Here is a 144,179-nt window from a genome sequence, read left to right on the forward strand (position 1 = left end):
GATGTATCTTTCGGGCTTTAGTTTCTATTTTTCGTCAGTGAAGCATGAGTGACAATAAAATGCCTGGAATGTATTTAAACGAGAAATATACCTACATGCTGTTTCTGTACGGTTTTTGCAATTGGAGTGAGAGCTCTGCTCTCTACGAATATCGAGACAGGACCCAACGTTAGTTTTTCACTCTGATGACTCAGGATCGAATCAAGGGTAAACCAAACCTAACCTGTCACAGATTCGTCTATGCAAGGTGTATAACATACGCAGAGAACGAAAGGAACTATCTCACCGCCAGTTTAGCCGAAATTGTAGTTCTTGAAATATTTAAAATTAAATTTCAAGCAAATACATAAGACATTATTATAATATAATATCAGTATTACGTTCTGCGTTTCTGTAGGTAGTTGTCTGAGCATTAAATAACCTAGTTATAGATTCCCTTGCTCTTGTATTTTGATTAGAAATTATGGCATATATATTTTTTTTTGCTCGTTTCTTTATAATAAGCTCCATAGACAAAATAGTAATATTATGTTCAGAAATATGTTAACAATCACTGGTGTTGTGAATGTACTTTATAAACAAAAGAAATATTGCCAACTTCTGTTCCAATTCTGCTAACTATGGAATAGATAACCTTGGAATAAGCGAACGTCATACAACGCGGAGCTCCATTTATTATGTAGTTAGGCTATTCCACGAATTGCTATTCCAAGGTTTATTAAGCGATCTTACAACTGTGCCTTAGTCTGTTAGGGTGCTATGCATAGACATTTCGCTAGTCCGCGCTACGAGCGTGCTAAACTAGCCCCGGCTATCGAGTGATTACTTGTACAGGATTCATATCATATCATATTGCTAACACTGGTTTCTGAATACGAAAAACGTTAATTCGCTGGTCATCCACGGGAAGCCCGCGCTAAGAATGTCTATGAATATGGCCCTTAGTTTCTACTAATGTATGTAGTGTAATGTACAATATGTGTATGTATGTTTATAACAATAAGAAAGAAAGGTAACGACATATTCTAATGTCGCACTTTGGGTTTTGTGTCTTGCTGTTTGCTTTACACAGTAATTCTTCACAGTATTAAATAAGCAATTCAGAAAACCTTGATAAAATATACTGTTTAAACCGGACCTCTTTTTGCGACGTGAGTATAGAAATTTAAGACGAAATGTGTAGAGTTGAAGACTTCAAGAAGAGTTCTCGCCCAAGATTAAATAAAGAAATAACTTATATCACGCTTGTAAACACCGCCGTCAGCGAGGTAACTCAACCGTTAACGATTTATGATACCACTGAGCAAACTTATTTCTATCCGTCCTCTTCAGTCTTTCATGTTCGCGCCTTGAATGACGCAGCAAAAACTCTCCAAAGATGTTCTCATTACTAAATGGAACAGATATTAACCCTGTGATCTGGTATTGGAAAAGTTGGTCGGCATAGAAAATTTGAATTTCAAATTTCGTGTGTTCGCATTAGCGGTAACGTACTCTCTCGCAGAGAGCGAGATATAAGTGAAGAGTTTGGGAGGTACCGGTAACTACCACCCGCAGCGCTGCAATCAGCGAGTGGGTGTTAAACCGTGACTACATATCACGCTCAGCGATATTCTTTTATTTTTCATGTCCGCTCAACATGCATGGAACATCTTCCCACTCAATACACTCCTCTCTCCGTCTCTCGCCTTCCTTCTCACTCTTCTCCCGATAAAAATCGAATGCCTTGATATTGTAATCATTGTGGTTGCCTGCTAATTGGTTGAGATTCCTGTTATTCGGAATATTTGCTGTGATGTGTCCGGGAACCGCCTGGCACTTGTTTCATCGTGATAAGACCGAGCATTAGAGCACATTACGTGGCTCAGGCTCGTCCCAGGTTACTGACTCGCTCCCAGCTATAGGAAGACTAAAATTATAGTCCACATCAATCTTATACTGTTCTAAGACAATCCTTTTCTGCTTATCGCAGAGATTTCTATATTTGCCTACTTAATTATTACAAATATATACGTAGGCCTATATATTATTTATGAACAATAATATCACTAGAGGTTTTGATTTATCTAGAGAAAATCAAAATTCGAGTGGTATTTAATTGACTATTACACGATTAGAAGAAGATATATAAAGATTAGAAGAAATAAAAAGTATAAATATTAATTGACTTACTGAAATTCTATTTCACTAATGTTAGCTTCACCAAAATGTTTGAACGGAGCCGCCATTTTCAGTTAACTATCTATGCGGGAAACAACTGACGATCGCAGAGCATGTTTTATAGTACAAACAAATGCTAGGGAAGTGATAAAACAAACAAATGCTAAGAAAGTGATAGAAACAAACGTATGCTAGGGAAGTGATGAAATTGTGCGATAAGCAGCCATGATTGGTTGAAAGAGTCCTTTCGTACCGTTTTATTTGTCCAAATTAGTATGATGTAGTAAAAGTGTAATAATCAGTATAAAGAGCATGAAATAATTTGATCGATTTGAAGAATTTATATAAGTTTCAACTCTAGCCTCGATAGGCCTAATTTATCTGAATTTATTATTTAGATTTTCTTAAGAATAATGATATTAATTTAATTTTATAAACTTCCTTTATTTAAAGGCTGCCAAGAATGACAAAGTGTACTATATATTTATGAACGTGCTTATATATAAATAAGAAACGTGTAATTTGAAAAATAATAATAGAGAAAAGAAGAGACCTATATGATAAAACATAGTAAACAAGTACAATAGAGTAAAAATACATAAAATGAAAATATAAATCAATTTCAAACATAGTTACTATACTGGGGATTTCGTAAGATCCGAATGGATCCCTTTAAGGCACTGAAGACTATTTTCTCATAAGTTAATGGTGTTATTGAGGCTTAACTTTTTGTATGTTTTGGCAAAGACGCAGGTATGGTTCCTCTTACTCCCATACCGACAACCTCGATTTATGGAAGGTGGTATTTTTCTTTACAATATGGAATTAATTGTCAGTTAATATAAGTTTCGTTTTTCAACGCTGACCTCTGCAGATATTTCGGCATCCGTTTCGAATGTGCTAGTGGGGTCAAGAATAAAAGCCAAATTGTTTTTGATGATGATAATGTCGATACGTCTAACACTGCCTTGTGTACCTAATAAAGAAACAAACCTAAATATATTCACGTTGAAACTAAAAATGTTAAATTAAGTTTAGAACACACACAATAATATATTACATTTTATTATAACATAACCTTACAAATTTATAATTTCAAACGTTTAATAATAAAGCCGTAAATCCCCAGTGGGGCAAGGCCTCCTGCTTGGGCAGGGGTGGCTCAAGTCTTGACCATCAGAAGAGCCGACCTGATGGTCTATTTACATTCCTAGTTCTTTGTCCACAACAGCTTCAATAATATGTTAACATTTACGACAACAGCTATATTCCAAGGCAATATCATGTCGTTCAGATTTTGCGTCAATATAATCTTATAGTTAAGATGTTTGCTGCCTTAAAATTGGTATATACATAGGTCTGCACACAGTTTGTTTTTTACACTAATGCATTTGTATATACAGTGTGACTGTATCCCTGGTGATAATTCTCCTTTATCAGTTTTGATAAGAAAAACACGTACGTTTTGCAGTAATATACGGAATTAGAATATGACTTCAGCCTCAAGAGAATTGTGACTTTAATTATTTTTTCCTCTGTACTCTTCAAATGCATTTGTGCGCCGTAGCTCATAGTAAGAATCTTAAGTGGGCGTAAGCGAGCTAGCGAGCTTGCAAGTCGAAGCGTAGCGAGGGAGTGAAGCTTCTCAGTACACTTTTTCCTTCCTCTCACGCGCAGGTAGATTTCACGAGATACCGAATGGTCTATAACCCCGGCAGAATATTTGTACTGGTACATATCACTCCAAGTATTTACTGTTGATGAAATACTGCACCATTTAACAATATCAAAGAATTCGCCAAAGGAAAGATAAGCGGGGATTATCTAAGATGTCACGATACGTTGTGTAGGGTTGTTGTTATAAAGTGTTGAAATTGTACCAAGGAAAATATTTTCTCTTTAATAATACTAAAAATATCAAAATACAAAATTAATGTTTCCAAATACGTCTAATTAAAAATAGGTAAAATGACAACGTAAAATTTGCTAAGTTTTCCGTCAAATGATTAATACAAATTCCAGAAAAGTCGTTGGTCGCTATTTCATAATTTTTGTCATTATACACCCCACAAAACCGTTAGATCTAGCGACTTGTCTCTAAAGTTGGGAACATTGATTACTGCTTTTCGAAGGAGGGAAGCATACTTGTAGTTACGATATTTCCCGCACAGATGGCTGGCCTGCCGCGGTTGGTGACATAAATGCAGTTGCAGTAAAAAGATTTAAGGAATTGTAAAATGGTTAATATTCTGGCATTTGCCTGGAGAGACTTGGGAATTCACGAAAAACCCAACTTAGGGCAGATGGATAGCGGGATCAAACCCTAAAATTTCCTCCAAGACATGAGATAACTGCTTCCTGTTTAATATTAGCCCATCAATCCGAACAAAATTCCATAACATGTACCATGAAATGCCATCTCTCATGATTTAGTGGCCAAAAGCGAAACGGATTTACTTGAAAAATGTGAAACCTCTGTACATTGACTTCAAGACATTCGCTTCGGACACGTAATTACGGAATCAAGAAGGCTAGAATTCATCTAATAGAGGTTCACGCCTAGTAACCACTTAGTTGTTTCCAGGAAATTCTAAACCTGCATTGCAATTCAGTACTTCGCACTACATTGCTGATTCACGTTCTACATGACGAAGGAAGATGATTTCGGCCGTCAGTCAGCTTGTGTCCGGCGGCATTGCTTCATGGAACTTCAAGTTCATCATAATCATCATGTACAACATCCTAACAGTTGAAAGTAACATGGAACTATTTCTATACTACGAGCAGAGTTGACTGACAGTGTTGAATATCAGATTGATTTCCAGTGCCGAGCATTTTATAACGTAGTCATTGATTCTAATCGGCTCTTCTCTCCTTGACTGACATCCATTTTCATTTTATGACCTTCAAAGAAATTTCCTACTAAAGGATGTACTGGAAGGAATGTGAACGGAAGAAAATTTCGGGGCAGAAGAAGATATCAAATGATAGACAACATTAAGATACATGGATCGTATTTGGAGACTAAGAGAAAGACGGAAAATAGGAAAGACTGGAGAATGCTGGGTTTGCAGTGAAAGACCTGCCCTTGGGCAGAACACTATGACTGAATGGGTAGGCCTACATATAAAATAATGGCTAACGTTGCATATAGAAGGATGTGGACCAGTGAGATTTTAAATCGAAATGTTACCATTCTTTCCCACCAGAGGCCTTCAAAATCGATGTTCTGATGAAGTCGGCTAACAGAAAGTTAGGACGAAGTAATGGTTGGTCTGCACATACAATTTCGCTTTGATTTGTTATGCAATAATTTTACTCTCAGTAGGTCAGCTATTGTATTTCCTCAGTGGATAAAAACCAGAAATGATTTTATACAACAAATTATATTTCTGTATTTTGTTTGAGGTAGAATACATTAACGTCAGCACTATAACCACTAGATCATCAAAGCCAACTGTACAAGAAGTCATTAAAAGTAAAAAAAATAATAATAATAATAATAATAAATGAGATTATAGACTCTAAGCGGAGGAAGTGAAAATTCTTAAGCTGTGAAAGTGCAGTAATATTTTTAATAATTGTTCATGCAACGAGAGGCCGTAAATTAGTGTTAAATTTAACACTTTTATACTCAGTACTGTTCAGAATTTAAAAATGAAACAATTCGTTTATGATAGCTAAAATGGGATATGAAAATAAAATTATACTCTGAAATCGTACCAAATGACGTGAAAAATCTACGTCAATAGTAAAGTTGCCTCAGATCTTGTTGTTTGTTTACTGGGTGAATTATTCATCTCTCACGTTCGCTAAGCCTCTGGTTTTGGGATATTAATTTTTTGTACCAAAATCTTCTCAACAGTGCAATTTCACTCACTGGTTTCCACTGTATAACTTCACAACATTACACAGAAGACGAACTGGCAGGCGGCAGCTCAATTCCCGCTAATGTATGCATTAATCTGTATAACTTTATAGAAAACAGCGAACATCAACAAATTTATTTACGTGATAGCATAGCAACGTACACAACGCTGTACCAACGACACTCAAATCCCTTTTAAAACATTCGTTAGAGAATTTCGCTTCAAGTTTTGGCTCACAGAGACATTTTCGATGGCTGAGAACCAGACTGATCTAAGTCCAACTTTTTAGAAAAAGGACATCGGTATTTCATTGTTCCGTGTCCTTGTCTGCATATATGAATAGGACAAAATTATAAGTATTCCTCCCCATAAACTTGCTCTGAGACTATTCCATACTGTTCTATGCCAAGTTTTAAAAGTCAGAAAGTTAATGTAATTCTCCTGAAAAAAAAAAATAGTAAAATGGACTTCTAACAGCCTCATTCCCAGCCATGAGCTAAATTATGCCCACAACGCTAAGAAGTTGACGAGTCAAGATATATCTGACTAGGACTACTATTTTCTGAATTCAGTCCCAGAAATGTAATACAGTTCAAAGACGAATAGAATTTTACTTTAGTGAAAGTATTCATTTGTGTAAATAAATAACTAATAGTTATTTATGTATCAAGTACTCAAAATAAGGCTTTAGCGGACGAATTCAGTTTTAGGACCAGGCTTAAACCGAGTCCAAAACACAGAACGAGTCCGCTAAAGGTTTTGCGTAAGTGGTGCATACAATGTTTTTAGTAAAAGCTCTCTACATTATATGAATAAAATAAAGTAAAGGTAAATATAATATAAAAGGCTTAGTCAGTCAATTGTTATATTCTTACCGCCGTCTGGTAAAAATGAAACAATGTTGACATATGAAAACCCTGTTATATGTAGTTGGTATGCCGATTGTCAGTGCAATCTGGATCCGAATCTCGTATGGACTACGTACGAATACGGACAAAGACGGCGATGCTTGTTTGTAAACAACAATATATACGAATTATTATCTGTGCATTTCGAATTGGCGCTGGTGGATCGAGGTTACGTAAAAAAGTACAAACCACGCACGAGTCACTGAACTGAAAACTGTGAATTGAAGCACTGGTAATTCCGGCTGTCCCAGCTGACTTTAGTTGAGGAGAATGGTCCAGGATTGGTGTAAGCACACGTGGCAAATGCAGTCCACTGCTTGACCTTGAGCCCCCAGTTCGGAATGCACAGATAATAGTTTATTTATGAAAGGCTTTGTTTAGTTTTGTAAAAATATGAATGATAATCCCGAGAAAATTTCAATCCGACCTAGAAACATTTGAACGTTTAGTTATATTTGTTGTTATATGATAAACTGTTTTGTTTAAAACACTGGTAAAGTTTCTGATAAACATAATAAAACAATGTTGGCTTTTTATTTGTTGTTATATGATAGGCCTGAAGTATTTTGTTTAAAACCCTGTTAAAGTTTGTAATACGATTGTCATTGCCGTCTGGATCCGAATCTTGTATACTCGTAGGCTATGTACGAATACGGACTTAGACGGTGCTGCGTTGATTTTGTTTTAGCCTAAACGCCGCTAAAGGTTACATGACGACTTCAGCGGCCGAGGCTGCTGAAGTTCAAGTTTTCGTACTGATAAAAATCCGAAAAGCAACAATTTTAAAGAGCATGTACTAAAAATAACACATTTAAATATTCAGGACTGAAAAATGTATATCATCATTTTGTAATTTCAATCAAAATTCGTAGGGCAATATTTCTACCTACCTCCGGTTTATCACTCTCTGCCATTTTTCTTTCCGTTGTTATTGCGTGCTCTATAATTTAATAAAATTATATTCTGAAAGTTTTATTTTATGACATATAAACTATATTTCAGCGGTTTCAAATATTTCCAATTCAATCGAAAGTGTCTTGGAGAAAATCATTATTTTCAAGTTTATGGGTCAAATTTCTTCCTAACAAATAAAAATAAACATTAAAACTGAAAATCTGTGACCACTTGTTTCTCGAATTTACTTACCTTCAGAGGAAGCTCTGTTGAGAATTTTTAGTGTCATAAGATGAAAAAATGAAAAGCAGGACATGGTAATGCCACCCGTAACGTAATGCTAATTTTCAATATTTTACATAAGGTAAATTATTATTCATGCAAGAAAATAGCAACAAAACTGTTAATAATCATCAATTAAATTAACTATTTAACTGTAGAGATTATAAATAAGTTTAACTTTGTTTTATTTCTGTTCCTTGGTGCTTCCCTTATGACCCAATTTGTTTGAGCAAGGAATGTTGTTTGTCATCTAGTCCAACAAGACAGATGTTTTCAATTAAATTTTACAAACATAATTCGTCTACCGGACTGCAGATGTAAGGCGGATTCTGTCTTCGGTCCACTGAGAATTGACGAGAGAGAAAAGCAGGACAGTCTTCGATTTTCTACAGTGCCTGGCCGAAAGCAGGACACACCGAAAAAACAGGACACGATCGGCAAAATTCGAATATCTGGTAACCCTTACAATGTTTATATATATTATTTTAATGTACCGAAGTACATATGATATTTCCATGCAGATATTCTGCGTCATCATACGATGAAAGAGTAATGGAACGGAGAAAAATTCTCTCCGGCACCGGGATTTGAACCCGGGTTTTCAGCTCTACGTGCTTATGCTTTATCCACTAAGCCACACCGGATACCCATCCCGGTGTCGGACAAAATCGTCTCAGTTTAAGTTCCAACTCTTGGGTTCTCTCTAGTGGCCGCCCTCTGCACTACGTCATAGGTGTCTACGAACGTAGGACTGAAGTCCACACACGTGCTGAGGTGCACTCGTTATGAGTGACTAGTTGGCCGGGATCCGACGGAATAAGCGCCGTCTTAAATCACGAAGTGATTTACGTATATCATATATATTATTTTAATGTACCATGTGGATAAAGCATCAGCACGTAGAGCTGAAAACCCGGGTTCAAATCCCGGTGCCGGAGAGAATTTTTCTCCGTTCCATTACTGTTTCATCTTACAATTTTTGTCGCGCGCGAAATTCCATCGCCTTTCACCAGATTTTAACTCGCGAATCCCGTATCCAGTCAAAGAGTTGTAATCGCTGGAACTCCGAATGCTTACGGCGAGACTTTTCAGGTTTATGCACTTCATTTTGTTTGCTATCTTCTATGAGGCTTTGGTCATTGTCATAAAGCGTTAGAAACTAACCTGTTTGTTTTCAAGACTGCACTTGTGATTTCGCTCGTCATTCTGGAGAATAAAATTAGTGGTGTAGGGGCAATCACTGGACTTCGAGGTGGTCGTCATATTAAAACGTGTTTTACTACTGAAGTTTTACAACATAGCACTCTACGTGATTAGCGTACACGAAACTTGTCGGCAAAGCGAGAATTTCAGGGAAGGTCGTATACGCCTACTTGCATATGAGTTTATATCAGTGCTATCAACAGCATCCGACGGACGGTTTTTATTCCAACGCATTAGCTTTCTCATTTATGTAATCTATAATTATTACTTTCACATAAAGGCAATGCATATTACTGTCAAAACTAAGATAATGAGTTACATATTCTTCAAAATGAATATATATTTTTAGATCCTTTCGCATACTTAAGATATATGCCAAAACCACATTATATTGCATCATGTCTGTTCGCCCGTACGTCCGTCTGCTTGCGCGAAAATCGACTCCTTCTAATGGGCGGACTTCTAACAAACTTGGCAAGACTTCGCTTTCTTAGAAATATATACTTTTTGTACCTTTTTATTAAAATTCCTCGTTTAGGTAACTTTCAACTCAAATTTCTCTTGTTTGCTCCAGAGCCCCTGTCTACATTTTGTCTACTATACTCCCTCATGTCTTAGGCCTATATCGTACCCCCATCCCACATATATTCTACTTGATGAAACTTTTTAAGTACAACATCTATATTAGGTCAACTAACAAAAAAAATATGTTATATTTGTCTTATACTGTAAGTTTAATTTATATTCACATTTAAATATCGTTACATTATTTTGTAGTCGGATGAAGCCGATCTAGCGAAAACGTTTAGGCCTACTATCAAATAATGCAATGTAAATAGCATGATGTAAAATGTTAATTACAACTGTATGATAAGTTTATATGAACTTAAATAAAAAAAGTGTAACATTTTTGTGCGAGATGAAGTTCCTAAAGTCGATTGTAAGGCAGTACCATCGCTTTCTTTATTGAATCAGCCGATAGATGGCAGTTTCCAAATGAAATGTGTGTAAAAGGAAGTGATAGTGTTATATCCTGATAAGAGAACAGTCGGCTGTGCAAGTGCAAGCTAGGCTAGTTCACTTATGAAAGGGAGGTTGGGTATTCAGAATTTAAAAAAAAATATATATACGCCTAGGTGGAGGTCGAAATTGATCATCTTTACAAGAGTGAGTATTGCGTTTTTATGAATGCAAACAAGGTCGCAAGTAAAGTACATTGCAAGCGAAAACAATAATGAAAGCAAAAATGGTGAACCGATAAAACTAAAACGTGCCAAAAAGAGTGGAAAAAAAGATGTAAAGAATTGTAGCTAAGTAAGAGAAAGACTAACAATAATTGTACTGATCCAGAAACAAAATTTGGGCCACCTGAATTTTCAGTAAGCATTGAGTATGCGCCATATGTTATAACTGGAACTTGGAAAATTCTTTCTGGGTCTGTACAAGATGCAGTAGCTATAAATGCATCTTCACATCAACTGTAAATGAAAACTATAGATTTGATCAATGTAATAAAAACCTTTCAGTTATTTTAATAACGATTTCAGTACCGACATTTAAGCAGATTAATTCAGACTTTTATGTTTTTTTTAATATTGGTGTCAGAAGAGTTTGTTGGAAACCGTTTTGTGCCCGTAATAGAAATTTGGTGAATATTATATAATGGGTTAATTTGGGAAACACACAAATCCTTTTTAGCCGAAACAAGTTTGTGTTTCTGACGATTCCCGGACATTTTCCCGAATATCTATTCTTCTGAAAGACTCCCACCCGAATCCAATTTCCCGAATTACTCTGCCCAAAAACAAATTTCCCAAAATAAAAATAATCCCGAAAAATGCAAATTCTTGAGTACCTATATTGGGTCTCATCTTGAATGTTCCATCGAGAAACCAGATGTGACTTTTGAATAATATTTATTAATTTTGACGTGTTCCGAAAACGATTACCCGATTTTTAGTCTCTTCACCTCCATCATAACTATCAAGTAGAAGGTAGTTAACGTGTTGAAATTTTTTATTATATCTCTGGGATCCCCTGAAATTGTGTTCAGGATATTGGATTAACTGGTATCTTTTCGTCTTTACCTCCGTACAGCTTTCTTCAAATGTTCACATTCAGGTAGCAGTGTTAAAACATGTGATGGAACTTCTTGTTATTTATTTCTCAAAATTTTCCAGGATTTAGTTCAAGAGGTTCGTCTGCCACACGTTTCAAGTTTGCTTTTACAATTTCAGCATCAGTCTCTTCCTTTTGTGTGTGTGTGAGAATGTGGACATGCATATCACCTTTAATAACTCTTACTTTTATACCCTGACTTATCATAATAACTCTTGCATTATGTTTCCATTTTTCAGTTTTTTTGCAATCCCAGTAAGTTTTTTTTCTTCTGTCCAATTTATATTTTTATAATAAATGTAACCATTTAATAATAACTTAGGGCCCTATTCATAGACATTCTTAGCGAGGGCTTTCGGTGGATGATCAGCGAACTAACGTTTTTTGTTAGCGATATGATATGATATGAATCCTGTTTAGCACGCTCGTAGCGCGGGCTAGCGAAATGTCTATGAATAGCACCCTTAGTGCTTATTTTTCCACAGGTTGTAATTCCAGATCAGTTGTCCATTTCAACTTTTAGTACTGTGTCACGTTTACTTGAAGATTTCGAAAGGATTTTGTGAAATACGTAGTAACATTAAGACACTGTTCGTATATTATGCTGCTAATAGAAACTTATATACCGGTACCTACTTTTATAAATTTTAACAAATGATGTAAAGTAGATTTTGGATAATCGATTCGGGAAAATGGATTCGGGAATTTAGTCTAGAACAGTTTCTGACTTTAATATACGTTTTTTCACGTCTGTAGGAGAAAGTAGAAATGTCCGCCTTATTTTAAGTGATGTTGCGAAGACAGTATTTTCCTTATTCACCTGAGGAGCTGTAGTGTGGGACTTCAACAAGATATCAGTGTTTACGTTTTCAAACGTTTTTGTATTTTTCTGTACATTTTGTAATGTGAAGGACATAATACATTATGTAGCACTAAATTTATATTTAATACTCGTAGCTTTTGTTCACATTAGCTTACATACGGAATAAAATATACAAACTGTTACAGTTTTTAATAGCAAATATGTAATATATTTGAGAAACAATACATGTCCTCACACTTTAGGGCATCCTGACGCTCTTAAATATAAATATTAAAGTTTGCTTTAAAATATTTAAAAATATCTTAGTTTGTTTTAAAATATTTAGAAACATTGCAATTTAAGTTAAAAATCCACTCTACAAAGATGAGAGAACGTGCATCCAATATTTATAAATTGCAGAGTTTTTTCTTTCCCCCCCCCCCTCTAAACTTACAGCTAACAAGGGAAGCGCTCGAGTTGTCAGAAAGAAATATTGGATATTTCTACATCATTAGCAAGAACTACTGTCGTAGTTATCGAATCTAAAAAGGAACATCTGATTTTCCAGTACGTTTAAGCAGAGGCGACTTTCACATTTGTCACATTACATACGAAATAATTCGCAATAAACAAGGTGATTAACGAAGTTTTACCGCCACTTACGGAGCTTACTTCCGAAGACATTCTGAGCGAGAAATGTCTATATACATGTGTTCTAGTCTCAATATTTTCAGAGTTACACTAATTTGAAATTGTTAGAATATACCTTTTTTCTTTAGCTTTAAGGATAAAAGAATATTACAGATAGAGAATGAACTATTCAGAAGTATCATTTCTTTAATTTGCTAATGCTCTGAAGCTAAAAATGTGTTGTTAATTGGTTTGTATAGATTTTCTTTTTCAATTTTTAAATAAAAGTTACATTATTCTTACGTACTTATCACAACAATTGTTACAAACCATACGACTTAGGAACTTTATTCTTTACAGATTAATTATGCATCCTAATGTACTGTCTTAAAGAATTTACAAGAGTAGCATGATTTGTAACAATTGTTGTGATAAATGCGTAAGAAAATGTAATTTTGTAGTTAAAAATCGAAAAAAAAAAAAAATCTGTACGAAGCAGCTATGGAATTCACAACACATTATTAGCTTCAGAATACTAGCTAATTAAAGAAATTATATTTCTGAATTGTTCAGTCTTTATCTGTAACATTCTTTTACTCTTAAAACTACAGAAGAATGGTATTTTACAAACAAATTCAAATGAGTGTAATCTGGAAATATTGTCATTAGGACACAGCTTTATATGACATTTTTTTGCTCAAAATTTGTTCGGAAATAAGCTCCTTAAGTGGCGGTAAATCCCCGTGAATCATAATGTATATACAGTATAAAAAAACTTCCATTATTTTACGCTCATTAGTTCGATATACTGTAGGACTTCAAACATTGCAAACCCCATCACTTGTAACAGTTGCCATAAAGTACACCTACATAAAAAATCATTCATGGCGGGTCATTCACAAATATGAACCCAGCAGTCGAATACTCCAATTTACCGACAGAGTCGTTGCTCAGGGTGCGTCATAGGAGACTGGTCTACGCTACACTTGCTCTCTGGTCCAAAATTTGAATGTCAGACTCATGGATCGGATGACCCAGGTTTACTGCATTTTCGAAGTCCAAGAATATCAAATACAACAAATCTCCTCTATTGCCACCTCGAACGAATTGCTTTTCTCAGCGATGGATTTGTTGCAAGCTACTTACGTATTTGAATCGACTTGGAATACGTAAAAAGATGACAACAATCCATATCCTTTCCTGAAAAAAGCAACAACCTTTCCTTTAATCTCATCATAATGGCGACAGTTGATCGAGCTTTCTTTACCGACGAGGGCACATATTCTAATTGGGACGATTCGTCTTCGTCTTCAACGAACTTGGCTTATTGTGGAGATTTGTTTTTGTTCTGCTGATTGTGAAGAGGGTCTTGTATCTGTTGCTTTCTCGTTGTCTTCATCAAATAGCTTTCCAATCGGTAGCATTCGTACTTTAAACTAGGCATGAGGTCAGAGGGCTGTACCTACATATTGCGTTCGAATCCCAAACAAGTTAGGCTTTAGATTTCGTTTGCGAAAATGTGTTCATTGCGAGTCACCGGCACGAATTCGATGTTCCTGGTTGTTTGTAGCATTTACTGGACGATGATACTTCGACTGGTATAACGTCTCACTATTGTAGTAGTAATAATAATAATAATAATAATAATAATAATAATAATAATAATAATAATAATAATAATTATAATAATAATAATAATAATAATAATAATAATAATAATAATAATAATAATCCGTGGCGCCACAGCCTTTGAAGAGCCTACACCGACTAGTCGGCTGCTGGCTCACGTTCACATGCCGAAGCAGAGGTGGACGATCATACAACCAGGATGGAGGTATCGTGTGGTTAGCACGATGATCCCCCCAGCCGTTATAGCTGGCTTTCGCAACCGGATTTCGCTACCTATCGTAGCTTCCCAAGTGCATCATGATGCTGAGTGGGCACCGGTCCCATACACTGGCCGAAATTTCTTGAGAAAATTTCATCCCCCATGAGGACTCGAACCAGCGCGCATTCCGTAACGCGAGTACTGGGCAGGATGCCTTAGACCACGATGCCACGGCGCGGTACACTGTTGTAACAATGACAGCGTAATTGTCTACAAAACATGATGAAGATTAAGTATGATTTCGGCATAAAGGCAATAAAAAATTAGATGTTTATTTTTAGGTTCGATAACTACGTCATTAGCGTCGTTAGCTTTGGTAATGATGTAGAAATATTCAATATTTTTTTCTGACAATTCGAGTACTTCCCTTTTAACGTCACGTGGTTTCTCAAGTACCAGATTCAATTATTTTGTAGCTGGAGTACTAATTCAAAATGAATATTTCTTCATTTACTTACTTACTTACAAATGGCTTTTAAGGAATCCGGAGGTTCATCGCCGCCCTCACATAAGCCAGCCATCGGTCCCTATCCTGTGCAAGATTAACCCACTCTCTATCATCATATCCCACTTCCCTCAAATCCATTTTAATATTATCCTCCCATCTACGTCTCGACATTCCCAAAGGTCATTTTCCCTCCGGTCTCCCAACTAACACTCTATGTGCATTTCTGGATTCGCCCATACGTGCTACATGCCCTGTCCATCTCAAACGTCTGGATTTAATGTCCCTAATTAAGTCACATGAAGAATGCAATGCGTTCAGTTCTGCGTTGTGTAACTTTCTCCATTCTCCTGTAACTTCATCTCTCTTAGCCCCAAATATTCTCAAACACCCTTAATCTATATTCCTCTCTCAAAGTGAGAGTCCAAGTTTCACAACCATACAGAACAATCGGTAATATATTTCTTTACATTATAATTAATATTGGTGCATCATAGTGCCTAAATATTTCACCTGTTCACATGTAAGAATTTTAGGACTTAAGCAATTACTATTATTGGAACAAGTTCCAATATGTAAAGTTATTTTGAAATTATTTTCATTTGTGGGAAGTACAGTGTTTTGTTTAAATAAAAATGTGTAACGGGTTGCTTTTTGATACTGAGAAGTAGAAAATTTGCACCTAAGCAAGTTTTCACAGTTCCTTGGAGGAAATCTACTAGTCTACGATTATTATGATACTTGGCTACAAACAAAAGTTTTGGCATAAGAGGAAAATTCCGATTGCCTGAAAGAATAATAGTAATAATTTTTCCAAACTTTGTATAACAAAGAAAAAGCATATTGATGGTCGTTGCCTTGATTTTTGACACGCATCCACCACTCTGGATGTGGTGAGTCGTGGCACCGCGGTGGGTTGAATTAGTATTCCTCACACACGAGCACGACCTGGAGTTCAATTTTCAATTGAATAGACTTCAAACTCCTGATTGACCTACTTCACTGTTCGCTATTTTAGTGAGTAATTGCGGCTGTAGCCTTAAAAACAATTAGGATTAGCAGCACGGGCGAGCAAGATGAAGCGTGTTAAAACAAGACAAGTGGATGAGCCTTGTTTGGAGGTGGGTCGTGCCTGCCTCTTCCATTAGCACAAAGTGCAAAGTGATTGTGAAATAAGCGAACAGATCCAATACTTAACTTAATCGCAAGCCAATCCTCTGGGGTCACCCACCCTCTCAACGGTCCCGGATTCTTAACACCTTTCAGCCTACTTTCTATTTATTATACATTTGAAACTGTGACTATGATTGTGGAACTTAGAGTCTTCGGTTAATAATACAGTTATTAATAAAAAAATTGTTTTAAATATATCGGTGTTTCAGTGTCTTTGACATCTTCCGATTGTCCTTAAAAATTCCTCTCTATCGCGCCATAGATCATCTTCTAAATTTCTTGATGTCATCACTGCTGTTATCCAATCTCGCCACGTAGTTGTTGGACTTCTCTTCTTCCTTCTGGTATTCACTTGAATACACTTTTTGGAAGTCAGTCTCCATTTGAAGGGTTCAGAGCCATAGTGGGCCAAGCGCCATTTATTAAAAACGGAGAAAGCAAGGGTTGAAGTGAATACCATAGTTTAATGAAGATTGATATACCATTTAGTTTTAATGTGCATACTTTATATTACTTGCTATAATTATGTTTCCATTGAATTATGGTAATAACTTCATTTTAACCCTTGTTTTCTACGATTTTAGTAAATGGCGCTTGGCCCACTATGGTTCTGAACCCCTCATTTAACCTTTGCACGTGCCCATATCATCTCAACTGATTTGTTGAGATGTCATCCAAAATTGTATCTTTGACTCCTATTTTTTGCCTAACTTAATTTTTTATTTTGTCTCTTCTTGAGGTTCTAGAAGCTCGACGCCAAAAATCCATTTCTGTATTGCCATTAAATTTGTTTTATTTTGATGGTAATAATAAAGTAGTCTATACCCTATGAGTTTAGTCATTGTTTAAGGGAGTTTGGGAAACTTTTCACAAATAATTATTATAAAACTTTCTTAAATTAAAACGTTAAACGTGTTACGAAATGGTAAAAAAAAGTAATATACTTTAATGACAGAGGTTTTTACGATATGAACTCGTCCTATACTATTGTTTGTTCAATACATGATGTCAGTATTTCCTGTTACATATAAAATGTGATAATTTTTCCTTATATGCACTTCCAATAAATATGTAGCCGCATAAAAAACTTAAAAAATGTTCAATTACATTTAACTCAGTAAAATTGTCATATTACATGCATTGACTAGATCAGTTATCGGCAAAGGTCACGTCACATAAAATACAGCCCACAAAACACAGCAAAGAGGAAGGTAGGAGGGGCAGGTCTAAGACGAGAAGGCGGAGAACGCGTTCACTACTGCAAGTTTCAGTGCGCAGAGACGGACAGTGAACATAACCAAACTAAGAAAAAGTTCAATTAAGTTTCTGTAAATATACGTTATTTTGTTCATTTCTTTTTCAATTTAGTTTGATTTGATGTACTTTTTCTGTTATTTTATACGCAATTAAACATTATGATGGATATGTAATTAACTTACTAAAATTAGGAGTCAAGCTGAATGTAGCGAATTTTAACTGAGCAACGAGATGTTTTTCTGTGATATGCGAAATTCTCTTTGATTTTACATCTTTCATTTCGAAAAAATTGTTCACATTATTTTATGTAGGTTATAACAAACATAGCCGTGATATTGGGAAAAATGATTTTCTAAGTACTTTTAAAACATCTGCTCCTCCCAAGTCTTCACATTTACTTTTCACACAGGTGTAATTTAATAGACCTGCAGCTTCTACTTGTAGATATGGTCTCACTCCTCACCTTCATTATATTCACTCTAAACAAATTTGCGTACAACTGATAATTAATCTCCCTGTTTTTAAAGTCATTAAATCGTTTGTTATTAAATTCTATTTTCAGTCTATTCAAGAGTCATAAGAGTGTTTGCACACAAGGGTATTATAGAAACTGTTTATCTTATAAATTAGCTTTCCATAAATCTATCAGACGTACGAAAGAATTCATATGTACGGTATTAACGTTTTCGTTATTCCCATGCAAACGGCGATTTAAATTGTCAAGGTGTTCCGACATATCGGCAAGAAACGCGGAATCTGTTACCCAATTTTGATCCATTAATTCAGAAATGTTTGTACCCTGAAACAAAAGAGTTGCATAAATATGATATAAGTTTTCCAAATAAATGCAGTAGTGAAATCTGTCGTCTGTGATAATCATACATATTTCATGAATAATGAGCTATCGAATTATTTAAAAAAACAAGCCAGCCCACAAGCGTTCCTATCATGTTTACTTGAACGACCAAATGATGGCTAAGGAGAGGGAGATTATACCTTACCCCTCCACCCTGCTTGTGTGTTTAAGGATTGACTCGCGAGTCAAGAAATTCCGACGACTGGTCTAAATTATATAGAATATGAACAAAATTCGATTCCCTATATCACTCGTCGGCAAAGATTACGTCATATAAAATGCAGTCAGCAATACAAAGTAATGGGGAAGGTAGGGAGAGAGAGAGAGGGGGGGGGGCTACAGCTACACAGACTGCTTAACCTTGAATGAACAAGTGATAGCTAAGGAGAGGGAGGTCATGCCTTACCTCTGCGCCCTCCTTGATATATTAAGGGGTTGACTCGCAAGTCACGAAATGCCGGTCACTGCTCTATATTTTAGAGGAAATAGCTGTACAGCTGTCAAAAGAAAAAGTGGCCGCTCTCCTGTATCAAAGTTCCCTTCGGGTATCTTCGCTACAATTCGGAGACAGGCGATGTTACATGTTGTTGGACCACGTTGCCTGATATCTACAGTTATAATTGAAGTATTCTTTCTGTGATTCGATAGCGTAATGGTAGCGTTCAGGCCTCTTATTCATGAGGTCCTGCGTTTGAATACAACCTCGTGCTTTTTATGTTCTTTTTTTCTGTTTTTGAGAGAGACAAACTATACATAATGCCTCCTTTCTCTTTTATGATTATTTTAGTAATTAACATCAGGTTCATTAATATATTATGCCATGACTTTATCATTATGATATTGTGGCTGCAAATGGAAAGATAAAAGATTTTATTCTCAATAAAAATATCTTTCGTGGCATAAACAAAACACATTTACTGGCGTCGGCCTTAAAACATTCAAACAATTAAGCGTTCAAAAAACAAAACAAAAAGCCACAATTCAATATTTAGTCTATCTTCCTCTTATCTCGATCATCTTGCAGTCGAGTGGGCATGGAATTGACTAGTCTTTGCAAATAGCGACTGTTTTTAAACACGATATTCCAGGCATTCTGAACATACATACATAAGTGTTCTGTCCATGGCCAGGTCTTTCATTGCAAACCCAGTAATCTCCAGTCTTTCCTATTTTCTGCCTTCCTCTTAGTCTCCGCATATGATCCACATATCCTAATGTCGTCTATTATTCTTTTCAACCAGAGACCCAACCAATTACTTTTTATCTTTCTAATCAGTTTCAGCATCATTCTTTCTTCACTCACTTTTTCAAACACAATTTTATTTCTTATTCTATCTGTCCACTTCACACGCACCGTTCTTCTCCACATCCACATTTCAAATGCTTCAATTAGTTTCTCTTCATTTCGTCGTAATGTCCATGTTCCTTCCCCATGCAATGCCACACTCCACACAAAGCACTTCACTAGTCTCTTCCTTAGTTCTTTTTCCAGAGGTTCGCAGAAGATCCTTCTTCTTCTATTAAAAGCTTCCTTTGTTCATGTTTGCAGTTTTTCTTGGGAAGGATAGGTCTAAATGCGGTAACATCCCGTTGCTTTCCGCACACCACTATCTCTTTCGCATCTTATTAAATTCCAGGGGGCCCAAGCGTGGAGATGAGGAGAGTGGATTTGACTAATTGGGCCCTCCGGACTTCACCGAAAGTCACGGCAAGGGTTAAATATTAATTCTATCAGGATGTTTGACCCTATCAGAGATCGGGAAATCTCAATTAGCCTTTGCCCCCCGCATCCTGTACTAGCTTCTACGAATCATCAGAAAATCTTGGAGTGTGATTGGGCCAATTTTTCCGAAAATGTTTCCACACTTTTGCCCTCGTAGCTTACTAGCTTCTACGAATCATCAGAAAATCTTGGAGTGTGATTGGGCCAATTTTTCCGAAAATGTTTCCACACTTTTGCCCTCGTAGCTCAGCGGACGAACGTCGGAATTTAGATGTCAACGTCTCAGGTTCAATTCCTAGTTACTCCTTTTCATTTTATTGTGGTTCAAGATAGTATAATGTAATAATACAAAAAGAAAAACCAATAGCAGTATTATGCAACTGGATTTTTCCAAACCTAATATTAAATTTATGTTATTTATATCGCTAAAGAACGATTACAATATAAATAACTTGAATATTATTTATACAGTATCACTAAAGAACGATAACAGAATATAAATGATAAATATGGTTTGTTTAATTAATATAAGATATTATATAATATGTATTTAATTATCTAAATAAAATAACCTATTTTACAAAGAAAGATGTTTATTTGTGTTATAATAATTACTTACATAAAATACAGATTATTTATATTGCGAAAGAACAATAACAATATAAATAACTTGAATATTATTTTATAATGCTAATGAGGGAAAACAATATAAATGATAATTTGAATATTATTTATATCGCGAAAGAACGATAACAATATAAAAAATGTGAATATTATTCATATCGGAATTTCACAGATTTATTACGGATGTATTTAAGAAATTGTAGAAGAATAGTAATTAGTAACAGTGTCCTATTTATTCTTCTTGGAGCCAAATTTGTAACTTTTAAAAGTGTGGTTACTGTGTTGAAGTGTATGCTTGATTTGTTATGTATGTGAGTCAGTTATTGGATGCTTGATGTCGTCGCAATGTCGTAATTATAGTTTGATTGTGTTTGTGTGACTATTGTGTATTAATTTATTATGTATGGTACGGAAAGCTGCATATTTGTGTTATAGAAGTGTTACGTATGTGTGTTGTTAATGTTTTTGTATGTTTCAAATTGATAACTGATATTTGTTTTGCAATCGCAATGCCTAATTTACGGATTGTTTGTTTTGTATACATTGAGTAAGCTATTTTAATTTTCTTTTCCATTTCTCTTTATGCTTATCTTTTTTGTGTATAAAACTATAGCCCTAACACACATATGTAAAATAGGGCTAACCCCCTTTGGAGATACTGTAGCTACAATAGTAATAATTATTATTCATATCGTTATAAAACGATAACAGAATACAAATGATGACTTGAATTTTATTCATATCTCTAAAGAACGATAACAAAATATAAATAACGTGATATTCATCAAGAACGATAACTGGATAAAAATGATAATTTGAATATCATTTACATCTCTAAAGAACGTTAAAAAATAAAATGAAAACTTGAAGGCCCGAACCCACAACCTTTGAATCATTAAACAAGCACTCTACCGCTGGTCTGCGAGGAGCAGATATGGAACACTTTCATAGTTCCGGAACTACTTGTACAAGCACATGCATCGTGTAACATCGCCGCGACCCGAAGTGGACTTCGAAAATATTCGCTGTTCACGAGTGCGGCCACTTTTTTTTTTGACAGCTGTACATAGACGAAGAGTGTTCATGCGAAAAACTACTTTCTCGGTATCGAGGATGCTTTAAACATAGATTTCCATATAAATCTTGATATTGATTTTGTGTGCACTATGATAAAATGTTCTCTGCATCTTTGCCACAGAGAAAAATTAAAATCTGAAGAATAAAATCTTTAGGACGGTTTGATTAAATTTTTTTTTGCCTTATTTTGACATAAAATCTGCAAATAATACCATATTTTAGAGTAAATTTACATCTCATATAAGTAATTCTCAGATGAAATGTCTTTTAGACATCGAGTATAGGAAAATGATACAAAATTTGAGAAGAGAAGCCTTACAAATATGGATTGACAACATATGGAAAATCCTTACTTTCGCAGACAGTTTAGTCGTTTTTCAGAGTCTTTTTCTATATACTTGTAATAAGAAATTAAAAATAAAGACATAAAGAACAAAAGCAAATGAAGACATGTCAGAAAAGATACAGAAGAAGTGATGGACACGCAAGTTTGAAGAGAAAGAAAGTTAGTTACTACGAATTGATACTAGAGGAAATGATGGCGACGGAGAATGTTACAGAAGACCTCTGTGTAATTGGTGCTTGAAATTAATATGGAATTTCAATTAACTAAAGGCGAGTTTCTTCTTCACACTTAAAATGGCAATAACTATGCTGAAGCCTTCATGAAGTTAGCTGCCGTCGTAAATCGAACTCAAGACCTCCTCCGACTAATTAAACGTGTCATCTTACGGCTAGCGCTTTCGGTTCGCTCTAAATTTCCTTGCAGTGACTGTAGATACATAATGCAAACTTCACTTCTAAACTAACATACAATTGGACAAGTTATATTGATGTGAAATGCGACATTGTTTTATTGTAACAATAGGCCTACTATTTAATTAATATAAAACGCGCCTTGTTTATTAAAATATGTTCAAAATAAGGTTTATTAAACAATAATAAAGATTTGAAAGTTGATTTCGTTTAAACTGACTTTTTGTTTTATTTCTTATATCACTTCTGAGTAGTCTATATGTAAGAGTTCTTACATTTAAGGGGTTAGTTACAGCTTACACCAGCAAAATTTTTGGAAATATTCAACTCTTTTTTCCTCTATTACCGGTACTGTATTCTGTACAATAATGAAAATTGATATGTGTAAAAAACTGTCCTGCTGTATGAAAAAATATTTTTACGATTTATTTATATAGGCCTATTTATATATATTTTTTCCAAATTCAAAATGGTTGCAGTTTACTGTGCAATGATGAAGCGTTTCCCTCAGAACTCATAAACTTCTTAACTTTTTCATGTTCCTTCTCTCTTATCTTATTGCTGAAACTCATGTTTACAATATCATGCTCTTTCAACTACATTCCTTAATAAATAATATATTTTTATTTTGTGTTAGAAGAAAATACTGATATTTGGTCATTTTTAAAGAATTTATTTTTATCAGACAATCTGTCAAAGGTAGAGAAGTGATCTTGCATCATATTGTAGATATGATATGCAAAAATACACAAAACAAATTTTATCACAGAATACTGGATAGTTTTTTAGTTATGTGGGAAACGCTTCATCACTGAACAGTGAACTGAATTTTGAAAAAAAAAATGTAAATAATTTTTTTAAATCGTAAAAAGCTGTGTTTTACATATACTAATTTTAATATTGTACAGGATACAGTAAAGGAGGAAAAAAAATGTTGAATATTTACAAAATTTTTACTAATGTAAGCTGTACCTAACCCCTTAATGCGAGTATAAATTGTGGACTTATTCTTGTATTTTACGTAAACTAATTCTGCTCGTTAATAAAATATTATTCTGAATTCCATATAAGAACGATGGTAAGGTAAACCACCTTCCGCACTTTCGTATGAAGTCTCGCGTATCCTCCTCTTGACTAGTGATGACATACCGGTATGCACTAGACATTAGTTCTCAATTTCTTACGAGATATTGATCGCTACTGATAATAATTTACACACAGGTGAGGTATGTTAAAATAATGAACCGAGATTAGTACTACGTTCATAATGCAGACATGGGTTGCCACAAATTCCCCATAAAATTAACACTTCTATTTAAAGTAGGCAGGCTTCCGCTATCTTACATAGCAAACATAAACAGTGAACAGACATTTGCTACTGTGGAGATAAACTCTGTGATGTAGTCTAGATTAAGGCTGGTTTTATGCATATCATATGACTACTGTATTGAGATTATTGCATTTTAAGCATTCTAGTTGCTATTTCAATGTATTTACCTTATTATAAAACATTAGATATAATAACCCATAATTTAAAATCTTCAAAAGTTAGACAGATAACACAGCCTGCGAAATTAAATTTTTCTTTTGCGACACAATCTTGAACAGGTCTCTGTACCTAATTGAAGGGTTCAGAGCCATAGTGGGCCAAGCGCCATATATTAAAAACGGAGAAACCGAGGGTTAAAATGAAGTGAGTACCATAATTCAATGAAACATGAAAGAAGTAATATAAAATATGCACATTAAAACTAAATGATATGTAAATCTTTATTAAAGTATGGTATTCACTTAACTTTAACTCTTGCTTTCTCCGTTTTTAATAAATGACGCTTGGCCCACTATGTCTCTGAACCCTTCAATTTTGGTGTGCAGAATTGAAATCCACTTACCATTTTTTCGTATCACGTACGGTTTATTTGCCGTGCGGAAAATAAATAATTAATTTTTAAGCAATTTATAATTTTGAGTACACTTTAAAATTCATGAAACACTGCAAAACGTAATAAAATCTCAATTATACAGTTACAATGGAAGCCCTTAAGTTCGACAGAAATATAAGAAATGGGTTTGTCATTTGAATGGAAATTGGTCCTGTGTCTTGTAGTGATACATTTGTTAAATGAAAACAGAATATTTTATTGATTAGGATATGCATATTGATCACTGATTTTAAATTAATGAACTCTTCTTTTCACGTTTGAGAATTGTGCCGTTTGTGAGACGGAACTGTCGAAACCCGCTGTGGTACTAGAAGCGCATACACAAGTCTCGGGGCGGGCAGGAAATGCAAGTTCAGTACTATATTCGTTGATGGATAACCAATACGAATTTGTATTCATTTCACCTGCCACACCCAACTACCCTTATTGGTCAGAACCTTCAATTCTGTTCTGTCAAACTTAGGAGAGTCCACTGTATAACAGTTTAAAATGAATCACGAAATTTCAAATATATCTAAAGAAAACTGTTTTCTACCACGCTTTATGGAGAAAGAACGCTGAGTTTGCAAGCGTTTGTCGTCCTAATGTCCTTATTGAACACCTAACATTAAGTAGTCGGCCGTTATGGCGACGTCTCTTCGACCCTGATACCTCGTTTCTATACGTTTATGTCCGTTGTCAACTGTCTTCTATTTTCTGCACAAGTTTTACACACGGTATGTGAAACAAAATTATTGTCCTGATCTCCTAATTTCATTTCAAAATAGACCACATACAAATTCTTGGGGTAATGTTTCTTTTCTGCTGCTTTATCATAATATTATAACACCCACATATGTAACAAAAATTGTTCGGATTTTCACAAAGACTCTTCCAGATGTATCACACGAACTTGCCATTTTTCCCACATACAAAATTCACAACATTCATTTAAAACAGAGCCACTGACATGAGATTTAAGCTGTAATGGGGATGGGAGAAGTAGGTTCCTGCTGTTGTATTAGAGAAAAGAATGTTTATTGCCTCTGCAGAAGGCCCTATCTTTATTGCTTAAGATATGGGTACCCAAGGATCAGAAATGGCTGTGAGATAGGATCACGGGAAGAACCTACCCGCAATTAAAAAACACGACAATCTGAAAGCAGAGAGAGAGAGAGATAGTGGTGAATCATGGTATCAAATGATTTCATACGTTTATACAATGTAACGTACCATGCTACAAATCTAATATTGCAACTATTGCATGATAATTTGTATATACCTGTTAGGTTATATTTGTTTATGTGTCTTGTCTATGTTTTAAGATGTTTTGTAGTGTGTTCTGCATGCAGTGTTTTATTTTAGTTTCTTGAAAGATGATGCAATCTTGGGTATGTGTTCTTGTTTGCGTATGTTAGTGTGATGTATTTGTTTCGTTCTTGTATTTGTGTTGCGTTTTCTTGTTTGCGTTTAATCTTTATTATGATGTTGTCTATTATATTGGGGTTTTATCCATTTTTCTGTGCTATGTACTGATGGTTTGTATTTCTTCCTTATAGTCTTGTTGGTTCATAGGAATGTTGATGAATCTGTGAATCATGGATCGGAATGCTGCGTGTTTGTGTTGTGTGGGGTGATTGAAGGTGTTATGTATGTGTAGGCCTATGTGGTGGTGGGTTTTCTGTATGTTTTGAAATTATGTTTATTGTCTATTTTGTTACTGTGATGTCTAAGAAATTTATGGATTTTTTGTTTTCTATTTCTAGTGTGTAGTGTTAGAAATTGGAGATTATCCTTCGAAGAGGTTGAAAAATTCAAATATCTTGGAGCAATAGTAAAAAATATAAATGACACTCGAGAGGAAATTAAACGCAGAATAAATATGGGAAATGCCTGTTATTATTCTATTGAGAAGCTTTTGTCATCTAGTCTGCTGTAAAAAAATCTGAAAGTTAGAATTTATAAAACAGTTCTATTACCGGTTCTGTATGGTTGTGAAACTTGGACTCTCACTTCGAGAGAGGAACAGAGATTAAGGGTGTTTCAGAATAAGATTCTTAGGAAAATATTTGGGGCTAAGAGTGATGAAGTTACAGGAGAATGGAGAAAGTTACACAACGGAGAATTGCACGCATTGTTTTCTTCACCTGACGTAATTAGGAACATTAAATCCAGACGTTTGAGATGGGCAGGGCATGTAGCACGTATGGGCGAAACCAGAAATGCATATAGTGTGTTAGTTGGGAGACCGGAGGGAAAAAGACCTTTGGGAAGGCCGAGACGTAGATGGGAGGATAATATTAAAACGAATTTGAGGGAGGTACGATATGATGATAGTGGATTAATCATGCACAGGATAGGAACCGATGGCGGGCCTATGTGAGGGCGGCAATGAACCTGCGGGTTCCTTAAAAGTAAGTGTGCAGTGTAGTTTGGTATGTATTTTGTTTATGTATTTGTGTAGGTTTTCAATCTGTCTTTTGTTTCCCTTGTATAGCATTAGTATGTCGTCTACGTACCTGTGCCACTAAATGATGCTGTCTGCGTGTTTAATTGTTTATTGTTGGCCTTGTTTAGAATGTGTATCTGCACTGTGTTATGTATGAAAATTTCGGCTAGGATGCTGGAGATGGGTCATCCCATGAGTAGTTCTTCAGTTTGGGTGTAGTATTTGTCGTTGTATGTGGAGTAATTTTACTTGGTGATAGTGTCTGTAATGTGGAGGATTTGAAATGGCAGTTACTCTTTTTCATAGAGGTGTTCATAAATTGTGTGCTACTAGTAGTGCAGAGGCTTCACATGCACATCGTAAATGCATTCCCGTTTTATCTGCTTAGAAATCTAGAACAAACCTTGTATAAATCTTTCATCTCACAGTACAGTACGCAGTTGGTAGGGCAACAAACCATTTTAATGTTTGTGTTTTTTAAACAATTTAGAAAATCTGGTCTTACTTGGTTTTTGATTATCTGTAAACATATATAGTTTCCCAGCATGTTTGCGTTTTATAATTATAATCAATAAATTCCTAAGATAATAACTAGAGCCCGGAATTTTAAGTGCTAAAAGTTAAGAATGACACTGAGTATAGATGAATAGATGTGGTGCCAGTGAGGAGGGTTTTAAGCCTAGTTCACAGAAGTCCGATATGTAATAATGGACAACATAGTCACAAGACTGGGTAATGAATCTTATAAACAATGCGCTAATTTGTAAGTGGTAGTTAATAGGATTAGAGACCTTTAACAGTACCAAAGGAAAACACTGAATGACAAGAATGACGTGTCAATAGCTTCTATTTTATAAACTATTACCCAGGAACAATAATGGCTTTTAGCACCTAAAATTCTGGGCTCTAATAATAACAAAGTCTCGGAAACTAAGAATGATTTTCCACTACCTTAAAAAAAAAACATAGATATTAATTTTTTTAAATGGAATGATTTTCCTACTACCTTGAAAAACATAGATATTCATGTCCTTAAATGGAATGATTTGCCTACTACCTTGAAAAACATAGATATTCATTTTCTTGAATGGAAAGATTTGCCTACTACCTTTAAAAACATAGATATTCATTTTCTTGAATGGAAAGATTTGCCTACTACGTTGAAAAACATAGTTTTTTTACAGCCTGCATGCTCCATTACTGTGGAGTAATACTACATGCATTGGTTTAACTTAAACTATGTTCATATAATTACTTTATATTCTAAAAGTTTCTTTATAGGCAATATACAGTAGATGGATGAATTTTGTACTTTTCTTTCATTGTAATTTGTCAAACTGTATATTGTTAGTAAATTTGATCAAGTTCTTCTGGTATTTGTGCACTAGTTTGTCTTTATTCACTGGCCAGTTTTCTGACTTTAGAACTGCCGCTTTCAGAATGTCTCTTTCTCTCTCAAGTAATTTACAATTGTATAACAAATGATCTATCGTTTGTTCGTCATTGTTGCATGGACATAATGGGCTATCTACAATTTTATATTTATGTAGATAAGATTTTATATTTCCGTGTCCTGTTATTATAGTTGTGAAGTTTGGGGTTATGTTAAGTTTCAATTTTAACCGATCGTTTATATTTGGGAAGAAAGATTTTGTGATTTGTCCTTTTGCTGTGTTGTCCCATTCGTTTTGCCACTTCACTAAACTGAGAGTGTGTATTTCACCTTTCACTGCACTTTTTGGTGTCTTGCTGTAGCTCTCTGGAATATCCTCGGAGCGTGCTGCCTCCTTCGCAAGTAACATAGATATTAATTTTCTTAAATGGAAAGATTTGCCTGCTACCTTGAAAAACATAGATATTCATTTTCTTAAATGGAAAGAGACACCGTTTCGACCTCATGTCAAGGGAGTCCCGACACATGACCGTCTGATGTTGGGTCGAGAAGAGTCTATACACTTCCTAGGCCGTTGCAGTAGGAAGATGTTAGAAGTGACCTGTTAAGTGCTACACTTAGGTTGTCACTGTTTTCCTGTATATGGATCCAGCAAGTTGTTCAGAAATGATGTATTTAACATTCACATTGACATAGTGCAAGTAGCCCGAGGCTTCGTTTAAAACCAAGCAGCGTATAATTTTGAGCAGAGTTTCTCATTCCTTGACCCTGCACGTAGTGTGCTTCTGTAAGACGCCCTCTGGGTCTGTGAACTGGATGTTTTTCAGACCTCATTCTGTCAGACTAAACCAAACAAGGGATGAATAACGTTCTTTCACGAACTTACACGAAACCTATTTATCTTTCTATATTGTATGGCTGCAAAATGTAAGAACAAAATTTGAATTGAAATCTCCAGTATTAAGTTAACCGTGAGTACTTGTACTTTTTATATCTTGTACATCGTTTTTCTTGCTGAGTATCGGAAAAGGGGAAGTAAAAGGCACGAAACATCGCACTGCAAAGGAACTCCAAAAATCTTTAGACTTCTGTATTATTATTATTATTATTATTATTATTATTATTATTATTATTTATATATAATATATCATTAATGTACATATTAAATAGATAAGGGTTCAGGTTACAAACTTGTCTTACCCTCTAACTTGATTTATCTGTTTTGAGACATTTCCATTGGTGCCACAGTTATATTCATTACATATACACTTTCTTTGAACGCTCTATTATATCTACATTTCATATCTGCTACTTTATTCTTATTAAACAAACGTCACATTTATGCCTACTCTCCTACACTTGTCATATGCTTTTTGTGCCTCTGCTGTATATATAGATGATCTAACTTAATTATTAAGTTTAAGAAGCACCAAAAGGTATCGATAGACGTCCCTCAAAATCTGCTTATCCCTAATGATAAGATCATTACAACCTTCTTCGAAAATGACTTACAAAAAACCCACTCATCTGCTGAATATTCTTACAAAATTTTAAAAGTGCGAAATATAAAAACCAAAAACGAAAGTGCAAGATTTAACACCAGGGCTATTTCATTGACAGTGTTCTGCCCAAGGACAGGTTTTTCAATGCAAACCCAGCTTTTTCTAGTCTTTCCTATTTTATGCCTTTCCCTTAGTCTCCGCATATGATCCATATAATCTTAATGTCGTATATTATTTGATACCTTCTTCTGCCCGAACTCTTCTCCCGTTCACCATTTCTTCCAGTACATCTTTCAGAAGGCAGTTTTGTCTCAGACACAATGACTCAGCCTTTTTTCTCTCTTTCTGATCAGTTTCAGCTTATTCTTTCTTCACCCACTCTTTCCAATACAGCTTCATTTCTTATTCTGTCTGTCCATTTCACACGCTCCATTCATCTCCATATTTATATTTCAAGTGCTTCTAGTCGCTTCTCTTCACTTCGTAATGCCCATGTTGTTAAGAAGTTAATTATTTTCTTCCCGATATATTTGCTATAGTCCGAGGTATTTTAAATTATTTATTTTTTCTAACATAACGTTGTTAATTAGGCATATTTTACACTTTGTAATATCTATGGAAGTAACATGATCTGCTGTCAGGAAGTCAAAAGAAGGATAGCAATGGCAAAAGAAGCTTTTACTAGAAAAAGGAGCATCTTCTACGGAACTCTAGAAAAATAACTAAGGAAGAGACTAATGAAGTACTTTGTGTGGAGTGTGGCATTGTATGGGGCACAGACGTTGTAGAAGAATGGAAGAATATCACAAATGTAATAAAAACAAGCAGCATTTGAAAGCCTGGGGACAAAGATAAAAATGGCAAAGAAAAGGAGGACTAAGAAATTGGGATGAAAATATTAAAAAGATCATTGAAGAAAAGCGAGAATCTTATCAGAAATATCTTAATACAAGAAAGAAACAAGACAAAATTGAATATCATCGAAAAAGAACAATTGCTAAAAGTGAAGTGAGCAAATACCATAGAAAAATTGGGAAAAATATGTGTCTTTCTTAGAAAATGACATTACAATGCCTCAGCCACAAGTATACAAAATTTTAAAATTCATGAACCACGAAATTAAAGTGACTGCTCGACTTAATACAATTCCTCAAAATTTATGGTTAAAATATTATCGAGATTCATGGTGCTAGGACACTTCTTCTCTTATGCCACAAAACTCATAAAATTCTGAAACAGAACCGATCTCATTTGAGGAAATTTTAATAATACTTAAAATATGAAGAGCAATAAAACACCAGGCAATGACTGTATAAACATCGAACTCTTCAAACATGCAATTCACCCATTTTTATTTAGACTTTTAAATTTTCTAAATTTGATTTTAAATGGAGCAGAACCTCCCAGAAGTTCGTTGAATTCTGTAGTGATAGCAGTCTATAAGAAAGGAAACAGAAATGACTACAATAATTACAGAGGAATTAGTTTAGTAAATACCGGTTGTAAAATTTTCTCCAACATAATCAAAAACAAATTAGACAGATAGTATGAGAACATAATATTAGAAGAAGAGTAGAATGGATTTAGGAAAGAGAGATCATGCTGTGATGCATACTTCACAATGAAACTTTTGATAGAGAAACATCGGGAATTTAATATAGAAACACATATTGCATTTATTGATCTCAAAAAAGCTTTTGATCATGTAAACCGCAACTAACTTATAGAAATATTAGTGTGTGATAATACTCCACAACAAATAAACAATTGAAAATATTTTTAACCTATAGGAAGAAACTTTCATTTCTGTCAAAATTGATAAGAAAATGTCTGATTGGTTGGAAATTTTTACAGGTGTCAAAGAAGGATATCTTCTCTCACCCCTCTTATTCAATATTTATATGAACGCAATAGTACGGGAATTTAGAAACTCAAGACAAGATCATATAACTATAAATCGAAGTTTGTATCTGGACGTACTGACTTTTCCAGATGATTTGTTTTTGCTAGCCACTTCAGAAGCTGATTTACAACGATCAGTCTATAGTTTAAAATTACTAGCTGAAAAATATCGCATAGAAATATCCACGAAAAAAAAATAATAATAATGGCATTCTGCGGCAAAGAACCTGTACGAAGCAACATTTGTATAAATGGTAACATTTGAAGAGTCCACTGCAAGAATGATGAATGTCACTTTCTTGTCGAAAATGAACCAAGACTGTCAATGCATAGCTTAAGACATATAGAATGTACATAGAGAGTTATATGGCATTAACACTGATAGTCATTGTCCAGTAATGATCGGAAAATCACAGTTAAGCTTTGAGCGCTAAGCATTTCAATTGCTTCTCCTGCAAAATGTATTCCAAATGACATCCATCATTCTTGCAGTGGACTCTTCATTTATTCAATTATCTTGGTTTCAAGCTTTCCTTTGTACCTCATCTAGATTTCTCACAAAAAATTTTTAAATTCAATAAATCTGCAGGCATTATCAACAGTATAATGAAACCTTCTTTAGTCCAAACAATACCCGCACTCGTCTGTACAAGACTTTAGCAAGACCTGTCCTTTGTTACGGCAGCAAAGCTTAGATCTTACGAAAAAGCGATGAAAATAGAATTACTGCCAGTGAAATGAAGTTTATGCACCTAACAGCAGGATACCGGTACACTAAATGGGATCATGAAAGAAATGAAGACATTCTACAAGAACTGGGAATGGAACCTGTACTGCAGTATATTCATCAATATCAAGACAACTGGCTTCACCATGTCAAGCGTATGCCCAGAACGAGGATTCCTCGAGCGATCTTGAACTGCAGACCAACAGGGAAAAGATCACTGGGTCGCCCTATGAAGAGATGGCGGGAAAACTTTTGTAGACCGGAACAGTCCTTCTAGGACACACCTGTTAGGAAGAAGAAGACGAAGAAGAAGATGATGATGATAATGAATGTGTGGAACAATTAGAGGAAGTCTAGGACAACGCTGTAGAACAGATGCGTAAATAAAATTCTACAAAACGATAGCCGTACCTGCCGCTTTATTTGACAAAAAAAGCATGGATCTTCATAAGCAAGAAAAAGTTAGAAATCCAGGCGACTGAAATGGCATTTCTGAGGAGTTAAAGGATGCACGAGATTAGACCTTATAAGAAATGAGACAATGCAAGGAGAACAGAAGAAAGCATTTATCGTAAATGATAAAATTGAACAATATAGGAAAATATGACAACATGATTTAAGAATGGAAGACCATCGTCTACCAAAGCTGGCCTTGCTGGAATTGCTTTACGGATATTGTACTAAGTGTATAGGCTATGTTGAAGAAATAATAATCTTGTGTATTCTATTTATTTTTTTAATTTTACATTATACAGGGTGTCCCGCAGCGGGATGTCAATAGCTTACCTACGTAGGCTGGGATTATTTTGAGTGAAAAAGTTCTAATAAATGTGGGTCCGAATTGCAACGGTATCTACAGAAAACAATTCTAAATTAATAATTGTATTACTTGTGATTTACTTACAAGTTTGTTTTGAGGAATACACATTCCGAATTCTCACATTTGAGGTTCGAAATGACCACCAAGGTTGTCGAGCCTTCTTTGAGCTCTGCCTGTAAGAGAGTTTATCACTCTCATTACAACTCCATCATTTCTCAAGCCTTCACCGCACTCCATTATTTTCTCAACAAGTTCGACCCTTGTGTTCGATCGAGCATCATACATAACCGATTTCATGTGCCCTCGAAGGAAGTGATCTAATAGAAACAGATCTGGTGATCTAAGTGGCCAAATCACTGGACCTTCTTGGCTAATCCAATAATGTGGAAACTGTTGATTTAAGAATGCAGTCACACACCTGCCCAAGTGCGGAGATACACCATCTTGTTGCAGCCATACCTTGTCTAATAAGAAGAGGAACATCACTTGGTTGCACAGCCTGGACACTTTGGATGTGAAATGGGTATAAACCAAAGTAATGTAGCTGAGCGATGTGCGCGTATTCTGTTTAGAATTAACTGAACTACAACCCTACAACGAGGTTGCATACTGTTCTAAGTAAATCACAAGTAAAATTATTAATTTAGAATTGTTTTTTCTGCAATTCGGACCCATGTTGATTAGAACTTGTCTACTCAAAATAATCCCAGGAACACGTAGGTAAACTGTGGACATCTCGCTGTGGGACACCCTGTATAGATTTCATATTACTATTTTTTACTTTATCTAATTTGTTCTGCGAGCGGGTATATCAACCAGGATTAAGTCAGTAAATCATTAATCATTTCGTGATGCATTTTGCCCGTCCAGTCGTGTACAATTGTTACTTTTTTCGACGGAAATGACACTGGCGAGATGATGAGGATTCAGAGCTGCAAAACACAATACCAGATATAATAATGCTCAGTTTGCATGTCAGAAATGAGAGTCTAGTTGTCAGGAAATTCTAATTGAATGGAACGGACAGGACCGCACTAGCCTACTTGCAGAATATGTAGCTCGAGGGCTTGAAGCATCACAGCTCGGGGCCACTGCCTCCCGCCCTTCGCATACATTCGTCTGCAGTATTTGATATAGGCTACCGTGACCTTCTTTTTAATCGATTAATGTGTATGGTACAAGAAAAGTGTTTACTTGGAGATAAGTGTACTTGCAGATGTCGAGAGTTGAGACAGCTCAACAGTTAAAGGAAGTGAAAGAAAGCGGTTTACATTCAAGACATAGAATAGGAAGTTTTATTTTTCTTGCCACTTTCAGAGAGCATCCTGATTTATACTGAGCTATCAATAAAATTAATATATCCTATGGAAAGACTTTATTCTTAATTTATAATGTGTCGGGTTGGATTTCCGATGAGGTCATGGATTTCTTATTTGATGTAATGCTGCCCCTGTACTTTCACCTATGAGTAAAGGCGGCAAACATGGAGGACTGACATCCCTGCTGCTACTAGTGCCGATTCTCTGCAAAGATGGGATTTTAACTTCCTGCTACTCTGTAGACCTCCTTGCACTATAATAGAGATAAATAGACTACTATTAATTATTATTAATGGAGAAAAATCCGTTCTGGCACCGGAAATCGAACCCAGGACCCTCAGCTTGGCGCGATGAGTGCTCTTATCATCTGAGCTATGCCGAGACCCGATCCACAGCGCCGGCGAACTTTCCTTCTTTGTATCGAGAGTTCGGCCGGCGGTGTGGATCGGGTCTCGGCATAGCTCAGATGGTAAGAGCACTCAGCGCGCCAAGCTCAGGGACCTGGGTTTGATTCTCGGTGCCGGAACGGATTTTTCTCCAGTAATAAGTATCTACGTGATGACTACACAAAGTCATGATTACTCAGTATTCAATAAAGGACGGCGAGGTCCTCTAATGAGAATTATATACAACACATATATACAATGTATAAAATTATATATATATATATATATTAATATTGGAAATACTGAAAGTTCTACTAATGCTGTTAAATCTACTCGTATTACTACTGCTACAAAACTACTAGGGCCTACTACTTCTAATACCACATATACTGCTCCTGGCGCTAAAATAATATTACTATTTCCAGTAAAACTAATACTGTCACTATAATAATTACAATAACAACTATTGCTGCTGCTGCTTCTGTACAGATTGTCTCATGCATACAGAGCAGTCGTAACTAAGAATCGGATTTTTAGGTTTTTAAGAAATCCGTTTTAGGTTATTGGAATAGGTGAAATAGTTTTTTTTCAAACTGTGAAGGGTGTTGCAAAAATTGTCGGATTGTTAAAAATGTAAGTACTCTTACAGTTAGTTTTAAATAATATAACTTTTTCTCGGTGGTAAAGTTGGAATCGTTTCCAATCCACTGTCGTAATAAATGTGATTTCACTTGTTTTGGTTTTGTTTAACACAACACAAAATATATCTACAAATTCAATGTTAACACCAGAAGCACCAGAATAAGACAAACTGCTCAGAGACCTCAGAAAAGTTCACAGCTCGTGTCCGCACATGCAAGATCAGTCTTCTATCAGAGAACATGCCCGAAAACTTCACGAATTTCAACAATATGACTTTTTCGTGGTTCGTTCACCTCAAGAGAAAGTTCAGTCACTTCTTACTCTTCTACTGGCATGTCATCTCTACCATCAGTGAAAATTCCAAGATACATACAGGCCTAATCAGTGTCCTGGCAAGGGTGAAGCCTTTGAAGGACGGCCCGCTATAGAAGAAAAAAAGAAGGAATTCCCTGTTAACTATTTTATCCGAAACAACAAAACACTGAAGGGGTAAAGACCGCAGATTGGGTCGCTTTCTCCAGTGCAGAAGGGAATAAAAATTATAAGATATATTGAAAAGTTTAAATATGTTAATATAAAACGCAGTAAATATAGAAGAATACATATTAATTATGATTATATTATTTTAGTTCTTACGGTTCAATTTGTTGTTTTTTTAGGTTCAAAAATGTACATATACAGGGACATCATTTTATTTTTACTAACATTTTTAATATTAATCTGGCTATACCTTTCTATTAACGATTGAAACAGGAAACACCGTTTGCTACACTTTACACGACGGAGTTCGATGATACTGGCGTAAAATACAAATCACTTTACTAGGTATAGGAGGTAAGAAAAGTTGTTCATCCATTTATGTAAACTAGGAAATATCGCAATTTTGAGTTTGATAATTTTCATTAGGTTTTTGTTTAATCAAAATACAGTACTGTATTAACACTTAGTGTTTTACACACGAATTGAGCTATCCATTCGGAAGTATTAATTATGCAGTGTATATTGTACTGTTACAGCACATTAGCGTACTATATAGAGAATGAAGTTAAATTGAAAAATAATTATAATATGGATATTTAAACACATTTTAGAAAATGGTGGCCGTTCATTTCGATACAGGCTTCAGTTGTTTTGTCCATATTATCGCACTATAGACTATTGTACCTAATTCCAATTACCAGTTTCGTCCTTCGTACGAGTAACTCATGTTGAAATAATTCTGTACCTACTCTATAAAAGAGTACCTTACGTACTGTAAATTCAATCTTCACTTCTGCCCGATCCGAAAAGATAAAATTACTCAGAAATGCTATCTACTGTCCGTTCAAGTGGTTTTGTCGCAGGGTTGTAGAAAGGGGGGGGGAAATCACGCGACAGTTAATTACTTAAGGAGGCTCTTTTATTTAAGTTATTTTAAACACTTGAATAATATTACGTAGACGTCCAATTCGTAACAGAAATTAATGTTTTCAGAAAAGAGCTAAGATAGCCCAGCTACTAGACTTTACAAAGGGGCGAACAGAAGCAGGTGGGGGAAACCGGGATGCGACATAGGGAAACGGACGACAGTACCCGTACGAAAATATTATTCAATATTGAAAGCTCTTTCGTCACTGGAAAACGCGAACATATTTCTGAAACGTACTATACTCAGTAACTCAGTACTGCTTACGCGCCCTCGGCTCTGTGTCGTGAACGGTTGGAAGTTTACTAGTAGAAGGGGTGGGAGTGAAGTACATTCCAAAACTCAGGTACAATAAAAATTGAAGTAAAAATAAAATGATGTCCCTGTATATATATATATATATATATATAACTCTTATGACCAAGATTCGAAAATTACTTAAGAAATTATGAGTTTAGAAGTAAGGAAGAAAATTGGTAAAACTTATAAATCTGGTCCCTAGTTATAACGCTTTTCACGTGTCTTAGTTCATACGTCTCATTCTTTTCGTGTCTACAATATTCTGTCTTGACGCATGTACAGTAAAGGAGGCGAGACCTGTCCCGTGACCTTATCATATACCGTCGCTATATCACCAATGGTTATGAGAGGCAAGATATGTTTTAGTCTAAAATGGACTCCCGTGTTGGTAGATTCATATAATATTAACCATCATGAAACAAACTCTCTTTCTGGTAGCTTATTTTTTCCCTTCTCCACAGCTCACATGCCAGTGTCGCCTCCTCATCTAAATATTCGACTTTCTGACTAACAGCGTATGATCTTAGCATTACAACTAGGCAACGTTGCTTAAACGCGAATGGCTCGTTTTGGTGTGGGGAGCTAAAACGCCACGACCTTCTTGAACTAAGTCGCATGAAGAGGGTTATAGTTGGGTGTCCACACAATAGTCTAAGCTCCTTCATACTCTGCACAGAATGTGGTTCTCCTCATTAGCAGTCTCGCACCTTCAGCAACATCTGTGGTGTTATAGTCGCACTTGCTGCACGAATTCTGTTTATCAAGTCATCTCTGTCAGCAGGTAGCTCGTGGTAAACACGATAACGCAAGTAACTCTATAGAAAATAGACCATGGGAGTTAAATCCGGGGATCTCGAGGGCCATTCTTGTAAAGGGCTATGCAGACCTACCCATCTGCCGAGATAATGCCTGTTTAATATAACATGAGTCATTAATACCTTGTCAACGAAATGGCTATCTAGTTGAAACAGCATGTCACGGAGGATGCGAGTGGCACATCCTGTAACATATTATCCAACTGTCTCTCAAAAAATGCAGAGTAACTTCGACATTCCCTTTGATTATAATATATATTATATTATGGGGGACAAATGACCTGGTTGTCAACTATGCTCATCGAAAAGTTACAGTGAAGTGACCTTGGATGCGCAGTTCTTTCCGGCAATGAGGATTGTAGTTGGCATAGTGGTATTTCTTATGGCGACTGATGCTGCCATCATTTCCAAACGCATATTCATCGGTCCATAAAATTCTTCTTAAGAACCCATCATTGCCAATATCTTCTACGTCAAACCAAACATGTTCGTCTAATGACCTGGGTAGGTAATCCTATTAACTGCTGTGTATGTATTTGAGATAACCTGGGAGCATGTACTCAAGACAAACGTTTAAAAAAATTGTTTCTTGTTTGTTAGTGCTCGGTCTCATTCAGATACAATCTCCCATTAATAGTGGTACATATTAGGAGATTAAAAACCTAGTTTTATTCCCGTGAAAAAGAAGGCAGAATATCTCTTCGTCTTTAAATGTTCTTGTTCCAATATTCAAAACTGTACTTGAAATCACAGCTAGGGAGAAAGTTGTAGACTTGATTTATTAAACAGATTATGAATTTGTTGTGACTGACATAAATTATTCATTGACTGGATGAAGCCTGATATTGATGGGAGCATACAGCGGGGCAGTCGTTAAATCGGACGTAAACAGACTTTACTGCTGTGATGCTGCAGTTGAAGGATACTATTAACTTGATATGCTGAAGTTCAAATCTGCTTCGTGATAATTTCTTGAATGCCTAAAAAAGATTTATAATTAAAACTAGGCGGTACACTCATCATTTATTCCTTTATTTTATTTGTGCATTAATTCAACCAGTGGTTTATCTAATCAGATGTTTAACTTTCTATTCCTTTATAACTTAAATTAGTCATTGAGTCACTCCTAATCATCCAACCATGCATAACTTATTCATTCATTCATTGTTTCCTTCTTTGTTTCTTTCTTTCGGTTTTTTCTTTCGTTATTTCTTTCTTTTCTTCGTTCGTTCATATATTCATTCACTGCTCAACCCAGTCTTCATTAATAGTTGTAAATCTCTTTTTCTTTTTTGCTTCATAATTATTTCTGTCCTTGTCTCTTTTTCCTCCATCTCTTCTAATTCTTTCTTTATTCTTATTTTTTATTTTCTTTACCTTTTTATTTTTCGTTCTCTTCCTTCTTGGTTGTTTATTAGTTCGCTTCTTCTTCCTTCACTTCTTTCTTTTTCCTACCTTATCTATGAATCATTTCTTCTTACCATCTATCTTCTTTCTTCTCTCGTTCATTTCTTTTCATTATATATTTCCTTCCTTCTCTCATTGATTTCTTCTCATCATATATTTCCTTCCTTTTCTCACTGATTTCTTCTCATCACCTATTTCCTTCTTTTTCTCATTGATTTCTTCTCATATTTCCTTCCTCTTCTCATTGATTTCTTCTCTTATCTATTTCCTTCATTTCCTCACTGATTTCTTCTCATCATGTTTCCTTCCTTTTTCATTGATTTCTTCTCATCATATATTTCCTTCTTTTTCTCATTGATTTCTTCTTATCACCTATTTCCTTATTTTTCTCATTGATTTCTTCTCATCATATATTTCCTTACTTTTCTAGTTAATTCCTTCTCTTACCTATTTCCTTCCTTTTCTCACTGATTTCTTCTTATCACCTATTTCCTTCCTTTTCTCATTGATTTCTTCTCATCACCTCTTTCCTTTTTTTTCTCATTGATTTCTTCTCATGTATTTCCTTCCTCTTCTCATTGATTTCTTCTCTTACCTATTTCCTTCATTTTCTCACTGATTTCTTCTCATCATATATTTCCTTCCTTTTCTCATTGATTTCTTCTCATCATATATATTCCTTCCTTTTCTCATTGATTTCTTCTCATCATATATTTCCTTCTTTTCTCATTGATTTCTTCTCATCATATATTTCCTTCTATTTCTCGTTGATTTCTTCTCATCATATATATTCCTTCTTTTTCTCATTGATTTCTTCTCATCATATATTTCCTTCCTTTTCTCATTGATTTCTTCTCATCATATATATTCCTTCTTTTTCTCACTGTTTTCTTCTTATCACCTATTTCCTTCTTTTTCTCATTGATTTCTTCTCATCATATATTTCCTTCCTTTTCTCATTGATTTCTTCTTATCACCTATTTCCTTCTTTTTCTCATTGATTTCTTCTCATCATATATTTCCTTACTTTTCTCATTAATTTCTTCTCTTACCTATTTCCTTCCTTTTCTCACTGATTTCTTCTCATCATATATTTCCTTACTTTTCTCCTTGATTTCTTCTCTTACCTATTTCCTTCCTTTTCTCACTGATTTCTTCTCATCATATATTTCCTTCCTTTTCTCATTGATTTCTTCTCATCACCTATTTCCTTCTCTTTCCCATTTATTTCTTCTCATCATATATTTCCTTCCTTTTCTCCTTGATTTCTTCTCTTACCTATTTCCTTCCTTTTCTCACTGATTTCTTCTCATCATATATTTCCTTCCTTTTCTCATTGATTTCTTCTCATCACCTATTTCCTTCTCTTTCCCATTTATTTCTTCTCATCATATATTTCCTTCCTTTTCTCATTGATTTCTCCTCATCTATTTCCTTCCTATTCACATCCGTTTCTTCTAATCATCTATTTCCTTTCGTTTCTCATTCATTTCTTCTCATTATCTTCTTCCTTTATATTCCCATTCATTTATCCTCATCATCAACTATTTCCTTTCGTTTCTCATTGATTTCTTCTCATCGTCTATCTTCTTTCTTTTCTCTTTCATTTCTTCTCATCATCTATTTCCTCTCTTTTCTCATTGATTTCTCTTCATCTATTTCCTTTCTTTTCTCATTCACTTCCTTTCATCACATATTTTCATTATTTTCTCACAAATTTCTTCTCATATTTATTTCCTGTCTATTCTCATTCATTTCTTCTCGTCATCTATTTCCTTTCGTTTCTCATCCATTTCTTCCCATGATTTATCTGCTTTATATTCTCATTAATTTCTTCCCAGCCACCAGCGTGGCTCAGTCGGTTAAGGCGCTTGCCTGCCGGTCTAAAGTTGCGCTCGGGCCCGGGTTCGATCCCCGCTTGGGCTGATTACCTGGTTGGCTTTTTTCCGAGGTTTTACCCAACCGTAAGGTGAATGCCAGGTAATCTATGGCGGATCCTCGGCCTCATCTCGCCAAATACCATCTCGATATCAGTAATCTCATCGACGCTAAATAACCTCGTAGTTGATACAGCGTCGTTAAATAACCAACTAAAAAAAATTCTTCCCATATATACCTCCTTTCTATTCTTACCTATTTCTTCTCATTAATTCTGTCCTTTATTTTCTCATTCCTTCCTTGTTTCTCTCGTTGTTTTTCATTTCTTCCTCCACTTTTAACATTCTTCTAATCGTTCTTTTACCGTTCGTATTCTGCGTCTCTCCTTTCTGTAACTCTGAATCTTTAATGTATGAAAGTTCTAAACACGTAATTCAATCAGGCTCTGCAAGATTGCAATACTGATGGAAAATGAAACTGGGATTTTTAGTACTGTTTAATGATCATTCTTTCTCGTCTGCGAAATAACTCCGAATATTTGAGTAGCAACAGGTGGGAGTCCATCACTTGCTATGAACAGTGAGTATCATTATATAGTAATAGCACTTCCGAAGAACCGGGTAATGACTGCCACGCCACCTGTTCTTATAAACAGCGAAGATTGGGATTCAACGTCTATCCGGTTGTGGTATAAAGAAACAGAAACTGCTTTAAGAAGTCTGTGACTGAACTACAATGTAACTAGTTACGACAAGGCACATGTTTTATACCATTGTATGAATGATATTTTTGTTTATGCTCGACCATGCCGAAATGTAGTAATTATACACCTGGTAGCAGCCCTTTAATGGACCTCATTAAAGTACACCTATTCATTAAAGTTCAGGTGTTCCACCAATCAAAAAATACCATTGTAGCAATATGAAAGCGCAAGTATCGATTATTCTCGGATATGCAATCGAAAGACAACAATAAATCACCTATATTTGAAATAAAGTCAGTTCTGTTATAATAATTAACGTTAATTGTAAATAATATTCAAATAAATTCAATTTGTCATTTCATTTTTCAATGTCAAGGTCAATGTCGACATCTGTTTCTCGGAAAAAATCAATAATTTCGCGTCTGCGCACATCTCACAATTTACAAGGTATTGCACTAGGTCAGTTCCGCTCCTCAGTCAGATAAGAATAACATGAATACTTATGAATAATTTCAAGTTAGAAATATGGTCGAGCATAAAAAGTCGTATGAAACTTGACTATGATGGTAATTAAGACGCTCGTATGAAAATTATGAAACTCGCTTGCGCTCGTTTCATACACATACTCGGTCTTAATTACTACCATTATAGGCTCGTTGCATAATGTTCTATTATTTATTTCCTTTAATTTAATATTTTTCTAGGAAAAGGTGTTGGGAGACATTCCAATTTGAGGGGCTAAGGTAACCTATAGAATAGCACCGATATTACTGTTAGTAAATAGTTGTATTATCAGATGTTTGGGGAAAATAATAATAAAATAATTGAAATTTCATATGTTAACTATTCTGTCACACCAGTGACGTGTTATAAATATTCTGTATGTCCTAGATCAAATGAAAGTCCATGAATAAACAAAATACAAAAGTTTCATTAACATTTTCCAATCAATATATATATATATATATATATATATATATATATATATAAGTTTTTATCACATTTCCTAAAATTAAACAGCATGGACAAGAATTCTTTTGGAAATGGACGCTTCATTTATACCTGTCCTGATAACTTGCACATTATTTATGAAGGCTCGCCGGACCTCCACCCAAAAACAGTACAAAGCTGCACAATGAGAATGTGATTTCCAGAATATGGAATGCTTACCGGTAACTATGCTTTGACGGAACAGAGCAGCAGTACGCTAAATGGCTTCCTAGTATCGTGTTTATAAATTTGAGGCAGTTGCTCTTTCTATGGGAGCATTACCCCGCGGACGTTCATTAACATGTGTCATCAGCTACTGGCAATATAATCATGCTGGCTTCCGTGTTTAAATCTCTCACATTTCATGCTGATATTATTAAATTTATATTACTCACATAATCACAAAACTTCGTAGCAGATTTACAAGAAACATCTTGTTATGTCTACAAGTTTACAGCCAGCGAAGTTCAGTGGCATGCTAAAAGGAAAACTGTCCCTTAAACACGTCGTAAAATCGGTGGGTGGGAGACGCAGGGAGATAGTGCTTTCGTAATGTCGATAGTAGAATGAGACAAATGATCGGCAACACGTTTCGGCCGTTTTGCCGGAAACAACAAATATTAATTAAATTGTTAGCGAACGTCAGCCGTAATTTAATTGGCACATGTTGGTTTCTCACCAAACAGTGCGAAGATTGATTCTAGACGGCCAAGGGAGTAGGTTCAATCTGAGTACTTTTTATTATTATTATTATTATTATTATTATTATTATTACTACTTTTATTACTATTATTATTATTATTATTACTTTTATTATTATTACTTTTATTATTATTATTATTATTAATTTTATTATTATTATTATTATTACTACTACTACTACTACTTTTATTATTATTACTTTTATTATTATTATTATTACTTTTATTATTATTATTATTATTATTGTTATTATTATTATTATTATTGTTATTATTATTATTATTACTACTACTTTTATTACTATTATTATTATTCTTACTTTTATCATTATTATTATTACTTTTATTATTATTATTACTCTTATTATTATTACTTTTATTATTATTATTATTATTTATTCATTTATTTATTTTTAGCCAATTACGGACTATTTCGTCTTCAATTAATACGATTTCAAATTATACATATCAATATTTATTCCCTCCCTTCTTCTGTAGTCAGCCACTGCTTCAAATTTTGTTGAGTTTGTATTTGTAAATTATATCAAAAGTTTATTTACCTACAATATAATTAGGCTTGAAAAGCAATATAATGATGGTATCAATTTTGTGCAAAGAGTTTTGTAGGATAATATACTTGTTCAGAAAATGTTTAAAAATTAATTAGTAAATAGTACTTAGACATAGTATCTGCTTATTATGCTTTCTTTCATTCTCATTGAGTATAAATATGGAAATATTCTTTAAAGTAATCCTATTAGTTCTCACCAAGTCTTCAAGTTGCAGGGAATAATGCAGAACAGCTTTTCAAAGAAGAGTGGATTAAATTTTGATTCTCCCTTCCATTTTCATATTGAGCAATATAATGTATACTAAAGGAAATGTGTGATTTCAATAACTATTCACATCCACTATTATAACATACTTCACAGAAATTATGTATATATTCCATACATAGGCTAAGATTAAAATAAACTCAAAATTACTATAAAAATATTGCTATAAAACTGTAAAATTTATTGCACGATGTTGTCAAAAGTATGAATATAATACATTTTTGGGTTTATTGTAAAAGTTTTTTCACTTACAGTTATTATTGATTGTTTATGTTACATGTACACATGAATTCCTCGAACTGTCTCTAAGCATACACAAACCTACACTGCACCCTATCTTTATAAAACAAAACATCAAAGCATAAGGAGAATATCAGTTGAAGTCGTAACATTGAGAAGGAAGGAAGAAAGGAGGAAGGAGGGAGGGAAGGAAGAATTACAGATTTGTTCTGATGACATACATACATACATACATACATACATACATACATACATACATACATACATACATACATACATACAAGATTAGCGTCAGTATATAAACAAAGAGGACAGAGAGATCAAGGAAGACCAAGATATCTATGGAGGGATGAAGGCCATCTTCCTTAGATTATCGTTACAGATCACATGGTCTAAAACGAAGAATTTCATGATGTTGATGATGATGATGATAACACATTATTATTATTATTATTATTATTATTATTATTATTATTATTATTATTATTATTATTATTATTTGACATGTTAGTAAAGAACCTACATGAAGCAAGAACAATTTGTTGGTCACAGCATAATATGTTGTCCTAAAGTCCAGAGTCGGATAAGAACTGAGGTAGTGACTGGTTGATAACTGTTTCCAGCCGTTAAAAGTCGATGAAAATGATACGTAATAATAATGGTAGTAATAATAATAATAATAATAATAATAATAATAATAATAATAATAATGGTTCAGATTGGAGAAAATATTTTCTAAAATATTTTGCTTGAAATTAAACTTTATCACGAAAATATTTAGGATTCGAAATATCGAATATAAAATTACATATAAATAATCGCAAAATCAGCCTTTTCCAAAAATCATGTTTGCTTCGTTAAAATAGATAAAGAGGAAATTATACATTTTGTGTTACTGTATTGTAGTTTTTTTCTTTCGCATATGTCCATAAAATGATCTGCTTAGCGAGTGATAAAATGTGTAATGTTTGTGCTGAGCAATTTTCTTCTTCTGTCTTTCAAACTTTCATAAATTATATTTCGCAATGCGGAGATAAGACACGCTAAAACTTTTGAATATACGTGACTAATAAAACAATACTGACGGTTGAACGCTATGCAGTTTTCCACTATTATGTCATTCTTCATTTTGCAACAGAGATTACTGAAAACATATGTGCAGTACAATGCTGTACACATCTCATTTGTCCGTGTGAATGATGTAAGATTCCCTCATCTGCTTTGGAGGTTGCTGATCCTTCTTCACAAGTGAATGTTAGCGACAGGTGTCTGAGGGTCAAGGTCACCACACATCCCGGATATGAACCCGGTGCTGGGCGCGCCCCTTGATCACAACGGTGTGTGTGTGTGTCACCACTCGACCGTTACCCTACTTCATCGCCTTCGATAACATTGAGTTTAACTTGAAGAGTGAAAGAGTTTCTACATCAGAAATGTGAAATTCTATCGAACGCTTTCTCGAAGTTGATACAAATTTGTATTTTTACTCTATTACACAGGCAATGTCTCAAATAGTTAAGCCGGTGTATGTAATGACTAAAAATAATTTAATGACGAACGTTATTCTTCGAATATAGGATCAAACTCGAAATTGGAATCCATATTTTTTTAGTTGTGGTCAAAGGCGATGTTGAATCGGATTTTATAGAAGCTTTCTCATTTCTTCAAAATTAATACATTAAAATTAACGAAAAACCTACTGCAACGTCATAATATCATGGCATACATGTCAGAGAATTAATTGACTAAATATTCCCATCATATTAACAAGAAGACTGTAAATGTTTCTCACATGTCTAAAGTCAGGTAAGTTACATGAAAAAAAAATGAATAAACAGCATTCTAATTCATCTAAATACTCACGGAAACAACTTAACATTGTTCTTACGTAAGCAAGTCGAAATTGTGAGCACATTAATTTCGGCACTCATGTTCATTTTTATTACTAACCACCACACAATGAACGAAACTATTAGATACTTCATCGCACATACAGTATAGTAGACCACATTAAAACAATAAGTGCACTCACAACAATACAGACAAAGCAATGAACCGCACCGTGTTCAAACTTAGGAATTTCCTAACTGCCATTTCTACTACGTACACTAACTATATGTAACGGAATACATGTGGATCGCAAGAGTGGTGGTTGGGGGGGCAAAACTTAATCCTCATAAGACTGAAAGTGCTATTTTCTTGGCCCTTGCTTACAGTATGTGAAATAATTTTTCTTCATTGCGTGATATACATGTTTTAAAGTGCTGGTTTTAGCTAATGCTTTAAGAACAATTATTTGCGATGTATTTAGGTCTACTGTATTTATTTTACAGCAGCAATCGAATTTTTTCATTACTAAAGTAAAATGTGTTACACCAGCTTCTTGTCTATGCGGATGACGTGAATATGTTTGGAGAAAATCCACAAATAATTAGGAAAAACACGGAAATTTTACTTGAATTAAGTAAAGCTATAGGTTTGGAAGTAAATCCCGAAAAGCAAAGTATATGATTATGTCTCGTGACCAGAATATTGTACGAAATGGAAACATAAAAATTGGAGATTTATCCTTCGAAGAGGTGGTAAAATTCAAGTATCTTGGAGCAACAGTAACAAATATAAATGACACTCGGGAGGAAATTAAACACAGAATATATGTGGGAAATGCCTGTTATTATTCGGTTGAAAAGCTTTTGTCATCTGGTCCGCTGTCAAAGAATCTGAAAGTTAGAATTTATAAAGCAGTTTTATTACCGGTTGTTCTGTATGGTTGTGAAATTTGGACTCTCACTTTGAGAGGGGAACAGAGATCAAGGATGTTTGTGAATAAGGTTTTTAGGAAAATATTTGGGGCTAAGAGGGATGAAGTTACAGGAGAATGGAGAAAGTTACACAACGCAGAACTGCACGTATTGTATTCTTCACCTGACATAATTAGGAATATTAAATCCAGACGTTTGAGATGAACAGAGCTTGTATAACGTATGGGCGAATCCAGAAATGCATATAGAGTGTTAGTTGGGAAACCGGAGGGAAAAAGATCTTTGGGGAGACCGAGACGTAGATGGGAGAATAATATTAAAATGGATTTGAGGGAGGTGTAATATGATGATAGAGATTGGATTAATCTTGCACAGGATAGGGACCGATGGTGAGGATGGTAATGAATCTGCGGGTTCCTTAAAAGCCATTTGTAAGTAAGTAAGTAAAGTAAAATGTGCATTATTTAGTTCGGTTGAGTCAAGGTAATAAAGTGAGCTTATATGGTAACATTGTGCAAACGGTAATGGATAGTGTATGTTGTTGTTGTTGTTTAGTCAACTGTTCGAAGACAGGTTTGAACCTCACAGCTGATACCAACAAGATACCACTTATGAGACAACTAAGCCATGAGATAATGGGGTTAGAGTGGCCAGTTCCTTTCCTCCTCCATTTGATATATAGCCAACTAACTACATGTTGCACTAATCAGACTTCAGATGTATACAAACAATTCGGTGGTGTTCCAGTAAAGGGGTTGTTATTTTCTTGTGCAAATAGAGTTTCGTTCCCAAGAGGAATAGACAAGTTAAATTGTACAAGTGGGTGTGTAAAAACAAAAGAATACTAGCATTTGATGTGTTTTATTTGTGTAGAAAATTATTTGCAATAAGGGTGTGAAGTTTAATTTTTATTTAACTCAAAACTCATTTTTATTACTTATCTCTCTTTACCCAAACACCATCAAATTATTCTTCCTCTGACACATATCGTCAAGTGAGATGTACTGCTTGATAAGAGAAGATACTGTATATAAGTCAAAATTAGAATACCTGCCTAATATGCAGTCGCCGTAATTACGCGATTTATACGCAGTTTCTTGAAGAGGTTTTACAATAATGGGCCTAATAATAACAATGCTAATGATGATGATGATGATAATAATAATAATAATAATAATAATAATAATAATAATAATAATAATAATAATAATAATAATAATAATAATAGTCTAATAATAATATTAATAATAACATTAACAATAATAATGATGGTAATAATATTAATAATAACATTAATAATAAGAATAATAAAATCCATTATAATAATACTCACAATGATAAACTTTTCGCAAAGCATCCTGGTAATATATTTTTTACGACTACACCCCTGAAGGACAGCAGTCGGCTGTTCGATCTTGGCCCTTCATGGGCTGCTGCGCCACAATTTAGGTAGAGATGTCTCTGGTTGTTGAACATTCACAGAATTATTATATTACTCTACACTCCATTGCGAATTAGTCAGTATAATTAAAAACTAGTTAAATTTAGTCGATCACAAAGGGTTCACTACTTAAATTGCCTTACATTAGTTTTATCCAATTTTTAGATCCAAATCGAATAATTTAGACTAAATTATTATACGTACTGAGAAATTAATATAATGATAATTATTTATAAAAAAAACAATAAGAATTGGTTCAAGAGCTACGAAAAGATTTATTTAGTGCAAATTTACACACTATTCTAGGTGTACCTCCTGAATAATGTATACAGCTTCCAGGTTGTTAAATTGTCCACTTCAGAATGACCAGAGGAAAAATGGCCACAAACAAAAATGTTCAAGGGAAAAAGTCAAGTAAAAAATGTCCACGTACGAAATGTCCACAACAAAATCTCCAGTATAAAAAATGTCCATTACCAAAATGTCCACATACAAAAACGTCCACAACAAAATGTCCAGTATAAAAAAGCCCGCTTTCAATTTGAAACATGTATATGGTGACTCTTCAAGGACACCAACGAGCAAACAATGCAGTGGAAGCATTTCATAGTCAATTTTAGAAGGTGGGCGCTAATCAGCATGCGAGTGTTTGTAGGCTAATTCAAAACATCAATGATGAACAACATGAGAATGAAACTCTCATACATCAAATTCGAGTAGGTCTTCGAAATATTAGGCCTCTAGTTAATAAATAAACATAGGCTACCAAAGAAATCAACTACGGAGAGAGGCAATCGTCAGGAGATAGGCTATCATGAATACAAAGACAGGAATGATATAAAACGCTACCTTCGTACAATATCTTATCACTAGGGAACGGAATTTGGAGCAGTAAAAGCTAGTATTGGCATCTACACAGCCATTTGTTTACAACCCTTTATACCAAGTCCTCTCCTCCATGACATACTCGCAGCTCTCTGCACGTCAACAACAGGTGAACGGGACAGTTGTCGCATAAGAACTTCAACGTGCAGGTTTGCAGTTCAGAGTATGAAGTGCAGGTACAATGCCGAAAGTGAAACCAACTAACAATACAAAATTGAAAGACTAGTCTATATTTGTAAAAGCTCCAGATCGAGTATCAAAATTCAGGAAACAATTCCCTAAATTGTCGCTCCCCCCATTTCCAGTTCTTAAGAGCTGGGGGTCATGGTTAGAAGCTTGCAATTACTACGCACATCACCTCCAATCTGTGAAGAAAGTGGTCCAGTCTTTCAATCCCGACGACGCGGCTGCGATTCAAATACGCCAGGAACTGCTAAAGGATAGAACAATCGAGAAAGAAGTCATGGATATTAAGTAATTTTTTTTTTGTATTTACCGGATGTCATTATTCGATTAGAAAAGTCAGGAGTAGAACTAGTTGAGCAAATAAATATTATGAGGACTATTGTAAATAAACTGAGTGCAGTAGAAGGTGAAGTAGGAAACCGTGTTGGTGAAAAAATGAACAGGGTTTGATTAAAAATGATGGATACGATATTCTTAGTCGGATATCAGATGTACTAACAAAGACGTGTCCCAATGACGTCATTCAACATGATATTTACAATTGATTACAAGGCACAGTAGGAATAATTGTTTCATCAACAAAACATAGCATTAATTGAAAATGCCATTTCGTTTGGTTCTATATTTTGTTCAACTTTTAATGATACTACATTAGGCTATGTTCTAAACATTGTAGTATATTGCATATATTGTAAATTCTGTAGTATACGTTGTATACATATTATCATATTTCATGATATTGTAAGTAAAAGTTTTAATTTAACACGCTCCTGACAGAAAAAAACATATATATATTCAGAGGCGAGTTCCGTACAGAAGACAACTGTCTATCAGCCATCAATGTTTCCACTGACACGCGAGGACGCAGAGATTGATATTTAATTATGTATATTTGTAATGCTGTTTATTGGTGTCTTGTGCGTTGCCAAGAAAAACACATGTAGTTCAAAATGAAATGCAGATTATGTACATTATGTAGGCCACTATATATCATTAAACTATAACATTTATTTATTCTGCAATATGTTTACAGCACGTTGCGTGTAAGTTTGTATGAAGTGAACTGTACTCGTCCATGCTCTGTGACGCAGCTCGCTTGACAGTCGCTGAGCTACAAATATCTATACTACGTTTCACCTTTCTTTATAATACTCCAAATCCCTTTCCCTGCTTATCACTTAAAAATTCATGGACAGTCAGAAGAGGAAGGTCAAGATCAAAAGATGGAATAAAAAATTCACTGCAAATTGGAGATTTCTGTATGTTTATATGTCCATAAAAATTGGAAGGTCAAGATAAAGAAATGGAATAAAAAATTCATTGTAAATTGGAGATTTCTGTGTGTTTATATGTACATAAAAATTATGATCTCATATAGGACATTTTACATAAAAAATTCATTGTAAATTGGAGATTTCTGTGTGTGTTTATACATTAAAAATTATGATCTCATGTATAGGACATTAAAACAAGTGGACATTTAATTCTATGGATATTTATATAAATGGACGTTTAATTTTATAGACTTTTACATAAGTGGACATTGTATTTGTGGACATTTAATTTTTATGGACATTTATGTAAGTGAGCATTTTGCTAGTGAACATTTCTGTTTGCGGACGTATTGAAATGAACATTTTAACCTCCAACCTTTACACATGTTAACACAAATCGAATAGGCTAAAATAGAGGAGTGAACTAGAGATAGGATCCGAAATGGGTAGACTGTTTTCAACAATAGCATAATGATTGTAAATTCTAGATTAGAGGAGGGTGTGGAGAAAGCAGACTTATACAATTCGCAAAATATAAACTGAATATAGGCCTGTGCTATAAATTATTTCTGTAATTTACATAAAGCTGTTTTATTTCGTCATAAATTTAATTCATTATTTTATATAATTGAATTAAACACCGTACTCACTTAACAAGATTCATTAAATTCAATTTTATGATCATGAACCTGTGATGAAAGTTTATAATATCGGTTCATTTATGAACATCTTTCATTTCACATCCGTTAGAAGTACTATATTTATGCACGTAACCAATGTCAGGCCACCTGTTCCTTCTCACGCAATAATCTCCAATAGTAGTTTATATTCTAAAAACAGTAAAGTCCATATTATCGTCGTCACTTCCAAGATAATCGTCGTCTAAGTAGCAGAACCAATTGAGATGTTCTCTGGATCAAGAATTCAACTACAAAATCTTGAATTTGAGATACAAAAGTCTAACATTTTAGATCTCGTGTAACAACATCCAGCAGAACGACATTCAAATGTTGAGAATGCTGTATTTCCTGGAGGTAAATTATGTTTACTCAGAAGTCCATACCTGTAGAGTTACGGTTAGCACGTCTAACAGCCAGGTGGCCCGGGTTCGAATCTCGCTTCATTCAAACGCTAAATAAATCTGAATTGTTGATACAACGTCGTAAAATAACCTACTTTGTCACAAGGGAGAAATGTTATTAAGAGTTCAATATATGCTGCAAAGAAACTTTCGTTTCCGTTGTAACAGCAGCTAGGAAGTTCGTATCGTAATTCCGATGTTGAACTTGTACTGTAAAACAACCGAATGCACAGCAGCACGAGACGTTAACATTTAACGAAGAATAATAGGGAAAAAATAAACGTGTTACACACTCATGTTTCCATAATTATTTAATAACAGATGAGTTTACTTTTTCGGAATCATGCATAATATTCACATGACTTAAATAATACAATAATAACAGAATAGCTCACTTTGTTCAGAACTTAAAATATTAATATAAATTAACAATATTCTTCAAACTATTAATAATAACAGAATAGCTCACTTTGTTCAGAACTTAAAATATTAATATAAATTAACGATATTCTTCAAACTATTAATAATAACAGAATAGCTCACTTTGTTCAGAACTTAAAATATTAATATAAATTAACAATATTCTTCAAACTATTAATAATAACAGAATAGCTCACTTTGTTCAGAACTTAAAATATTAATATAAATTAACAATATTCTTCAAACTATTAACGACTCTACACAGGTCCACAGAATGCCACTATGCGTTGCTTGTTAACATACTGTGCATCACCTGTAGCGAGTGGCAGCAGGACGAGGCGCGGGTGATATGTATACTCCTCGCTGTACTCAACTGAAATATAGGCCTACTGCTTCGATACGAACTTCCTAGCTCTGGTAATGACATTTGTGGACTACTGGAAGAACCGAGTGGTCATTTCAACCCACTAGAATGGCGTCTTTTCATTGATTCGTCGAAGCATTAGTATACACCTGACTTCTATTCACTACAGTTCAGATTAGCTCGTAACAGTGCATCATTTACGATAAGTATATTACGAAGAAATCCTAAAAAAGTGTCGTGCTATATTTTCAGCAGTCGACAATTCCAGCATTTATTATAAGTTAACCAACAGATTACATCTGCAATGTAATGTGTAAGTCGCGAGATTTTATTGCCGAAAGCTGTCTCGCTGAATCAAGAGCGCTGTTACTTGTCCATGTCACTTTCGAAAGGGGCGTACTAAGCGAAACCTCTTTTCAGGCGTACACCCGTTATGAATTTCAGTATCGTAAAAGCCTCTCAGAATTCATATCCTCTTTTAACACACAGTATTATTGTCTACATTTCATAAACATAAAAAAGAAATGGGCAAAGACTGAAATTGTAGAGTCTTAAAAAATAAACGGTTAAATAATATGTACTTCTAATTATATATAGAGCTATTGGTGATATCTTAAAATCTACATATTCAAGAAATAATTTCCAAGAAACTGCGGTGAGGGAGCAAATGATCATCTATGCCTGGGTAATCAGTGTATGAACAAATATAGGGATATCTTTAACAGTATGGGAGAAATCCTCTCATCCATTCTTACAGATCCACCCTGTTCTAGATCAAGCTCTAATTCTTATATTTTTATCTGGTTATTCATTACCTCAGAATAATACGATACAATCGGTACCTCCATTCGATATGAGACTTAAATCAAGACCGTTCCTCTATCATGATGGGTCTACAGCATAAGGATAAGCCCCACCAATACCAGGTCCTATAGTATGAACAAGCCTAGAAATGAATCGTCTTGGTACACTTTTGCTCTAGGATACTATTACACCATCCTGTCCTACCAGTAGTAATGTTCCAATATCACTTGTTTACAATTCAAAGCACGGCAATAAATTGCATGTATACACATCAGGCAGCACTGCATTGAATATATGATAATTGGGACGTAACTGCGAGGCTTAAGAGTGTGGTAGTGTTTCTCTTGCCGGTTGTTAGCATTCAGTGGCATGCACATTGCTCAGTAGACTGTAATCTACGAGTATAAATGATAATTGCAGTTTCTTGTAGCTCTATTTCTTTATTTATCGTCCATTTAAACGACAGCTACTGTTTACAGATGATCATATGGTGATTTGGCGATAATGGAGAACTAGGACATTGAGAATAATATGCGAAAAATACAGCCCACACACGTCTGAATGAACTGGGAGAGGCAGAAGATGTTCGTAATTGTTGATTGTCCGTAGGTTCCGGAAGACCTCTACATGCTATTGAAAAGTATAAAAGCATATGCCTATCTGATTTATTCTTCACTGCGATTGTGTTCAGAGAATTATGTAGTTAGTTCGCTACTGTATGTTAACATGTTGGGTGCTATTCATAGACATTTCGCTAGCCCGTGCTAGGAGCGTGCTAAACTAGCCCCGACTATAGACTGTTTACTTGTACATGATTCATATCATAATCGTATCGCTAATACTGGTTTATGAATACGAAAAACGTTAGTTCGCTGATCATCCACCGCAAGCCCGTGCTAAGAATGTCTATGAATACGGCCCTATATGTCTGCGGTGTTTCGGAACTACTCGTAGGTTCCGACATAGAGGCACAGACCTAAGAGACTAAGGGATTCTTCAATTCTTGTGTAACAGGATTTATATGATTGAAACTCTAAAGATGCGTCTACACGATTCAACTTTTCTTTCAACCTTACGTATTGAAGTAATGCATGCAAGAGTAAACGAAACGCATTCAATTGTGCATGCCTTTTTCCACTAAAAATGAAGCGCATGCAGCAATTGAAAGCTACCATCGCCAGCGGATATCTTATGCGTTATTTCGTTCAACAGTAACATGTAGCGAGCATTCATTGCTGTAGATAGCCGTGAGTAAACTGAACATTGTTTTGTTTGGTGAAGGTGGATTTTTTAAGCTGAAAATGGCGGCAACTACAATTAGCTTTATTGAAGATTATGCAAATACGAGTGCCTATGGGGTGTAACCTAAGAATTTTTTTATTATTATGTATTTAATACTTTACACTTGAGCCACATTAAGCATTACAACCCGAAAGAGCAGAAGCTCGTGCTCAGGCGTAGTTCAGATCAATTATACAAAATATATCACACAATTAAGAGAGTTCATTGCGCACAATAACATTAATAAATGGTAAAATACATACAGCATGTAATAATAGGGTCTATATACAAATAGAAAATACAAAAGTACATGAATATTAGAGTATCAATTTTAACTCAATTAGCTTAAACAATTAAATAATTAATCTGATTTGTTTCTTAAATCTATGTGTGTTAAGTGTACTTAGATCAGGGAAGCTCTAATTAATGCATTATATACTTTGGTTCCAAAATTCATGCTGTGTTTTAATCCAGCAGTTGTGTGGCACCTGGGAGTATTTAGAAAGAAACTGTAGTTTTGTCTCGTATGGTATTCATGAGGATCAAATTTAAATTTATTGTGATTTTTATAGAAGTAAATCAGCAATGTTTGTTTATAAATTTGTTCTAGATTTGATACACCAAATAAATTCCTGAAAAATTAATTTTGTTGGGTAAATCAAAAGGTGTATATAGACAAATTTTTATAATCCTGATAATTGGATTGATATTTAATATATATTGTTTCAAGAAGAGAAAAGAAACGAGAGATGCAATTGGACTGTTACGTACAATCGGCGAAAGATACCTTGAGAAGAATAAAGAAGTATATAGTATTTGTGGACTTAAAAAAGGCATTTGACAGAGTGGATTGAAACAAACTGATGGGGATCCTAAATAAAATTGGTGTGGATTGGAAAGAGAGGAGGCTGTTCAGTAACCTTTATATGAAACAACGTGTCAAAGTCAGGAGAGGAGAAGAAATGTCAGAAGGAAGTGAAACAGAAAGAGGAGTACGTCAAGGATTCCCTTTATCACCTACCCTGTTCAACATCTACTTGGAAGATTTAGTGAAAAACTGTTTTCAGAACATAGAAAGAGTGATAGTAGGAGGAAGAAAAATAAAGTGCATAATATTTGGTGATGATATGGCGTTGTTAGTAGAAGAGGAGGTGGTAATAAGAGATATGCTACTGAAGCTAAATGACAGCTGTGAGCAGTATGGGATGAAAATAAATGCATATAAGATGAAGACCATGGTCTTATGAAGAAAAATAAAGAAGGTGAACTTGAGAATTCTAAATTAGGTAGTAGAGCAAGTGTTCAGTTTGAAATACTTTGAGTATACTATAAGCAGTAACATGAGCTGCTGCCAAGAAGTCAGAAGGAGAATAGAAATGGCAAAGGAAGATTTTAATAAAAAAAGAAGCATCTTCTGTGGACGTTTTGGAGAAAGAACTAAGCAAGAGACTAGTGAAGTGCTTTGTGTGGAGTGTAGTATGGTATGGGGCAGAAACATGTACATTATGACAAAGTCAAGAGAAACTAATATAAACATTTTAAATGTGGATATGGAGAAGGATAGAGCGTGTGAAATGGACAGACAGAATTAGAAACGAACCTGTGTTGGAAAGAGTGGGTGAAGAAAGAATGATGCTGAAACTGATCAGGAAGAGGAAAAGGAATTGGCTAGGTCACTAGTTGAGAAGAAACTGCCTTCTGAAAGATACACTGAAAGGAATGGTGAACGGGAGAAGAGTACGGATCAGAAGAAGAAATCAGATGATAGACGACATTAAGATATATGGACCTTATGTGGAGATTAAGAGAAAGGCAGAAAATAGATAAGACTGGAGAATGCTGGGTTTGCAGTGAAAGACCTGCACTTGACCAGAACACTACGCCCTTACAGGACCAACACGAATCACTCGCAATCAGATTTGAACAACTTCGGATAAAAAGGGAATAAATTATTGTGGTTGTTAAAATTCCTTGAAAGGTATCGCGTTTCTTGCAGATACACCGTAATACATTTCGATTATGGAGAATTGAATCTAAGTACAGTCGTAAAAGTATTGCTTTATTGACAGAGAGAATACATTTTACACGAAGAAATTTATATTCAATTTCACGTCAGCTTTGCAAAATTTATCTCTGGTTAAGTTATTGCTAATAGAATATTAGTCGATGATTGATAATATAATTCGCAAAAACTGTATAAAAACACGTCAACCAATAACAGATAGCAATAACTACGTAATAAATATCATTCTCAGTCCATCAATAATTCTGCTGCAAGCTGTTCTTAATGTGAATCGTTTTCTGTTAGACTTTTATGCCACTTCTGTTTCATCAAAAGGTGACTTTTGTACCAACTCCAACGAACATTCTTTCTTATAAGGAAAAGAAGCCCGAAACATAGCACTTCAAACTCGAATGGGCTTATTGTACCTTACGTCTCGTATTGTTGAAGTCCGAACGACAGCTTTCTTTATAATTCAGCAGTGTGGCACCATCTGTCCATTCAGCCATGAAGACTTCAAGTTCCGATGAAGTTCCAGTGTAGTGTCCTTTCACTTCTCCGAAAGTGTACTACGCCTTCTCAGATTGACTAGCAAGCATTCTGATTGGAGCAGATAAAAAAGTTATTTTTTTCTTCCACCATGTTAATAATGTCAAAATAAGTGCTTATACAAATTTTGGCCACTGGACCGCAATTACGAGGCCGTCCAGAATGTGATTTTCCCTGGGGCCGTTTACAGAAAAAAACACAATTACACGGAAACATTTATTGAAACAGGTACAGCAATAGTGTTGCGCTATTTGTCAACACATTCCCCACTGGAATTGAGACATTTGTCATACAATGGGATCAACGTTGGTATCCTTGTATCGTAGAAGTAGGCCTTCTGGGATCGGAACCAGCGTTTGATAGCCGTCTGCACCTTTCTGTCGATCCCATGATATGACAAATGTCTTAATTTCGGTGGGGAATATGTTGAAAAATAAGCTCAATAATTGCTGTTCTGCTCCAATAAATTTTTACAATGAAATTGTTTTTTTTTCTATTAATGGCCTCTGGCGAACTTATTTTTATGGCCCTCGTAATTGCGGTCGAGTGGCCAAAATTTGTATAAGCACTTCTTTTGACATTACTAACATGATGAAAGAAAAAATTAACTTTTTTATCTGTCCCCATCAGAATGTTTGCTTGTGAGATTTTTCCCGCTGAACAGGTTTTATAAACTAAAATTACTACCGTGGAAACGGCGGCCGATTTCGCGGTAACTGTGTGAGGTGTGTAACAGAAAATTCCGCTGAGCTTGCTGTGTGAGGGAAAGATCATATACGCAGAACCCTAGAGCAGTGGTTCCCAAAGTGGGGGGTCATGTAAAGAGCTGAGAGAGGTCGCGAGATGATTTAGAAAATAAAAAAAAAAAACATCTTATTAACATACATATGTATTGTATTTGGAAACATAACAATAAACAAGTAAAAAAATGATTCAGTAGTTATAAAATAAAAAATAATGAATATGTTAAAAGTGCCTATTTTTAAGAAAGTAGCTTCTCAAAGCTTGACTAATCATTCGAGATACACAGTGATATCTTCAAGTTCGAGGAGAGATCTCGGATTTGTTTTGACGGAAAGAAATGTTATAAAAAATTTAACAGTTTCGTTTGTAAGTTCGAGGTATGTTTTTGAATCAAAACTGGCCTATGCTCTGCGAAAAAAGGTCTAATTTCAACATTCCATCAGTGGATACATACATATTTCAATGAGTTTTTTCTCCTTTTTTAACTAATTGTACGCAACTGCCTAAAAACGGATTCAGTATCCATCTGTGACTGTCGCAATTGTTTTGAGTTTCGTCCGAAAAATACTCAAAAGCTGTTGTATTAAATCTTACTTTGGTTGGTACCCACTGATTTTGAGTGAAATTATAGTTGTTTGCAATTTTACAGAGATTTGTATTTTTCGAATGAAGTCAAGAATATGTACAGTTCAGAGGCGTTACAAAATGAAGTTTCGCCTTCAGAAAGTTTGGGAACTACTGCCCTAGAGGACTTACAAAATAATATAAACACATAAGAGCATCTTTCTTGTGTGAGATGTCCAGTGTATTTTTGACATCTCCGAAGTTTCTTATGAAATACTCAGCTAATCTCTTCTTAAGAAATGTTCGAAATGACTTGCCGGATAGTTTCTTATACTTTTGCAGAACTTAATATTACAAAAACTAACTTTAGTATGGTGTACACCATTCTCAAACAATTATAAAAAATAGTAGTTGCACTACCTTACGCAGAATGAGTAATGACTTCAGTGTTCTTAGTTAGAAGAAACACAATAGCTTGCAATACACTGCGCATGAAACAGTTATTCCTTCTGTGTTACTTATTTATTTATATATTTATCTGTCTGCTCACTCACTCACCTACACACTTATTTAATTACTTGCCTACTTATTTAGGTATTTGTTTAATTTAATTTAGAACACGTAAACTAATTTAAATATTTAGGTTATAATTTGATATATTTACCTGTTACTGATATATCTGAAAATATTCAACATTTTAATAGAGCCTTAAGAACCATCAACCAGGTTTTCACAACCACGAAAACCCCAAAAACATACCAGGTTAAAAGCATATAAAGTTCTAGCAAGACATGTCCTCATGTATTGTAGTGAGGCCTGGACTGCCAGAAACTCAGATGTTCAACGCCTGACAACTGCGGAAATGAGATTTCTAAGGAGCACTGCCGGCTACAGCTTGCTTGACCACAAAAGAAATTAACTAATTACAAAAGAATTGAAAATTGCACCTATTTATGAACATCTCAACCACTATAGACAAAAATGGCTTAACTATGTCAATAGAATGGACCGTTCCAGACTCCCAAGACAAATTCTCCGCTATATACCACATGGAAGACGATCTTTGGGACGCCCCCTGAAAAGATGGACGGAAACCGTAACAGGCCACTAGGCCTAATACCTGCAAGGACGATGATGATGATTTAATTTATCTATTTATTATTGCGTTTTGTATATAAATATATTCTAGGAAATAAAATTAATTTGTATTAACGTTGTACCAGATTCACTTTTCATAATGAATTAACAACTCTTATATACCCATTCCTGCATGGTCGATGTTTTCCTGTCCATAATATTCCACGACTTTCATGCTCTACCGCTTGCCGATTGCAGGGAACTTGCTCCGCGTGTTATATCGAAGTAGGTAAACATTGACTTTCTCCATTGTCGATGGAACAGTGTGCGATGCGAAATGTTTTCGGACAAGGCTTTCTATATGAAAGTTCTTCATAATGATCTCCTCTATCATCCATAAAAGTTTGCAACAAAGTCACAGAATCATACTGAATATAAATCTTAAGGAATGTCTTTTGTATTCAATGCAGATCACGAATGTATATCTCCATATTTTGATTATTTTATATAGTAAATAATTTTAATATACATATGCTTTTAAATGTCAATGTCAATACAATATATTTCAAGGAATATGAGCAGCAATATCATTCGCACAATTATAAAGAAACTTTGGCCTAATTTTTTCGAAATCATTAAATCGTATGTATATATCTATTTGATGTACAGTTACCCTGAAAAAGAATGAGACGATTCTTGGTCGTCGGAAGTTAAAGTTCTACAGCGCGGTTCACTCGATATCGACGTAACGATACGTAACATGACAAATAGAACAAGAATTGTTACAAGGACCACAACAAGGACAAGGACCTGAATAAGGATCACGAAGAAGACTGCCATTTAAGGCCAGGATTTCACAACATAGCTCGAGTCACAAAATATCATTGCTTCACTGTACCGAATGGCAAATGCCTGCTAAGGGATCTACATTCTGGACTGCTGCTGTCACTGTCTTGTCTCGTTAGCTCATATAGTAGCGTGTCGGTTCCACTATATAACCGAAACGTCTCGTGTTCGATCCCGGGTAAAACTTTTTTTATTCAGGTGTAATTAATTTGTTCAGAGTTCCTCGACTGTCTAATTTGTCGAAAAATATGGAATAATTTATGCCCAATTTCTGGGTCTTACAAGTGGGCTGAACCTCGTCAAAAAAAAATAAATCTTACTTGGAAGTTAAAAGTATTCTTCCTCAAACAAAAATCATAAGAAACAAAAAGAGACCTGTTAACTTAAAATCTTGTCCACATGCCATCAGCTTCTATTACAGCTCTAAGTCGATCCGGCATGGATGTCACGAGATTGTGGAATAAGTTCTGATCCCCGGCGAGATCTTCCCAGGTGTCAACAACTTGATCCTACAATTCGTCTCGATTTCGAGGGCGTCGGTGGGCATAGGTGGCTATCCTTCTCTCTTTCAATTCCGCCCATAAATTTTCGATGACATTCAAATCGGGTGACTTCGGAGGCCAATTAATGATTTCGATCTCAGGTCTCCTTTGAAACCATCTTTGAATGCTTGCAGCATAGTGCACGGGATGGTTATCCTGATGGAAGAGCAATGTTCCTTCGGGAAAACGTTCTCGGGCGGAGGGAAGGAATATATTTTCCAGAATGTGCTCATAAGTTCCCGCATTAAACCGGCCATAGATGCGTTCTATAACGCCAGGTCCATCGTAAGACATCCACCCCCAACATGATATGCTAAAGCGCCCCGATCTTTCACGTCGGTGCACACAGCGCTGGTCATGTCGGAGACCATCCTCACGATAGACACGAACAGGACCTTCGTAATCACTCGAGATGGTTGTTTCGTCGGAGAAAATTATATTTCTCCCCTCGAAATCCACTAGATTGGTAGCGAAGGCAAGACGGTCGACAGCTTGTGCTTCCCCCAATATTTCCATTTGCGCAGCCCTCCGGCTCCTCTAAATTTTGGTAACGATAACCCACCTCGCGGCTGTACTTCCAGGAACACCGACCAAACGGCCAGCAGATCTAGCCCCATATCCAGCCTCAACTAGAGCTATAACTCGCTGTCTCATGTCACGTCGGTTCGCCATTACGATGAGAAATGAGGGATGACGATAATACTTTAGTGTAGACAATGACTATTTAACGTGATATAGAATTATTGAAATAAGAGGCATCTTGCATAGTAAGAGTTAATAAATCAACTCTAAATTAAATACCTAAATAACAGGATATAACAGGAAGTCCAATTGTTGCGAAACTAATCAAATTAAATCTAAGCTGAAGTAGCACAGCCATTGATAAATGTTTTGTACACAGAATTAGACTGAATTCCTATTCGACAGAACCTATAATCAATGGCTTGTCTGGACATGATATACAAATCCTAAGTGTTTCCAATGTCACTGAACAATTTCAAAATATTAATTTAAAAACTAAGAAAGGAACGTAAATGCTGTATCTAGTGATTATTTACATTTATGTCTACAAAATGAATCTTGGAAAAACGTATATGATACTGGTACTACTGATATTAAGAGTTATTGTATTGCATTTTTCACTTAATTTCATAATCACTTCAGTGGATGTTCTCCACTCAATGTTGTGAAAAAATTCAAAAGTAAAAACATGTAGATAACGCAGGGACTTCAAAATCTCATGTTTAAAAAGAAGAATCTATATGTAATGAGTTGCGATGTAATGATCCTCATGTTCTTAAATACTGCAAGGAGTACAGTGTAATTTATCAAAAATTATGAAAGAGGGAAATAGAAAATATTTTAATAGAAAAGTACAAAATTCAGATAATGCAATTAAACCTATTCGGAATATTATTAAATTTAAACTTGTAGATATCCTAAGAAAGAAAATATTAAAACCAATGATTATAAAGTAGACGATCCCAAATCTATTGCAAATTCTTTTAATGTATTATAGTATATAGTACAGAAATATTATTGACAACTTAAACATTCAAGATTTTGCAAAAGATACTGCAATTGGTTACTTAACAGATGCATTTAATAATTAGTATTAATATATGTAATTAGTCAATAACTGCAACAGTGCTTTTCCATTCAATCATAACATGAAAAAAATTGAATGCATACTAAATTTAACACTATTGAAAACACGTAGATAAAATAGTTAAAATTAATTGAAGGTGTGAGAATGAAATAATCCAAAGCCACACTTTTAACAAAAATTGTTTTGTGCGAGTGCATTTCTTACACATATGGGAAAGCTATTAATAAAATATTGTAATAATTACTCAACAAATGACATAGCCTAAGGACTCTAAACCTTTGTAAAAGTTTGTCTATTATTATATATATATTTTTAATTTCATTTTAATTGTTAGTTTTTAATATATATGCATTTACATTGTATATGTGTGTGTGTATAAATGCATTCATTAGATTAACGTTTATAATATTATAACTTGTAATTTTGTATTGTTTGCGATCATTAACACTTAATCTCAGGACTTTGTAAAACTCTATTTCAACGTTATTTAGACAAAAAAATAGTTGTGTAGACTAAGAATCGAACTCGCACTCTTCTACACAACACGCAGAAGTCTTACCGTCTGACCTATTGAAACGACATGAAAGCTATCCTTTCTGTGCGGAGTGTCGATCTAGTCATGAAGGTCCATTGTCGATTTAACTACACGATTTATGTATATATTTATCTCTTACTTACGTAATATTATCATATTTTTTGCAGTTTTTGAAGTGAATTTCGGAACGATGGTAGTAACAAACCAAATAGCCTGAATTTAAGTAACTCAATATTCGTTACCTTGTGTATCAGTGCTCTGGTCTCCGATCATGCGCAGTGTCTTACATCTGAGACTTAGGAATATTCAATCGTCTCATCCTTTTTCAGGGAAACTGTACATTTACATCCATGTAATGTGGACCTCACAATTTGTATCCGGTGCCACAATTACATTCATTACAGATATAGGCTACCTTTTGTAGACGCTCTTATAATTTGCTTTTAGACCCCATTTAAATTGATCAATATTCCCACCTTCAAAACCTAACACCTTAATTTATATCATTCAAAATTGACATTTTTACGGCTTTGTTTTTGATTTTCAGTACACTTATATCGAACACACACTGTTTCAGATAATACTTGTTACTAAAACATACTACACCATTGTCCAATAAGTTCGTTATTATGTCTGTTTCTTGTGTACATTTCATTTTCAGATCTCACTAATTTTCTACATATTATACTTCACTATCCTAGCTAGCCTCCTCCGCCATACTCCTCACCGATTTTCATTATCTCTATCGTTTTACTTAACTTCCTATTACACTCCTCTAATTCATTCAAAATTGACACTTTTATCACTCTGTTCTTGATTTTCAGTTCACTTAGACTATATCGAACACACGGTTTCTAATAATACTTGTTACTAAAACATATTACACCATTGTCCAATATGCTCGTTATTATGTCTGTTTCATGTGTACTTTTCATTTTCCGATCTCACTAATTTTCTACATATTATACTTCGCCATCCTAGCTACCCTCCATCACCATACTCTTTACCTATTTTATTACATCTATCGTCTTATCTATAAATCTCATAGTAAAAAAGTATACGTCTGTCACTCTTTTTTTGTTTCTCAAACTATAACAAGCTTTCCTGAAAATATCATCTCTTTTGTTTTGAAGATGACGTCTGTCTTTCTGTGCCAGAATACAAGTGTCACAGCCACAGTATGTTGAGCGAAGAGGAATTATTTTATTGAACCTAATTTCGCACTACCTGTCTAATTTCCAATATGTTTTGTAAGAGATTTTTTTACAGACTGACGAAAGACGTGATAAAAACTGCATTTCATTATATGTAGTCTTCGCAGACGTTATATTTTTGAGGGCCGGACCCGCCTGGCAGATACAAATGTGACTTGTTGAGGACTTAATAGAAGTGGAGGGCGGCCTGGGATGCAGAGGCAATAGTAATGGCGTTATTAGAACGGATCCTCGTACTGGACTCATTAATTCTACTCCCCATTGCCATTATGATAATTTTATGTTCCGAGTCTGACAGTTCAGTTTCTTATGGACGCTTGATATGCAAATGAACATATCGTCGCGATCAGTTGTTCCTGCAGCTGTCTGTTTCTGATGATGGGACACACGAGACATTCGAATAAAATCCAGCTCTTCTTATACTATGGCAGATCATAATATAAAATAAAAGTTGCCGATTAGTAGGGCATCCTGTTAAGGTAAAAGCTACTGCACTATCGAAATAAACACTCCATTCACTGGTTACAATTTAGTTAAAATTTAATGCCTATACAATACAGAGTCTTCAAAATATACAGACAGAAGAGAACATAAAATAGATCAAGTTTTTTTGTATTGAAGCCATGAAATCTGCCTTTCTGCTAATAGCTGAATGCATGTCCAGCGGACATGAGCTCCATTTCGAAGAGGGAAATGGGAGACTTATCTCCCTTCCAAAAAAAAGTTGGTGTGTCCGTTGTCTTTTGTTTGTACTTTATTGCCTTAAACCAGATAGCGTTATCTGAATTCATTTCAGTAAGAGCAGATTTCACGCTGTCAGAATACCAAAACGGATTTCTCTACAACGTAATATTTCGCTGAGCCACACATTTTAATACATACTTACTTACATACAAATGGCTTTTAAGCAACCTGAAGGTTCCTTGCCGCCCTCACATAAGCCCGCCATCGGTCCCTATCCTGTGCAAGATTAATCCACTCTCTATCATCATATCCCACCTCCCTCAAATCCATTTTAATATTATCCTCCCATCTACGTCTCGGCCTCCCCAAAGGTCTATTTCCCTCTGGTCTCCCAACTAACACTCTATGCATTTCTGGATTCACTCATAGGTGCTACATATTTTTCATAATTAACGCATTCATTAATTTTTTATAATATTATAATTTTTTTATTTTGTACTGACTATGACCATTAAAACTTACCGAAAACAAGTCTTATTGTGCTCGCGATCGGCCACTTAATCCCAGGACTCTGTAAAAAAAATCAGCTTTAACGTTATTAAGAAAGTTAAGAAAAACACGCTCAAACTAGTCCCTTTCGCATGACACGTAGAAGCTTTAGCCGACTGAGCTATTGAGACGAGATGGAAGATCTCTTTTCTGCGGGGCATGTCGATCTCGCCATGAAGGCTCAAATTTCGATGTTACTGCACGATTTTTTGTATATTCATCTATTTTTACAACACATTAACTTTTTTGCAATTTTCAAGCGAGTTTCGGGACTAGTTCCAACAACAAACCAAATAGCTGAATTTAGGCCTAGATACTGTAACTGAATTACGCGTCATTTTGTGTATCTGGTCTCCGAGCTCCCGATCGTGCGCAGAGTCTTGTATCTGGACTTAAGAATATTCCATCGTCTCGTTCCTTTTTTAGGAAACTATACATAGGTCCTAAAATTTTTAAATTAATGCTTATAGAACAAAATAGACAATTACCATAAAATGACTTGGCAATTAACGATATTCAGAAAGATAAATTTAATATAAGGGCGAGAAAAAGTAAAATAACAAAACAATTGCACAGGAAAATACGAGTAAGTTAGAAACTACATACTTTAATCCAACATGCCAAATATAGCACAAAATTTTAAGGGTAATTTTCCAGTCTAATGTAGTAATATAATGAATATCTTAATTATATTAAGTTCATGTACTGTACATCTTAAAGTCATTGCTGTCACAAGCTCCTCAGTACAAAGAAATACCTTACCAGTATGTCTTCACTATTCTTGCGTCAAGAAAATGAATTTCCGATACCCATTTGTTAAGGAACACAGAATTCGTTTTACAAATTACAACAGGAAAAACAAGAACTTGTCATCACCCGGAACCAAACTGCATCTTGCACCTAACTTACCTTCAATAAAATACGCAAACAAATAGATAACAAGCCAAAAGCATATAAAGAAATAACATGTTTTATAGTAGGTAAATGACAAACAAAATAATACAAAATAAATCAATTTCTTAAGTACACGAGCAATTGTAATGTAATTTATAATAGAATAATAATGACTGTTCTTATCTTTTGGCGAAATCAAAACTTGTCTTTCAGTTAAGTAGATACATAATGAAATTTCATTAGCATTCCATTAGCTGTTAACGGTAAATTTTTACTTCTTATTTTATTGGCTATAAACCGAACCACTTTTAACAACATCTTTCTCTAATTTGTGCCAATCTTTTTTGCGGGGTAAATCAAACTGCTAAAATAATAACTGCAAGCAGGAACTTGTAACTAAAAGTTTCTCAAGTTGTCACTTGTATGACAATTTATTATTAAGTTACAGCTGAGTAACTCGAAGGAACCAACAAAAACTAAAAAAATACTAGAACTTCAGAAATGGAGACTCTTTTTTTTAATTGGTTATTTTACGACGCTTTATCTAGCATCGGAATGAGATAGTGATAATGCCAGCGAAATGAGTCCAGAGTCGAAAGCTACCCAGCATTTGCTCTTACTGAGTTGAGGGAAAACCCCGGAAAAACCTCAACCAGGTAATTTGTTCCAATCATGAATTCAATCCGGGCTCGCTCGTTCCACTGTCAGGCATGCTAACCGTTACTCCATAGCGATGGACATTAATACTTTTGTAGGGAAAACCAGATTAGACGGAGTCCGTGGTCAGAACGTCAGAAATCTTCGTAAAATAAAACTAATAGGCCTAAATGACTGTGTCCAATGGCGAAGCCGAGAATGCGATGAAAATGCAAGTCGCAGTACGAAAGAATAGTACGAATAGTACGTGACAAATCTCCAGTATGTACACTGACTCCAATTTCTTGATCCAGTAGGTACACTGACTCCAATTTCTTGATCGTGTAAGCGAACTTTTTAACCACGGGAAAAGTCAGAACCAAAGATTTAACAAATTGACAAAGTTTGAAGTACTTTCGCTAGTTCTCAATAGGTGACTCTATTTTTGAAACGGGTTAAATAGTATTTAGCGAATGTTGATGTAGGTTAAGTATAACTTATTCTCATAATTGACATTATCAGCGGTTTCTCGCTAAATCTGGTGTTTTTTCACAATCATTAGAGGGGGAATGAAATTTTGAATTTTATAATGCGGGTATATTTATTTACTATTGGCAATACTAACTGTTAACTTGACCATCTATTCATAGAAGTAATAACTAAAGAAGCGACACTAAAACGAACAAGTTATCGATCATTATCGATTAGTGGAGTTAGGTATCTTTGAATGTCAGTGTACAAGAGATGTGAGTTGATCAAAGAAGAGATGAAGAGATTCCCTTTATTTGAAAAATACAGGCTTATAGTCTAATTAAAGGAAGGATAACTATCACCTGCATTCCTATCTACATTACATAACCATTTTTATACTTATGCTTTACAGTCGATCTCAGTTACCTCGCTCGACCGACACAATTCGGAATGCAAGTACAGACTAGCACATTCAAATGAAACTGCTATTCATGTACAGGATATCCGACAGGTCCTGCATCATACATTAAATCGTAAAATATGTTTAGTATGACCCCTACCGGACTTCCAAATATATCTGGAGGCGGATCGTCATATAATTTACAACGCGGTGTAGCATGTCGGCTGTCATATCACGACACTTTTCTTCGATCTTCGTTCGTAGATGTGAACAAATAAAACCTTCGATACTGGTCGCCCATTTATCCACATTGGTACGCCGAAAATAAAGAGCAAGGGTCACTATGGTGCTGTTCGAAATCTGGAATGGTCGGGTGCATACTAGTTCGGTCCCATCAGATGCACACCTGAAATATACAGTACTAATTCGGTCCGGGGTTCAAAAATATACAGTACTAATTCGGTCAGGGGTTCAGAAATATACAGTACTAATTCGTTTCGGGGTTCAGAAAGGTACAGTACTAATTCCGTCCGGATTATGCAGGTATAGACAAGGTATATACGCAGTATTTTATTATGAACTCTGTATAAAAACAATGTCCTACAAATTTGTCCCCAAAACATAGCTCCTAGTATCGCCGACTACTCTGAAATTTGAGACGTTTTGACTAAGGTTTGCAAGCTACTGTACATTGTAATCAATATTCTTAACCATGCCTTAAGTAAGGGGCAGGCAATTTTGTAGTTTGCTGTCTCGAGTCACGAATTTAACCGTCCCTGCCTTATGACAGTTCTAAGCCTACATAGAATGAGGAGAAAAATATTGGTTTCCAACCAATACTGCTCTGTCCGGGACCGAACTAGTACTGTTAATTAATGACTCGGGACCAAACTAGTAGGCTATTGTTTACTTTCTGGCTCTGGACCGAACTAGTATATATTTTTAACTACAGGACCGAACTAGTAAACTCCGCATTGGACCAATCTTCTTTCATGGAAATATGAATGGAGAAACGCATCTCACTGTGTTGGGAGATCATCTTACTGTATGCTGGAATTGGGTCTCCTAGGCGAAAGACCAGAATATTGTTCCACCAGTACGCCACACCTGTGCGGAAATGGCTCGACAACTTCCCCGATCGGTGGATAGGCTACAGAGATCCAGACATTGGGCTCCTAGGTCGCCTGACCTAAATCCACATGGCTTTGTTTTCTGTGGTTATCTTAAAGAAAATGTATACGAAGTGGAGATTCGTGACCTGCAACATCTACGAACGCGGATCAGGAAGAGTCTCGTAAAATCACTGCTTCACCGCGTTGTAAATAACACGAAGTTCCTCCTCCATACATGTTTGGAAATCAGAGGCAGTCATATTGGACATAGGCCTATTTTATGATCTTGGTTATGATGCGCGACACTTTGTATTGTAACTGTTTGTAATATTTATATTGCTGAAGAATTTCGTTGCTTAGCATTTATTTATTTATTTATTTATTTATTTTTACTTATTTATTTTTTTATTTAGCTAATAATTACAACATAAAATATAATAAAAGCAGAAAAACTGTAGCTCATCCCTGAAAGAGTAGAACTCTTGCTCAGGGTCGGATTCCTGAATTGAAATTAAGAAGTATATAATACAATTTGTTTTATGTCTACTACGCAATAAGAATATATAAATTTAAATTTACAATATTTAAAAAATCCATACATAACTTTTTATATTTAATACTAGAACTATTAGAATTGACAAGATTAGGATATTTAAATATAATTTTGTTATATATCTTGGGTCTAAATTACTACTATGATTAAATACTGTAGCAGTGTTGCATTTTGGTTCAAACAATCTTAAAGAATTCATTTAAAGTATTTTAAAATACTGATTTGTAACCAAATTTCGTTTCTCTAAAACAGGCTTACGAGTTGTTTAAATAAACTATCACTTGTAACGCAACGAGTTTTCTTCCTATTGCATTTTCATCTTTTCTAGTAATAAGAGTTCATACGTCTGTATTCCGTAACTTGTATGACTTGCGGAATGGCAATATATGACGTTCATCAGCCTGCATTAGCATTATGAACAAAACAAAATATCAACTATGGGTTCGTTTTATTATCTTCGTAATTCTCCAATGAGAGAATATGATAGTTGTTACCTGCCTATCACTTAAGGTCCGTTTGACAATGTGCTATAAGCACTCAACTGCACCGGCTATAAATTTATTGACAGCTTTATTATCTCAGTTTCCTTGACGAGGAAAGGATGAGAAATGTTTTATTGCTTAGGATTTCTCCCACACATACACCATGATCGTATGTGTTCTCATTCCTTGAAATTAACGGCAAATTGCATTGCAGCGTATTATACATTATCGAACAAACAGTTTGTTTTTAATGAAGGGACTATTGTCGTACTAAGAATGTTTAAGCCACGCATTGTACAACCAATGAGGTATGCGCGTATGCATAAAATTGAATTTAGGCTAAATAACTATTGATATTAGAGGAGAAAAATTCGCTCCGGCGCCGAGGATCGAGCTCGGGTCCTTGGTTCTACGTACCAAGCACTCTAAGCATTGAGCTACGCCGAAGTTCAATCCACAGCACCGGATCAAATCCCTCTCCTCCAGTGTTAATCTTTACGTAGATACTTCGCTCAACAGCGCATATTACTGTGGAATCCCGGCCACCAAGCCACTCAATTGAGTGCGCTCCTTGTATAATGGCAGTTGACTTAATATGTCAACATACATGTCAAACTTGGAGTAAGGCCACAACGGGAAAAACACTGGAGGAGAGGGATTCGATCCGGTGCTGTGGATTGAACTTCGGCGTAGCTCAATGCTTAGAGCGCTTGGTACGTAAAACCAAGGACCCGAGATCGATCCCCGGCGCCTGAGCGAATTTTTCTCCTCTAATATCAATTGTTACCATAACATATATATATTCTGTAGGACGAAAAAAATAATCTTCATGTAAATAATTATTGAATGATCGTAATAATTTTTAGGAATCTCGTGAAACGCTTCTAACTTAGCTGCTAGATTCGAAATGAAGGTACATAGTATTAGGGGTACTATTAGTAAAGAAAATAAAATTCTTAGGTCATATTATGGAGAATGAGGATAGTGCCATTGAAAAGAAGTGTTTACAGTTTCTTCGGAACACGAATTTGAAATCCAATTGGCTAGAAGATTTAAAGAACAAGGTGAGTAGATTAGGTCTAAGATGGTTATGGGATGAAATTGGGGTAATATATTTAAATGTAATTTGTAAAATCGTAAAAGAAAGGTGTAATGAAATTACGAGACAAGAGTTGTATCAAAATCTCAAGGAATTAAGAACATTAAGTAACTATAAGGAAAGTACAATTCTCCAGGTATCGATTAAATTCCAGCAGAATTAATACAAGAGGGTGGAAGCGCATTATCTACCGAATTTTTATAAGCTTGTACTTGCTATTTGGGAAAAGGAAATTGTACCAGAACCGTGGAAGGAATCCATAATTGTACATATTTTTAAGAAGGAAAACAAGACTAACTGTAATAACTTTCGAATAATATCACTTTTATTAATAATAATAATAATAATAATAATAATAATTCTTTATTTATACTGGCAGAGTTAAGGCCATAGGGCCTTCTCTTACACTCTACCAGGTCACAAAGTATTCAAGAAGTTAAAATTTAACAGAAAAGTTACAGAACAGAATACTAACATATTATTATTATTATTATTATTATTATTATTATTATTATTATTATTATTATTATTATTATTATTGACGTCGTATAAAATTTTGTCCAATATTCTTTTGAGAAGATTAACTCTATACGTAGATGAAATTATTGGCGATTATCAGTGTGGTTTTAGACGTACCATCATTTCCCATAACTATGGTCCAGGAACACAACTATAATCCACGATTCTACGATACAACTATTCAAAGAACATTGTAGAGGTAACATAGACCGTTCGTAGATAGCTGCAGTGACTTGACTTCAAACTATAGCACAGCAAAAATATAGATAAACGAGGAGTTATGGAGTACAAAATTTGAATGGACCATAGTTGTGTTCCAGGACCATAGTTATGGGAAATGACGGTAAGATCAACTACAGATCAGATTTTTTATATTCGACAGATATTGGAGAAAAATGGGAGTATAATGGTACAATACATCAGTTATTCATAGATTTCAAAAAGGCTTATGACTCGGTTAAGATAGAAGTATTGTATGATATTCTTATTGAATTTGGTATTCCTAAGAAACTAGTTAGTCCACACCTGTGGAGTAACGGTTAGTGCGTCTGGCTGCGAAACCAGGTAGCCCGGGTTCGATTCCCGGTCGAGGCAAGTTGCCTGGTTAAGGTTTTTTCCGGGGTTTTCCCTCAATCCAATATGATTGGTGTTGGACCCCGGACTCATTTCACCGGCATTATCACTTTCATCTTATTCAGACGCTAAATAACCTAAAATGTTGATAAAGCGTAGTAAAATAACCTAATAACATAACATACTCGTAACACAAGAAACTAGTTCGATTAATTAAAATGTGTCTCAGTGAAACAAACAGCACAGTCCATATAGGCGGGCTGAAGAAAGAAGATGCACTATCACCTTTACTTTTCATTAAATTCTGTCGTGTAGTAAATTATTATGTGAGACCACATCAAACAATAACTTTCACACCACGTACTACTTGTAAACGACAGGAGTTGGATAAAGTCGACCAAATCCTACTGCTTTAAATGTTGACACACCATTTAACTCCATATATGCTTCATCCGTCCATAAAATTTTGTGCAGTCACTCCGATTTCACTTGCATTTCTGCTAATGTTTGCAAAGCAACGTTGACACAAATTGCTTTGTCAATCTACATAACCTCGAAAATACTTTTCATTTTATAAGGGCGCAGGTTTATCTTCCTTCTGAGAATTCGATGTGTTGTTGAGTGGTTCATCTTCAGTTGTCCCGCAAACCTTTCCATGTTCTAAATTCAGAATTTCACCAAAATCCTGGATTTCTTATGAAAGCGTTGTACTGTACATATTTTATGTGAATAGAAAGTTTTTCTTATTTGCCATCGAACCGGTGTCATCAAATTTTTCATCATGCTTCCGTAATGAAGATATAATATTCGGCCTATATCTCAAACTGTTGATAAATCTATATGTTATCACGACACTTGAAAATTTTCATTCACGCTCATAGAAATGCCGAATAAGAGCAACTGGCATCTGTAGATTTAAAACCATTATTTAGGAGAATAAGTTTAAAATAATGATTCGCACGAGAATAGCTTGAATGTCTTAGATTTCTTACATTGCCAAAGCAAACGAAATGAAAGAATTTAAAGCAGACATCATGATGTTAAACCACTTCACTTTGTACATGAAATTCTGTTTTAGTTTAATGATTATGAAAAAGCGTTTTATAAAGTTAATAGAAAGAAGCTGTGGGACATAATGCAACAAAAAGGCATACCACAACACATAATAACAATAATAAGAAATTTGTACACTAATAACCAAATTTTAATTGATTGTAAAGGAGGACAACAAATAGCCAATATAAATAGAGGAGTAAGACAAGAATGCCCATTGTCACCGTCACTTTTTAATGCGTATATGGACGACATCGTGCTGAAGTGGCAGATGGATTTGAAAGTACATTAAAAAAACATAAACTTAGATACGATACTTTTCGCCGATGATCAGGTTTTAATTTGTGCTTCTGAAGATGACCTACAAATGGCAATATTTAAATTAAACAAAATTAGCAAAGAAAATAGCTTAACTATATCGGCTACTAAAACAAAAGTGTTAGCCTTTAGAGGATTAGAAACAATTAGAGCCAAAATCGTGTTGAATGGAAGAATAATAGAACAAATTAATACTTTTAATTATCTGGGCTGCAATATCTCATATGCAAGAAAAGAAGATTTTACAAATAAAATAAAAAAATGTAATTATTTCTGTGGGATAATAAAAAGAACTTTAAATATACTAGCAAAGAAGCAATATTAAAATTTTGTAAAGTTATGGCAGTCCCTATGTTGCTGTACGGCTCTGAATTCTGGACTCTTACTAAATCCGAAGAAAAAAGAATCGAGGTGATAGAAATGAGGTTTTTGAGGAGTATAGGAATAAATGGAAGCAACACGTTGAAAGAATGACTCAAGACCGTATCCCTAAATTAATATTCGACTACAGATCAACTGGTAAACGAAACATAGGTAGACCCAGGAAAAGATGGCTTCAACATTTTTAAAATTTATATACTTCATGAGACCGGAACGAGCCAAACAAGGCTTAAACCATGTGGCTGATGATGATGATGATGATGATGATGATGATGATGATGATGATGAGTTTAACTGTAAATCTCATTTTTGTCAACATTTCAGCAGTTTGAAAAGTATCTGTCCTTTGAATATATACTATACATTTACATGAGAAAAATTAGGGAGGGAATGGTGAAAAAAAGAGAGAAAGGGAAAGAAACAACAATAAAAATAAAACAGTTGTTTTTAATTCTCGTAACACAGATTCATCTGGCAGTTCCGCAAGATTCTACTAAACTATGGAAATTTATTGTACTTTGTACGACGAAAGTAACAATTTTTGTCTTGTTTTTGCAGAGTTCTTGGTAAAATATGAGGGTCATACTGAAAGTCATGAGCAACCCTTTTTATAAATCTTAATTTTTATTTTTTTTTAGACAAACCAGGTACATCATCTTAATCTACAGACTTTTCTGTCACTTTTTAACATAGTCTCCATTTCATTGCACACATTTTTCCCGCCGTTCTGTAAGTTTGAAAATTTCCTTGCTGTAGAAGTCCGTTTCATCTTCCCGAAGACACTGACGTACTGCTTTCCGGATGTCCTCCAGCGTCTCGTAGCGTTTGCCTCGCAGCTGCTCCTTTACAGAACCGAAAAGATGGTAGTCGGAGGGTGCCAATAGGGACTGTAGGGAGATTGCGGAAGAGTTTCCCACCCAAATGTTCTGATTTTCTCCAGGGTAACACGATCAGTGTGAGGCCACGCGTTATCATGTTGCAGGATGATCTTCTTTCCAGGGCTACAACGGAGTTTCAAAACTGTCAAAATATAGCGGACAGCATTTTATGGTCTGTCCAGGTTCAAGAAATTCAATCAAAATGCATCCCAGAACTCATAAGCTCTTTCCTTGTTGCGTTCCGTGGAGGCAGTTCGAGGGTGACCGCTACGAGGCTCACCTTGTATGCTCGTGTTCCCGTCTTCGAAATGTTTCACCCATCTCCTAACACTACTGACGCCCATCCACATATCTCCATATGTACGCTGAAGTCTGAGGTGAATTTCAGCAGCAGATTTTTCTTCTTTAACAAGGAATTTAATAACAGCATGCTGTCGAAACGAACCATCGTTGTCTACCATTTTGTAAACATTGCCTGTGGTCACATGATAGAAGTTAATGACGTCACAATATGTCAATACTTGTAAAGTCTGTAGATTATGATCATATAATCGTTTTTGTTACATTGTTGAAATTGAAATTATAGCAATGTGTTGGTTTTTTTAATTCAAAATGTTGGCAATTCACTGTGTAGTGATGAAGCGTTTCCCTCATAACTCAAACTTGTTAACTTTTTCATGTTCTTTTTTTATTTTATTGCTGAAATTTATGTTACAATATCATGCTCTTTCAACTACATTCCTTAATAAATAATATTTTTATTTTATTTTGTGTTAGAAGAAAATACTGAAATCTGACCATTTCTTAAAATGAATTTATTTTTTATCAGATAATCTATCAAAAGTAGAGAAGTGATCTTGCATCATATTGTAGATATGACATGCATAAATAAATACAACAAATTTCATCACAGAATGTTGGATATTTTTTAGTTATATGGGAAACGCTTCATCACTACACAGTGAACTGAATTTTGGAAAAAAAAAGGAGGGGCGGTAAATATTTTTTTAAATTGTAAAAATATTTTTTTTCTCATATAGCAGAAGGACACATACTAATTTTCATTATTGTACAAGATACAGTAATGGAGGAAAAAATGTTGAATATTTCCACAATTTTACTGCTGCAAATTGTACCTAACCCCTTAAACGAGATTGTTATGTGATCGTTGTAAGCACATCTTCAGAATGTGCTATCAACACTTGGTCATCCGCAAATAATATTGTATCAACTACGCTGTTTATATCTGTTTTATTACTTCTGTGCGCTTTTTACTCCATTCAGCTGTAGTTTTATTCACGTATGTGATGAAAACCAAAAGTGAGAGGCAGCATTCTTGTAGAACTCGTCTGTGGATTGGTTTTCCTTTCTGACAGTAACGCAATAATAATTATTAATTCAAATATAATGAGATCCAGAAAGTCAAATAGTTCTAAATCTACTTAAAAACACAATCTCATAGAAGTGGTCTGAGGTCAAGAAATAAGTAATGGCAACGCTTCTACCACAGTCTAGTATATAGTCACGAAGCTCAATACGTAGTAAATATGCATCCATAGACAGTTGCTAACCACTAGGGTCGCTAATATCGCCTCATTACAGACAATGCGAAATAGTACCGGCACAGTCTTTTGTTCCTAGCACCCTCACAACTCAACCTTCTTGACTATATACTTAACTAGACTGTGCTTCTACTATCGCTCTTTATATGCACTAATTTATTCTTCATTGTATAATACATCTCATAGAAGACGTAATGAGGTAATATGTTAACGACGCATGTCATATTATTCAGTACGCAACTAAATACACCATATTTATGTCTATATTAAAAAAATACGAAAGAAAATATGCATGTATTATTTTCCTCATATTTCCACTTTATAAGTTATAAAGCAGTCTCAAAGCTTGAGAAACCAGAAAAAGGTTCAGGGTGTGGCTCGTTTAGCCTTACACATGCGATTACCAGCTTATTTATGTGGATCGGGTGTTTTGTACGATACGATTCTTATTTAATTTTAATTGTAATTATTATAAAGTATGGAATATGGTTGACCGAGACTGAATATATGAAATTTAATGCATCCTGTTCGTTTATACTCGTAATAGGAGCAGAGAATAAGAAAGAAATATGTAACTGATATATTGTAGCAGCACATGGAATATGCTGACGTCATGAGCACTCTCGATCAAGTGTTATAACTGGAACTGCCTCGCAGGATAATACTGTCGTATATATCGCCCATTACCATGAGCACCGCCTGTCGCGCTCGGTGTGCGAGAAAAGCAGAGTTGTACGTGTCGTGCGATGCTATCGGCTGTTAATGATATTTATGATGTAAGAAAGGCTATGACAAGAACCGTTACATTGTCGGCACTGAACTTGAACAAAGGTTCGATCCCAGACAGTTGAAAGTACTTTTCATCACCGCCTTCGACGTTCCCGGTGGGCTAATGGTTGTCATTCTTGTTCTTGAAGCCGACGTTTGCTGGTTCAAAACTGACAACGGGCGGTGGATTTTAAGAGCAATAAAAATTATTAAATTGATGAATCGATTTCTGCTATCAATGTTAGTACACAATTTCTACATTTTCATTGTTAGCCTTGGCTTATCACCGATAAAGCCTTGTTACATACTCATATATTGGACAAAGTAAAGATGTATGTTCCTCACTTTTCTATTGAAGAATTTTATAACCAGGGAAAGGAAGTTCATGCCCTAAAATCGTGAAGAATATGTATGCATTTATGCTACAAAATATGCATTATCAGTCTAAGATTACTTTAACAGAATAATAAGGTATAGGTAACTTACGTTTAGTCTATGGATTTTGAAGTGCTTGCCGCATTGCTGAATGCTCCATTTATGCTGTTACAGTTCACAACTAAGCAGTGACGTATGTTTTCTGTTGTCATTCTTCGCCTGTTGTCTCTCAGCATAGCTTTGTATTACGAAAAACTTTGTTCTACATCACAAGAAGTAAGAGGGGCTTACACAAAAGCTTTGAGCTCTTCTATAGAAAATTTTGTTGATTTTTGGGGTGTTTTTCCTCCGAGAATATCTTGAATTTCTTTAAGTTGATAATAGCCAGGGTTTATAGAAAGAATATTTGCTGTTTTCTCGTTCACTTTATCTCCTACATTTCCTGGAACTGACGTTAAACTGAATATTGTTCTATCGAAATCTGCTAAAGACTGCAGTAAAGGAATACCCATTGCTAACTTGAGAGGCTCCCTATGAGGGCGTCATCGTTACGTTCAAAATTCGTAAACATAAATTAGTCGTGTTTACGAGGTTACACACTTTTAAAAATGAGGGAAAGACAAATAAACATACATAATATGCAGTTTCCCTGCATAAATGTTAAAATATGATGCTTTTATAAATAAAGGCAAAATATGCAATTTTATGCACAATAAAAGTAATATCACTGTATTCAGAAATGTGTGATTCATGTAGATAATCTTTCAGCATATTCACACAACGATAGAGAACAAATATGCAAATGCATGAACTTCATTTCCCTATTTATAACTCATAAATAGGCATATAAATGTGTTCTTAATACTTCACAAACCTTATCAATAGCATTCATACACAAAGAAGTTTGTAAAAAATATGTACTTACAAGATTGCTCTCGATTTCACACAGAAGAAAACAATAAAATTCCATTAAAATGGTAAAAAAAAACCTACGATGGAAATTGCTGCTACAACATGGCGAGAAAAAACAACACAAATAAATGAATTTGAAATGATAATGTGAGTGTGTACCAATTCCCATCTTGCTTTGTAACGCTATTGGACTGTAATTTGGTTTGATGAAAGAATTCCCTTTGTTCATCGTTCACAACCTCCAACTGTCTATGGTGGAAACCATATAAAAGAGCAAAAACTGAATTTTCTATTCATTCTTCAGTCTAAGGGTCAATTTCACCAAACATATTTAACTTTAATTGACACTTAAAGGGACAATGCATTTCACCAACACAAATTGGACTTTAAGCTCTCATTAAACTATATTTATGTTAATTGGTCAATATTTTGTCATTTAAATAATTAATTCTACATTAAAGACAATGATTTTCATCGTGGAAGGAGAATGATGGACTTGAAAAGGATGATTTCTTACCAAGACGGGCGAGGATAATTTCCGAAAGGAAGATTATTGTAATACAAAGGGCGAAAAAGATTTGCAAATGCAGTTTCGGCTAAGGAAAACATAAGTATTGTATATTTTGAATAGTAAAATAGGTGACTTAGAGTTTCCAACTGATAGTTAAATGATACATTTATTGAAGAAACGTTTAATCAATCTTCGGTTGCCTAAGATACGGCAACTACAGTAATGTGAATAACAAATTTATCATGTAACCTAATATTACATTTGAAGGCACTGGAATAGCGCAAATCTATTAAATCTTTCTATTTTGCTTGTTGCATATTTCCTTTTATCTACTTCCATATTATCCCATTTTGTCTTCAATATTGCTGAAGATATTGCGATGAGGTTGTTTTACATTGAAATCTATTTCTACTTTTTTCCAATCTTTCTTCTTTTCTTCTAAATTCTTCCCATCCTTCTTATTTGTTTTCGATGATTTTAATATGTTTTGAGATTACCTCTATTTATGACGTCATTTTATTGCCGTAATATAACAAATGAACTCACTGTAAAGGCCACTGTTTACATTAACAGGGCACATGGTCTTCAAAATTACTATTTTACTATGATTCCAAAGACCCTGATGGCTTAATTGGGAATTAAATTAATTGACTTTATTTTAAATGCGTATTACCACCAAAGGACCACCACCAGGATAGGTCACCAAAGGGAAAACTGAGAGGTAGAACTTAAACTGAGGGGATTCGATCCGGCATCGGAACTGGAATCCGATGTGGCTTAGTGGATAAAGCGTCAGCACGTAGAGCTGAAAACCCGGGCTCGAGTCTCGGTGCCGGAGAGAGTTTTTCTCCGTTCTGTCTACCTTCATCATATGGTAATGCAGAATTCCTGCACGGAAATATCATACGTACTTCGGTACATCATAGTAATATTCAGGTATGAAGAGAAGTTGATTGCCGTTTACAGTAACTCCTCTAAGCTTATTTTAGTGGCCTGAATAAATAAGTGCCACTCTTCAGTTTTATATGGGATACTTAATGTTAATATTAACTCAATCATATCACTACACGTTAAAAACATCCCTGTCTGTCAGTGTAAAATATGTTAATAAACCTTTATTTCCGTACAGAAACAAATTAATCTTCTCGTCTCCTCTAGCAAAATCAACTATTGAAAGCGAGGTACGGTACCAGACATCATCGTTTAAATAATACAAATCACGTGCAAGATCGTTTTATTGTTACTAAATATGTTTTTTTCTTGAGATATACAGCGATCGCTTCTGTAATGTATGAGTAATTGCTTCCAATCAATTCTCAGACGAAGTGCCATTACATTCAGAAAGCTTTTGCCATTTGGAAGGGGGTTTGGAACTAGAAAACTTCCCTCCCTGAGATATTGTTCTGAAAGCTGAGTTGAATATGCAATAAAATGACATTTTACTTTATTATTAAGTCAGTAAAATTTATTACGCAAAAGAACTCTTCGACGCGATTCCTCGGTTCGTGCCACACTGTAAAATTTATGTGATCTGATTTATCTTTCAACCAAGCTGGCTCTCAATTTAGCGCAGACTTAAGTACGGAATCCAGTTTGCGCTTTGGTTGTCTAGAGGACAGCCAAATAAAAAGCTAAAACTAAATTCTGAGTAACTCTGAAAACGGCCTACTCTGAAACTTGTAGTGACATTTTCAAGTATATAAAATATTTATGTTGAATTCTTGCAGCTACGTGTGTGTTTATTCATGACATCACCTAAAATGGATCAGTAGTGAAATCACCAGAACTCCACTCCATGACATATTATTGACCAATATTTTCCGTTCCTTGAAACATTGTTGTGTCATCCTACTGAAACATTTCAAAGCAGAAATGAGATCTATAACAGATGTCTTAGGAGTAAGAAGTTAACTGTAACACAAGGGATTCTCAACAGCGTTTACGTGGTAATATAAATTACAGGTACTCAATAGCTGAAAATCCAGAAGTGATAGAGAAATCAATATTTAGCTTATTATATGGTATTTAGCAACAACTGATGTTAAGTTCATTTATACTATACTGTGTGATGACAGTGAATTATGATGTAAATATTCAATAGATTCCATTATATAGCAGGCCCAATGTTTCTCTATTTTCTAAGTATTTCAGTTTCGAATTCATTTTGTTCCACTACTGCTGAGTTATAGAGTAATCTTTCTCTAGATGTCCTTGCACAATATTTTTGTATTCAATAGAAAATAACGAATATTAAAATACTTTTCATATTATACGAGTATTTTTCGGGTATAAAGTACTAATCTTTACTGAGAGGATTTCTCGGGCGAGAGATGAGGGATCCCCTCCAATATTGTGAGATGGTGAGAATAGTTATGATCATAAGTAGAGGGCGGATCTGTGTGCGGTTAGAAAACGAAACAGGTTAGACGCGACGCGACGTACGCAGTAGCAACACACTCCATGCATATGACGCTAGCAATAGCAACACAGTCCATGCATATGACGCTAGCAGTAGCAACACACTCCATGCATACTAACCTTGAGGGACAACACACATAAATCCGCCCTCTACGTAATCATAAGGAACTTTGCAAAAAGATGGCGCACATTTTCTAGGTATTTATATCCTCCTGAGTCCTGAGAGTATAGTATACTATACCATACTTCATACATGATTTGATATAAGATGTAGCTATGTGCAGAGACAATAAGTATAGTATAATAGACCTACATTTGTGTACTAACTGTAACCTTCAGAATTTTTCCTCATGCCAGTTACATCTTTTTTTTTTTTTTTAGTATAGACTTATAGGCTTTTATCATCCAGTCTGCTGTCAAAAAATCTGAAAGTTAGATTTTATAAAACAGTTGTATTACCGGTTGTTCTTTATGGTTGTGAAACTTGGACTCTCACTTTAAGAGAGGGACAGAGATTAAGGGTGTTTGAGAATAAGGTGCTTAGGAAAATATTTGTGGCTAAGAGTGATGAAGTTACAGGAGAATGGAGAAAGTTACACAACACAGAACTGCACGCATTGTATTCTTCACCTGACATAATTAGGAACATTAAATCCAGACGTTTGAGATGGGCAGGGCATGTAGCACGTATGGGCGAATCCAGAAATGCATATAGAGTGTTAGTTGGGAGGCCGGAGGGAAAAAGACCTTTAGGGAGGCCGAGACGTAGATGGAAAGATAATATTAAAATGGATTTGAGGGAGGTGGGATATGATGATAGAGAATGGATTAATCTTGCTCAGGATAGGGACCAATGACGGGCTTATGTGAGGGCGGAAATGAACCTCAGCGTTCCTTAAAAGCCAGTAAGTAAGTAAGACTTATATGTAACTTTACAAATAAATCAAGAAATGCATCAGGACTCAGGTTATGCTTGAACCCTACAAATCTATGGGATTTGAAATGTAGTTGAGGACCTATACTCATGCAAACTAGGATGAAGGCTCAGGTAAAAGCTGAAAAATCAGCCCTTTCTTTGGGACAGTATTATTTATGAATTTATTTACACTGCAATTGTCAAATACCCGGTGGCAGTGGCAACTTAATTACACACAATAATTCCAATTAGTAATAGTTAAAATAACCTAATTAATAAGTAAATCTTATTTTCCATAACAACCCACATTACAGTATATATGCATGCACATCTATACAGTATTATTTTCGTACTTATAATCATTTACTACTTTCACTTCACTTTCATCTCACTCACTGCCCTGGCACTATGACACATTTCACTGACACTATAGAACACATTTCACTGACACTATAAATTTTCATTGATCGAAACTATTCACTGCCACTGTAAACCATAACTTCACTGACAACACGCTTCACTGATACAGCACTTCGAATAAAACAAACAATAAATTACACCCTTATTATTCCGTAGAATCCTGCTTATAAACTATATTAACCCAAAATTGCTAATATAAGGTCCTCTTACAAGCTATTTTAAACTAATTTACAATTCAAACCAAAGGAATGGACTCGCCAGGCTAGGTAAATACATGAAATAGATAAGGAACAAATCATTGCGAATCCATCTCTTATTTTGAAAAAGTCAACAAAAGAGAAATGTGATATAATAAAAAGTAACAATTCTTTAGCAAATAATTATTACAGATCGTATCATGATAACATTATACAAATAAGATTTATTGTAAGAGTATTTGCGACAAAAGAAATATTAAAAAATTGAACAGATCTTAGTGTGCAACCTTGCTTTTCCGTCTTACATAAAGGCAACATAGAAATAAAAAGTAAATGGAGAGTTTAACAAGATATGAAATTTGAAACTTTATGACTTTATTTTTAAGGTGGTTGACTTATAGAGGAAATTTTAGTGAACTAATTAAAAAATATATAAGCTGTGTAGAATTCATGTATACACTTTCAAGATTAAATTTTAAAGACTATTAGAAAATTTAATAACGAAAATTGAGCTGTCGGCATTTAAAAAGGTGAAGAAGGCGGTTACTTTAATCTCCAAAAACTCGTTTAATATGCCGATGTGAAGCCGTTAACAGGTTGTTCATACTGCTTTCCTTCTAAAGATCATTCTCGCAACTTTTAAATTTAATTGATTGCATTATTTAATCACATTTGTTACGTAATTATGACAAGGCCTCTCACAACTTATGGAGTTTAATGCAGAGACGAAACAGAAAAAAAAACTAAAAAAAAGAACAACACGTACAATATGAAGAGTACGCGGGGAAAATGAATGTCACAATGCTATTAAGAGAGTGATGTCAATATCTAAAGCAATAGTTTTCTACAAACGTCAGTTTTTTTTTCTTATCAAAGCCGGTAAGAAGGAGAATTAGCATCATGGTTACAGTCGTCCTTTGCTTAAGTTTTAATAGGAAGAGTAATAAAGTTTACATTAATATGTACTGAATTAGATCACTATCAGCAATATAACATAGCCTATATCTCTTTTCTCCTGTACTCTTCATAAGAGAACTACCTGCTTAAAAAAACCAGAGACATTATTGGAACATTGCTACACAGAGAACAAAACAACCATGTAGAAATAACAAACCTAGAAAGGCTAGTTAAATATTCAGTAAGAAACGATCAGCAGAAGAAGACTAAAAGGATGGTAAAAAAAAGTGGTGGGCGACAACCTGGACGTCCTCTTCCACGGAAGATCAGAATCGAAACGAAGAATCATAGGACTCGCCCTAATTAAAAGAAGACATTTCATATGATTTATGTACTACTCTACAGAGTTCTGAAAGTGATTGAAATTTTAATACAGCCATCTTTTCTTGGCCCAGCAGGAGGTAGACATACACTACTAACTTACAGCTGTTATAATTATTTTGTCGTGCACAACAAATAATATCTTTTCTTTTTCTAAGAATTATTATTCAACGTTTCGACTTCAGAAATTATTTATTTCAGATTTGAATTGGAAATGTAATATAAAATGGCCAATATTAATAGCTAAGTTCCTTTTCTAATTGTCAATTTATTTACAGTCAGTATGTATTAAGACTTTATATCGTTCCCACTTTTCCTTCAAACTTTCTCTGACGAGCCTCTAGTCAAAGAGGAGCATTTATAAATAGATAATACAGTTTTAAATACAGATTTATTCGCCGTGAATCAAGTTACATTCAGCAAATGTGAAGAGAACATAAAAAAACAGATGAAAACTTAGCATGTGATTTTATTGTGAAGATGTCATCTTTCAAAATTAGAAAGAAACTACTAAAGATGCCAAGTAACTTTAAAGCAATAGCTACTATTATTGATTGAGATATTTAATTTCCTTGTTTTAATGTTGAAAGGACTGTAATTCACATATAGGCATCATATAGAGTGTTTCAGAATTCCTATTACAAACTTATAGGGGTTGTGGAGGACACTAAGATAAAGTTATGATGTTTTGATTAGGAACCCATGTCCAGAATTGCATCTTTTCGATGCAAAATTAGTTTTAAGATCGATTCGATTTAAAATCTCTTGCTTCACGGTACGCAAACAAAATGGGCAACTTATGCAGTCCCCTGATATCGTGTGTCTTCTGTTTACAGTCAGTTCTACGTTGTTGCTTTCACATCAGTTGTGATTTAGTCATTGAGCAGTACAGTAGACCGCATTAAAAAAATAATTGTTATTAAAAATTATGAAATCCACAATCTGAAAATTTTTATACAAAATGTTTCTTTTTATCAAGTGACGGATTCTTGATTTTAAATCATCCACTCGAGCATCACCATCTATGAGCGACAAGCCGAAGCTGTAGTTCTCTTTTCCGCCGCAGGCGTTAAAACAATGTTAAAAACACTCTGCAAAGGAACAAAATGTTGTCATACATTTTGTTCGTCGCTCTTATAGAAATCATATCAGTCTGAGAAGGAAGATATACGTTCTCTTTCAGTCCGTATTCAATGATGTACTTAACGGTACGGATAATGAACCAGAACACCTTACATTGCAAGAAATTAAAATTTCACAAGCCAAACGGTTCATACAATTACATGTTCAAATGAAAATTGAACAATAAACCGAACATTGATTTATTAATTCATTCATAGCTTTCTGTCCAATGCAAATGCAGCGACGTTCAATCTTCTCTCTTTTCCGCCCTCATCTTCGTCTCTACATATGATCCATAGCCTACATCTTAATGCCCATTATCTGATATCATCTTCTGCCAAGAATTTTTCTCCCGTTCACCACTCCTTCCAGTACATCCTTCATTAGGCAGTTTATTTATTAACAATTTATATTGGGCAATGGTGTAATATGTTTTAGTAACAAGTATTATTAGAAACAGTGTGTGTTCGATATAGATTAAGTAAACTGAAAATCAAGAACGGAGTGATAAAAGTGTCAATTTTGAATGAATTAGAGAAGTGTAATAGGAAGTTAAGTAAAACGATAGATATAATGAAAATAATGTGAGGAGTATGGCGGGGGAGGCTAGCTAGGACAGCGAAGTATAATATGTAGAAAATTAGTGAGATCTGAAAATGGAATGTACACAAGAAACAGACATAATAACGAACATATTGGATAATGGTGTACAGTGTGTGTTCGATATAAGTAAACTGAAAACCAAGAACAGAGTCGTAAAAGGGCAATTTTGAATAATCTTAATTAAGTTGTTAGGTTTTAAAGGTCAATTTAAATGGGTCCAAGGGTAAATTGTAAAAGCGTCTACAAAAGGTATATCAGTAATGAAGTGTAATTGTGGCACCGGATACAAAATTGTGAGATCCACATTACATGGATGTAAATTTTGACATCAAATATATATCATATATATCATATCATATTAACAATTTACTCTAAAACACTTAATTAGTCTATTTAAAATGTGATATGAGTTTAAAAATAAAAACACAAACATTTTCACTGTACTAAAGTAATTAAAAAAGGGAATGTAGGCTACATTGATATGCACGTACAGTCCTTTCGGAGTCCTTTTACTCCGTCATCAGCGTTTCGATTCGCTGGCAATGGATATGGACATTACTTTCACCTCCTCAATTATCAAGATAACAGAATTCCCAGGAATTTTCGTCCGTCCGTTTGCGCCACTATAAAATGTCAACAGAGAAGCTGCAAAAATAACCAAAACAGAAGTCACGAAACAGAGATGGCGAGATGGAAGAAGAATGAGGAGCTGTCGGATGTGTATTCAAATTAGCTTGAGCTGAATAATTGATTGGGTTTTTTTTCTGAAATTTTCCCCAACTGTAAAGCGCATATCAGGTAATCCCGTGGCCATTATTTGACTATTAAACATTTCATCAAAGTTATATAACCGACTAGTTGATACAGTGTTATTAAAAAACTAATTAAATATGGTAAAAAGTTAGAATAGGCCAACAGACCTAAACCCATAAAGAGAAATGCATAGTATGTACCGTATAATGAATTCTTGGAAATTATAATATGCAGCTCCTTGCACTGATTTCTTTTTATTCGCTAACTAGTCTAAAAACAAATGGCTGTTCATTGTGACGCGGAATTACTTCTTTGTCTCGCGTCGGTCGCTGCTTTATTTAGAAACTGGTCTCGTAAGTAAGTTCAATTAGTATCTAATTTCTGAGCACAGAACACGCCAACGAGAGCGTAGCAGATGATTGGCTAAGTCTGCTCCTGCAAGCTTACCAGCTAATAAAAAGGCCCTTCGTTTTAGCGAATCAATTTGTTCCACCGATGGTGTTACTTGATTAATTACATTGTATTAATTCGATTTTTCTCGTGCAGCCAGTGCGGAAAGCTCGGGGCGACTTTAAGTACAGATAACAACCTGCTCGATATTTAATAAGCGTTTAATTTTTTTTATTTGCTACATAAGTGAAAACTTTTTATTCGAGGCTGAGCAAACAAGTGGTTCAGTGATGTAAAATAATTGATAAAGAACGAGTATTTCAATCTTAATACCAAAAAAGTTGAGTATGGACGTGAGGTCTACGGCGATAGCGCAGAACAACCGGTTTCAATAGTTTTACTGATATTAACAAGTGTTTTAATGCTTTAAATTGCCGGACAAGTATAAATGTATCAGGATACGAATTAAGTAACCGGTTTAGTGAAGTAGATAAATGACGCATGCAAAGTGCCTTATCCTCCAAATTCTATCTGGATTTATGTTTTATATTCAGGTTTACTTTTCAAGGAAAAGAGTGGTGAACACATTCCGAATCCGTGAGCGACTTTAAGGAAGTAATCTTGTGTCTGTATTTCACCTGAATTGTTTTTATTCCATTATTGAACAAGATTGAAGAAACTAGAAAGAATCCTTTTAAGATTATAGGGGAAATTGCTTCATTCCGCAGCAGTAAGAGGAAAACGTGTCAAATTTATGCCAAGATATTTCTAGGAAAGGAATATTTTACTTACTTACTTACTTATTTACTTACTTACTTACTTACGGCTTTTAAGGAACCCGGAGGTTCATTGCCGCTCTCACATAAGCCCGCCATCGGTCCCTACCCTGAGCAAGATTAATCCAGTTCCTACCATCATACCCCACCTCCTCAAATCCATTTTAATATTATCCTCCCATCTACGTCTCGGCCTTCTCAAAGGTCTTTTTCCCTCCGGCCTCCCAGCTAACACACTATATGAATTTCTGGATTCGTCCATATGTGCTACATGTCCTGCCCATCTCAAACGTCTGGATTTAATGTTCCTAATTATGTCAGGTGAAGAATGCAATGCGTGCATTTCTGCGTTGTGTAACTTTCTCCATTCTCTTTTAACTTCGTTCCTCTTAGTCCCAGATATTTTCCTAAGAATCTTATTTTCAAACACCCTTAACCTATGTTCCTCTCTCAGAGTGAGAGTCCAAGTTTCACAACCATACAGAACAACCGGTAATATAACTGTTTTATAAATTCTAAATTTCACATTTTTTGTCACCAGACTAGATGATAAAAGCTTCTCAACCGAATAATATCAAGCATTTCCCATATTTATTCTGCGTTTAATTTCCTCCCGAGTGTCATTTATATTTGTTACTGTTGCTTCAAGATATCTGAATTTGCCACCTCTTCGAAGGATAAATCTCCAATTTTTATAGTTCCATTTCGTACAATATTCTGGTCACGAAACATAATCATATACTTAGTATTTTCGAGATTTACTTCCAAACCTATCGCTTTACATGCTTCAAGTACAATTTCCGTGTTTTCTCTAATCGAAGAAAGGAATATGAATATAGATCAGATAAATATATTTATTCAAATTCAAATATTATGCATATAGTAGGCCTACAATCATTAAAATGAAAAAGAACTTCTTGGAAAATTTCGTAATATTGCGGATAAACCCGCAATAGGACTTAAGGTAATTCCGCATTAATAAATAAAGTTGTGATAGGGTGAATGTTTTCGTGCTAAGAGGCCGTGAAGTACTGGCGATGTTACGTCCAGGCGTTTCGTCTACAGTTGCGATAGACATCTTCAGTGTCAAGGTACTCGAGGGCGTAGGATGTCTGAAGATGTCTACCGCAGCTGTGATTCGCCTTCTGTTATTTTGTCTTCTTCCATCATTTAAATGCCCTAAAGAATTGGCAATAGATGGCCTATCTCAGGTTCGTCAAAGATCATTGCGTGTTGTATAGAACGTTCTCTGTTCAAACTGGAATATTAAAACGTAGCTCGTTTTTTTTCGGAAGGAAAGTGAAGTTGGAGTGTATTTTTACAGATTTATGACACGTCAAATAATGCTGTACCTGAGTGAGACCATTTTACGCCTACGTGGGTTTTCGCCTATTCTTCACCTGTAAGCCGTGCCATCACTTCCATAGATTCTGGCAATCTATTATACTTTAAGATTAGATTGCATCATGTTTCCCTAACGACCATAAGATTTATAATTTTAAATTCTAGAATCATAGTTGCATAACATGATTACCACATCTGTGTGGTCCAGTTACCTTATTCTGAATGTCTGTACCTACACAGAGAGTCTCAGATCAATGGAGCTGTAATGGGACAGTTGCTAGACGACTCTAAAATAAGTGTTTTGAGGTCGGATGGGGTCTACACATGGTCGGTGATGCCTCTTGAAAGATTAAAAAATATTTATGCTTCGAAGAGATAAGTACCGTAATATTTCTGTGAAGTATTTTACTTTCTAACGAGTCTTCGTTTAGCATGACTATTAGATACAGACGTTTAAACACATTTCTTTTTAATAATTTTAAAAATATTTCCTGGCCCAAAGAAATAATTCGAGTGTGACTGCTGTCCTCGATGTAAGCATTAAAATATTCTTTCTCTCAAACAGTCCAGAGGTCTTTGGCTTGTGTTGTACTATATAACATGTAATTAGGGCTCTAGAAACCGATTTCTCCTCAGTGTCCAATGCATGTATTAAAACCAACTACAATCCTCGAATATTACATATACTGGCCTTTGAGGCTCAAGATGCTATCGGCGACCACGGATGCAGTATCTCAAAACGCTGATCTTAAAGTCCTCTGCAACATCTATCATTCTGACATCATTGACCTGAAGCATTCTGTAGTTCATTTTCATGTCTATCTTCTTATATCCTGCTGTTTTCCGCAAAAAAATTGTTGGTAACAGTTCTTTCCCTGACATTGACAGGAATGGATCAAATCTCATTATCATGTTTACTTCCCTTTCTTCCTCTACCTTGTTGAGGCGCATTGTCTGTTCCCTTTTGTCATTAATTACTAAGAACAAATTTTATTATTGTACTGGCTCTCTTTTAATAAGATTAATACTTGACACGTGTTCCAAGGCTGCTGTTTGACATGGGTTCGAATCGCGCTTTGGCTGTTAACCCGGCTGGATTTTTTTTCAGAAATTTTCCTTGAATCAAAGTCTAATGTCAGGTAACCCCATGGCGAATTCTCGGACTCATCGCACCTTCTGCTATTAAAAATTTCACCGATGCTTGATAACCATACATTGACAAAATTTCGTAAAGTAAATCATTATTATTATTATTATTATTATTATTATTATTATTATTATTATTATTATTATTATTATTATTATTATTATTATTATTATTATTATTATTAGTGCTCTGTCTTCATTTCGGCAACTTATAAAAAAATTTGAAGAGGTCGGTTCCATGACAGATAAATTCCGGAAGTCCAGAATTCGTAGAACGAAGTTAAATGCGAAAACGTTAATATTAGGGGAGAGTTGGATAGTAACGAACATCGGGTAATATCGGACAATGAGTTTCTTTCATCTACCACTAGATGATAGTACCTGAATGTCATGGTTACGTTTCTGTGATGTCGCATATAGAAACGTAATCATGTCATTCTAGTGGTGGTGGTAGATGAAAGAAACGCATTGTCCGATATTACCCGATGTCCGATACTACACAAATCTCCCCTAAAATACGTATAACATGTAATTAGCAAAGATTTAACTTTGTGATATCAATAATTATGATAAATCATTGACGAAAAATAAAACAATTAATTATTTGAATATTAATGAACTTTACCATCACCAGATATAAACTCTGTCTTTTATGGATTTGAGAGTATCTCACATGCAGGATATTTCTTCGTAATATTCCAATACTGAAAAGTTACAGCGATACATTACTCAGGGAATCCATAAAGGCTGATTCACAATAAATTAGGAACAGAAACGACAACGAGAACGTAAATATTGTTAAAATAATATATTTAAATATGAGCACAATTAACTATTGTGAATGCTCACATTTAAATACATTTATTTTAACAATATTTCCGTTCTCGTTCTCGTTGCCGTTTCCGTTCCCGGTTTATTGTGAACCAGCCTTAACACTGCGCAGTATTTTCTTCGGAACGCAGTACAGAAGGCAGCGTATTAGTGATAGAAGAATAGAGAAACATGTTTGAATTTATGATTAATTGATTTTTACATAAATAAACCAAATGATTTTTAAATGAATATTTTATTGGTATATTCTTCTTCAATCAACAGAATTATACCAAGTGGCCTGTTCAATCTTAAAAGTTTATGATACCATCATACAGTCATGTCTCTTCGGTCTTCTGAAATTCCTTTCTTTTTTTTTTTTCTTTTTTTTTTTCTATTGGTATGTCATTGAACAGTTGTCTGGATAAATTATTGTTTCCCATTCATCTTATAATCATATTGATACCACTTCTGCTTTTGAATTTTTTCTGTAAGGTTGAAAATATCTAGTTGCTGACGAATATTTTAATTTATTTTGATAGTCCAGTAAAGTGCGATCAGCAACACTTCGGAGCAACTAATACTGACAATCTTCAAAGGAATTTCGTTGTTATACTTAACGAAGTTAGAACGGTTCCAAAAGCGTACCGACTTTGGAATAAATCCGTACTTAAAGCGGACCGTGTATTGTATGCCATATCCAAACTGACTTGTTCAACATAATCATATCTTATCAATTGTCATAAACCTCTGTATAGAATTTATTTATTTTGTTCTGTAAGGTTGAAACCTCTGTATAGAATTTGTTTTTTTTATGTAAGGTTGAAAATAGCTAGTTGTTGACAAATATGTCCATTTCTTTGATGATCCAGCAAAGCGAGACGAGCAACACTTCGGAGAATCCGATGCTGGTAAGATAATCCTCAAAAGAATATTGTTGTTATTTAAGTTTTCTTTTAAACGAAGTTCGAACGATTCCATATATTATGTCCCGGCCTTGGAATAGCTGTACCTAAAGCGGACAGAGTAGTGTGGACCATACCCAGACTGAATTTTGTAATTTAATCGTATCTCACCAATTCTCACAAACACTTGTATGGACTTTTATGAAATTATTTACACGTGATCCTAACAGTAATAAGCAGAGAGCGAATTTTCGGTCCCGATAAGAGAGAGGTCATTGAAATCATTGCTACGCCAAGGGACATGACGTCTTGTAGCTGTGTAGGGACCAAAATTCCGCTGTCTGGTAATAGGTATTAAGATGTTTAAGCTCCTAGCCGCGACAATTTTTTGAAAATAGTTTTAAAATAAAAATAATAATGGAAAATAGACAACATAAACACTCCTTTTTCAGAAACTATTAAAGATTCAGAATCAAAATTTCGTACATACTCATATTTTGTTTATTTAGCTTAAGTAATTTTAAAAGAAAAATCAATAATGTAACTTTGAAACTATAGCATATTGCGACGCAAGGGTTGTAAGTGAATTGTAAAAGAATAGAGGAAAGGTTAGAAAAGACGAGACGAAGTTGAGTTTTTTATACTTTCGAGATTAGTTACACACTTAACACATGTGCATTAAATACTATTTTTGCACGATCGTAATTTTAGAATTGCAAATAGTGTATCATTTTTACGAACTTTTTTGTGTTGAATATAAGATGTGAATATATTTTTCAAGGAATTTGCGTACTGTTTCATTGTACGCCAATAAGTAACTAAGTAATGTCAAGAATAGAGTTTCTTGATGCTCCGCCATTTTAGTCGGTGATACTGCTATTATACATTCAAGGCAGTATTATTTTGCTATTATACTTTTACTACGTCATACTACTTTTGACCAATAAAACGGTAGGGAACGACTTGTTTCAACCAATCATGGCTGCTTATCGTACAATTTTTATCATTTCCCTAGCTTTTGTTTTTATCATCTCCCTAGCATTTCTTTGTTTTTATCACCTCCCTACCATTTGTTTGCTTTATCAGACTCCCTACCGTTTGTATGTTTTATCACCTTCCTAGCAGTTGTTTCTTTGTTTGCCAACATTGTAGTTTCAATAATTTGTACCTTTTAAATTCATTCATATTTATTTCATCATCCTTAATTAAAACTTTTCTGTCATTTATCTTGTTTATATTATGTTATAGCTTCTGCTGTGTGAGATTATGGAAATTCGCGTATTAGAAATTGTTTAATATAAATTGAGATTACTGTAGATAAAAATATTAGTAAAAGTTAGTGTTATAATACATCCGATACATGACAGCAGCTAAGATGATTGAAAGCGATGATTCTGGCTGGTTCGTGGACATAAATATTAAAATTGGCTGGTAATTCATTGATATTGGTATGTCCTGTCTAGCAACAGTCCGCATGTGGTAAATGCAACTTAAAGCCTGCCAACAATAGCTGTAAATACATAATACCACGATCGTGCAAAAATAATTTACATACTAATTTAATTGTTACATGTGAATAAATATCTGCATTATATTAACCCGGGAGTGATCGTTGTATACTCTGCCGTCCGGGTGGTCGAATAGTCGGAAATTTACGAGTTGAAGTGCCATTACGTGTTTTCTTAAGACTTTCGGCTTCCTTTTGATTTATCATAATATATACAGTAGTTTCTTTTAAAGGGAAGTCTATACCTGCTTTAATATTTCCTGGATCTATTATGTTCAACTGGCTTTTGTACTGTAAAGCACATGTTTTTATTTTATGTTGACTGGCGAAATAACCTGCATTCAAGGAAACGTTTAGGAACTTTTAAAAAGGAAATAATAAACCCGAATAGAGTTAGAAGTCCATTGTCTTTACAAAGACATGACTGTTCATTATTCCATTATAACAGAACTACTTATCCGACAAATACATTCTCTAGAGCAGGGATGCAAAACTGTGTCACAATTGAAGCACACGTCACAAGCCGTAACTCATCACTTCCCTACAACCTCGCGTCATTGTACGGTAGGGGGAGAAAAGAAGAGAGAACAGTGTGCTTGCCAAACGTCACAGAAACGGCCTTGTGGATGGGGGAAATAACTCTTTCCCCATGCTTCCAGCCCTCTCTTCCCCAGTTCTTCAACCCTGCTCTAGAGTACCATGTATTTTTCGAAGAAACTTCTTCTATCAGGTAATATCTAACATATACAAAGTCAGCTAGAAAGAGGGACAGACTTGAAAACCCTTCCATTTTGATGCAATTGTCTTTTGAATTTGATACTGAGTAAAATGTTCATACTCGTATAGCGACCAGCGCCGGGTTTTAATGAAAACTTATCCAAATATGTAATATAGTACTTACGAAATGAGTACAAAATTTGAGATCTGTAACTTTAACCATTTCTGATAAAATAGGACATACGTTTCTAAAATTACAAAAGTAAAATGTATTGTAAAGTTTCTTACCTGGCATTTAATGGACAAATTGTCCATTAAAACAGTGGTTCCCAGCCTTGTTTGACTGGCCACATACTTTACTGAATGCCCACGATATCGCGACACACTTATTTGTTTTAATAATAATAATAATAATAATAATAATAATAATAATAATAATAATAATAATAACCAGTGCTTTCTTCTAGAGAAAAAAGGTGGTGGAACTCTGTGTAGAATATTTCATAGCGGGAATTTTGTCGTCTATAACCTCCTTTTCGTCCAACAAAGACTTTCAAGGTCTAAGCCGTTCCACCGCGTTCCGCCAGAAAAAAAGCATTGATAACAATTTCCATGTAGTGTCGTACATTCAGTGTTGTAGCTAGGTCAATGTTAACACGCAATCGGAAAAAAAAAACAGCAACTTGAGTTGCATAGATAAAAACAAGGGTACAATACCTGTAAAAGAAACTAAAGGTACAATACCTGTGTGTCAAAAATCCTAAATTATCTATACTGGATGTCCGATAAAAGATTTTTATTATCGTTTTTGAAAATCACCTATTTGAATTAATGTGAAGCCTGAGCTTGGTGGGTTGCACAGAGTTTTTCTATACGTGATCTTATAATTGACAGGCCAACACGTAAATCATCTTCAAGATGCAGCAGTCTGTTCCTTTTTTTTATATTTCACTATTTTCATGGTAGAAAAATGCTGATTCACACAAGTATGAATTTGAAAACTGCAGTTCTAAATAAATTTTTAGTTTATTCGGCACTATCGACCGATTTGACAAAACATTTCCGCATATAAGACACTTGGGATTTTGTTTATATTCATTTCCACGCCACGTAAAACCATATGACAAGTTTTCATCACTATATTTACGAAACGCAGTACGTTTTTGTGAACCCTAAAGGGAATTTTCGCTCACATTATTTGAATTAGCACTGCTGTCATCTAACTCAGCGCTTGATTCAGATTATCTTTTTCGAATTAAAAATGTTCCTGATAAAATCTAAATAAAGCATTTTTGATAAAAAAAATACTCGTACTATCACACGCTCACACGTATATACTGAAACTGACCAGTATGTTCTGACGATTCTAAACTCTGTTTTTTACTAAGAGGGAAGAGTAAACGAATTATAAAGCTATGTTTCCATTCCAAAATTTCGTGACATACTCCATGGGGCTGCGCGACACATCGGTTGGGAACCCCTGCATTAAAAGATAATAATTTTATGACCTAAAATACTCAAGAGTATAAAGCCATATAATATATTTAATCTACAGAAAATGCTGAATTCTTTAGGTCAAAACCCTAAAATGCAGTTTTTGGTCATTGTTTATGTATTGAATATAAACCCGCAGGTACTTGCAAATATTTCACAAGCTTCACTGTAAGTCCTCCCATAGGGGGGATTGCTGTTAGGGCTAAAAGCCATATCAAGGATTGCATCATGGAGAAAAAGGTTAATAAAATAACATATGCGTAAAAACATGGCCAAAGAAAATAAACGTAAACGACATTGATATAACAAATGACGAGTATTGTGTTGTGCGACTGTAGCAAGTCTGCGAGCCCTGGGCAAGACAACCTCCCGGAAGACATACTGAAAAGAAGCATCGTAATATATTTCAAGTTTTTTCTCTAAGTTACCGAAATATAAATTAGGAAAAACTTCATTGTTGACTCTGGAGTGACGTGTAACCTGAGACCTGAGGGACGCGTGACCCTGCGACCCTGGAGCGAGCGCTAACTAGCGGATTCCCACGTGCGACAACTTCGCAGCTGGACTCTTGCTGACCGCAGCTCTGCTCAGCGCCGCTCGTGGAAGTCCGGTTCGCTAGCGATTGCGAGTACCGGACGCGAACTCTGACCAGAAGGCTACAAACGTCGGATATTCAAGCATCCCGGTTAGTTTTTATGACATTTCTGGTCTAAAAATGCGATGTTCGAGAAAGAACTTTTTCTCTTTCTTTTTTCGGAATTATGCTGTGTTTCCTGATGTTTGTAATGTGTTATTTAACTATGTTGTATTAAATTGTGATTATATAGCATCAATGGAATTAGTGAGAGATTATAGGGTGAAGATTGGTAATATTGTGATACGAGTAATATTGTGATTTTTTTAAAGAATTTATTACAGTTTTACTAGTGAGAGAAGGACTAGTTTTGTGCAGCAACTTGTCCACGAACATTCCTTTAATAAGTTAATATGACGCAAAAAACCGATCTTCCTCTCGCTCAGGAAAATTGTAATGGATTCTCAAAAAGAACTATCACAATATTACCAACCTTTACCCTACAGGTGATATTTCGGCGAGGTGAGTTCGAATGGAATTACCTGATATTCGCTTTCCTTCTCAAGTGGCTTCGATTCCAGGAACGTACACAATAGAACTTCAGGTTCTTTGTCTTCAATGTTTAGAATTCTGCACATCTCATTACCATACCTTTCTTCTCATTTCTCTTATTTATACACTAACTACAATCTAAATACCAGATCACTTTTACGTGGCATGCTAAGTCCTCCTTCATAGAATATCCAGGTACTTTCATATTTTTTATGTGTCTCCTTCATGACAATGGAATTCCTTATCACAAAGTAATAGGAGCTGCAAGACAATAAACACTTTAAGATTAAATTAAAGAATAGCCTTATTAGTTATTCAATCTAATTATCTGATCTTAATGATATTATATGTTCATTTAATTTCTCAGATATCCATTTCGATAATCTTAAATGTTCATTGTTCTGCTTGTCATTTCTTTCTATTGTGTAACATTACTTTTAAATATATTAACACTTTGTGTAAGTTACATTATTTTATTAGCCACTCACTTTGTATTTCACTGTCTAATTACTCTGATTCATAATTCATTGTATTTCACTGTTTAATTCAGAGCTGGGCACCAAGGGCGGATTTTACTCTCTCACGGGGAGCCATATGACTTCTCTTCAACCCCTTTCTTCCCCGCCGAACACCGCGCAGCGTTGATGCCGTGACGGGTGAATATTAAGCGTCCCCGTTTAGAGATTGGATTCGCTCCCGGTGCCAAGCCCTGGTTTAATTCATAATTCATCCATATGTAATTTTTATCGATCTCAATTTTTGTAACTTGTTAGCTTCATATCTCTGCTTAGTGATCACATAACACATTGATCAGTCTAATGCACTTTCAAGACAACTCGTATCTTTTTTTTTTTTGTAGATTATTTTACGACGCTTTATCAACATCTTAGGTTATTTAGCGCCTGAATGAGATGAAGGTGATAATGCCGGTGAAATGATCTGAGGTCCAGCTCCGATAGTTACCCAGAATATAAACTTACTGGGTTGAGAAAAACCCCCGGAAAAAACCTCAACTAGGTAACTTCTTCCAACATGGATTTGAACCCGGGCCCGCTCGTTGCACAGACAGACATGCTAACCGTTGGAAGATATTAAGATTGAATGAATACATTGGCGAACCCATTAATGATAAAATAAATTTGCTTTCCAGGAATAGATTAAGAGATGAAATAATTTTGTTAAATTGTACAATGTATGAATTAAATAATTAATTAACTAATATATAATTCCATACATTAGTGAGTGGAGAAGTGAATTACTTCATCATAAAAGATATTAAGAGTTGAATGAATGGATAGGTGAATGCATTAATGATGAGATAAATTAATCTATACAAGAATGAAGAAATTAATTAATAAATGCTCAGTTATTAAATGCAAAAATAAAATATTTAATTGACCATTACACTTTTACTACGTCATAATACTCTTGACCAATAAAACGGCAAGAAAGAACGTCTTTCAACCAATCATGGCTGCTTATCGCACAATTTTATCGCTTCCTTAGCATTTGTTTAATTTTATCGCTTCCCTAGTATTTGTTTGTTTTTATCACTACCCTAGCATTTGTTTCTTTGTTTGCCAACATTTCAAACTGCAAATTCTTTACATGCTTTGCGATCATAATTTGCTTCCCGCATAGATAGTCCACTGAAAATTGCGGCTCCATTCAAACATTTTGGTGAAGGTAACATTAGTGAAATAAAATTTTGGTAAGTCAATTAATATATATTTTATTGTACTGGAGTACTTTATTTCTTTTAGTCTTTGTACACTTTCTTCTGTTTTTATCACCTCCCTACCATTTGTTTCTTTGTTTGCCAATATTTCAAACTGAAAATTCTTTACGGTACTATAAAACATTCTTTGTGATCGTCATTTGTTTACAGCATAGAAAGTCAACTGAAAATGGCGGCTCTGTTCGAACATTTTGGTGAAACTAACATTAGTGAAATAGAATTTCAGTAAGTCAATTAATATTTGAGCCGTTGAGATCAGAAGTGGTGTAAGTCAAAAATGGGTAATGAGGGTTAAAGTAAACATTCTGTAAAATACAGCGCAAAGTAGCAATTAATATTCAGTTTATTTAAACTATTAGTAGTCAGTGGATAGCAAGAAGGACATATTAATTGCCACTTTGCGTTGTATTTTACAGAATTTTTACTTCAAACCTCATTAACCAATTTTGACTTGCACCACTTCTGGTCTGAACGGCTCATTTTATTGTATTAGAATACTTTATTTCGTCTAATCTTTATGTACTTTCTTCTAATCGTGTAATAGCCAATTAAATCCCACTCGAGTTTTGATTTTCTCTAGATAAATCAAAACCACTAGTGAGATTGCCGTTGATAATTACATGGCAAATTATTTCAGAAATGAATGAGTGCTTATGTGAGGGAGTCGATAAGTGGATGAATTCATCATCGAAGACATGAAGGATTAAATGAATGGGTGGGCAAACACATTAATGATAAATTAATACACACACACACATATATATACATATATATACATATACATATACATATACGAAGAGGCGAAATAATAAATGAAGAGTGCACTGCAAGAATAATGGATGTCATTTGGAACACATTTTGCAGGAGACGCAATTGAAAGTTTGAAATGCTTAGCGCTCAAAGCTTAACAGTGATTTTCCGATCATTGCTGGACAATGACTATCAGTGTTAATGCCATATAACTATATATGTACATTCTATATATCTTAAGCTATGCATTGACAGTCTTGGTTCATTTTCGACAAGAAAGTGACACCCATCATTCTTGCAGTGGACTCTTCAAATGTATAATTTATTATTATTGAAATGAAAGAATAAATTAATTATTTAATATATTACAAGTTATTTCATAAATGAATGAGTGCGTAGGTGTGTGATTCCATCATTGAAGATATTAAGGATTAAATGAATGTATAGGTGCACGAATTAATGATAAATTAACACATACAAGAATGAGTTAAGAGATGAAATAATAAATTTTAATTATGACGAATTATTTCACAAATGAATGAGTGCTGTGTGAGTTAATAACTGAAAGCATAATGAGTGAAGAAGGACACTACGTAATTAAAGAAAGCATGAATGAATGAATCTAATAATTGGTGAGTGAATGAATGAACACAGGTACGAACTTCTCAAGACAAACAAGTCCGACGTTACAAATATAAAGGAAGGTACATAATCCTGAACTATTGCTGTTTTGTAACCACGTGTGCACACTGGTAACATCTGTCCATCCTCACTCATTGTCAGTTGTGCAGTTAAGTGGCAAGAGGTGGGTGTTTATAACCATGGCGGTTGGATGTACTCACATCGTCGAGGTGGTGCTGTATTGATGGCGCTGATAAATCCTTCCGTCTCGTAACAGATGGGAGTTCTCCATGATTATCGACTGCTGAAGAGATGTTTGCACAACATAAATTCTTCAAACGTCTAGGACTCGACTTTGTTTATTGCGAATTTATTTTGCCATTTGAGTTCCTTATTGTCATCGTAAACATTGTTGGACATAAATGTTTTACACTAACCATTATAAACATCATCCGTTTCCTGCCCTTCAGTACAAAAAATCTGCATCTTATTTTTGTAGAACACGATTGGAAGAAATGAGACCAAAGCTGTTTCTTTTTCTTTCTCAAAAATATGACCCCATGTCGCGTTGCAGTTTCCATGGAGCACCTAACTGTATAACTCTTGTATTGTTTCAAATCTTGAAACTTCAATGCCAATTTAAGATCTATAGAATGCAATAAATAAAATGAAAAAGCTAAGTCACCACTTCAAACTTAAGATAATAATTAGAGCCTGAACTACTTACACAGTTACAGCAGTACTAGTTATATCATATGGATAAGAGATCTGAACCATAACAAGCTGTGTTAAACAAATTTTCAAGCTTCTGAAATTAAGTTCCTTAGATCGATTAAAGATTGTAGGAAATAAGATAAAATTAAAATGAAGATATAAGAAATTAATTAAACGAGGCTATTTGAAGAGTCCACTGCAAGAATGATGGATGTCATTTGGAATACATTTTTCAGGAGAGGCAATTGAAAGTGTGAAATGCTTAGCGCTCAAAGCTTAACTGTGATTTTCCGATCATTACTGGACAATGACTATCAGTGTTAATGCCGTATAACTCTCTATGTACATTCTATATGTCTTAAGCTATGCATTGACAGTCTTGGTTCATTTTCGACAAGAAAGTGACACACATCATTCTTGCAGTGGACTCTTCATTTTCATTGGTAGAAAAGATTCACCATTATGTATGTATGTATTTATTCACACTGCAATGGGTATATACCCGGTGGCAGTGGTAACTAATTACACTCAATAATGACAATAATAAACTTATTAATTAAAAATACAGTTAATAACAATACCAATAATTAATACTAACAATAATTTATAATAATAATAATAATAATAATAATAATAATAATAATAATAATAATAATAATAATAATAATAATAATAATAATAGGGAATATCCTAAATTAAATGAAGCACGATCACTTAAAATAACATTTAAAATAAATCTAATTTGTGTCTTAAATCTAAGTTCGAACTAAAACACACGAGTACGATATGTTCATATCTGCACAAGTACCTTTCCACATTACACTCATTTCGCTGTCAACTCACTCACTGCAATGGAACTACGACACATTTCACTGATTCTATCCTGATTTCACTAACGCTTCAAAAACATTTCACTGTTCAAATACGTTGCACTGCCACTATAAATTATAAAGCTTCCCTGACAGGAACACGTTTCACTGACACAACACACTTCACTGACACGACATAATTCTTCACTGATACAACACTTCAATAACAAAATATCATTTACATCCTTTACATACTGTGTATAATTACCGTCTATTAGTAAAGTCCTTAAGCCTATTTTTAAATACGTTTTTGGTTGTTGGTAAAGCCTTTAGTAAGTCTGCAGGTAAAGCATTCCAGTCCCTGATAGTACGATTAAGAAAAGAAAACTTTCCAGTGTCCGTCCTCTGTCTTCTTTCCCTCAATTTATATGAGTGGTCGTTCCTTGAAGAGTAATTTGGCGGTTGCAATCTATTTTTTATTTCTCTCCAGGCAGGCTCACCTCTGTATGTTTTGAACAATGCGCATAATCGAATTCGCGTTCTCCTGTCCTTAAGTGTGTCCCATTTTAATGGTGAATTTTTCCGACAATACTTGAGAGCCCGTTTTTTAATCTTTTCCAGTGTCTTAATATGTTCTAATCAGTAAGGATCCCAACATGCAGCACCATATTCCATTGCTGGACGTACTAGTGATTTATATGCAATCTCTTTGGATTTATCAGAGCCTTTTTTTAGTACTCGGCTCACAAAGTGTAACGCTCTCCATGCTTTTCCCGCTGTGTCTGTAACGTGTTACCCCCAGCCAAGATCGTTGCTAAATGTTATTCCGAGATATTTACATTTGTTAACTTCCGGAATGGTTTCACCCCCTAACGTATACGATCCGACTATTTTATTTCTTTTCCTTGTAAAGCTGATGGCTTTGCTCTTTAGAGAATTTATTTTCATTTTGTTGGCTATTGCCCAATCGTTTATTCTATTTAGGTCAGTCTGAAGAAGAGTAGTATCTTCATAACTTTTTATTTCCCTGTATACCATACAATCATCTGCGAATAAGCGAACCCTAGATATTAACTGGCAGATCATTTACAAAAGCCAGGAATAGAAGAGATCCCAAGACACTCCCCTGTGGGATTCCGGAAGTAATTTCAATTGGGTTCGATAATTCCTCCCCTACCCGTACTCTCTGAGTGCGACAAGCTAAAAATTCCTTGATCCACTGAAGTACTCTGAAGTCAATCCCCGTTGATTGTAGTTTAACCAACAATATATCGTGTGGGACTACATCGAATGCGCATGAAAAGTCAATAATCACTGCATCTACTTGGCTACTGGAATCTGTTCCGTCTTCTAAATCCTGACATACAGTTACTAATTGACTCTCACATGAATAGCACCCCCCCCAAATCCATGCTGATAGTTATGTAACCAATTTGAGATATCCCAATGCTGCCTTAGATAAGCTGAAATCAAGTGTTCCATCTGTTTGCAAACCACAGAGGTGAGGCTGACCGGTCTGTAATTTTTTGTATCTGAGCGAGACCCTGACTTATAAATTGGAACCACTATTGCATCTTTCCAATCTCGCGGGACAGTACCATTGTTAATTGATATTTCAAATATACGCACTAGATAGGGAATCATGGCTTCCCCTTCCAATTTCAGTACGTCTCCGGCGATACCATTAGGTCCTACTGATTTATGAGTTTTCAATTTAGAGATCCTTCTCCTTATGTCCCTAGGCTTGATAGAAAACTGACCCGTATTTTCCACAGAAGCTAAGTGTGGTATTATTGTCCTCATCCCAAAAACAGTGGCATAATAGGAATTTAATTTTTCTGCTTTTTCGCTGTCCTGTACGATAAATTGATTGCGGTCATTTTTTGGGGGAGGCTCGAATAGTTTTCCTTGCGTCGTCTCTTCACATATTTATAAAATTCCCCCCACCCGTTTTGTTCACCTTTGAAAAGTTTATTTAGGTAATTTTCCTGGGCTATCTTCTTCGCATTAAGCAGTTCTTTCGATAGTTGTGTGAAATTTGTTTGTTTTGCAAGGCTTTCCTTGCGCTGTCTGTAGGATTTCCTTAGTTTTCTTTTCAGTTTCCGTATGTGTTTATTATAATATTCCGGATCGGGATTGTTTGATAAGCGTTTAACCGGGATAAATTTCTGTATTCCTGTTAATATAATCTGCTTGAACTCCGCCCAGCATTCTTCTACATTACTGCCCTTTACTACCCATAATGAGTACTTTTCTCTAAGATAATTTTGGAAGCCTTCTTTGTCCGCTTTGCTATATTGCAAGATATTTTTGTTCTTTTTTCCGCTTTGCTTGTACTTAGCATTCCATAATATTTCAAGAATTACCGCGTCGTGGTCACTAATACCTGGAATCACTTCAATACCTGCGACTATTTCTGAGGGTCTTAAAAGAAATATGTCTAGTAAGGAATCTCCCCTTGTCGGCCTGTCTGTTACTTGAATTAAGTTATGTTTCCAGATGAGTGAGTTTACTAATGACTGGGCCTGACTCATCCCTCCCTCTATTGTGCCCTGCCAGTTTACCTGGGGCAAGTTCAGGTCCCCTGCAACGATAACATACTGTCCGCGAATTTGTCTATTTTCCAACATATCTCTTATTTTACTCAGTACGTTCAAGCCTTCTTTCGGGGCCCTGTATAAACCGATGATGTGTAATATGTTTCGCGAATAATCATCCGCTATGTCTATACCCAACATTTCGAACTCCGAGTCTTTAAAATTTTCAGCGCTCTGCAAACACTCTTTTACACATATAAAAACCCCTCCCCCTGTTCCTACACAACAACAATATACAAAATTTTTATTTAGATAATAATGTTGTGATTCGAAGCATCGAACAGATACTCCAAAAAGTAGGTGACATATGTGGAACATACCTACTTCCTTACTTACAAATGGCTTTTAAGGAACTTGCAGGTTCATTACCGCCCTCACATAAGCCCGCAATCGGTTCCTATCCAGTTTCTATCATCATATTCCACATTCCTCAAATCCATTTTAATATTATCTTCCCATCTACGCCTCTGCCTCCCAAAAGATCTTTTTCCCTCCGGCCTCCCAACTAACACTCTATATGTATTTCTGCATTCGTCCATACGTGCTACATGCCCTGTCCATCTCAAACATCTGGATTTAATGTTCCTAATTATGTCAGGTGAAGAATACAATGCGTACACTTCTGCGTTGTGTAACATCCGAAAAATACGCTAAAACCAGTTTTTCTATAGGCTAAAAGTAGACTTTTTTCCTCTTTAAACAAACTTACAAATTTTCCTTTAAATTATTTCTTAAGTCCAGCGTTTGCTCACAGACCCACTGGAAACAGATCAGTTGTGTACAGAATATACCGCAACAGCACGCTGCATGGTTAGTGCATTCAGTTCCTGATTAATATAGAGAAGTATGAGAGTATCTTGATAGACGAGTTGCGTTTCATTCATGCTAGCGCTAACCGAGTCTTAGGCATATTGAAACTGTCGACCTCTATGAAAAATGAATCAGTTATTTCATAAACCGGACTTCTCCACTTTATGGCATTTTTCCTCTATGAAAGAATGGATCTATCATTTTAAGCAGAAATCGTACTTCTCCAGCTCTCTTAAAGCCTTCATATTGCTATAGGAACTTTACATTTTGTGCAGAAACCGGACCTCTCCAGGAGATGTCCGCTTTCATCTTATTACCCATAAGCCTCAGCATACTGTAATAGCTGATGGGAGAAAGAAAAAATTTGGAGTCTGGCTTGTTTGTTTATGGTGCTGGTGAAGCAAGTAAAATGATAGGGTCAAGTAATATTCTTAACTGAAATAGCTGATGACCGACATTTTACAGGAAAAATTGTCTGTCACTTCAGTCCCAAGGTCGGAAAATTCCCCGAGATCACAAAGTATCGTTCTGTATACCAAATTTAATTATGATAACGTGGACAGCAGCATTGTAGTTGCCAAGGAGTACATAGATGGACTTCTCTATCATTCCTTCAAGTTGGAACTAACACCACCTACATCGCTACCTAGTACAAAGGCTTACTCACAAGGAAATTTGCCAATAAATTTTCAGAAACTAAAAGACATATAACAGGTACTCTCTTACATTCCAGAGATTTTTATAATGCTATATTAAAATGGCAAACTAGAGACGTTGAGATAGGAGATAGTGACGATGAGTGTGATGACTAGGGGGCGGATGTTGATGAAAAGTCATCTTCTCATTTTTCACATTAGGACGATGCCTATTAATATAGAAATCCTTTCTATATTAATATCAACGTAAAAAAATATATTTCTTACATTGCATTTTTTTTCCATTTTTTGAACTAATCGGTCATTTTTATACATTTTTCGGCATTTTTGATCATTTTTAATACTTTGAAGAACTTTTAGATCATTTAGAATGCATTTTACTTTCTTCTTTACCGATAGGTCTATTATATATTTTTTAAGCAAATAGATCAGTATTAACTGCCTACTGAAAAAGTAAATAACAGTGAAGTTTGAATTTTATACTTTGGAACAAACTCTACAGTCCATCCCTCATTCGCTGAAGACTTCACTTCACACAACGGAAGTAATATAAAATGCTTGACAATAGCTTAGTTTAAGTGAGGGCTTTGACCGCTACTGTTCTTTTGTCGGGACGAGGGTGTCTTTAGGACTTACGTTTGGAAGGGAGGAAACTTTCACCGTGTCTTGGATAGGACGTTGTGTCCTCAACATGGTTCGGAAGGGATGTCTACTGTAGTAGACAGTATTTTTAACACAAAGATTGCAATAATGTACGCTGCGCCCACAATTTGTTTTGTAATTCACATTCCCTCATCTGGAAGATCTGGTAACAAAAGAGAAGAGCGGAGGGAGGAGGAGACGTAGAATGAAGGCACTGACATGGACCACTCCTGATTGAAACACATTGTAAACACTCATTAAAATCTATAGTTTTCCCCTAAACCTCCATTTTATTGCATGCTCTTTTCCTTTATCTGATTCAAATTCCAGGAAGTTGCCTCTCTCCCAGATTTGCAGGGCAGTCATTGAAACAAGGTGACTAAATTTCAAGACGTTGTGGTGCGAGTACGGTGAATAATATTTAAACGTCATTTTCTTTTAATTTGATGTCGTTTTTCCATTAGTTTAAGGGCATTTTAATGATCATTTTAAGTCGATTTTTAGGTCATCAACATCCGCCCAATAATTTTGTGATTCAATCTCCCATGTTTCTGGAGTAAAAGAAGTTGAAAACCAACACAAAAATAAGGCGTAATTAATATTCTTGTGGTGAAATGATGATATTTTGCAGAAAGCGGACTTCTCCACAGAGATTTAGGGAATATATAATTGGAACTATGCATTCAAATTTGTTATTTTTGTAGGCAGTAATGCAAAATAGTGTAACTAAAATATTGATAGTCCAGTATGATTATTTAATAGAATATTATAGACTCTAAACATATTTTGTTGAATATCTCAAAATGCCACACAGCGGAGAAGTCCGATTTCTGAAATAACTGATTCAAATTTAATCGAACTATTACTTCATAAATAACTCTTCACCCACCGCATCTCACAATCAATTCAGGATTGCATATCGGGAAAAAAGGATATAACTATTCAGAAAGGAAGGAGTTCTAATCGTTTGGAGGTTAACTGCTGTAGAAGAGATAGAGTGAATACTTCATTCAGTTGGAATAGGTTAAATATCAGCTGTCCCATTCTGAAACCAGAACAAACACACGATGTTTCATACGGAAACACTGAAACACCAAAACATACAATACAGATGTAGAAGTAGTTCTCAAGAATACTCAAAACAGACCTTGTTCCTCTTCAAATTTCGTTCAATCACTGCTCTATTACGAATTGTGTAACATGATGTTCTTAACTAATGTTTTATTTGAAGAAATGTACACTACTAGAAAACTTCCTAGTGCAATAACTTTGCGTAAACGTCATTTTGCTTCCTGCTATGCAAATATTTTAACTCATAAGGAACTTTTGGCAAATAAGAAAATATGGGTTTTGTCAGAAAAAACAAAGTATTTCCAGGAGGTTCATAAGTTATGCTACCGCTGGAACATTGTCATTTAATAGCTTGACGATGCAAATATCTCTGGTATTTTACATTTAAGTTTGTACCAGTTATTTTTTTGGAGGTTGAAAGAAGTTTTCCTAGATAAAAACATTGTCTAAGAAAGAGAAGGAGAAATGTTTCATTCGAAACGTAACGTTTTACATACTTATTTATTACAACACCTTTTAAAAAGGCCCCTAAGTGTAATAGGTAGGCCTATATAATTTTGTATTTGTGTAACTTACAATGCGACAGAATTTCCTTTTTGATTTAAATGTAATTTTGTTCTGGATAATTTTCTTGGAACATTTCCCTTACAATAATACCCTGTTATATAGGCTATATCTAGAATTATTTGGTATGTCAAACATTTACAAAAAGTATTGTTTATAATCTTGGAATGTAGGCTTTCACGGCCGGCGTTATATGGATCGATGTTATCCAGGCTAAAGAGCCGTGGTCTGTTGGCGCTGTTGCTACCATACGATGATGTCTGCCAGAGCAGTAGACGAAACGTATGGTAGCAACAGCGCCAACAGACCACGGCCCTTTAGCCCCGATAACATCGATCCAGTATTGTTCATAGTTGTATATAGTTTATTGTCAACCGACTGTACCTGCATATATGCTACACAAAAGACACGAAAGTACCTAGACCCTCTGTCCCCTCCTTTTCACAGCATTGAGCATATAGTCACTGCGTACCTAACTTGTGTTAAATGTGACAAAACATTAGGCTTTAGTTATTTCGTGTAACTTCTTACTCATTTGTGGAATCATCGTAGAAAGGTCAGTTTCTGGAAAATTTTTTTAATCACCCACTTTCAAGAGTATCTTCTCAATCCTTTTTTACGAGATTCACTTTCAATAACGTGTTTTATGCTAATGGCGTTAAATGGATAATTCTTTTTTAAGCAATTCTCTAGTAACTAGTATGGGAATTGAAGGGTCACTATTATATAGTTCGCCTCATGCCAAAACATGAATATGCATTTTCTTAGTTCTGAGAAAAGCGAGTTTAAGAGGGGAGGTACACTTTCGCCAGCATAATTTTACTGTATTTCATTTTTCTTTTTCTCTCAGACTCTATACATTCCCTGTAAACTAAAATTAGCATGCTTAATATCTATCTGTACATCAATAAATAATTTTAATGTTTTTGAAAACCCAATAGTCATTATTATGGAAAGTTTTTGATATTTTTTAGCAGTGCAGCGTTTCAGTGATAAATTACTCAAATATTTTAATTTTGATGTAATTCTTCTTTTGATCTATTTATAATAAAAATATCTACAACATATACTAAAATCTCTAACAAGTTAGTTTTAAAAACATTTTTAATATTTTTATTTCATTTTGTACTAATTTATTTTAAAAAAAGTTTGATAAATATTGTTTAAAGAAATAAATAAACTACCCATTCTATCTTTAAGATTTTACTATATGTTGTTCACATGAGAGAACTTTACATGCATACAAAATAATAATAATAAAAATATCTACAACATATACTAAAATCTCTAACAAGTTAGTTTTAAAAACATTTTTAATATTTTTATTTCATTTTGTACTAATTTATTTAAAAAAAAGTTTGATAAATATTGTTTAAAGAAATAAATAAACTACCCATTCTATCTTTAAGATTTTACTATATGTTGTTCACATGAGAGAACTTTACATGCATACAAAGTTTCACTATCTTACGTACGTTTTGGGTTATCATTTAAACGCTGCCCGACTGAAAAAAAATTCTCAAAATTGTTTAATAATTACTCGTATAAAAAAGTAATCATTGGGTTTTCAAGAACATTAAAATTATTTATTGATGTACAGATGGTGAATATTAAGCATGTCAATTTTTTCCCAGAGGATCTATAGATTCAGAGGAAAAAAATGTTGAAATATGGTAAAATTATACTAGCGAAAGGTGTACCTCCTCCTTGAAGTTTCAAATGCTCTTCATTTTAATCAAAATCCTATATGATAATAAGTTGATTAAAATCAAGTTTTCCTGAATTTATCAGGACATTTGAAACTTTAAACTCGTTTTTCTCAGAAATGCACATTGTTGGTTTTGGCATGATTGGGACGATGTGCAGCAGTATAAAATATACGGTATTTCAAAAGTCAGTTCAAACATTAAACCGCTATAAATATTATAATATTTGAGATAGGGAAAAAACAAAAAAACATCACAGTGTTGGACAAACAATGGGGTTTACAAAACATTGGGAACATGTCCACCGTTCTCTTGTTCAACGTACAGCATTCTGTCTACGACCCCATGCACAGCATTTTGCAGATACTGTAATCTCTTGGAATATTGGCAATATCTTGCACTTTCCAACAATGTAGCCTCCTCGATCTCCAGATTTCTATCCGGCCGACTTTTGGTTGTGGGGTTACCTTAAAGAACGAGTTTTCCTGACACATCCAACAACCCTACTGCACCTGAAAGATGCCATCTCGCAAGAAATTGCCAATATTCCAAGACATTATCTGCAAAATGCTGTGCATGGTGTTGCAAACAGAATGCTGTACGTTGAACAAGAGAACGGTGGACATGTTCCCAATGTTTTAAAAATCCCGTTGTTTGCCCAACACTGTGCTGTTCTTGTTTTTTTCCTAGCTCAAATATTATAATATTTATAGCGGTTTAATGTTTGAACTCACTTTTGAAATACTCTATATAATGTAATTTTCTTTACTTAAATAACTGTTTCAGAACGGCTTTCTAAAAAATCTTACATTCAAAACATGCGAAAGGTGGGTATTACGCAACTCGAGGTGCGTAAAACACATTTCTTAACTTGTTACATAAAATATTTCCTCAACCATTCTCCTCGGTCGCGTTTGAAACCAGACAATTAATGACAATAACGGTGATAATTCAACCAACAACCAGGAAGATGAAACATACATTTTTAACACTTTAAATTTATCAAAAGATCAGAAATTCCTTTTTAACAAATTGCGGTTGATGTGTGACGACCTCGAGGACGCAGGATCAGATCCCGAGATCTGAAACGCGCTAGCGGGGCGACCGGTGCGCGATGGTCATTGCCCGCTTGATAATGGATAAGCCACGAGGAAGATCGTGAAGGGTCATCACGTCACCTCTGACCCCTCTCTCCGTCCATCTATCTGTCTGTCTGTCTGTCCGTGCCACGATGCAAACTTTCAAGTCCATGGGAGCCGGCAAGGTAAAGGGGTGGTGGGGGGGGGGGAACGAAGTTGCGTCCGACCTTAAAAAATTTTATGAGACGCGCGTCTGGGAGATTAATGTGAAGAGCTCGGCTGACTTTATTGTTGTGTTTGTTTTAACGATGCTGAAGCTGGTTCTCTTGGTGATAAATGATACAACAACTGATGATCAGGCGAATAATTGTGCATCAAATCTATCTACATCTACACGCATCAACCGTTTGCTATTACTTCGCTTTGAGACTAGTTGCCTTGGGAAACGAAAGTCATCTTCTACTACTGCATGCGCGAATCGATTTTAACGCATCTTAGTAGATAACGTTAATGTTATGGCCCATAGCGACGTCCATTAAATCTCAGTGCTCAGAAGAAATTCGAAAATTCAAATAGACGATTTTGATAGTTTGAAAGTATTCAAATATCTCAGTAATATATTATGTTATTCAATAGATGTTAAGAAGGTAATTATTTTAGAAGAATAAATGGCATTATAATAAGTAGAGGCCGAATTTTAAAGGAAAAATTTTCATCAAGAAAGGACAAAAAAGGGAAAGTTATAGCCAAAAATGGGACTTGAAAAAGGACAATAATAATACTCCCCCAAAACACAGTTCAGCACATTCATGGATATATCTGTGGTGTTTGGGTAAAGGGAGATAAGTCATAAAAATATGTTCGGAGATAAATGAAAATTAAAGTTGGATCCCTTATTACAAATAATTTTCTACACAAATAAAACACATCAACTGCTAGTTTTCTTTGATTTTTGCACACCCCTTGTATAATTTAACTTTTGTGTTCATTTGGGGAACAAAATTCCACCTGGACAAAAAAATGACTTATACCCCTTTACCCGAACACCACAGATATATGCCACATACAATCTTACATTTATCTCTTCACTACATAAGGAAAGTGTTGTATTTGGTAGAGTCAGAAAAGGACTTCAAAAAGAACTATATTACTCCCTCAAAAGGGTGCTATATTTATCGCTTCACAATATAAGGAAAGTGTTGTATTTGATCACATTCAACATTTCAATATGTTTCAATACGATCCTGCCTCTTTGAATGTAGAATGTCTTTGTAAAGACAAAATGACCGCTCAGTATCAACTGAAACCAGAGGTGAACATTTTATTTTTATCCTGAACTCTAAATCAGCACACCTTATTAGTTTTTCAATGTCTGGAATCAGAAGAAGAGCGATATTTATTTTCGTTTGCTCAGGAAGTTATAGGCCTATCGGAAAACATACAGGAAAATTATATAAATGTTTGCGATATTCTGTCAAAAAAGGACCAAAATAAGAGATGTTTTTAAAAAAGGGAAAAAAGGGAATATGGACTCAAAAAGGGAAAAAAGGGAATATGGACTTAAAAAGGGAAAAAAGGGAATATGGACTAAAAAAGGGGAAAAAAAGGTAAGTAAAAACCACATAATTTGGTCGGTGGAAGATAGTTTTAACATCGTAATTAATTATTTCATGTTTCGTGATGAAAGATAAACGATTACAATTTAAAAAGAAGGGATTAAATATAATTGTAACGATTAATGATCAATCTTGAACATCCTTTTCATATAGATAAATTCTATAAACGAAGGCTTTCGTAATGGAAAGATTAATGTTGGCCTCAGTATACTTCCTATAAAAGAGAGAGGGTAATATTTACTCTCTCCATTGAGTCAGCAGATCAAGTCGCAAAGAAGTAATATCCCTTTGACAGAAACACAAATATTAAGACATCACACCATGGTGAAATTTAATACATCAATTAAAATATATATCTTGCAACATATAAAGATACCTGAGCTTCACACCCAAAGAGTAAAGTCCACTACGTAAGATTAAATTCGACAGAACTTTCAACTCGTTTTCTGATGCGAAGAGATCAAGTTCTTATCACTAGTAATAGAACCGGTCACTCAAAATTGACTCATATTATCTTTTGAGCAAGGCTCGTTCCTAAACATGTACTACATGCAGCACTAGCTTTACCACGAAGCATATAATCATCTAGACTTCTAGAGTGTACTCTTCGCGACAGCTGGAGAAAACTGATAAACATCTCCCCAGAGCTGCCAAATACTGTGAGGGACGCTAGATTCTGTGTAAAATTAATTTCGTTTTCAAACCTATAGAATTTCGTGAAAAACTGAAAAACTGTAGTAGAATATCATGTAATGCATAGTACTTTAATCATATTTAATCGGATCAAATAGTTGTCATAATACCATGCAGTGTGGCGATTATAAATATATCCTACTAAGAAAATAATATTCGTACAGAAGAATAGATAAAGTTATACAATGAAGAACTGCACGTATTGTATTCTTCACCTAACATAATTAGGAAAATTACCTAAATCCAGAAGTACGGGTGAATCCAGAAATGCATACAGAGTGTCAGTTGGAAGATCTGAGAGGATAAAGACCTTTGGGGAGGCCGAGACGTAGGTGGGAGGATAATATTGAAATGTAATTGAGGGAGTTGGGATATGATGGTAGGGAATGGATTAATCTTGCTCAGGATAGGGACCAATGGCGGGCTTATGTGAGGGCGACAATGACCCTCCGGGTTCTCCAAAAGCCATTTGTAAGAAGTCCAAATATATACATTAATATGTACAAATTTCAGTATAAGCTAATGATAAAATTCTTCCCGAGTTCAGCTTTTAGGTTTAAGGAAAACTAGTTATGGCTTCGAAATATTTCCAACTGGTATTGTACAGTATGTGTACCAAATTTTGTCGACAGTAATCTCAATAGAGGTTTTGATTTATCTAGGGAAAATTAAAACTCGAGTGGGATTTGACTATTACACGATTGGAAGAAAGTATATAAATATTAGAAAAAAATAAAGTATTCCAATACAATAAAATATTAATTGACTTGCTGAAATTCTATTTCACTAATGTTAGCTTCACCAAAACATTTGAACAGAGCCGCCATTTTCAGTTGACTGTCTATGCTGTAAACAAATGACGATCGCAAAGCATGTTTTATAGTTCCGTAAAGAATTTGTAGTTTGAAATGTTGGCAAAGAAACAAATGATAGAGAGATGATAAAAACAAAAGAAAGTATATAATGATTAGAAGAAATAAAGTAGATCTACTCTAATATAATAAAATAGATATAAATTCCCGGTCGGGGCAAGTTACCTGGTTGAGGTTTTATCCGGGGTTTTCCCTTAACCCAATCAAAGTATATCCTGGATAAATATCGGTGCTGGACCCCGGACTCATTTCACCAGCATTATCACCTTTATTTCATTCAGACGCTAAATAACCTAGATGTTGAAACAGCGTCGTAAAACAACCCAATAAAAATAGATATTAATTCACTTACTAACATTCTATTTTACTAATGTTACCTTCACCAAAATGTTTGAACGGAGCCGCCATTTTCAGTCTACTGTTTATGCGGGAAACAAATGACGATCGCAAAACATGTTTTATAGTACGTAAAGAATTTTCAGTTCGAAATGTTGGCAAACAAAGAAATGGTAGGGTAGTGATAAAAACAAACAAATAATAGGGAAGGAGATAAAATTGTGCGACAAGCAGCCATGATTGGTTGAAAGACGTCCTTTCGTGCCGTTTTATTGGTCAAAAGTGTTATGACGTAGTAAAAGTGTAGTAGTCAAAATAAAATCACGGATACAGAAGTTATTAAACATGCAGGTGAATGACCTTCCATATTCATAAATCAGGTTAATAAAACTTTCTCAAATAGTGAATCCACAGACGCGAATGCATGATGCTATATAGGCTACGCTGTATGAGTTCCCATACCTTACGATGTGGAGTGTGAAGGTTACACCTTCCAAATCTCTGCCAAGCCTTCACGTCCACGCAATTCAGGCTAAGGCTGCAGAAGCGTGTAGAGGCATCTGAGTAGCGCGTTACTTTCCTGCTAATTGTCGTCACAAATCTACTTCAACGGATTTATGAATAAACCAAGCGGCCTTGGTCCTCTTTGAAAACACTCCAAGTTCGAAGTTTACCCACCAGAACATGTGGGCGTGTGACAATTGGGTCACAATGCACTGTACGTTTATACATCTCACAATCTCACATGCGTTTCTCCGTGCATGAGCAATTCGCCCCGGGACACGACTGATGTTATCAGTCTTAAAATCAGTGAGAGGTTCTTCTACAGGCTCATTGCTTTTCAAGAACGTTCTTAAATTTGTTTTAAAAATTAACTTCGAATGCTTTAATTTATTATTTAATGAAATCGTACCAACTGCGCGGTTATCTACCACCGATGACATTACTGATAGCGAAATGACATTTTTGGCAAGATGATTCCAAGGATTCGCCTTATCGTTGGGGAAAACCTCGTAAAACCAAGTATTCAACCCAAACGGTATTGGAACCCACGCCTGAGCGTAATCTTGGAACATGAATGTTTGCTACTCCTGGAGCACGCAGGTGGACTACTCTAATATTCAAGTTAATGACTTGAATGATATAATCAACGAAACTTTCCTTAAAATTAGAAATTGTCATTTGATTAACTATAGTCCCGAAGCTGTTATTTCCGGCGTGACTCCGCCCCTTTGCTTACGTCTTAGAAAGTAAAGGCTCTATAAAGTCTACTAGTAGTAGTAGGTAGGTAGTATCGTTCGCCATTTTTGTTCTCACATTGCCGAGCTGCCATACGAGGAATCTATTTGCCACACCGTTAAACATTGTCATGTCGTATCTCCTATGATAATAAATAAAAACGCACTGTAATTCAGCAAATAATTGAGCGGCAAATAACGTCTTCGTGTGCTTTCTGCGAACGCCAAAAAAAGAGCTAAAATGGCTGGCGATTATATTAAGTATTTATCGAGCCTTAAGAAATGAATCAGCGAATCACAAGACGCACACGTTTAAATGTAGCCGACCTGCAACGCGATTGGCTGCCGGAAATTAGAGCGACGGGACTATAGTTGTCGATCTGCTGGTGTATCTGTAGAATGTTCGTTTGGTTGGTTGCTGAGTGTTGGATTATTTTTCGATTTGTGCGTTGGTTTTAGGTTATTTGATGGTTAGGTAGGTTTTATATTTCGTTTTTTGGGTTTGTGAGCTGGACGTTCTCTTGATGAGTTCCCTGTTCGGTTTTTCGATTGATTGTTCGATTATAGGATATCGGTGAGTTACTCGGTTGGCTGGCTAGCTGTTGGTAAGGTTAGGCTAGGCTAGACTAGGCTAGGCGAAGCTGGCTTGGCTTGACTTCGGCGTGTTTGCTGGTTGGACTGATGGGCTGGTTTGTTGGCTGGCTGGCTGGCTGGCTGTTTGGTTGGGTGGTGGGTGGTGAGATTATTTGGTTTTTCGCTCGGTTCGGTTTCTTAATTATTTAGTTGTTCCATTGTTGGGTTGATTGATTTTGTTTTCCTGGTTCTGATTTGGTTTTTTTATTTTGTTTTTCGGTTTCTGATTTGGTTTTTCTTGTTGTATTGGTTGGAGTGATTTTTGTTGTTTCTTTTTAAGATTTTTTTTAAGAAAGCTCCAGCTAATTAGAAAAACGTGTTTGAAATTAGGAATTAATAATAATTATTTATTTATCTAATCTGGCAGAGCTAAGGCCAGTAAGCCTTCTCTTCCGCCTAGCCAGACTCTAATTCAAATTAAATACAATTGGTTACATAGTTATTACAGTAATATCTAGACCATAAAACAACATGAAAGTAAATAATGAAAGTTGGATAAGTAATGTTAGTGAGACAATAATAAACATTGGTAAGAAATAATAATAGTAATAGTAACAGTAATAATAATAATAATAATAATAATAATAATAATAATAATCAGATATTTTAAATTTTATATATATAAAACCATTAAACAATTAGAAACTTGAAACAGCTATTATTGTTAACAAGAATTGTTAGAAAAAATTTCTTTAGTGTATTCTTGAATTGGTTTGATGTCTGACAGTCTCTGACATTACTCGGTAGGGAATTCCAAAGTCGAGGAACAGCCACAGTGAAAGAAGATGAATATGAGGATGTTCGGTGGGAGGGAATGGATAATATTGAGGAGTGTTGAGATCGTGTGTCCAGGTTATGGTGGATGGATAAATTTTGAAAACAAAACGCATGATAGACGGGAGTGGAGAAATGCAATATGTGAAAGAGGAGGGAAAGACAGTGAATTTTCCTACGATCTTCTAGACGGAGCCAGGACAATTACTACTCTAAGAAAATAAATCATAGTCAATTTCTTAGTATCGGTCTGATTTAATCCAAAGTGGAGTTTTACTGTATTTTAAAATTGTTAAATATGTCATTTCTACTTATATAGTGAACACAGAAATAAACTTTTATTCATATACCAACGATATCGATAATTAGACTTTTAATTTTTATTTCCCTTTAATATCGTAAGAGGGTTCTTAAACATCTTTAGTTCCATTTTTTTATAATATACATAATACCTACAAGTTGTTTTGTCAGTGATGTCAATTTGACTTTTAATTTTTCTTTTTCTTTAGTATCGTAATAGGTTTTTTTCAATATCCAAAGTTCCATTTCTTCTTTTCAAATTTCACGAGCACTTATCAATTTACAGAATACGTAACTTACAAGTGGTTTCGTCGCTGATGTCAATTAGACTTTTAATTTTTATTTTCCTTTAGTATCGTAATAGGTTTCTTCAATGTGAAAAATTTCAATTTCTTCCTTTCAAATTTCACGAGCACTTATCAATTTACATAATCCGTAGAAGTGGTTATATTTTTTTATTTCAAAGTTCACATAATTAGTATCCTATTCAGTGTTACCGCGAATACACAGGATGCCTCGCCTTCAGTAAAACATACTGTTAATTAACACACTTGGACATCACGTCATTCATACGCAGACATTTTCCCGATTCTTGACAAGATTTTTATAATTGGGAACCTCTTGAAGAAAAAGTTTAAGTCGTCTTAAGACTACCGGAGAGTTGAAAGCCCCAATTTAATGACAAATGACTTCATGAAATAAACTGAAAAATACTACCTACCACGTAGTAGAAGAAACAGTGTTACTTATTGAAGGACAGCATGGCGATCCTAAGAAATATTTTAACTGAGTTAAATAAATCCAATCGTTTTAAAATCTAAAATACACTTATTTTGTACACATTTTATTTAAAAAAAAATGAAGACAATTTCAAAACCCATTACTTTTAAATAATTTTATAGGGCCTATCTATCTTCATTCTGAGATCATCTGAAGCAGCCTATCATATATTTGTAGGTACGGAGCCATTACTGTGTGTGAGTTTGAGGACATAACATCATTTTGGCTGGACATGCCGACACTTCTTCATTCCTTTGTAAAAGAGAATGGCTGTTTAATTTGCAGGAAGTCATTTTAAGGATTTTTATTGCTTTTAAAACTCCATTGTCTTCGCTTGAACCTAAAAACTTCAGATTAATGGCAATCACAGTAATATATTATTATTATTATTATTATTATTATTATTATTATTATTATTATTATTATTATTATTATTATTATTATTATTGAGGGCTATACGCCCTTCTTCGGGAAAACGGTTTAAAATGTAGTGAATAATTCGCTAATTATAGTAGCGAAATTTTGTTTTGATTGTACTGTAGGCCTACATATGGGCAGGGCAGGGCTGCGTGCGTGTATAACATTTTACTCAGGTGCGTTTTAAAATCTTAGATTGCATGTATCTCAATTCGCCATATTGACGTATACGCCCTTTTTCCTATTATTATTATTATTATTATTATTATTATTATTATTATTATTATTATTATTATTATTATTATCTTAATGTTTAGAATTAAATGCCGAATAGTGTCAAGTGACAAATGGGCTATAGTTCACGGCACAATAAGCCTCAGACAGCGGTGCTAGCCTTCGGCGCCTTTCATCCTTATACATAAAGAAAAACAATAATCGAAGCTTCCTCACATTAATTACCCGGTATAGGTTTCCGGTTACATATTTCTGAACCCTTCTTCAAACTGTTTTGTATTGTTTATAGAAGTATGATCTCTGCAAAGTCGCATCTATGACTCAAACGTTAGCATGCTAATCTTCCACTCAGACTGCCCTGGTTTCGATCCCCGGCTAAGCTATGATGGAATTTATGGTGGACAAAGTAGACGTTGTGGAGGGATTTTCTCGGAGTACTCCCGTTCCCTTTATCATCCTTCCAACAGTCCCCACCTTTCCTTGATCTGCAGTAATTAAAAATAGGCTGGGGTGAAGTCCTCGGGTGGGGGGGGTAGTACGTGTTTCTCATACTGTAATAGGAAGTGCTTGGGTTCCAGGCCCTTGGGCTTATCAGGTACTCGTCCGAGGATGGGACATGTCTATGTCAGAGCTGAGGCAGGATGACCCTTCTGTCAGCATCAGATTCACGATTGACACCAACGCCGCCTGTCGACCATTACAAATTGTACAATTGAATCGTTTATTTCTAAAACCCCACAAGTGACAAAAACAAAACTTTTGGGAAACTAATAAAAACTGTTTAGTTTAATTAATTTTATTTTAATTGTCAAATTGTATTTAACAAGTGATATTATTTGCTAAATATGAGGTTTATTCATCATTAGTTATGTTTTATAATACATATAAAGTCTCCCCAAAAAATTAAATTAATTGGGATGTTATAGGGTTTTTCCAACAAACAAACAAACTGAAACTATGCAAAGCATTGCTTTTTTCCAAGTATTAGAGTGAATGAAAGTAACTTAAGTATGAACAAACTTCATAATCTATGAAAAAACTACATGTAAAATCACAAAAAATTAATTTTTTTTCTAATATCAAGACATTATTTTTCTAGTCTTCGCTTCCACTGTCACTACTATCTTTGTTGGCGGTAGGCCATGTGTACAGTTCTGTGTAGAATCCTTTTACTTCATCCGGTGTGTACTGCAAAATCTTCTTAAGGTTCTCCATTTTTTTAACATTGATTGGTAGCCTCGAGCTGTTATAAACTAGGTCTGTTGGCAGTTCAGGCGGTAAATTTTCAGCACAAACATTTTTCTCAGGAATTCGAATGGTGAATACTTTTGTCGGTACAATGCTGTTATTGAACTCTTTACAAAGAACTTTACCTTCTTATTCATTGCAGTGGAAAAAACTCATTCACCTTCGACTAATTTATTCGAAAAACACCATATGTGATGCTAGTTGTGGGGTTTTTACAATACATGGATATTTTTTGTCCAATTTTTTACATGTTACAGTCATGCTAGATATAGGGCTTTTATATCAAAAGATGCGCATTCATCCTGGCAATCAAAATCCACAAAAAACGCATTTTGTAAAAAATATCGGTTGTGGTGTTTTTACAATAAACGATTCAATTACAAATTTAGTCAACTGTCCGAAGACAAATTTGAACCTCACAAGTGACACCAATAAGAAATCACTCATGAGGCAACTAAGCCAGAAGATAATGGGGTAGGATGGTCAGTTACTTTCCCCCTTCATTGCATACCTCGCCGATTAGCAACATATTACACTAACTAATCAGGCTTCATATGTACCTATATAAATAATTATTCATCCTCTGACATATATCGTCAAGTGAGATGTAGGCCCTACTACCTGATAATAGATGCATAGTAGTGGCAGAAAAACCAGACCGATTCTTGTAGCTGATTTCAAAGCCTTGTTCACTCCAGAGCACGATAGACTGGTAACTAAGACTTTCGTGGTTCGAATCCTGCCTGGGAAGGAAACTTTTTTTTGTTCCTTATTCAAATTTATTTCCAATACTTTTCGATTGTTGGTAAAATTCACGTTCTGGGAATAATAAGTTAATTAAGTAGTAAAATATCCCTGCAATCGAAAAGTATTGGGAATAAATTTGAATAAGGAACAAAAAAAGTTACCTTCCCAGGCAGGATTCGAAGCACGAAGGTCTTAGTTACCAGTCTATCGTGCTCTGGAGTGAACAAGGCTCTGAAATCAGCTACAAGGGTGGGTCCGGTTTTTTTTGCCACTACTGTATATATCAGTCAGAATCTCAATCAGAACAAATTGTACAGTATTACATACGATTTTACAAATTTCTTTCGAACATCGGACATTGATTATCATTGATCCTAGTCCTCCCCTTTTCAAATGAGACGGAACATTAGCTCATTTTGCCATCAAATAGACCTAATTACCCATGGTGCACAGTGAAGGATATGACGATGATGATGCAACGGGCGTAGCTCAGACGGTAGCGCATTTTCCTTATGATACTGATGTGCGGTAAGGTATGGATTCGATTCGTGCTTGAGTTGATTATCTGGTTAGATATTTTGTAGGTTCCCCAACTGTAAGACGAACGTGAGGTAATCCCATGGCGAATTCTCGGCTTCATTTCGCCAAATACCAATCCGCTGTCATTAATTTCGTCGACGGAAAGTAACGCAGTATTTGATACAGCGTCGTTAAATAAGCGAGTAAAAATTATTATAATGGTGATAGATATAGAAAACCTGCCCCAAATACCGTCGTCGTTTATTACAACAAATTTTACTTTGACTTGCTGAGATGAACCCGGATCAACGGCGAGGAAATCAACGCTGTAACCGATCGGTTAGCGGTACACATTTCTAAACACGTTTCTTATTGCCATATTGTTTCCGAAGGAAAATAAATAGAGCAGGGCATAACGTAACTCTTGTACCCATTCTGTCCGACCATAACGCGAACACACAGAATCCATTTACTCTGAAACGATGGCCAAATTAGGTTCAACTTGCAGGGTTTGCACGCATAAATGTAAATGCTACGTTGTTTTATGAACTTATTGAAATTTCCGTAGAATAATTTATATAAACAAAGTGAGTTTAATGCAACAGATGTTTATGTAATTACTTTCAAAAACTTGTGATCGATGTCAGAGATGTATATATGGGTATGAAGAATCGGCCTTAGCAATCCTTATATAGCGTGCTGAGTCAGTAATCGATGATTATCGACAGCTATCGATTTAAATGTTGTTGCGTAGGTTGTCAGGACAAGTGACTGAGTGAAGGTAAACGCATGTAGCAGTCAGGCTCAATATACATCAACACGTAATCATAACCAACAGGCGAAAGGAATAAAATGCTTCAAAAATAAAAGAAGACAATAATAATGTGATCGTGAGATTTACATGTGGCCAAGACCAGAAGCTGGCTTCGGGCCATCGTGCAGCAATTGTTTTATCTTCAATCTTATTACGTACTTCTCTCTCTCTTTCTAACCCCCTCTCTCTGTCTGTCTTGTATCGAAAACTGCGATACGTCATAGTCCATTCAACTGTTCGTAGGCTAGTACCATTTCGTACCACGACTCATAACACAAAACAAATGAAGTGCTACAGTTGGACTCTAGAAACCTGCTTGTTTGACTACTTTCAATGAAATAAGGTTCAGGTGAATGTTAACCTTATCTTAAGTATATCTGTTAATTTACCCCCTCCGATGGCTCTGTACTAGAACGTAGACTAGTGTTTCAGTATACCGTCGTTCCTTGGAATGATACGTGTGTTAAACAAGGTTTGATTATCGTGGTCTTTCATGAGCTTTTCTCGTTTAATCAAATCAAGTTTTATTTCTTCAACGTTCTTCACTTCCGCTTACCTTTTCAGTTTTTGGTTTTACTTAATTTCATGGGAAATATTAATAAATAAATAATTATACATATATACACATATACAGTACTAGCTAGGATACGAACTTAAGTCAGGCTTAAGCGAAATACTTGTCTTACGAAAAGAGTGTTCGAAAAAATGTTCCTGATGTTTACCTACTCCCGTTCGTTTTGTCCTAATTATTGCACAGACTCTCCACAACCCACATTCATCTTTATCATCACGTAGGAAGCAATGAGCAGTTACTTCAATATATCACATTTCCTGAGATTTACGGTGAATCTTCCACGGAGCAAGTAATAATGAGAATCTTGCGCTAACACCTATCCCAAAGAACAATTTGAGACATCAACCTCATCAGAATCTTTATCTTTATAATATTTTCAGTATAAAGCCTTCTTGTCTGTTACGATCTCGTAAAATTCTTTTGGCTAGTTTTTCAAACAATATCGTATCCAGACATCATTTGGCTGTAGACTAATGATTTCTAAGACTTTACTATTATTAAATTTGAATACGCTATTCTCTTGCCATAGTAGCAAATTTATTTTTATTACTTCATTGTTTGGTACATTCTTTTAACACTTGTATAATCACTTATTAACAATAATTTCTTGCAACGACTTCTACATTGGACAGATTGGAAGATAATTTCAAGCACGTTACAGCTCATGCATTTTGTCAAGACACTCCCCCACTCTTCCTACAGAGCTGCACACGAAATCGGATGAGTCTACTTACGAATTATAGGGGAATTGGTTACTCTTTACCTTGAACTCGGTAGACACATGCCCGACCTTCCCTTCTACTCCTATCCCTTTACAGAAACGTTGTTCCTGTACTGCATATCGAGAGTGTCTTGACAAAATGCATGAGTTGTACAAGGGACATATCACAGCCATAACTAAACCAAACAACAATTCTACCTACGCAGAACATAGCACAAACTCCAATCACAACTACTACAACATAAACACTGACATGAAAATACTACACATCCAGCCAAAAAATAAGAAACTGGACGCTCTATAATAATATGAAATTTACAAACACAAAAACACACCCACAGCACATCGTGAACACTCAATTGAATTTCAAAACACACACCCTTTTCGACACAATCATGAACACACCCCACTACAACAGGAAACCAGAACATAGCACCTCACTAGGCTTCGGACAATGACGGACATCACGTCGAAACTAGTCAACCAGGTAATTTGTATAATATTAAGAGAGTAAAGAAATTATTGTTAATCAGTAACAATAATATGTTGTATGTTATTGAGTTCAGAGCTTTCAAGTAGAAAATATCAATTCCTATGCTATAAGTATCAGCATTTTACTTTTTAGGACAATTAGTAGAGTTTACCACATTTCGGTATGCTTTACCTTACCTCAAGAGAAACTGAAATTTCTCCAAAACTATAGCAGGTAAAGAAACAAAATTTTCTCTTAGTTATGAAGCAGATCCTGTTGAGTTGATTGAAACCCACAATAAGGAACTAGGAATATCTTCTTTCAGTTGAAAATAATTAAATACTGCAGTAACGATTTTTAACTTTTTTTTTTGCTTGATACCATTTTTTTTTTTTTCATAAACTATCTCTCATACCTTTAAAAAAATGTTTAAGCTCTTTTGATATAAAGTCTTAATTATTGTTTCTAATTTATTGATTTACATATTCATAATAATAATTTTTATTAAGTTAGTTAATGATTTAAAATAATAATTATGAGTTCATGTCAAAAGTGCTTTCACCTACAATGCCAAGCTACTAATAAGCAATGTGTACAAAATGTTAATTAAGTTCTGACAAATAGCTTTTTGAGAAAATGGTACCGTACTAGATGGAAAAACAAAATAATTAAAAAAATTGTCACTCTAATATTTATGTTTTGGATGATCTGTATTGGTATGAGAACTGGTTCTTTTCAGTCTATCATTATGATGCAGTCAGTTATTTCTATTATACTGCAATGTAAATTCTGTTTTATCATTGAGTTCCATATTATAACCATTTCATTCCATCTAGTACTCTGTAGCGAGCAGTTTTTCTCAGAAATATATTTTTATTTGTGGTGAGTCGACCTGAGAGATGTTTATGTCATGTCTATCTTCAAAACGTGACGTACGTAACAATTTAAACAGCTATGTAGAAACTATACTAGTCGGTTCAATTCCCAACTTGAGTATCGGTGTTTTTCAGTTGTCAATGTAATTCTAGCATCGTTATGACCCAGCATAACACTGCTCCTCTATGTATGTGTTGTCAAGTGACAGACTGAGAAAATCCGAGAATGGACAAGGTTGTGAAACTACAACAGAGTTACTGAAATAAATGTCTAGGTAGGCTGTAGATATTTTATAATAATCCAAATATGGAAAAATATTCAGTAGATGTAGATTTCATTCCCAGTACGAAATTAAAAAACTATCTCCCAATGGAACTGTCTGTAAGTATCCTCATTCTGTGTTTGTTGTGTTGACCTAAGCGGAGACTTTGCGTCATGCTGACCACATGATCAGGTAATTTGATTATTTGTGAATGTCTGATGTTGGTTCATAAACCGAACACAATCTTTTTTTTTTTTTTTTTTTAACTAATGGCGGGCACTTGACTTGTGTCATTCGCTCAAGCCTCCCATCTACTGGGCGACGTGACGTAGTTTTTTCAGCCGCCACGAAGGTAATTGCCCTTGGTGCACCATAGGAATAGGAGGCGAACTGCATAACATCATACGATGATTATGACCAATAGCGCAATGGTGGAATTCCGGGAGGGGAAACGGGAATATCTCTCGAAAGCCTACCATCAAAATCTTTATCCATCACAAATTTCAGTTGGACCCGCCGGGACTCGAACCAGCGTGGAAAGCCGACATTTTAGCCGTTCGGCCAACGGTGTTCCTCACACAAATATGTAAGAACGTAACATTCGTCTCGTAAGAGAAATCCGACACCACGATCCTGGATTTTGCGCGTCATTAAAGCTGTATCTACAATTTGTGTGTGTGTATTTTTTTATTGGACATCATGTTCCATTACAAGGATAGTACTGTATTCCAACCACGAGAAAGTCTCAGGGAAATGAGACGCAGCGGGGTAAAGCTGTGAATGAATGTTGATGTCATAAGCTGTCATAAGGTCACACACGTGTGTCCTCGTATCTCTATTGGCTAACTCTCACAGCACAAACGATAACACTGATACACACATACTTATATCACCCTAGTTACAAAATTAGATCACTGTTAATCTCCAGGGGTGGTATTCATAGACATTTCGCAGCACGCGCTACGAGCGTACTAAGCTAGCCCCGGCTATCCACTGGTTACTAGTACAGAATCCAAATCATATCCTATCGCTAACACTGGTTTATGAATACGAAAAACGCTGATAATCCACCGAAGGCCCGCGCTAAAAATGTCTATGAATACGGCCCCTGGTCTTTTAATCCCTCCATACAGGAAGTAACATATGCAGGAGAGTGCATGTTTTTTAAACTGACGTTATAACGATAATATTATCTATCTGCTTCGCTCCAATAGATGACGCAATAGTAAGCACATTCCTTTCACGGTTAATCTCCTGGTTGGAGAACAGTAATACTACATGCCTTGTTGATCATTCAGTATAATTCTAAATTACTATTAGATAATCACTATTAGATAAATGTCACATATGGCTTCACTGTTCTTTGGATCTGGTTCATAATTAGTTAGTTCACTTCCCATTTATGCTTATACTTAATACACTTCTATATCATTAGTATTACCCTAGATCATATATGTAACAGATCTGTCGGGGTTATAGGGTTTGAGGTTAACAACTTTTGTCAGGTTTACTACGCTGCCATCTAGTTGTTACATAAGGAGTCACGTCATAATACCCATTTGAATTGCATTAGCGACTGTGCTTCCATCTCGTGTTCGTTTACGGCGGACGGGTGGCGATCCTGGCGGTTGTTCTCTTCAAAGTGCTGCCGATTTTAACGTAGCGAGGAGCTATCTGTTACATATATGATCTAGGGTATTACTAAGAGATGAGATACCCAGTGTTATATAGTTACACAATTTTTACTATGACTACTGTTTCCACTTCTGTTATATTGTTATTACACTATATACACTATTTACAACTCTGTTTCTTTCTTTGCTTTCTTCTTCTTCTTTTTGGGGTTATAGCTTTTCTAAATTTACAGATTGAACAAATTCTATATATTGTTTCTTATATTTAAGTATTAGTTCACTCAATATGTTAGCCCACTGACCACCTAGTTGTAGGATGTTGTTTCTGAACACACTCCTTTCTTTATCGAGAATGGCACACTGGAAGATTAGATGCTCAGCTGTCTGATAGCCCTTCCCACAAGGGCATTCTGGGCTGTCCAATATGTGGAAACGGTGGAAGTAGGCCCGTAATTTGTATTTGTATGTGTGTGTCTGTGTCTGTGATGGCAAGGCCCTTAACTTGCCGTTACTCGTCCCGAATTTACGAGAATGCCTCATAGATGTCGCTAGTGCCGAGAACCGTAGACCACTTTCGTTCTTCATAAACCATCCAAGGTACACCGCAGGTGGTGTGTTTACATTACACTCGTGATGATTATGATGATGATGATGATGATGATGACGATGATGATGACGACGACGACGACGACGACGACGGAGAATTGTTGGGATGCCTCAGGAAAACGGAGTACCCGGACAAAACCCCTACGTTGCCTGGACCACGGGTTTGCTCAGCACAAGTTATAAATTAAAAGCGTACGGACTTCATGTGAAGACATGTCCTGGTGGTGACTAATGCGTCTGGATTTCCTGCCTGTCACCCAGGAGATCTCCGGGTCCGAATCTCAGTCCGATCTGATTTTTCACTGGAGAATATATAGTGACACTTGTCGCAGAGAAGGTTACAGTTGGTGTTTTATCTCGGGATTCTCCTGCTTCCCCACATTAGCCATCAACTCCATTCCATCCGATCTTCATTCCTTTATCTTTCCATAGCGTTCCTCGATCTTCAGCTGATGGCGCACAAAAGGGACTGGTCTAGGGCGAATGGAGTTGCCTGCTCGAAACTTGGACACTCAGATAAATGTTGCATAATCAGCTGGGGGTAAGTGTAAAATTCCTCTGATGAACGTAGCCGTTGCCCCACTTCAGGAAAACAGGATAATTGAAGCCATTACATTTAGTCAAATCTTTCAGTACGATATGTGGTGTTAAGATTATTCATTGCGAATGGAGTTCCAAAGCAGCTTTCGCCTTAAGAAGTATATAGAAAATAGCACTAACAATTCAAAATATTTGGCGTGTATTCAATATTAATTTTATGGAATACATCATTAAAATTTAAACGGGCTAATAAATTTGTTTTTATGTCCATTCCAAATGTTTTTTTTAATATGTGGGAATTCTTTGAAAACTGAAAATTTGTTTCATAATTAAATTATGGCGTAAAGAAATACTCGACCTAAAAGTTTGTAATTGATGTGATACACAAACCAGATCTGAATAAGAATGTGTTAAGTATTACCTTGTCGGAGGTTGTAACTTGGACAGCGGAACATTAACAGCCATTCAGATGTTTAATTTTCGTTCTATCAAGGTTATAAAAAACTTGAAAATCTGCAGTAATGGTTGAAATTGGACCAGTGCCGAAGTTAAGCACTAAATAAGAAAGACCACTTACGGTTTTATATCTGTACATTCGAAAGGCTTCTCAACCTCAACTACATATTTGTCATGTATCGTTGAATAATTATTATCGAAAGTTGCCACATATGTTTCAGTCTAGACGTTAAAATGTTCAACTTAAGGTGTAATGCCTTCTTTTACAATCTGAAAAATCTTTCATCTGTCTCTTTATAAAAAAGAATCCATATGTTGGACTATTACATATTTCTCTTCTTATATTTTCGAACCATTTAAGAATATCACTTACTTACTTACTTACTTACTTACTTACTTACTTACTTACTTACTTACTTACTTACTTACTTACTTACTTACTTACTTACGGCTTTTAAGGAACCCGGAGGTTCATTGCCGTCCTCACATTAAGCCCGAGAATCAGTCCCATTCCGAGGCTTATTGTTTGGTTTCGTAACAAGCTGCTTTTTACGGTGATGGGTTGCTAGCCCTTCGCCCACCCCCAAGCAGGAGGATCACCCCTTATCGGCTGTCCACGACTGCTTATTCAATATATTCTCAGCTACCCTCCATATCTGGAGGCCCACTCTGTATAACATCTATGTGGCAGATATTCCCCTACCTAATAACCCGCTAGTAGGACTGGCACAATATGCAGACGACGTCGCATATTGGGCAACACACCCCCGACTCCCCTCCGCTAGGAAGTTACTAAACGCAACACTCAGGCAGTATCTAAATTGGACCAACACGTGGCGGATCACAGTCAACACAGACAAAACACAGATATGCGTCTTCCGCCCAAAACTCCGGACTCGAGTCCTCCAGAACAACCCAATCACAATAGCCAACACTCAACTTCCACTCCAGCGGAATCTCACATATCTAGGAATACCCCTCACCTCCAAACTCTCCTGGACCGAAGTAGCTAAAGAAACCTGGAGGAAATATAATGCAGCCACCAGAGCAATAAGCTACCTAAGTGGCATCAATCGACCCGGTTGTATAACCGAAACACTCCTCCACCTATACAAAGCATTGGTTAGATCCCTATGCATATATCCCTCCATTTTCCTCGCATAAGCCCCTCCAACGACCCAATTGAAATTTGAAGCACGCGAAAGAAGAATTCTCCGCCAAATCTTCCACCTGCACAGACGCACTAGAAATAACACAGTTTACACTACCACAAAAACAAAGCCACTCTTCACACACCTAAATAACATAAACAGGAAATACACACATTCGGCAGTAAATCGCGTATATACACAACACATCTTCGCAAATCCCTCGAACACAAACAACAGAACAACACTGGAGAAACTCCTCTACAATTACCACCAGCCCCCACCACCAAACTAAAACACACAAACAAAACCACAAACACGTGTTGGAAATTTGAATACTGTCTGAGAGGACACACGACAGCAACAGAGAGGCAGATGAATAAAATAACACCACACCATGAAAGTCTCCATAACGATTCAGACGCTTCTGCCACCGGAAGGGGAAACTCAAAAATGTATGTATGTATGCACAGCGTTCTGCCCAAGAGCAGGTCTTTAACTGCAAACCCAGCATTTCCCTTTCTTGCTTTCCTCTTAATCTCCCCATATAATACTTTAATGCTGTCTATCAATTGATTTCTTTTACCCCGAACTCTTGTCCCGTTCACCATTCCTTAAGCATTCCAAATTAACAAATTAGGCCTACACCAAAATAACTAAAAGTAAAAAATAAAATAAAGTAAATAAAAAGCCAATCACCGCACTCACACACCTACTGGCACTTAAGCCAGAAATAGTGTATAAGTATGTAAATATATATTTATTATTATTTATGTACAATGGCTGGAGAGGGCATCCTGCGCGTATAAGACCCTAAAACGGCCTCTGGCTCAAAGCCAGTAAAGTCAATAAACAACAACACATCATCATATCTGGAGGCCGTCTCCTCTATTCGCAACCTGAGGACGCGGCATGCCGTGGTGATAGAAACCCACCATAGATGGAAAAAAAAATCTTCTTTATCATATCGTCGTTGTTCCTGCAATAACGCCTATGTGACATATTTATCGATTTTCAGATTTTTGCTCTATTAAATAACTTAAATAGTAATAGGCCTATTAATGGATGAAATCAACACACCTACGGTAACATTAAAAACTATTGGACATCAATGATATTGAAGATATGAATATTCAGATTTCGCAAAAGTAGAATTCGATTCATATATAATTCCTCAAGATGAAATAAATCATGTACAGCAAATAATAAATTTCCTATATCTAATTACATTTCTTTCTTTCGAAAATGTAAGAATTCACAATCTCCTATGTACCACTGTCATAGAACGAATAAATGTGTTTTTTCTTACTACTCAAAACTTTCATATTTAGCACATAGGAGTTATTGCAGGAAGAACGACAATATTCATTCATTCATTCATTCATCCAATATGTCCTTATTATTTAGTTCTTAAACTTTACGTTTCAATTATGCGAAACATAGGGGAAAAATTCTAATGTTTAAAAGAACCGGTTGCAAGATTGTGACGTGCCGTACATATTTTATTCGTATGTATACAGTCTACCACCTTAAACTATATGCAATGGACGAACTTATTTCAATATAAGTATATAAGGTTGTCGATACTCAAAAATCACGAAAGATTTTGAAAGTTCTCTGGGTTTGTTTAGGGGTAAGTTCATAGAAAATTAATTATTACAGTTGTTCATGAAAGAATAGGATTTATTTTCAAAAAAACTTGTGTTTCTTTTATTTCACTATTGTTTCTACTGTAAATGAAATAAACAGCAATTCAAACTATTTTATATTTAAAGTTTTTTTTATTTTTCTAGTGAAAATTTATGCATTTACAAATGCACATTGGACTTACTCAGTGTTACAAATAATAATTAAGTTGAAGTGTAAAATAGTGAATAATAATAGCTATGAATAATAAACAGTGAATAATACTATTAAAATGATATTGCACTTCACATAAATGAGCCCAATCTTTCAGTGTACACTTGTGCAATCCGTTGGTTAAATGGTATTTTCAAAGTTAAAAATGAAAATTTGATTGTTTATAAATAAGTGTTTCGAATCTAAACAGTGTATGGAAACATATTTTGTGCCCAAGAAGTCAAATTCATTAAAATAATATCTGACAGGTTCCGTTTTAAATCTTTGAAATGCTCTCCTGTAAACTTTAGGAAATGTTGATCAGCCCCTTTTTACCGCGCACCCTTTTGTCACAATTCGACTGTTTTCAGTAGCACATCGTCTTAAAGTATTGCAAACAATACGTAACACATTGCATATACCCAAGGTCACATAACGCATTCCACGTAGCATCATCCCGTATACGATCGAAATATTGTGCGTCCATATCTCGCATTTCGTTTATCATCACCCTTTTTTGCTGCCAAATGCTAGTGACTGAGATGTTAGGCCAGTCTTTCTTGAAAACATTTGCTGTCCGAAATTAGACGTCTACGTAATAAATTATAAAACTGTTTATAATAATTTAAAGAAAAGGACTCCGTTGCATAACTATCACGTGATTTTATTCATTTACTCACCACTGACAGCGCTAGATAAAGGTAACACAGATGGAATTGCCGATTGACAGATTTCACTTTCACTTAAAGGCGATTGAGAATTTTCTTTATTAAATACACTTTCCATTGACTTCTCAATACGTCTTTTCAAGAAAAGTAAATAGTATCTATTGTTTTCCTATCGTACATTGAAGTATTTGTATTTACTGCATATGCAACAACTATTTTAGTAAACAAAATTACTATATTTGCTAAACATAACTAACACAGAAAACTGCGTCAATAAAAACACAGCATACCAGTGGCGGCTATTCAGGTAAAGAGAGTGAAGTGGCACTTCACCAACTTTTTCGCAAAAAAGGAATAAAAATAAATTTATTTTATATTTTATTTTAGTAGGTTATTTTACGACGCTTTATCAACATCTTAGGTTATTTAGCGTCTGAATGAGATGAAGGTGATAATGCCGGTGAAATGAGTCCGGGGTCCAGCACCGAAAGTTATCCAGCAAAAATAAATTTAAAATAATACATTAATTATTTTACTTAAGTAATCGAAAACCTAGTTTGTGTAATACGTAAAGTTTGTTCATGAGTGAGCTTTGAGTCTGCACGGCTAACCTGCTATTAATTTTACACGCCGTTGCTACATGGTACTTTTGTCGCCGAGACGAGTTAGACAAGAGAATAATTCCTTTCATCCTCTGCTGCCATGGCAACCTGACGTTCCCGCATACGTCATTACAGGCCATTTAAAACAGAAACATCACGCAAGTGAGAAATATGCTGCCTGTTCAAGATAACTCGTCTGGCGCGAAAAGCTATAACTGGTGAAAGTTGGCAGTTAGCAGGTATGACTGGTGTGTTTTCCGTTACTTTTGCAAGCGTGTAGTTATTTTCCCGAAAAATAATATTCCTTTAGTACGTTTAAAGCTTGTTTTTGTTGGTTTTCAGTGTGCGTGCATAAATAATTTATTATATATTATGCCAAATTTCTAGTGAAAGATACGGTATTAATTTTATTACAAACTCCATTCAGTAGATGAAAAGACGAAGATGTCATGTCATCGGCGCTTTCTAGGAAAATATCTATTTTTTTAGAACCTGCATTTTACTTTTTTCTTTTTAGTTATGTGTGATAGGTATTTTTTAATTATATTTAACATAATTATTTAAGAATCATACCTAATTTCTAATTACAGTACCAATATTCTTATAAACTCAACATTTATATTTCGTTATATGAAAAGACCGGAATGGATATGGTATAACGGTATTTGCCTCTTCACCAGATTATTCATCCACGAGCCGCCACTGCAGCATACCTGACTTCTTGTAACAATCAAGACTGAAAATTCAGATGGTTCAAATATCAAATAGTCAAGATCAGTCGGCAGCCACCAACCTTCATGGAAACAACTGGCGTGCCTGAAAATATACTTAACAGAACTTCAGTTACTGTACTGAAAAGCCATAAAAATTGTTGAAATGTAATATTGTGTATTTTTTTAGTTAAAAATGTCTGAAATCTCTGAGGAGGGATATCCTGGAATCCGGAAAGGAAGAAATTTTGCCCCCCACCCCCGGCAATCCATTGCTGATGAAAATTTTGTGAAATCGGAGCACGACAGTGATCTGAATAAACGATGATGTGTTTAGTGCACTGTCCGAAGACAGGTCTGAACCTCAGAAGTGATACCAAGAAAGCATCACTTATGAGGCAACTAGATCAGGAGATAAGCGGTAAGGTGGCCAATTGCTTTCCCCTCCATTACATACATCACCAATTAGCTATATATTACACTAATCAGACTTCAGATTTATACTAACAATAAATTGTTCTTCCCCGGACACTTATCGTCAAGTGAGATATCCTGTCTGATAATAAATGTACATATCAGCTAGAACCTCAGTCAGAGGTAAAACCATGATGATTGCATCTAAAACAGATGAATAAAGTGAAGATATAATTTGCTTGAGTAGAAAATAAGCATCAAAATAAATGTAAATACAAATTACCGGTACTAGACAACTAGCTAGATACTATAGAGAGGCTAAAGACTTCTGAAAGTTGAAGACAATTGAACATTGGTCCGCCATATTTTGGTTAGTCAAAACAAAGGGGCGTGGCTCGGATGTTGTAGGAAAAGACTGTGATGAAGTTAGTATTATTTGAATTGAGTTACATATTAAGATTATGTTAATAAGTAAAAAGTAAAATACACACAAAACTTTACGTTTTATAACAGCTGTAGGCCTACGTTTTTATTACTTTCACTAAATATAGCCCAGATAACAAGCTATACATTGATTAAAGTTCTCGTTAACACTTTGTTAAAAACATAAAATTTACTCTGTCACACGTTAAAAGTGTTAAAATTGTTAAAAAGGTATTTACCTTCGACAGACGGCCCGTTTCGACGCTATGTGTAGTCGTCTTCAGTGTCTCTTGAACCACTGGTTATCTTGGCTCTGCGATGTGCAGTTGCCGATGGTAGGGGTGGGGGTGTGTTGCTCCTATGGTGGGGGTTGGCTGTCTGTATGCTATGACGTACTATGACGTCAAACAATGTGTGCGTATTGAACTATAGTTGCGTGTTAAGTATATATTGTGGGTGTGCTATTGTATTCTTATATATTTCGTACTGTTCTAGGATGTTGAACTGTGAACTTTTTGGTGTGATGTGTAAAATTTCCATATCTGTTTCTATATTATTGTAGTCATGATTATTGTCGATAATGTGATCTGCATAATTTGATGTAATGTAAGGTTTGGTTATAGCTTTAATATGTTCGTTGTATCTTGTATGAAAGGATCTTCCTGTCTGTCCTATGTAAAAATGTGGGCAACTATTGCATTTTAATTTGTAAACTCCAGTTGAATTATATATATTTGAATGTTTAGTGTGGTTATTTAAGTATTTCTGTGTTGTATTATTTGTTTTGTATGCAATTTTGTACTTTAGTTTTCTGAATGAAGTTGCAATTTTGTGGGTATTGGTATTGTGATATGTTAATGTTATGTATTTATTCTCGCGTGCTGTTTGTGTTGGTTTGGTCTGTTTTTGTTTTGCCTTTTTTATTAGTGTGTCTATTATGTTAGGGTTGTATCCATTGTCTTGTGCTATATATTTTATTGTGTTTAATTCTTCAGTGTAGTTGTCATTGTTCATTGGTATATTAATTAATCTGTGTGTCATTGTACGGTAAGCTGCATGTTTATGTTGTATGGGATGATTTGATGAATTGTGTATATGTGTTGTGGTTGTAGTGGGTTTCCTTTATATTTTGAATTCGTGTCTGTTATTTGTTTTGATAATGGTGATGTCTAAGAAGTTTATAGCTTACTTATGTTCTATTTCTACTGTATACTTTAATTTGGGGTGTATTTTGTTGAGTTGTTGATGTAGGTTTTCTATTTGTCTTTTGTTTCCATTATATAAGACTATTATGTCATCTACATATCGGTGCCAGTACATTATTTTCTCTGCGTGTTTGTTGTTGTCGGTATTTAGTATGTGTGTTTGTTCTATGTTGTGAATAAAGATTTCAGCTAATATACTTGATATAGGTGAACCCATTGGTAATCCTTCAGTTTATGTATAGTATTTATTGTTATGTGTGAAATAATTTTGTTTAGTAATAATTCCTGTGATGTGTATAATTTCGTTAATGTGAGTCTGTGGTATGTTATTTTTGATAAGCATTTTCCGAAGTATTTCTAGTGTTTCTGTTACTGGTATGTTTGTATATAGATTTACGATGTCAAATGATGCTAATGTTGTATTGTGTGGAATGTGTTTGTGTTTTATTTTGTTAACTAGGTCTATGGTGTTGATTATTGTTGTTGGGTTTTTTAATTGTATACTATTTCTTATAATGTTGTCTATATATTTCGCTAATTTGTATGCTGGTGCATTCTTGTAGTTAATAAGAGGCCTGATTGGTATATTTTGTTTGTGAATTTTTGGTAATGCATTTAGTTTAGGTGCGTGAGGTTTAATTTGTTTCAATTGTTGTTTTTGTTGTTAGGTATGATGTGAGTGTTTTGATTTATTGTATTTTTGACTATTGTTTGATATTTTGTTGTTGGATCTGTTTTTATTTCTGTGATGTTATTTTCGTGAAAAAATGTGTTAATTTTATCATTCATGTCTTGAGCATTCATTATTACAGTGCAATTACCCTTATCAGCTTTTACAAATGTCAAATTGTGTGCTTGTTGTTTCTCTCTTAATGTCAATGCAACCAAAGCAAAGCAAAACACCTAAAAACGGATGAATGTATTCGGCAGAAGAAAAATAAATAATTTTTGACTTAGTCACAAATTTAATTACGTTACAGCTAATCTAACCTAATATGAAATCATGTAATTCAGTGCTCACCAGGTGATTTCAAGAGAGACGACGTATGTAACTAATAGGAGTAAAATATAGGAAAGGTAGTAGCGAAAAAAAAAATCCAATAATTAAGTCATTGAGAAAAATTCATTTGAAATTGGAATTAACACAGAGAACTTTTGAAAACTGCAATTATTAAAACTACAAATAACCTCTTAGCATGCAACATAATAATTAAAGAATGACACTAATAGAAAGCTACTCGTGATCATAACTCACCACATTTATTGAAACGATAAGATACTTACGATTAACATTGTTATCAGAAACAACAGGAGCCACAGCTAGCTACACTTCTTTTCGCGTGATGGAGACATCGTGTACTCTAATATAATTTGAAACAAATATTGTCGTGTAATGGAGACATTGTGTAGTCTAATATAATTTGAAACAAACATTATCTCACACGTGTCTCGCAACTAGGCAGAGGCTTTTGCAGAATAAAACTGTTCTTACATTATTTTGAACAATAATGACAAATTGTGTGTGATGCAAGTGCTAACTTTCCTCTTTGTTAACAAACAGAGCCCTACGCATTAATAAAAAGAAAATTGGAGTAGGCTCTATAAACACAATAAATACTAAACTCTTGATGGTACAAACTTATTAATACAGATATTTCGCTTATGCTCAGTCCGTCTTATCTTATAATTCTCTGGGGCAATGGTACTTGTATTGAGAGGGGTTAATTATCCAGCAACGAATATTATGATTTACGGTACATTTCATTTAAATCCGAGGGAATGAGACATTTTTTGGAAATTTTAAAGTCTTAATTATTACTCTTTCATTTATAAATCAGCTTTTTACAAAACCTATAGCGAAATGTTTAAATTAAATATTGATGTATCCGAAAAATATAATTTATTTTATTTTACCTGGCAGAGTTAAGGCCTGCTCTTCCACTGACCCAAATCTACAATTAATACAAATAAATAATAATAATAATAATAATATGTTGTGAAATATTATTATTGAAAGTGTATCATACAAGAATATGAAATAAAGTATTCATTGGCAGTGTACCTTTGATAAGCACTCCTTGCGGAGGCTGGTAGTACTATAGACCGCCATGTTTTGTAGGGAACGATCCGTAGTACTGTTGGCCTCCGCAGGGAGCGCTTATCAGAGGTCTTTAGCCTCTCTATAGTATCTAACTCGTTGGTACTAGATGAACCAGTAAACAAAATATTCATACAATCGGCTACGGCAGTGGTTCCCAAACTTTTGGAAGGCGCGATCCATGTTTGGGCGACAAATTATTTTGCGATCCCTCATTAACCTACCAGTACTTAACCCTATTCGAAAAATACAAATCCTGTAATCGAAAAGTTACTCAATTAGTGGATACCACCCAACTTCTAATATGCCTATAACTGCAAGAGGAAAAATTAGGATACCGGTACTCAGAACTATTTTGCAATTCTCTTTGACTTCTTAGACTGCCCTTCCTTCCTGATATATTTTTCGAATATAAACACTTCGAATAGTAGTTTGTGAGGTCAGTATGTTAACATACTGTAAGAGCTAGAGATAAAATCGGCGGATTTATAAGAAAACTTGATTTCTGGTCGACATGACTTGGTAGAAATGAATGAATTTGATTCATTTCAGTTTATTAACGAATTTATGGAAACGTTAGCTACGTACGGTATGATAGACAAACAGCGAGTTTCTTTTTGCGGACATGCAATTAAACAATTATTTTAAACAACCGTTTTTTTTAGTATCTTCCGTAAGAATATCAAAAGAAGTACGATCGATACTGGATCTGTTTTTAGACAGTTGTGTTCAACTCCTGAAATTCGAAAAGATATTAAAGAAACGCCTTACTGATAGAATGTTCAAACTATAATTTTTTTCGTACAACGTTATTCAGTTTAGAATCAAAAGAATGCAAGAATACCTCGACCTAGCAAAATAAACGCTAAATTTTTTTATAGTATTTGGAAAAACTCGTATTTATGCAAAATAAGTTTGTAATCTGTGATTACCATCAAAACTAAAGAAAGAGAGAAATCTCCTTGAAATGGAAAATATCAGTGTGTAGCCTATCTATCGAATATGAAGTCCAGATTTGAGAAGATGCTTTCTGTAAAGGAGACACATTTGTAGCATTATTTTTTACTTTGTAACTACGTACTGAATTATTGAAAAGACAATAATATACAATCAAGAATTACATATATTATTTGTGGATTTGGAAATAGTAATATACGTTACAAGAGCGGTATGTTGACGTTTTCATGTTCGAGGAAAAGATTGAAAAAGCGAAACGTAGTTGAGCTTTTTTAATATCCGAGAACATGAAAACAAACATACCGCTCGTGTATCGTACATTATTTTGTGCGAAGATCGTTTATTACATACCTGAAAGACGAATTTCTAATTAGTTGCAATGAAATCTCCATGTTGGTTTCTGTTTAATGACGCCAACTTCGGAAAACCAAAATATCTTTCTTCAACATTGTTGCTGTGAAATGTTTTCTGTGTTTACTGTACTCCAGCAGGCCGTGATATGTCTTTTTTTCCCAGTCTATAAATGCGAACTTAAAACAAACGGTAAGGTTATGTAATGATTTATTTTTCATTTTAATATTTTAACAATATTATATATATATATAACATATTGCAGTAATAACATCGGCATCTGGAATCTCGTTGATACGCACGATCTCGCACAAAAGCATATGATATGGTCCCACACATTAAACTTCGGGAATATTTGGAAAGAGCTGATATTCCAAAAAATTTAATTGAAACAATTCAAAATTTATACAGACATTCTTCAGCAAGAATAAAAATAAAAAATAAAGTATATCAACTGAATTTCGTATTACTAAAGTATTACGCCAACACTGTTTAAAGTATTACGCCAACACTGTTGGAAGAAGCTCTGAAAGGATGGAAGAAGAAATGTAGGCATATGGGTGTTTTGGTTGGTGACAAATATATATATATATATATATATATATATATATATATATAGTATATATATATATATATAAATTTACTGATGATCAGATTATACTAGCAGAAGACTATAATGGTATTGAATACACGAGCAGAAAACTCATTGAAGAATATGAAAAATCTGCATTAAAATTTAATTTTGAAAAATCCCACTATATGGTTATTGGGAGAAAGAAACAAAATCTGACACTTGAAAATGAAGATGTTATTAAATATAGTACCGTAATAAATACAAGTATTTGGGTGTTACAATCACGGATGATGGAAGAAACCATGTAGAAATGAAAGAACGTTTGAAAAAAGGAAAATATGCAATATCCACTCTTAATCAAGTAATATAGGATAATAAAATCAGAATTGAAACTAAACATAAAATTTATAAATCAATTGTGAGAAGTACAACTTTATATGGGACAGAAACTTGGCAATTGCAAAACGCATTAAAAAATAAATTTTTGGTCTTAGAAATGGATTGTTGGAGACGATCAGCAGGCATTTCAAGAAGAGATAAAATTAAAAACGTATAATCAGAGATACAATGCAAGTTAAGAATGATATTGTAGAGGATATTTTCACAAAACAACTAATATGGTATGGGCATATGATGCGAATGAATACTGAAAGATTACCAAGGTTGGCATACGATTGGACCCCATCAAGAAGAAGAAAAAGAGGAAGACCTATGACAACATGGAAAAAGGGCATTCTGGAAGCTATGGAAAGGAGACAATTAGGAGAAGACCTATGGAGAGATAGAGGGGAGTGGTATCTTGCAGTGCGATATATTTATCGGTGACTGTAAATTAATATTTGGCTGTCAGAAAATGTCAGAAAGCATTGTAAACTGACTAATAATTAATTACTTACTTGCTCGCTTTTAAGGAACCCGGAGGTTCATTGCCGCCCTCACATAAGCCCGCCATCGGTCCCTATCCTGTGCAAGATTAATCCAGTCTCTATCGTCATATCCCACCTCCCTCAAATCCATTTTAATATTATCTTCCCATCTACGTCTCGGCCTCCCTAAAGGTCTTTTTCCCTCCGGCCTCCCAACTAACACTATATGCATTTCTGGATTCGCCCATACGTGCTACATGCCCTGCCCATCTCAAACGTCTGGATTTAATGTTCCTAATTATGTCAGGTGTGATAATTACAATGCGTGCAGTTCTGTGTTGTGTAACTTTCTCCATTCTCCTGAAACTTCATCCCTCTTAGCCCCAAATATTTTCCTAAGCACCTTATTCTCAAACACCCTTAATCTCTGTTCCTCTCTCAAAGTGAGAGTCCAAATTTCACAACCATAAAGAACAACCGGTAATATAACTGTTTTATAAATTCTAACTTTCAAATTTTTTGACGGTAGACTGGATGATAAATGCTTCTCAACCGAATAATAACAGGCATTTCCCATATTTATTCTGTGTTTAATTTCTCCCGACTATCATTTTATATTTGTTACTGTTGCTCCCAGGTATTTGAATTTTTTCACCTCTTCAAAAGATAAATTTCCAATATTTATATTTCCATTTCGTATAATATTCTCGTCACGAGACATAATCATATACTTTGTCTTTTCAGGATTTACTTCCAAACGTTTTTTCTCCATTCACGTCATCCGCATAGACAAGCAGCTGATGTACGTACTGAATCATTTTTTATTTTTGTCTTCAACGTCGTTTACATTTATGCTTCTAAATAAATGTATGTTAATAAGATGGCTTCTGTTTTATTTTGTAAATCATCTCGCGATCCCCCTCAGCTCTTTACATGACACCCACTTTGGGAACCACTGGGCTAAGGTGTGCTTGACTGCTAAGGCGTGCGTCTGTTATGTAATATCACTTACTGTTGCAGATGGTGGGCTGACCTCAAGTCACTGAAGTCATGTCGTTCTCCAACCGAAAAGAGTTCGATGTGTGGTCTTACAATAAATCCTACTTGAAATACGAGTAAGTAAATGTAAATAAATTATATATAAGTAAATAAATAAATAACTCTCCAGAAAGTCGTCAGAACAACTGCAGCTTTCAGCTTGAAAGTGTTCAGATAATACAGCTGCAATACAGCTCGTGCTAATCTGAAAATCTGGAGCAGCGACTGGCATAACACAGACGTCATTGTCAACCGTCAGATAAATCATGTCGACATGTCGAAATCGCCGGAGCATGAAGGTGTTGCCAGAACGTGTCAACAAGTATACAACGCGACTCTGTTATCTTGTTGCGACTCATCCCATACATTCAACGCTGTAATAATACTCGCACCTCAGAGAAGGTGTGAACATCGCCACTCGTATGTCGATTGTTTTGATACAAATGTAAATGAGTATTCTCAGGATCGGATGCTGATTTTCAGACGCTATACCTGTGCAACATACGGAAATAAAAGGTCGATTTAAGATTTAAATTATGGAGGAAGCAGTATTGATGAAAAAATATGGGTTAAACGTTCTCCATTGCTGGGAAGTATTACATACATTTTGAAAGTTGAATATACTTCAGTAGGGTGAGAAAAGGAACAGTTAACAGTCCAAAGGTTAAATTCACATGGCTGACTAATGACATGGATAATCGCTACTATCCCAAATCAACGTAACCGATTTAGTCATAAAAATAAGGCATACTTAAAACTAGAAACACCATTATATATTTTAATACTGGGTGACGCAGATAAAAGTAGCCCGGTTTCCATTTGAATGCGAATGCGATATTTTGACTGCTTGAAATTACATTTTATCGTATTCTCTCGTATCGTATCATAACTAAATTAGTAAACCTGCTTAGTCCACCGTTGTGGCTGAGAGGTAAGAGAGTCTAACTCCGAACCCAGCGGGACCGAGTTAGATTCCCGGTCGGTACGAGTTTTTCCCTCACTTCTATGGATGAATATCAAGTAAATTTATCAGGCGATTGGAACCCCACTCATCTTCGCCATTTCCTTTCCTCCCCTATCGTCCTTTCATTCATCATCCCGTTACTTCTTCTGGTTTTCAGATCGCTCTACAGGCGGCCCTCCGAAGCTACTGGCTCTTTCAACCGGCCTCCGTGGATTGTATTCTAGTGATGATGTTTAGCTTCTGTAACCGAACCCGGGACAGACCTTCGGGGGGAGGACTTCCGCCTCGACCGTTAAGGGAGCCTTGGGTGGGGGTCGCCGAAGCAGGAGTGGTATATGGGCTCTGTTGGCTGTCGTTAAGGGGGTCAAGTGGCTGGGTCGGTGCGCGTAGAGGATCGATGGGCACGCAACTCATCTCATATAGGGGAGTGTACAATAGACCTCAAGGTCGTAGTGCGTGGGATGTTCCCTCCCTCCCTCCTAACAAGAAAAAAACAGCTACAACAATGGACAATTTTATCCAATAATCACTCTTCCGACAGACTATACAGTACTACTAAATCGCTCTCGATCACTCTATGTATTTATGTATGGAGGGTGTGCCACATTTATAAACTCTAAACAGAGTGTGCGATCCGCCGACTGGAAGGTCAAGCAAGGTCATACGTTCAAAACCATGACACAAGCTACTAGTATACATGGATTGAGAAATGGATCCTGCTCTGTAAAATCATTCCGTAAGCTGGAGAACAAATTTGAAGAAACTTGTGCAGAACGACTATTTCTTATTGAACAACAAGGTGGTGGTCATATTTAACTTTTTTGTTCCCCGTTTCTTCTTGTTATAATAAACTCTAATTTCTTTACGAAGAAATTGGTGTTTTTATTTTTGGAGAATCTAAAAATTTGCCAAAGTTATGGTCATTTGAAACTGGAAACTTACTTTAGAACAAACTTACATTAGTGATATCATTCCTTCCCTAGATATGACACAATATTCTAAAATAGCCTACGCAGGGGAGTGAAGTCGAGCAACAACAAAATGAACGACTGCTTACGTATCTAGGGCAGTTAGTGCTGGTTGCCTTGTGAGTAGATACTTGTAAAGTGTTCTGTTCGCCAATCCCTCCATCGTTAGCGGCGATATTTACGAGCCAAATAAAATGGCAACATTATGCATGCAATTATGTAAAACGAGCTCCTGAAATATTCATAACGACTAGTTAACTAAAGATAAATATTTCCACTGTGATTTGTCTGCTTTTATGGGGAAGTGGGACAGACGTTCTAATCACTACTACGGTTTTATTTGTACAGTAAAGTTTAACTTGTGTTACTTCGAAATTAACTTGGACGCAACAACGGTATAA

Source organism: Periplaneta americana, chromosome 9 (assembly GCF_040183065.1).
Source record: "Periplaneta americana isolate PAMFEO1 chromosome 9, P.americana_PAMFEO1_priV1, whole genome shotgun sequence".
NCBI lineage: Eukaryota > Metazoa > Arthropoda > Insecta > Blattodea > Blattidae > Periplaneta > Periplaneta americana.